The sequence below is a fragment of the Sturnus vulgaris genome, chromosome 1 (assembly GCF_052056855.1).
Source record: "Sturnus vulgaris isolate bStuVul1 chromosome 1, bStuVul1.hap1, whole genome shotgun sequence".
NCBI lineage: Eukaryota > Metazoa > Chordata > Aves > Passeriformes > Sturnidae > Sturnus > Sturnus vulgaris.
The window spans coordinates 136,446,869-136,589,884 of record NC_142243.1 but is presented as its reverse complement, the minus strand read 5'-3'; the positions used below and the strand labels follow the sequence as shown (position 1 = coordinate 136,589,884).

The window sequence follows — 143,016 nt, the reverse complement described above, 5'->3', positions numbered from 1 at the left end:
CTTCCTGAGAGCTTTACCCCGGCCGTTAGTCGAGAGCAGCTCGAGGTCGCTCTCTAGAGGTGAAAAATACAGATTTTATTTCTGCAGATGATGCAACCAAAGCGATTTGTCAAGGAGATGTGACAGCACGCACACGGACAGAGTTAATGCTAAACTCACATTTTCTACATTTTCAGAAAGTGAGAGTGAGGCTAAAACCGAGCGATCAGTCCTAAGACAGTGTGCACATTCACACTGCTCTTTGTAACTCCTTAGCATGAAAATGTTGTCATCTGTTCAAAGCTGGCTCTCCACCATCTCTTTTTGCCTAATGTAGTTTTCCCTGTAGTTTTCTCCTTGGTTCTGTCCAGTGCAGGACTGTCCGAAAGTGTCCACACAGCCACAGCTTCCCAGGTCCCACCACCACCACCTCACCCAGTGTCTCAGGGAAATACTTACAGACTCCAGAGAACTTCAGGAAAACCACATTCTACTCAGTGAAGTTCCAGGAATACAAATATTTCACTTGTATTCCCCCAGAGCCTACAAAATATGAGCTTCTTGGTGAAACACAAACCCCAGCCCTCTGCAAGAGGGAACATTCATGATTTAGTCCATCCGTGATTCTTGCTGTTAATGCCATAGTACAGAGAGTGATGGAGTTCATTTGTTTAGACTGAAGCAACATAAAATGATCCCAGGCAGGGATCCTATCCCCATGAAGTGAAGTGTGATACCATATGCTTCTGACTCATCTCTCCAATTGTGGTCTTAAAGATATTTAAGTCAGTATAAGATAAACTACACACTGTCTGCCTGGAAACAGATACTAAGCTGCTGGCAAATATTAGAGTCTCTCACTCTAAGAATCCAGCCCTGGTTGGACGGAAGACAAACACTGCAACTGTTGACATAAGTGATGGAGCACAATGCAAACTTCCCCTCTGCAGTGGGAATTCTGCCAAAAAACCACAATTAAAGTACAAAGATATCAGGGAAGAAGTTACTTTCTAAACACTTCTCAGAAACCAGTCACTGCCTGAACTACATCTAATAGTTCAGCAGATCACAGATACATTTATGTTTCAGAAAGCTTTCAAAATCATCAACATCTTTATGAAAATTGAATTAATATAGAGGTTTAAATGCTAAGCATTTCAGAATATTATATATTAAAAAAGAAACCAAAACAAAGATCTCTATCTGCTGGTCACTGTGTATTGCCATATTTAAGAGCTATATTCCTTACAACAAAAATAGCCTCAGAAAAAAGTGCTTGAATACTACAGAGGCCCTCACTACCCTCTGCTCAAGAAAATAATTAGTCTCAAGAGCGCCTTATCAATGTTCATTCATACTGATGGGAGGATGTAAAGAGGGAGCCTGACTTCTCAGTGGTGCCTAAACAGAGACATCTTGTCCTGTCTAAACAGAACACAGTTTTACTACCTGGATGTTTGAACACCAGGAAGATTGCACAGAGGGTTGTGGAGATTTTCAACCCCTTACTGGACACAGTCCTGAGCAATCTGTTCTTCCTGACCTGGCTTGAAAAGGGAGGACTAGATTATGGTTTTCAGTGGTGCCTGCCAACCTCAACTACTGCCAAGCTGTGATGTGTCTCCCAAGTGCTGAAGAGCCTAATCAATTACCTCCTCAACCCATTGGCAGTGCTCTTCCTAAGATGTGCTGTTGGCCTACTCCACTACAAGGCTACATTGCTGCCTCATACTCACCTTTTCCAAATGGAGCCCTGGGTCCTTTTTCTGCAAGAATGCTTCCTAGCCAGTTGGCTACCAGTTTGTACTGGCACGTGGCTGATCTGGATTCTTCCTCAGACGTGGGACTTGACATTTCCCTCTGTCGAACTTCATAAAGTTCCCATGTTCCAACTTCTGCAGTGTATTGATGGCCTCTGAATAGGGACCATTTGGCACATGAGCCTCTCCTCCCAGTTTTGTCACCAGAAAACTTGGTGAAGGTGCACTATCCCATCATCCAGCTCATTACTAAAATGTTCAAAAATACTGGCCCCAGTATTGAACCCTGGGATATACCAGTAGTAACTAGTGGCTTCTGCATGGACTTTGTGCCACTGATTACAAGCCTACTCTTCAGTCCACCTCACCATGCATTTACCTAGTCTGTACTCCATCAGTTTGCAAATGATGCCACAGGAGGCACAGCACCAAGGACCAAGATAAACAAATCTCTACTGCTCTGCTCTTGTCCACTGACCCAATCATCACATTGCAGAAGTCCATCAGGTTGGTGAGGCACAAATCCAGGTCGAATACCCTTAATCACCTTCCTGTCCTTGGTACAGTTTGCTCCTTCGTCCTTCCCAGAGATCGAGGTCAGGGTGCCCAGACAGTAATTCCCCAGATCCTCTTCTTGTGCCCTTCTTTGAGACAGTGATGCTTGTTTTCTTCCAACAAGTTTGTGGTGGCTCATTTTCCTTAAAGCTCACTGAAATCCTCTGCTGCTCTGACCTCAGCCATGGTGATGTTCTCTCATACACCTTCCTGTTCACTAAGGAGTTACTAGGTCCCCCTTCTACAAGCTCCTGGCTACCACATTCCCTCTGCCTCTCCCCAGTTCTCTGCTCATTCTTCTTCCCAGTCCTGGGAACCCTGGAACTCGCTGCAGGTATTGCTTTCTCACACTGTTTCATTCCTAAGTTTTATTGGTCAGCTTCCAAAGGCATCCATCAGCGTTTCAAGATCTATGTTAAATTTATTAAGACCAGTGCATAGCTGCTGCACAGCAGAAGTATAAATAGCAATCTCCCCTTCTCAGACTTTGATTACAGGCATGTAAATTGTGACAATCAAGTAATGTCTGCTTTTCCTATTAAGACATAAATCATCTGTTGTTACTTAATTTAAAGAAAAAATTCCCATACTCCTCACATTCCAGAGTACACTACGTTTTTAATTTCTCCCAGAAATTACCCTCTAACCTAATCACTTGGCATGCTTCTTGGAAACAATATGAAAAATTTCCATTTCTACAGTTTTAACTTTGTTTCATTTGCCAGAAACCTTTGAAGAACCACAGAAATACAACAAACTGTAAAATTATGTGGGTTTGTGGGTTTCTAGCTTTTCCCTATAAATCAAATCTAACAGAGACTGACTCCCAGCTCCTGTATCCAAAGTATCTCTCTTCACCACTAGAAAAGCCCAACAATATCCAGACATCAGCTATTCCAGACTGGTTACTAATATTTAATACTCTGCAATTTTCCCTTCTTTTAAACAGCAATCTTGAGTCTACTCAGCCACAGTTAATGCCAGACTAGATACATCATTGAAAGGAAATGCACAGCAGATTATTTATTTCCCTGCAGCCCACAGAGGGGACAACAGTGGAGCAGGAACTGTCCTGCAGCCTAATTAGAGGTCTGTGCCAGAGTACATATCCACTCTGTAGCCTCTGGAGGACCCAAATCAGACAAGGTGGACAAACCCTGAGGGAAACATGACTCACAGAGGATCTGTGCTAGACTGGGTCTACTCTGAAGGACTGCAGCCTGTGGCAGGAGCCATGCTGAAGCAGGGGAAATGTATGAGGAGGAAGTTAAAGTAGAGAGGAATCATCATGAACATATGATCATAACCTCTATTCCCCATCCTTCTAAGCTGCTGGACAGAAGGACAAAGGTTAGGAGTAAAAGAGTTAAGCTGAGCCCCAGGAAAAAAAAGGGGATAAGGCATTTCACTTTTGTCTGCTTCTCACAAACCAAATCTTCTTGAACTGGCAATAAACTTCGGCAACTCCAACTTTCCCATCTTCCCCAAGCCTAGCATGTTTTGCCTGTCACAGTAACTGGTAAGCAATCTCTATGTCTTTATCTCAACTCAGGAGCTTTATCACCTTGTTTTCCCCCTGTCCCATCAAGCAGGAGTAGTGAGACAGCAGCTGGTGGGTTATTGGCCACCAACCAAGGTCAACCCTCCACAGCATCCAGTGAGAATTTCCCATATTCAAACTTGCATCCTTTGTGTCTCCTTATTGCCATGTACCTGAGAAGTGCTCAGGCACAGAGGGCTCCATCTTCTCTGTATCTTCTCTTCAGGCAGTTGTAAATATCAGCAAAATTCACTCTGCTTTTCCCATCTTTTCCCCAGCATGGAGAGACACAATTCTCCCAGTCAGTGTCACATGCTCCACCTCCTGACAAGTTTGGGCAGCTTCCACTGGACGTTCTCCATTGTGGTACTCTATTTTCTTGCATTATAGAGCCCAGACACGACTTTGTAAGAACCAAATACTGGTGAAGGATGGCTACCTTCTTACTAACAGCCATCCCAGGAGATGGCTGGGCACAAGCACAACTAGTTTCCCATAAGCAATCCTAGCTCCTTCTCTGCAGTGTTGCTTCCTGGCTAGTCCACACCCAGCTAGACTGGGGTGTAAGTTATTTGTTCCCCAGCACAGGACCTGGCAATTTTCTTTGCTGAACTCCGTGCAATGCCTGTCAGCCCATTTCTCCAGCATCTCCACCTCTCTGTTTTTCAGCATACTGACTGCTACTCTCACTTTGGATGGTGGTGTCATTCTATTGTCCACCTGCCCTTTGCTTCCATTCATTTCAGAAGGATCTGAGGCTGATTGAGCAGGCATCAGTATCTTGAACAGGGTCAAACACACAGCAAAGCATTTCATACAGTACTTACTGGAAACCTCAGCTCTTACCTGCACTTGTAGAACGGCTTTGAAAACAAAATCCAAAGAGAACTAAGGTGAAGAACAGAGACAACAGTTTAGCCTGATTCCTCCTGTGATTAGAGCCAGGACAAAAAATTCCTCTTTAAGCAGTGTATGTGTTACAGTGGGCTCAGAACCAAGAAGATGACCTTTGTGTATGGCAGTAATAAAAGCCAGTGGAAGAGGCAGAGATGGGTGATAAAAGGGAACCTCTTCCACTTGGGCACACTTTAACAACCTAGACAACACAGTAAACAGCTGTCATCTTCTGTAAGGAAATGACAAGTGGGAGAAGCAGAAATGTAACCACAACAGGACACCTGATCTCACTATTTCCCTTTTTGTCTATAGAAATAGGAAGAAAAACAAATATAAATTTACACAGCTAATTTTAGAGATGTCAAACTCCATCAAAATCAGTAGATGCAACTCCTGCATTCAAAAGCTGGACTTCCCATTTAATAATTAGAGATATCAATATATAGGCTTACAAAGATAGCCAATTCCTCAAAGGTGCTGATTAGAGATCCCACAGCTGATCCCAAAGCTCTGAATTACTGGAAACACAGTACTGATATTTTCAGTTAGGGACTAAATGAGAAAACAGTGGTTACAGTACATCAAGTACTAATTTGGCAAATCAGCACTCCTCCAGTCTCACTCTTGATTCAAGTCAGTTTTAAACAGTACTGCAGCTTTTACAGCATATTTAGCTACCCAGACAGGTAGAATACTTGTAATAGCTGTTACTGAAATAACTCCTCTCCATCTACATTAAAAGGAAGCCATCATATTCCCTGTGTGGTACAACAGATGTTGCAAAAAAAGGGTGAACATCTAATAGCACAGCATTCAAAGCCATAAAACAGTCTCAAGCTTCAACTAACTGAAAAGAACAAAGAATTATCAAAATCCTAGCTCAGTCTAGCTTGTTATTATCCCAGTTTGTCATCATCTTCCCGACAATTGTCTCACATATTTTCTTTAGTCACAAAGATATAAACTTGAAAAACATTCATACATATGTGTGGTGGCCAAACAACATACTGCAGCACTTCTCCACAAAGCAAAATTAATTCCTGCATCCCTTAAAAGTGCTTGTGCTGAAGTGAATTGCATTTCTGTACCAGTCCCATGCAGGATGCAGCACTATTAAAGACTTAACACATTGCTTCAGTTTAGACACAAGTATCTGCAATTTTATGTGGTACAAGAAAGTGACACATTTGCACAGGTAAGTTTATTTTCCCTGTGTTTACAGTGCATCAATTGTAATTTTAAACCATTCAGAAAGCACGATTTCATACCAATTTTACATACTTTACATCACAGTTCAACAATGTTAACACAGTTGTATCTACTAAATCAAACGAACAAAATGGCCATGAACATTTACACTAGTCTTCTGTAAACAAGTTTTTTTTTATAAACAACAGTAGATGGAATTAACACAGACCACCATATGAAAGAGGGATAAGCTTTTCCTTAAATAAATCACTCTGTTTATAAATACTTCAATTCTCTCAATATACATTTACAGACATAGTCGATTAAAAGCTGGTTACCTACACTGTTCTTTAAAAAGAAAATGTCTAGAGATGGACCACGGTGTATTCAATTCACCTAACATAAGAAGCAAGCATATAATTAGTAGAATGTTAAAAGTATTATTATACTTCAACCTCACTTCTGTTTGTTTACATCAACACTGAGAAGATTGTCATGTTAGGGAACTTTTACTTGAATTCCAGCAAATTACAATCGATCTTGTAGTACACATATGGGTAGTACTCCTGTTGGCTGAGGTTTAAACCTGGAATATCCATAGTTGCCTGCAAATAAAGTTTTGAAACCAGTTATAATCTTACAATTCAGACTCCTATTAAGAAGTAGATGAAACATTCATATGTTTCAGAAGCAAACAGACGAGGTAAGACTTCAAGCTTAAATTTTCATGCTCAAGTGACTGTTTAAATAGCAGGTAAAGTTACAACTTCGACAAACGACTAACAGTATCTTCCAAAAGTAAATACAAAGTGCTTTCTCACAATCTAAGTAGCTCTGTATCAATAATTCACATCCATTGCTATACTAAACACATCACATCATTACTACACTCAAACACTCTCAGTTTCTGATAAGAATGTTATAGGGTACTGAATGATCCAGAAAGTTACCTAAGTTCAGCATCTTTGATTTTTCACCTAAACTGTCTCACATCCTCTTTCCACAAAATGGCCTGGAAATGCATTACATTCAATATAATGTTAAGAATATTTTTTAGTTCAGCTAAACTCGTGGCATATTTAGTTAACCTTTAACTATGAAAATCATTGCTTTTCAAGACAAAGCAAATTAGTAGAATAAGCCTCCCAACAAACCAGTTTCTCACATGAAAATGAGACCTCTTTAGATGGAAAGGCTGATTCCATTTTGATAATGATTCAGCCTTCTTCACCAGAGGACTACTATGCTAACTTGCAGTCTGTATCTTTCCATCAGTAGTAGGAAAAAATGCAGTAAGAAGAAATTACATGTGCCTTTTGAACCAGACAGCTCTTCAAATATATTGGTTGCAACTTTAAATACCATCTGCCTTGCAAAAGTGTAAAACAGAAGCAGCATTTTTTAAGGAAAAATCCTCTGTACTGTGAGAAAATGAAGAATATGGAAAGGTATAGCCTTTTAATGATGCCAGTAGACTTTTTGCTTTGTTTAAACATATTAGGAGCAGTTAAAAAGTACTTACATCAATGATAGCTGCTGCACTGCTGTCAAGATGTTTGTATAAGTCATACAGAACTTCCCTCAGTTTCTTCATTGTTTTCTTATTAGGCTGAAGCAGCATTGCCTGGAAGTTAACTGGCAAACCATACCTGAGGAAGTCAAGTAGAAAACTATGGAAATGCTGAAATAAACCTTCTTTCATAAATCAAAGCAGAATTTTATTTTAAGAAAGAATCCTATTGCTGAAGAGGAAATTCTGCTCATTTCCACTTTTGCAAAACCATTCTGTGTCTACAATTCATAAGGCATCAAAAAAGTAGAACTTCAAGTTTAAAATAACAAAACAGAAGCCTAAATATTTTAAAATAATTTTAAATCCTTGAGTATTTAGTATAATTCTCAACATTACCGAGGAGTCAGATTAAATTTTGAACACTATCAGTTTACTTTGCATATGAGACTTGGTGAACAATGTCATTTCTACTTAATCCTCCTTTCTAGGAGTATGGAAACAGCTGCCAACATTCCAATCAACTTCAGCTTTCTTCTTTGCTCAACTTTGGTCTTCACAATAAGCAGCATGAATGCAAGTTCATGTGATTTGTTTTTTCTCCTCTGCTTTTCTCCATTATGACAACTTATCCAAAAGGCTAAAAACACCTTGCCCTTTGCTGACCATGTTAGGAATGTCTTCAACTATAAAAAATAAAGGTCTTTCCTTTGCAGGAAAGCTATACAACTACAGCTGTACTTGACTAGTAACAATACTTGTGGATAGTATGAAGAAAAAAAGCATATAAATTTTCTAGTTGGAATATTGAGAGGTTTAATTCTGAAAAGTTCAGACTACAAAAGGCATGTTTTAAAGAAAAAGCCTACATTTCATGATGCCAAACTATGCTACTGAAAGCCCAAAAAGCTTTTATTCTGAACTATTTAAATTTTCCATTTAAATAGAAATGTAGTTAGTTCTTGTTACAAGCAGCTCATAAAGTAACCTAAAAACCAGCAAATAGGTCTCCCTGCTATGTACAGAGTATCTGTAACTCCTAAAGCAATGGTGAAGACTATCCAAGGGGAAGATACACAATTATCTACCTCAAATATGTCACAACTGCCAACAAGAGCTACTGCCACCAGCTATTCTTACTGCCCTACTTTTTGCTTCCTCCTTCCCAGAAGAGCAGCATTCATATGCTTCAGTTTGGTAAGCCCAAGCTAGATGTAAATTCTTACCAAGTCTAGGAAGAAAATCACTATTCAAATCTGCCTCATTACCTTAAAACAGATTCAACAAAAACACGTAACGCTTTCACATGAATCCATGCAATGAAAGCTTCACTGAAATTAACTTTCAGCCACCGAACCAGAGGTCCCTGTGAAAGAGAAGAGGGTTAAAATAACAAGCTATTCAAACATCAGAAAAAGACTCAGCCCATTATGCTTGTTTTAGCAGCTACTCAATATCTGTACCATGATAATAAAAGTCAAGTTAAAGACTGAGTTCACTATGGACATAATGGCTCAAGAGTGTTTTGATACAAAGTAAAGAGACATTTAATGAGACTTCCCATTGTCTCTTCAGTTCCCCATCTCAGTTGTCATGATCTAACTATATTAAAGATCCTTTTAGTAATATCTGATTACGTAATTCAAACACTTGTCCATTTTCAAACTTCAAACATTATGAGCTACAATACCAGCCCTTGGTTCAATGCAGTGAGGGACACTTGTGTTGCAGGAAATTCAATTATCCCAGAGCAGATTAGCTGGGTGGCAGGCTGGCTACATCATGTCATCCCTACAATGCCTTCTCTGAATCACAACTTCATGAAATTTTTATGCAGCAATAACAAGTCTTAGATGTCTCACATTTCTATAATGACCAGTTTATTAAGACTTACAAACTGCTTCTTCTTGTCAGTTGACAGTCTATTCATTTCTTCTTTATCGGCTTTCATCTCTTCTTCATTGTACTGGAAGTCACGGACCATAAATCTGCATTTGGAAGTGCATAAAATCAGAAGTGCCTATCTAGAGATCCTTCAAAGCATAAGAGACAGAATGCACACAAAATAAACCTTACTTGTATTCTCTGGCTTTGTGCTTGAAGTCATCCACTGCCTTCCTGAACAAGGTGACATTACAAAGGTAGCTGTCTTGGTCCTCAAAGAGTACACTACACAGAAAGAAAATAAACCAAGCGTCAGAATTAATCAGGTTCAAATCAGCACAGATCAGCCACACAGTACCACATGTACTTTACTGCTACAAGGCAAGACATAAATGTAGATAATTAAACAGGATTTAGCTCCCAAGTTAAGCACCTCATACAGAATGTAACTGACTGCTCTTAATTGCTCCCTTCATAAATGATGGCAGCTTACAGTTCACATTCAGAGACTTCATCATACAAAACCACTTCATACAATATTCATTGAAATTAAAAACTATTTAACAAAAAAAGCAACTGAAGCTGGTTTAGTACCGAAATGTTTGGACTACAGATTTATTAGAAATGTGTGTTTTAAAGAAAACTGAAATGGATATAAAATAGAAAAGTACACAAATTAAAAAGATACAGGTTGGCAAAATAAAATGTTTCTTAGGCTGCAAAGATGACCCCTAGATTTACTGTTTTATAATTAAAAATAATATTGTTTATTTTGAGGTTTTACCTTAGGGAAAGGAAAGCTTGAACAGATTTAGACTGTTCCTCAACATTATACTGTCTTCAACACAAGCATTATCCAACAGTTTAACAAGCTGCCTTTTCTTAAACTAGCCCTAGGCCATGGTTTCCCAATAATTAAGTAAGAACTACCAGCAGGTCTTCCAGATGTGAAGCTATCCAGGGCAAGTTCAGATTTTTTAACTGGCACAGAACAGGTAGTATCAGATTTGCCGGATCAAAACCTCAGTCTGTCAGTTAAAATTAACCACAAACCAATGCTTTGTGCTACATGTGGACTTTATCTTTGATGTGGTTACAAGGTTGCTAAAGTGGCTTTATCTTGCCCACCACAGCACCTAGCACCAGCTTGATACCAGGGACACAAAGAGACAAGCTACCCTTCTTTGTACACAACAAAACCATTCACGCTTCCTGTTCTCCATTCTTTGGAAGTTTTCGAAGAGTTCATACAACTTGTTTTAAGTCCTGTGAATACAGACCCAAAGCTTACAGGCCAGCAGCCAGCAGCGAGCATTTCCTGCTTATCTCCATCACATTCCAGCTAGAAGCTGAATATATCTGACCAGAACTAGACTAACTTTTCAATTCTCTTACTCTGCTCCCATAAGGTAAGTTTGATAATTTTGTTAACCCTAGAGTTCATTTGAATCTTTCCTCAATTATTTGATCAGATAAAGCTATAAAGCTAGACATATTGACAAGTTTTTGACCAATCTTTAAAATTCAAAGTCCTTCTAGATAAAGAACACTCCTGAAACACAGCACATGCAAATATGAGATTTAGCATTTAACAACTTACTTGCTGGAACGTGGTACAACCATTTCTGCTAGTGTTTCATACTGTTTAACCCAGTCATTGTAATTTAACCTAGAAAATACACAGGTTATTTTTATGTAGACTTTTAATCTGAGATGAATGGATCAAATTTTTTTCTTAAAGGTAAAAACATTTAATCATCACATCTTCCATCTCAGGTATAGGTTGTCAGAAAAAAACAAGACTCAAGAAACTCTCAGTTCTCCTCATGCTGTTTTTATAATTATTGATAAGTAAACTACAGTGATAGCAAAAGTAACATTTTCAGTCTCCATGTCAGTTTACAAGTGCAACTTTTTAAATCAAAGAACTATGAAATTAAATCATCATTAAGTACAGATCTCAGGGGACCAAATGGAATTTGGTTAACTGTTAAGGTTAATCAAAAATTCCTCATGCAATTCTGCTTTTTTGAGCAGAGGAATACTTCTTCCACAATAATAAACAATTTCCCTAGAGTCCTTCACTTGCCTGAAGAACTGGGAATTTTGGAAGCCCTGCCTTCCTGTAGCTGGTTGTGAAGATGTTCCACCCTTTCAACAGCAAAAACAAGTCAAAGAAAAATAACAGCTGAGATATTCTAACCATCTGCTTTCTGCTAAAGCCACCACAAAACTGTTTTTCCTTCACCAGAGTTTGACATGTGACAGACTCTAATGGTTCCCGTGGTAAAGAGAGCCAGTGGGCTTTTCATAAATTAGAAGCTTTCTTTGCTTGCAGCTCCAGAAAGACACTCAAGGGCCACTTTATCATTTTACAACAGTTTTGAGGGCATCTGTGTCACCACTTTCCTTGGCCAGGAGAAAACATGATGTTTCTATTGTTCAAACGCTTCAAATAAGAACAGCTTGTTCCCCCAGCAAGCCTTTGACACAACATAAGCAGGGTTCCAATGGCAGAGACTTAGGTAAGTAAAAAAAAAAAAAAAAAAAAAAATCAGTGTTCAGGCAATCTAAAAACATGCATAGCAAAGCAGTAAAGAGTTCACTCCCTAAGTGAAAGCTGGCATAGTCCTAAACAGGATAATTTAATAATTAAGCCTTCTAATGTAAAACAAGTCATGTTTTTACTCAGCACTTATTTTCATAAGGACACCATCTGGAACATGAGTAGTCATAGCAAACACTGGATAAGACATAAATCTAATCTCCAGTTTTTTCAAGAAATTCATGAGCACTCAGCAGTCTGTATGAAGAGTTTTTGTGAACAAAGGAACACAGGCACAGACATTCATCCCTCTTGAGCATCTTAACAGTTGTTTGCTCATCCAGGAAAGTCCCAAGTAAATTCAGATGTCATTCTTACAGTGTTATAGGGTTGTGAGATCTATTATTTGATTTATAGTTCTTATTGTATTCTGCTCTTAGGATGAATAAACTTACTTCGGCACAATCACTAATAATGTGACCAAATATTCTGAATCAAGTACAAAGTCCTCTTTCTTTACAATATCAGCCAGACTTCTGGTTAGCAAGCTTCCCCTGCAGAGAAACAAAGACAGCCAGAACAATTACATGTTTAAGAATTGAATTTGTCTGGATAACAGTTTCCAGTGCTTGACAATGTAGCATTCTCAAAAATACATTTTACCTAGACAATTTCTATTAGCAGAGCAAACAAAATGTCCTTATATGCATTTTATATCTCACTCTCCAAAGTCACTGAAATTTTTATCAGTAGCTCCACTGCTGTGCGTCATTTCCATATTCCAAATACGTCACACGCTTAAGCGGCCAACTTTTCTTTTTAAAGGTTATTTAGAACTGCAAGAACCATTAAAACCATTAACTGTGGACTCTAGTACACAGAACCTCAGAGTTATAACTAACCTAGTACAGATCAACGTACAGAACATCAAAAAAAAACTTTAAGCAGTGTATTTCTTCATCTAAAAGACCAAGAATGCTGAGAGGTTTAATGGTGTTCAGCTGACAAAGTGCCATGGCTTAGGACAGAACTTGTGTCTCATTCCTAAAACAGCTTGTCACGTATTGTCATTGGCATGACCCGTGGTTCTGAATCAGCCAGCAGGCTTGTGCCATTCACTGTAATGGCAGGGTTCAAGCACATTAATCAACCACATTTGCACAAAAGAACTATTGTACCTCAACTGTACTTCAGATAATCATCACATGTATGTGACAAGACAACACACAGTCCTTGTTTAATTTATTATCTGAGTGTACACAACAGCTGTCTCTGCTGGTAAATTCCAAGGGAAGAAAACCAGTTAAGCTGGAGTGAAGGAAAGACTTGCATATTTAGACAAGATACCTAAGTAGCAGGGTTACACACCACTAACAGCAAGTTCCTCTCAAAAGCTGCAGCAATTTATGCTATTTGTACATGCTTCTGTGATTTCTCAATTGTTTTTCAGTCACAAGTAAATTAATACCAACCAGACTGTTGGTAATAAATGTGCTTTTATGACAGCTGCTCTTCAAGATTGACAAAACACCTCAAAAATACATTAAGTTTGGAGCCAGTATCACTCCACATTTTACTAAGTTTCCGTGCTTAATGTTCCTGTGCTACATTAGCAAAAAATAATACAACTTACGCATTCTTTCTTTCCAGATTCTGAAGATTCCCTTTCAGATTATTGTATGCTGAGGCTCTTGCTTTTAGATCATTGTCAATCTGGTTCACTCCCTGGAAAATGAAAAGAAAAGAAACTATGTCTAAATAACTAGAATAGAACTTATGTTCAGCTTGCCCCTGCTGCTCAAGTAATCCTGGAGGATGGATTTGAGAAGAATGGCCTCATTAGCATGATTACCAAAAATGATTCATTCCCAGCTAGTTAACTTGGCAGTAAATGGAAAAATACAAGACAAACTAAGCATTTTAGTACATCTTAAACTGCCAATCATACTCTTACCGCCATGTAGCCTATCCAAGGAAGTGTTTTAAAATCAGTGCACTCAGTAACAGCTGGGTAACAAAGAACGTGGCACAGTGTTGGTCTGGCATTATAACGCTGCCTACTGCCTTCTTCACTGCCTCCTCACTTCAGTACCTGGAGGCACAAGCATGAAAAAATTCCCAGAGACAGGTTTCTGAACACTGTAAAGTGACTCTCCCTTTAGTTTGGACTTAGACCACTGGCAAAATATTTTGTTTGCATAAAACACTTCAGCTTGGAGATCCAGATATGATTTTGTTTTCACAAAATAAATCTCTCTTAAAAGCGAGTCATTTAATTCAATAGTGACCTTATTTATGGTCACACCTAAGTTAGATTGTCTGTAGCAGGAAGTTATAAAAAGCCTGAACATTCTGTTAGTTTCATGTGGCAACACACTAACAGCTTGCACCTTTACAGATACAGAAATCCTTTAAATACTCTGAAAATGACAAAATTAAACAGATGAGTACTTAAGGCTATTTAAACCCTTTGACTGATACAACTTCAGCAAAGTAACACGCAGAACATTTCAGCAGGGGTCACATAGGGCATACACCATCACGAAAGCTTTTTAATACTACAAGAAGTAACATCAGCACCTTTTTTTTACATCTAGAAGACATCATGAGGGGAAAATTAATCAGAAGATATTAAGCTAGTACCTTTGTGCATTTCAGCTCTTCCCCAGACTGACAACCCTCTGCCTTTTCCAAGATCAAGACTTTCAACAAGTCTAACTCAGCGTTATTAATGGCAAAACTAAAACCTTCAATACCAAATACTGCCTTTACAAACCAGCTCCATTCAGCATTTCCTAATTGACAATACTCTAATTGTTCTCATTTGCAGAGTCACTAGTCTGTTAAAAGATGACTGCTTAGACAAAAACCTGTTATAGCTGCACTGACTGAGTTTATTGTAAAAAACAACCTGCTTTGCTTCCTACTGAATGTTAAGAAAATACAGAACCACAAACCTCAATGCACAACAGAGCTCTTGAAAATAAATTTTTGTAAAATTACCAAATGAAGCAACAATACAAACTTCCTTCTGTGAGTAGAATTGATGAATAGTTCACAAAAGTCATTGCAAAAGGAGGCAGACTCACAGTATTGCTAAGGAAAGTGCCAGTCTAACTTACACAGAGGAATCCCAGATACTTAAACCACTTAGGTAGTCGTTGGCAGTACATGAGTGTGTTGTAGCCATACAGCTGAGCAGTTGCACTTCAATGCATGCCTGGGTTGCAGAAAAGGTGGGACTAGGGCACTAAAAACATTGAGGTTTTCTCCTTGCATAAGCCTGATGACTAATTTCAAATTCAAAGAATGACTTGATTAAGTGACAGCTCTCACATAGCACAGATGCCATCTCCAAAGTCTTCTGTACTGACACTGTGGTCACAAAACTTTTGAAAGTTAAAAGCTGAAAAAACCCAATGGATAGTGTCAGCAGATGTAATTTTATTTTAAATATTTCTAGCACTGCTGTAATTTCTTTTTCAACTGACAAACCCTCCATTGCAATTGCCATTACTCATTTTGACAGATATCAGAATCTGCTGCCTGAGTGAGTGAGGATGATATAAAACCACACAGGAAAGGTAGTAATTCATGACATGACAAGCTTTTCAAATTATTTAACATCAACATGTCAAGAGGCTTCACAGATTTTAATTAATGTAGCTCTATCAATTTTCCTGTATCTTCACTTTGGCACACAATTACATGAAGATTTTATCATTGTCAGGACTCTTTTCTGCCTTGGGACAAAACTGCTTCAAGTCCTGTGATGTCCTAGGGGTCATTTCTATAAGAGCATAAGACATCTTCAGTCATCTTCCTTCTCTACTTTATGGACACATACCTAAGGCTCACAGCTGAAAATATTTTATAAATTATTTGAAATCAGATTTATGACACAGGTGTCCTGAAGTTATCCCTACTGAATACAAACACATGAAGAGAAATGGAAACCCTCAACAGGATGACTCAGGCTGAACTCCAGCAGACCTGTTTCTCTACATTTACTATCCAACCTAATAGGTCGATGAGGTCTCTAAAGTAGACAAAGAATGTAAGACAGTTAAAGTTCAGGTTCTAGAGTACAACTTTGTTGAAGTAGATTATTTATCTAGCAAACTCCAGGACACAGAATAACATCCACTGAATCTTTGATCATTTTCAGTAAAGGGCATAGCTCTTCATGTCCGCTGTTTCCTTTTCAACAAATTTAATTTCTACAAAAACAAGTGCTGTACTATAATAGCTGTAAGAAGTTCAGTGCTTCATCTTGGTACTTTCCTCTGAAGAAGCAAATATTTTGTACTATTGTAATATATTAAGATTTTTATATCTGTGAGATATTTTTAATGTGCAAATCTTGAGATCTGTAAGACAGCCAGTCATCCTTCAACAAAAGGCCACACTGCAGATGTTTTCCAGGAATACTTACTAAATGTAATTTGTGAAATAAATTCAAGATATAGTGGTAGTCCCAAAGAAAATATAAAAAATGAAAGTACTAATTGCATTGCATTCTCAGTCAGCTTGGTAGCATATATTAAGATTTTGTCACCTCTGCAAAAAAAATTAATGTATGGTTTCAGGAATCTGCAGTTATGACTAAGCAAGTGTCCGACAGCACTTACCCCCATCCCAACTTCATTATAGTCCCTACACCATCCTTCACGAGAGACTACCTCTACAGGTACTCAGAACAGCCTCTTTTTTCCAAGTTATGTATTTCCAGTTAGTAACGCAAGCAGTTCCAAGAGCCAGTCTGCAGATTACAGGAAACAGGGAACGGGGGAAAAAACCAGCCTGAAGAGGCTGGGAAGATCTTAAAGCAAGGATTGCCTACAGAGAACACTCTCACTGTCTAAATCAGCCAGTCACTGCTGAGGTCCCTGTACAGGCTCACAATCAAGTACCCTCTGCATATGAAACATTTTGCCAAAGTAAAGACAAGGAAAACTCTCAAATGAGCTTTCTTTACATGTAACAATCAAGGCTTATTTCTTCCCTCACAACTGAGTGCCATGGCTTTCAGAATGTACAAAAGTTCCCTGGTTCAGTGCTAACAGCCCACAGATTTCAGAACATCAGACAAACAATATGCTAGTACAGCAAAACTGAAATGTAAACATCATTTCCTGGCTACTTATTTGTTAGCTCAGTGATCCTAGGAAACAAAAATTCAGCAAAGACAGCATGATGGCCTTTCAGTTAGCACTCTCCAAATCCTAGCCACATCTTAATCTATTTTTGTGGTTACTATCTGCTACAAAGTTCACTGTTATTGTTAGCTGACTAAAACAGACAAATTGCTTTGAGAGCAAGTTTTGTGCATAAATATTTCATGTTCAAATAGGGAAGTTGTTTTATAAAACAAGTTACCTTACCTTTGCAATAATTTCTGAAATATTCTTCAAGGATTGCTTGATTGGGTATTTGGCCATATCCCATTGGAACCTTGTTATATAGGTGACCAAGTCAACTAAAATTTTAAAGAACTTCGTTAAGATTGACAATAAAAAGACTACTATATTCTATGTAGAGCTGCTGTAACAGAAGAGAACTGTAACAGACTGGACCTTCCCATGGGTGGACTCTTCTGCTTAAAAAACTTGAAAATAAACAAATTGTAAATTATCCTTGACCTCTGCCTTCAGATATTAGTTTCTCCACTCTGTACAGTGTAAATGACATTTACTACCAAGTCAAGGATGGTTGGAGAACTACAGACAAGAGCAACTACTTTTTGCTCTGTTTGAAAAATGGGTGGGAGAAGGGAAGTTTATTGATGGCAAAAAAGGTATGAATGACTATGTCACTCACCTGAAGTGACAGGTTTGTACAGCTATCTACAGAAGACACTACTCCAAGCCCTTATCCACTATTACTAGCCTATCTTGCACCAATACAAGCTGTGATAATTCTATTAAATGGCTTTGAAAATAAAATACTGGTTCAGAGAAAAGTACAGCTCTGAAGTAAAATGCACACTGGCACCCCCAAGTCCTTCTCGGCAGGGCTGCTCTCAATCCATTCATTCCCCACCTGTATTGACACGGAGGGCTGCCCTGACCCAGGTGCAGCCCCCTTCCCTTCCTGGTACCTCAGTAAGTTTCAGCATCATTGCCTTCCCTTCTACAGTTTTAGGATATCAAGGTTAACACTTTACCTCCATTAGCCAGAAGATTCTCTTGAACTTTATCTTTACTGTCTTCTAGAACATCAGCCATATATTGAGCCACCTTCTTTACAACACTGAAAAACAAAAGATAAAGATATATAAACAAACAAACAAACAACCCCAACAAAACCCCAAACCTATTTGAGAAATACCATTCATAAAACTGATTCTAAATTCCCCAAGATTGGATCAAAAGTGACTGGATCGAGCAAGGATGATGACTGCTCTACATCCAAACTTTCTAAGAGCACAAGCTGGGCTCAGTATCTGAAGGCGACCAAGCTCTCAGAAGTATTCCACAACTTCATTTAAAATCTCTACTGTTGCTACTCCAGTTCTCAACAAGTAGAGGCTAGCTTCCTCGCATTAGTATTCACTTCAAGTGTAATGTCACTATATTGCAAGTTTTTTTAAAATCTGTTGTACTTGCAAAATTCTAACCTCCTTCTTGAAATAGATTGAGAGTTAGAAGTCAACAGTAATCCAAATTAAACACAAGGCAACCCTGACAATGCAATCTGACACTCAAAACCTGCCTTCCCAACTGAAAAGCCATGTATAATATTATTCACACGTGCCAGGCCAAATAGTTTCCTTTTCTATTATAAAACATCTAATTAAGATTTCTTTCCTTGAAAGAGATGGTGAAGATGGAGAAGATGGCTCCCTGAGTCCTGGTTATGTGAAATTCTGCTACTTTTGCTCAAAATCACTTTCAAAAGGCCATTAGTTTCTTCAGAATGAATAGGTTTTGCATTTTAATATTTATACTGTTTAAGCATTTCTATGGATTAGGAAATTACATGGTTACTTTCTCAAAGTGTGTCAACAGTACTCCTGCTAAAAGAGCAAGCTTTTACTTCATTTCATCACCACTTCCTGCACCTGTCAGTCTCAGTCCTTAACAATACTTCAGGACCCAGCACCACACAGCATTACTGTAGGGGGAGTCATCATCCATCAATGCATAATGTTCAACTATTCCATAAGAAGTTCAGATTATTTTTCTTTTTTTCAATAACAGATACTGTGAAAAACTGCATCTTAGCTTTCTTAAATCTTAGCTTCCTCACTGCCTGCAGAGGATCAAAAAAATACTGCTATAAAAAATGTTGAAAATAATCTGTGTATTATTAGGACTCAGCAAACCATCACATTATTATTCTAATACTTTGCATCCTAGTAAAAATAAACTTTTACCTCTCCACAAACGCATCCAGTTTAGCCAGCTCATCTGACAAACCAACCAAAACATCCAGTGTGCCAACCTAGAAGCAAAGATCAAAATACATTAGCAGATGTATATAAAGACAGAAAGATAAAACCAGCTAACCAGCTAGTAAAAGCTACACCTCACAGCAAGTATCTCTGCAGAACTACATAAAATGCTGGTCTCTAAGATTTCAGGTATCTTGATTTACCAAAGTCACACTGTGTTTCATTTGTTAGATATCCCTTCTCAAAGCACCACAGGATCAGATCTAACTCACTAATTTGGTGCTCAATTTCAGTTCTGCAATCTAGCCATCCAAAACACGTTGAAACAATGTCTACACTATGAATTTGCTGTATTTTTCACAAGGCAGTTGCTTCAGCATTTAATTCACTACTTTAGATCACATGTGAAGCTTCACTGATCAGGAATCTCACCACTGGAGGTAACCTGGACATTGACAAGTTTGATGATACAAGAGTACTGCAGCAGTCAGACCAACAAGAGTCTTGGGTAATAAAATATCTAGCTTGTCTACAAGCTTTCACTCTTCCTTTCCTTCTCCTCCAGAAAACGCTTTCTTCCTAATTTTGTGTACCTAGAGTACACATTTCTTGGTGAAATATTACAGGGCATAAATGAATCTTCCGTCTAGCCAAGACACTATTAATATTTAACATATTTGTAGCCTAGCATCTATTTTATATATATGTGACCACTCAAATTCGTATTATTCCTTTTCTGTTTAGCCTTGAAGCAAAAAGGAGGACAATTACTTAAGCAACATCACTGCCAAATGACTTTCCATGCCCCACAAGCAGAATAAGGAAGCTTATTTTCACTAGTCACTTATAAGCCTCAGGACAAGCAAGTGCTTAAGCAATAAGACTGCTTTTCAGTAGAGACTGAACCACTGTTTCAATGAGTTTTAACTAAAGGATCTCATTGCTTAAACAGTTTCACCAAGCCCACAGAGCGAGACGATTTCCCACTATAGACAAGGTATATTCAGCTTCTGCCCCTTTTAGGAAGCAGAGTAGAAGCAAAATGAATTGTTTCTAACCTTGATGGGCCCCAACAGTTTTCAGCAATAATTCCTCTAAATGCTCCAGGCATCCTACAGTTTGAAAGTCATCCTGACTCATGTCCAAGGATCTCCTGGGAGGAGACAGACATTTGTTCTAGTCCCTATTCTAACTCAGTCCAAATGTGAATACAAGTTAGGGCAGTTGGAAGATCTTAAAAGGCATACTGAAGCACTTTGTGCCCTGGGCTCATTCCTTAGCAGAGAGAAGAAAAAGGTATTCTGCCACCTGAACTTGATCCACTCTGTAGACAAAGACTGACGGCATTTCTTTGCTCAATTTTGTAAGATTTGATGAGCTTTCACTACATTAAAATGAGCTCCAAATTCTTGTTCAAGAAACAAGGCATCAGGAAAGATCTTTCTAAATGAATGCACTGGCTCATAACTTTTCCATATCCTGATGACTGTATTAAACCAAAATGAACTACTATCAGATTTTGTTACTGTTTGCTTCTCACTGAATAGTTCAAACAGGTTTTTTTTTCCATTTTCCACAACACATTGGCAGGTCACACTGGAATGCTCAGCCAGAGATAAACCACTGCTCTAATGGAAGAATGTTACTTCTGGACTGAGAAAAGGCAAAGCAGCTGTTTGGTCAATTCCTGTATTTTAATTTGAGCCCTTTCACTGTATCTCAGACAGAAAAGGAGCAGAAAATTCAGAAGGAAAAAAATTAAAATAATTTGACAAAACAGTCAAAGGAAACTTTCAATAATCAGTTCCCATTTTGCTTCTCCAAGTAACTGCTACCACTATGAGATCAAGACTACCACCCTCAAAAAAAAATGCTTTATTTGCTGAAAGAACACAGATTGCTGAGTCTTGAAAACTTACAGAGTGAACAACTAACTTAGAAATTCAGAAAAAAAGAAAACTATTGTCTGAATTATTTCTTAGATGCACACATAAACATCAAGAGAAGTCAGCTGTTCTCTCTAAAACGTCTGCAACTTTTAATCTAGAGAAACAAAGATGATTTAAAACAAACACACTTGTTAGGACATGACATGGGGTTTACATACCTTCAAGTCCGGAATATTGAACTTTGAATTGATAGAAAGATTGTTATGTTTTGTAGTTGCTGCATGTAGCTTCTCCCATGTCTGTTGACAGGTTTTTTCCCCAGGAGCAGAAATCAGCCAAAATTCTGTCATTTTTGTGCCTTTATCTTGATGTTTGTTGATTCTGAGGATAAAGGCAAGATGCTAGCAGAAGGGAAGCAAGGGAAAGAAGAAAAAAATATCTGCCATTAATACAGCAGTCAAAGCTTTGCCTGAAGAAAAACATTTCATTCCATATTACTACAATGCAGTTCCAGTCACTGTAAGAGATTTTACCAGGAGTATTCCGTGTTTTCAAACTCTCTTTTTTCCTATCTTCCAAATCACATTTACACAGCTGGAAAACCTTTTTAAATTGTCCATCCTGTACATTAAAGTGGGCTGAGTTTGCAACATTAGCACCTTTCAACTGTAATTTCACAGAAAGATAACAAGCAAACAATCTAACTGAAAATAAATTAAATAAAACAGGACCCAAATTATATTTTCACACTATATATATTTTCCAGTATTTGTACAACAGACATTTTCTGAAAACATCAGAGAAAAAATAAGAAAAACCAAACAAATTTCAACTCTGCCATACCTTTTCCAATTGCTTTTCACATTAGGACAGTGTTTTAAAGTAAATGTCTAAATTATTTAAATGCAATAAGATATAGTTTATTTTTTCAAGTAAAGAAGCTTCTCCTGGCAGCTAAAAATTTCAACAAAAATGAGAACACTTTCTAGTCTTCATATCTATTATCACTTCAGACTGTCAAATAAGATTAGGCATACTGGCATGAGCCAAGGAAGTGTTGGTACTAAATACGAATGATGTTGGTTTACTTTGCAGACAAGCTCAGGAAGTTAAAAGTATATATGTTCATTTTTGACTAAGAAGCAGAAACAGCTGGTTGAGTTACTGGATGTTTTTAATAAGGGAATGAAGAAAGAAATCAAAGTGTACCTTGAAAGAATCTAAATGTCAGATTTTGATATCTGCAATGTATTCTGTAGCAGCTTTGAATGAGTAGAGACTAACCTACATTTCACCAGCACAGACTACAGCACTCAAATTTTTTGAGAGAGAACAAATTAAATGTTGTATTTGTTAGAACTACTATGTGGTAGCAAACTTTGCCCAAAACAACACACACAGGTCCTTCATCTGTGTAGTCATTCTAGAGGTAGTAACTTATCAAGGGTGTTGAAATTCCAGGTAAGATAAAGGCCTGGTTGCTGATTCTTTTGCTCAGCTACTCAGGACGCCTAAAGCTGAAGCTTACCAGCGATTAAATGACTATCATGAAGCACAGCCTGGCATAGCAGCCATCCCCCTCGGACTTAAGGGGTCTTGTTTTCAGCAGGAGATGATGACACCCAGCTCCTGAGGCCCTTGACAGCATACACTCTGTGACACTGGCACTGCACCACCAGGCACAGCACAGCAGGGCCACAAACCCAAGCACAGACAATGCCAAGGCAGGTACAGGTAAACGAAAAATCAGAATATTCACAAGACACCAGACACACAACATCAGTTACCACTGTGCCACAGGGCTTCTTTACTTAGTGTCTACTAATTATCAATGATTTGGAATAAAACAAAATCTCCTCTTGTTCAGACTACTATGATGCATCATCTTCCTTAATGCGTGCTAGACTTAGTGCAGGAGAGGTTTTCCTACACCCCACTGAACTCTGGCCCTATAAAAGGCACAGCCATGTTTACAGCAAACTTCACCTCTCAAAGTGTTGAAGCTTTAAACTGCTTTTGTCTGGATTTGACTAGACTAGGACTAGAAAAAGTTGTGGAATACATGTTGGATAAACAAACTAGGTGGTGGCAGCAGCAACTTTCAAACACTTAAGTAAAAGAAGAGCAATAACACAGAAATCTAGAATCCTACTCAGCTGGACACAGGGAACATTGCATTCTCATGTTTTCCACAAACTTTCTAAAGAATATTTATAAAGTGTCCAGAAGTGGCACAAGAGGAACAGTTGTAGTTCCCATTAATCATTAAGTCACCAGACTTCCCTTCCTCCTACAACGTTTTTTTCTATGTGACTGGTTTTCCTGAAGCTCTGTTCCATTTCTAATAGTCATGGGAAGGAAGATTTTTTCCCATTTCTGGTAAAATTGAGGTATTATCAAATGCACATGAGGGAACAAAAAGCTTGGCAGAAGAGTTTTAAGTGTTTTACATGAAGAGGGTTGAAATCAGAACAATGGAGAATACCAAACAAGAAGTGAAGAAAGGAGAAGTGCTAGAGAATGGTTTGAAAAACAGATACAAATGCTGGTCAGACAAAAAATACATACAGACCAACTGTAAAATGAAAACCAAGCAAATTAAAGAAAAGAACCACTGGAAATACCAAGTGTTCAAAATAAAAGCTAGAATAAACAATAATAATGGGTAGCTTGTTCACACCATGTACCTCTATGACCAGGACTATTTTGTAATGTACACTGCTTCATCCCTACATTATAGGGAAAATGGATTTCCAAAGAAAAATCTTTCATGTAGATTACTACAACCGAAAATAAAACTTATAAACAAGTGTTTTCAGTGATGTACCCAGAAAAACATACAGTGATGTCAAAAGACAATCTCAACTACGGCATTGCACTTCTCAAAAAAAAAAAAACAAAAAAAACAGGGAAGCGGCAGAGGACAATTACTTCTATCTATCTCAATAGTAAATTTACTGACGCGACTTAGTACTAAATCTCCAAGGTGCCACTTCTTGAAGCTCGCTTTCAGAAATCACTTCAGCCCCCTGGCCTCCACGTTTCATAAACAGAAGCGGCCACAACGAGGAAGCCGGCGAGATTGTGCCGTGAGGAGTCCCCACGCCTGTGCGGGGGCGACCTGGGGCTGGCACCGGGAGCGGGGGGCGCTGCCCTCGCTCCCCACGGAGCCGCTGACCCGGATCACAGGGATTACATGTCAGTTCCCACAGCCCGGCAGCCGCCGGCTCGGGCTTCCCGGGCCGCGCTCTCCCTTCGCCCTCCCCGATGTAAACACCCCCCGCAGTGGCAGAGCGGCGGCCCCGCGGCCCGGCAGAGCCCCTGGGAGCCGCGGTACGGCCGTGCTCGGCCGCCGCAGCCTTTCATGCCAGGCCCCGCGCGGCCCGGCGACAGGGCAGGCCGTGCGCCGAGAGAGGCCGGGGCGCTGCGGTAGCCGCTCGGGGTAGCCCAGCCCTCGTCCTCCCTTCTTTCACTCCTTCCCTCCCCGTCCGCTGCCGGGCCCGGCCCCGCCGTTACCGTCACTGCTCCATCCCCGGCGCCGCCGCCCGCTCACCCGCCGGTGGGTCACGTGACCCGCGGTCAGCTGACGCCGCCGCAGCGCCGGGCACGAGGGGCGGGAGGCGGCGCTGTGACGCGGCGGCGCAGTGACTGCCGGGGGCGCCGGGGCCGCAGGTTCGAGGCTCGCACCGGCCTCATCACTGCTGTCCTGCGTACCCCGCTGCCGGGGCTCGCCCGAGTGTGCTGTCGGCACGGACACCTCAGGCCACCGGCTGCCTGAGGGCTCGGGTCACTTCTGATTAATCTGGGTTTGATTAGGGAATTGGTGTGAAAACCACATGTGGCTCAGGGCGGCCCCGTGTCAAGAAGGCATTGTACGATTCTGCCCTTAGGGGTGGTCGGGTTTGAAAGTGTGTGTTTGTTCTTGCTGCGGCCAGCAGATTTTCCTCAGATTACAGAAACATAGGGTCAAGGAAACATTTAGACTGGAAAAGTCCTGTAGGATCATCGAGTTCACCTCTACGTAGAACACCACCATTTAAACCAGACTGTGCCACTGAGTGCCACATCCAGCCTATCCTTAAGCACCTCTGGGGCTGTCGACTCCACCACCCCTCTGGGCATGGGCAAACTATTCCAGTGTTTAATCACTCCTCCAGTGAAGAAATTCCTCCTAATACCCAACCTAAACCTCCCCTGGCACAGCCTGGGGCGATGTCTTCTTGTGCTGTCACCTGTTGGCTGTGAGAAGAGCCCGACCCCCCCGGGTTCAGCCTCCTTTCAGCGCTGTCCGGAGCGCTCAGGTCACCCCCGAGCCTCCTTTGCTCCAGGCTGAGCGCCCCCAGCTCCCTCCGCTGCCCCGCACGGCGCTTGTGCTCCGGACCTTCCCAGCCCCGCTCTCCTGCTCCGGACACGCTCCAGCTCCTCACTGTCCTTCCTGAACTGAGGGCCCAGAACTGAGCCCACAACTCCAGATGAGTCCTCACGAGTGCCCAGTGCAGGGGAAAAGATCAGCTCTTGGAAAACACAGTGCTGGGAAACAGAGCGTACTTCAGGGATCACAGCTATGGGAACGTGCGCTGAAATGCTTCTCTGCTGTCAGTCTGCAGTGAAGGGCTTGGGAAAAGAGGAGGCTTGCAGGTGACAGTGGAAAAAACATGCACTTGAGAACAAACTACAGCTGTTTCATTTTGGCAGCTAACCCCATTTGTCTTAACTCAGAATAGAAATGCTGAGTGAAAAAGATCAGATTGTAAATTGCTCTATCGCTAGCTAACTTGTGTGAAACTGCCTGTCATTGTAATGCACAACATTATCTGAAGAAAGCAGAAACTGTACACAAAAGGCAACTATTTTGGTTTGCTGGTTTTAGGGAACCACATAGTTTGTTCCTATTTTTCTTAGGGTTTTGGTGTGGTTTGTTTTGGTTTTTTTTCCCCTTTCTCTACAGGCAAGATTTGGGGCCATTATACAGCTGTGGGTGGCTTGTGAGGAGCTGCAGCAGAGAGAAGGCACAAATGTGACCAGAGATATCAGAAAGGTGACTTCACACAGTTCCAACCCAGCAAAGAAGCAGAAGCTCCAAACTCTGCTTAGTCAAGTTCAAAGTGTGAATGTTGTTAAACAGCCCCTGATGTGACAGATCAGTCTTCCTTCAGCCATTTATATTGTCCTTCAGCCGCCAGAGACCGCTGAAAGTGTTCCCATTGCCGAACTGTCCACAGCCATTTAAAATGTTCTTACATGCTCCTACTGGTACAATTTTGTTAGAGAGGCTTTTCTCATATCAGTATAAAAAGACTTACCCTAAACTAACATGGTAAAACAGAAACTTGCCTACCTTAAAAGTGAGCAAACTTATTTTTAAATCTCAAATTAACAATTGCAGCAAGAAAAATTTCTGAATGGATACATTATTAAGTTTTCAATGAAAAATCCTATAAAATTTCACAATAGGCACATTTTCCCATTATTATTGCAAGCCATTTCCTCAAAATGTGGCACTATGTGCCATATGCAAACAGTAACCAGCAAATGCAAGACATTATCTGTGTTATTTTTGGAACAAGATAAGATTTTTTTGAGTGATCCATAGCTCCAAGCTATCAGACGGAAACTTGGCATTAACCTCTATGAATAAACAGAGTGGTTAGTAAATGATACTCTAAAAGCAGTACTTAAGAGAAGAACAGCAAGCATTTCTAACCTGCAAAATGACAACATGCTTGTAAAACTGCACGAGGGGATTCTGAGAACGAAGACCTATGATCTGCTACTTAAAGTCCACTGCCTAATGTGATTGGTTTTATAATTATATTTGCCATTTGGTTAACAGATATCAATGAGGTACGAAGCAAGTCTGTAGGCAATCTATAATTCTTCACTAGAAAAAAACAAAACAAAACAAAACCAACAACCAAACAAAAACCAAACAAAAAAACCCCCAAAATTAAAAAAAAAGTGATTAGCACAAATCAATACACAGTAAGTGAGCTGTGACATGGTCTTTAAGTGAGCTATTGGTGAGAAACCCAAGTCAGATGTGCAATCATCATAAATGCTGTTAGGGAGAAACCTGTAAATAGCAGCATTTAAAACCACAGCTGCTACAATAGGAGTGGATATATGGTAGATTAAGCAGATATGTTCACTAATATTTTTATTATAATACTTCCCTGTACCATTACTCCATCTGGCTGACAGGGATATTTTTATGAAGACTCTGAAGCCTGGAAAAAAATAGAACACACTTCTTTTTTTTTTAATGTCTTGAGAAATCTATTTGTTGAAATTTCATTCAGGGGGCAGGGAACTGTTATGTGTCTTTTTGACCTCAATTATTTTCTGTTGTAATTTTTGAAAAGTAATAATCTCTTTAAGTCATTGCATAGAAGTTTCATTCTATAATAAAAAAAAAAATGTCAAAAATTACTTTGGGTCAGGTCTCTGTGTGAGCTTGTATTCAGCTTTGAATATCTGAATGACTAGTTTTTGTTGAATACTCTTATTCTGCACAGGCTAAACACAAGTTGACTTGAGTGTGCACTGGGCTGCACTGAGGCATTTGAGATAAAACTACTTAGGATTGAGAAGACTTACCTGGGAGTTAGCAAGAAGTGAGAGGGGCAGCGATGCCCTTAGACATGATCTCTTACCAGCTGCATGAAGTGGTTGCTCTTTTAGATGCCTAGAGTGAGAATTAGAATGCATGAGATAGGTTGTGAAAGTATGTTTGAAAATCCTGGTGATGAAAGTAACCCTAGCCAGGGTTAGGAGGGTCCCACAGGATTTATATGAGCCCAGGCATGTGTGCTGCACCAGGCAGTGATGGGGAGTCCCCAGTGAGGGAATCCACAGCAGCTGTGCAGGAGCCTCAGCCAAAAAGCCCCGGCAGGCTGGTGCCAAAGCCATCCAAGGACTCTGTCCTGCTGAAACCCTCTGAGCTGTGAGTGGAGACTGATACTCCACATTCCCTCACAGCAACGCACGGTCCCAGAATGAGCACGGTGAAAAGATTTTAGCTTGTCATTCTAATATGATGGCTCTTGACATCTCTGGTCGTTTTTGAGGGAAAAACAGATTTTATTTGTATTCTGATTATTCACCCATTCTGTATTTATTTATTTGATTTGTAGACAGATTTTCTTCAATGATTATTGCAGAGCTGTGTTCTTCTTCGATATGTGGATGATGTATACAACAGAGATCATCAGAGATGGTACAGATTTCCCTTATTTTTTGTTGGCCTCTGAGGCCATGCTTCTCTGATATTATACCAATAAAAGATGATAAACTGATTTGTTGAAGACAATGGGAATATTATCATCATTTTTAACATGGTCATAATTTTACTCACAGTTTTATTAATATGTCAGTGGGATTTTTTTTTAATTCCAATAAAAAATATGGCTAAAAAAGGATTCTATACTGAAGCTCTAAAAATGGAAAGTTTAATTTTAAAGCTGAAATATATCTGTAGATCAAAAGATAGGGAAGAATAATATTGCTATACTTGCATCTCAGTATCATGTTGTGAGTATTCAAATATCTGAAAAATGAATACAATTAGGCAAGGTCAAAATGTTCTGTGTAACATGTGTAAACTGCAATATAAGACCCCATCCTGCAGCTTACATCAGTTTGGCTGATATGAAAATGAGATAAAAATACTATTATTTTCCCAAAATTATTCAAAGAAAGTGGAGAAAATAAATTATATTATTTTGTTATTTATCTTTATTTTTCCTGGAGGTGCTTTTTGAAGGCATTTTACTTAAAAATACCTATCAAAGCACACTGCACTTCAGTTTTTCCTGATGTTGCCTGGGAAGAACAAGCCTTAAGATTGAAATGTAAGTATTTGAAAAAGAGATGTCTTGCAGACTGTAGCAAATATTTTTTTCTTCAGGTAAGCTTTGTGCCAGAGATGGGATGTCACTTCCCTAGCTGCTCCTCTGGTTTAAAACGTCATCTTTGACTTTCAACTTCAGTTCAGTGAGGCAGATAATAAATCTGAATTTTATGAAGTTTTTTAAATTCCTAAATTACCACAATTGACACTGAAGTCCTCATTTATATATGTTTATGCATATGAGCATTTAATTATGCTATACCATGCAGGCAGCATGTTCAGGAGAGGTGCAGAAAGATTTAAACCATCATGCCTGAAAAGCTGTGGGGCAGGCTGTACTCTGACAGAGTTGAAATCCATGTCCACAGCCTTGTTCCAAATAAAGCTGAGAGAAGTTATGAACAGCATTTGTGATCCCAATTGCAGGCTTCACATAGGCAGCATTGACCACTGCCTCCCTCGTTCCAGACGGGATGGAGTCCTCAAATACTCTGCTGTTACTTGGGAGAGCACCTGATTTATTGGAAGGGAGCACTGGGAAGCTCGGTGTTGTCAGGGATCTGTGATTCAGAGCCCCTCTTTTAGAGCTCTGGTGCAGAGACAAGCTTACAGGAGCTTCTTGTGGGGCTCCTAACTCCAGGCTTGCACCCATCAGAAGGGGCTGGGAAGGCTGTAGCCCTGTACAGTGTGCAACACCTGGGAACACGTTCAGCCCCATGGCTGCACAGCACTTCATGCACACCCTGCTGCATCCAGATCTCGTTAGTCCCATTCTCAAATAATCCAAAATCAGGCAGTACCCTCTTTGTCCAGTACAACTGTCTCTACAGCAGAGCCCAGCTGGCCAGGCTCAGGCAGCAGAACTTTGCAGAGTGCACAGCAAAGCAGTGCACAGTTACTAATCTGTACAGTGGAAGAAATCTCAAAGTCCAGAGGGGCCTGTCAGCAGAATGGTTGGATGTTTTAGGAGCTGTGGGAGAAACCATGAATAAGATCTCAGGACATCAGTGATTCCAAGTGTCACTTCGTTGGAGTTAAATGCCTGAACCCCACTGTGAACCTACACTGAATTAAAATTCCATTTCGGTAATTTCATTATCATAGAGTAGTATTTAAATGAGTTATTAAAGCTGTATAAGTTATTAAAGGCTGTATATTCTGAAAAATGGAAGCCATGCATAATCACACCAGTAATAGCAATAATGGGTTGGCAACTTAGGTTTTATGACACATTAAGAAGATACAAGTGACAATAAAGTACCAACTGTTATAACTTGGCACCCAGCTCTAGAAGCACTCATTCAGCCTAGCAGGATGTATGTCCCTTGTGCCTTTGCTACAAGTAGCTGACTAAAGAGTACAGAGTACCACCACAGTAGTTTTTACAAGAAAAGCAAAATCCTTGTATCACTACTGAATAACTGTTCAAGACAGTTTTCCTTTAAAATTACTTTTTGAAAACCAAATTGTGTAATTCACTGTATTCTCATAATTTCTCAGTTTCCTCTCATTTAAATCCTTTGGTTATAATCCTGGCCAAATACTTTCCTCACCATAACATTATATTAGAAAATGTTTTAGGGCATATTTTGATAATTAACTGCTTGATATCAGATTGCAAAGGCAGTTTATAATGTCATAATCTCTCTTCTGTGTTCTTGTCCGCTGGTCCTGCCCCACATTGTCTCCCCTTTTGCCCAGCGTGAGCAATCTGCAACCACATAGTGGACTCATGTGGGTGGAAAAGCAGTTTTTTCCATCCCCTGGGTTATTTTTCAGTTGAGTCAGTTCTTTAACCTAATCTATTCGGTAGTTGTAAGTGTGCCAGCACTTGAAGGACAGAGCTGATGGGAGAGCAAGAGGCCCAGAAGGTGCAGGAGCACTGAGAGCTGTACAGCTGATCTGTACCTTCCTCTGAATCTTGTCATCACATAAATAAAATTACATACATATTTATGATTTATATGATGTTATATGTTTCTTTTGCTAACCACAGCAATAACATCTGCTACATACAGAATTAATAAATCATGTAAATTTTGTCTTTACTTCAAATTTCTGATAGAGGGCAATGTTAGAACAGTTTATCTTCTGTCCTTGTTTTTCAGAGTCTATAAATGATGGTGTGTCTGGTTCTTCACAGACGTGCAGCAGAGCTAATAATTCACTCAAGGTTCCTGGGAACTGAGGTCTCATTTTGTTACACATGCCTCCAAGGCAACCACATGGACTTTGCGACACTTATCACTGCCAGTTTATTTTTAATTTGCCAAAAGGGCGGTGATTTACCTGCTGGTAAATTTAGATCTTTGAGTATATTCCCCATTTCTTTACCAGAATGAATTGATCTCACAGGAGGCACTGAAGTTTATGGTAGCACTTACTCCTTATTTATGAGGATAAGTGATCACCAGCAGTGACGTTTTGGATGTTTTATCTTTGAGCCTATTCTACAAGCGTATTCCAAAGTTCAGATAAGGAGTACATTTTATTCTGTCTGACACCTGGAATGAAGAAATACAATAAATATTTTTCAGTTAATTCCATTGCATCCCTTGCATCTTTTTGCCTTTTGTTTATTCTGGAGCTGAAAACGTTTAAGGTCTCTCTTTTTAACGGGCTCTTCTGGACTTGGGCTAAATAACATACTAGATTCTTCCATGTCAAATTCCTTTGAATCACATTTGTTCTGCTTGGGTAGATTGGTAATGAGATCAACATTGTTTCAATTAAACAATGAAGATAGACATGAACTTGCGCTGAATTCCCTGGATTTGGAAAATACAATGTGAAACATTTCACCTTCTTAAGATAAGGCATGCATTGAGAACAAAAGGGATAGCTGGAAGAACTGTTGACACTCGTTACATGTGTTTGAGACAGCAGTAAGATACGGAGGCACCTTTTCTTGCCTAAAGCACAACTTGGATGGCAACCAACCAGATTTGGTAGATGCAGTTCCAAGTTTCATGTATGGTAATGCCTAACACATTGCAGGTGGGAAAGGACATGTTAAAGTGTGAAATATAAATTATAACAGCAGCAACAATATCTAACACCACTTTTGCTCTTAAATCTAAAATATATGCCTCTCATATATGTTTATTTTATGAATGAGGAGAAGGAAGCATCGGGAAGGGATCTGACTTGCTCCTATTCAAGCAGTGTTTGAGTGAAGATTGAACCCAGGCTTCCAGCCTCTAGCACTTGGTCAGAATGGCCCCACTGTGGCCCCACTGTGGGAATTGCTACCTTCTCCAGGCTGCCTTTTTTCATCAACAGCAGAAATCTAGATTTGTATTTCAGAATGCATCTCTACTAATAGGACTGCTGGTTCTTGCCATGCAAAGGCTGTCTGAAAGGCTGCACTGCCCAGTAAAGAAAATTAGCACAGGAGAGCTTCAAAAAGGACATAAATGGTGCAGTTCAACTTGGGATCGTTATATTTGAAGTCAACTAAATGCTGTATTCCACCTGTGTCTCAGGTAAAAATGTATTTAAGAAGGGCATAATTGCCAATGGGAAAGAAATGGCCGTCTGTGACAGAGGAGAAGGTCATCTAGCTGGACAGCAATTAACAGAAAATCTTATTTCTTCACATTATATATATATATAAAGAGACATTTTGGCAAACAATGCTTCTGGCAATTCTGAGCACATGCTGCTCACAGAAGTGCTTGGTGGATCACTTCCCTTCCATGCAACTGAATAAGATCCCTATGGTAACTTCAGCAACTGCTTTGGTTTATAACTATTATTGGGATAGTAACTTTTCTTTCTTTCTTTTTCTCTTTCTTTCTTTCTTTCTTTCAGGATGTTTTGTATGTTTTATTTCTTCTCTGAGCAAGTTAATTGGTCTTGATTTCTTCACTCTCATGTGCATTTCTTCTTCTGGGTGTTTTTTTCCTCTATGTCCATTCTTCCGCACGTGTTGCACACTCATCTGCTCCTCCCCTCCACGAGCCCTCCAGGGCAATGCTGTCCTGCAAGGGAGGGACCACTATGATTCTGTGATGTGGTAGCCCTGATTTGGATGTAGCTTTTGAGTTTCTGTCACCTCTCTTCTTTAATAACAACTCCTGGGATCTTTTGGCCCAGAGGCTTATGGATTTCCAGGCTATTGTGAGCAAGAGTTTATTCTGATCTGATCTTCTATTTGCATCCGTGTGTTTTGAAGAGTTAAGACCTGTTAAGACCTGGAATTGCATTTATACAGTAGCTTAGCAGGAGCTACTGTGTGCTATGGCCATGAGGACAGAGTGCATTGGGAAAGGCTGGATGTGCCTGTAATGCATGCCCAGATAAGATGCTGCAGTTGTGGGATGCACATGCAGCAGCGCAGCACTGCAGGATGGAGCAGGCTGCCCAGAGAAGCTGTGGATGCCTTCTTCCTAAAACTGCTCAAGGCCAGGCTGGATGAGGCTTTGAACATCCTGGTTGAGTGAAAGGTGTCTCTTCCTATGGCATGGGGTTGGAACTAGATGATCATTAACATCCCTTCTAACCCAAATAATCCTGTGATTCTCTGATTCCATTTATATGTCTGTGGTGAAGTAGATCTCATGTCTGTGTGAAGGATGCACAGCTGAGCAAGGGCTGGTGCCATTTCTGTGCTTCATTGCTCTGCACCAAAATAATGACAGTAATGTACAATCTGCAGCATGTCAGCTACAAAAACTACAAAACGAGTAATTTTTTAAAACCCCTTATGATTACATTTTATTGGTATTTGCTCCTTTCTGATACCACTAACAATCCCCACCTTTGAGTTCTACACAGCCCATGATTTTTTCTTTTAATGAACATGCAGCAATTGGGCAGAAACCCATGTAATATTGTAGCCTCTTCCAGTTCCTTTTGCAAGCGTTGTAACACAGCCTCTGTCTCACTACATTTGCAGAGACCTTTTGCCTTGGTAGCTTGCACATCCCATTGATCTTAATGGCACAGAGCCAGTCTGGTGGATTAATCCAGACTGTGACAACTGATAAGAGCTGGTCCTTGCAGGGAACCCAGGGTATTGGAGATCTAATACTTGATATGTCCTTTGCCAAGCTGGAGATGTGCACAGACTGCTGGATATTTCCACTAGTGTGATTATATTTTAGATTTGACTTCTAAGTACTCAAAGTAGGCTATTTTTACAGAGTTATATATATTTAAATAGATTTCTTTAAAGTGCCCCTTTGTGGAAAGGAAGCATGCAGTGCTAATTATGGTTGAGCACTAGCATATATCCAAGGCCATAACATACCTGTAATCCAACATATGTATCTGATTTTTAAGGGCAGCAAACACAGACTCCTGGGAGCCTCCATCTCCCATCCAGTCACTAGGTACTTAATTGTCTAGATTTTACATTTTTGTCATTTTCATTTTCAAGTCCTTAATGAATTTATACAAGATGTAGAATATACAAATGGGTGAGATACTCCCTAAAAGGAAAGCCACTGCCACCAGGGCTTCTAACTATTACAAAGTCATGCTGTTTTTAATGCAACATTCATGTGTATGTCACACCAGCTGTTTTGCTGGATTAGCCACATGACTCACATAGTATTATATCCTTTCCCTGACAGTATTCAGCAGAGGAAGGGGCAAGAAATGTCCTGATAGTGTTTAGCTGAGGATTGGGTAAGCCATGACTGATTTCAAAATTTCAGTGTGTTGCAACTCTGGACACTGGTGTTAGTGTTCATGCCCTTACCAACTCCTACAGAGTTCTAGCCATTGGTAATATCTATCAGCTGGGAGTCCCACAGCTGAACTGTCCTTCATGAGAAAGAACCTAACTTCACTCCTAAATGGGTCACATTTTGATTTCTTCAATTCTCCATTCCTCCTTGCATCAGGAGAGAGAATAGAAATCCACCCTACAAATTTTCTGTGTTGTCATTACTTGATGCATTTCTGTTACTTATGTTCCTGTGCTTAGCAGACTTTTCCATCTTCAGGCTTATGCACCCTGGAAATTAGCTGTTGTTAAGGAAGTTAGTGTGAAATTGAAGGTCAATATTATTTTGTACAAACTTTTTGTGGGGCTACCCCTTCTCTGCATTTGGAGGGCTTTTTAAAATGTATTCCAGATTGCTTCTACTGCACACTGAGAGCACATTGTGAAGGTGCCAGCTTACTTCCCCCATCTCATATCCTTTCCCACTATACCTCAACAAGCAGTGCAGATGTGCTGAGCCAGGTGCAATGCACCTGGGCAGGACAACCAAATCCTCTGGCAAGCTCCACTGCTACCCTTGTGCAAGCAGCCTCTCTGGAAGGTTGTTGATGACCTCTTCCAAAGCCTTTTTTAAGCCCTTCTGACTCTATTGTTCCTGAAATAGGGTGAAGTGCTGTCATTATGTGCATAGACATGGCTGGGCACAGTGCAAAGGAAAGGGCAGAGAGGGTTGTAGGTAAATAACTTGGTTGCAATTTCACAAATTCTGCATAATATGAAAGATTAGAGTGATAAAGAAAGGAGAAGGTAGAACTGAAATGTCCCTCCATTTTTCATGTCTGCATTTGCTGTGCAGTCACAAATGCTTTGGTGTTCTGATTCAAGGATAATTTTGTCATATGGCTGAGTTTGGAGGTAATCTTGGCATAATTCTGTAGCTTTTAGAGCAATAGTATGTCCCAGGTGGAACTCTGCAAAGCTGTCAGTTCTGTTTGTTTGTTTGTTGTTTTTTGTTTAATTTACAGATTATCTGAACATTTGAGCTACAAAAGCGATGTAGAAATCATTTATTCTGTAAGGACTTTTCCCTTAAAGGCAAGCTCACAGCATAAAAGGTCTCCCAGGCTCTGTGGAGGGCTGGCAGGAGTTTCTGAGTGAAGGCCAAAAATATGTTCTTGCAGCAGTGTTTCCAAACTGATGGCACTACAACAGAGGCAGCTCCACTAGAGACGAAGCAAGCAAACCCACGCTTTGGCAGGATAGGGAGTTCTGACTGCCTAGAAGTAAGGGTAGCTGTCATCTTTTTGGTTTTATTTGTCTTTGCCTAAGGCACTGAGAGGAATTATGTTCATATGGTAAATAAAAATAGTCCAGGTAAAAATATCCCGTGTCTTTATCCTCTCACTTTTATCTTACCCAAGAGTTATCTGCATCACTTGGGAAAGCTGATACTCTCTGAACACAGCACAAGCCCTATATAGTGTTGGGTGCTGCGACTAATTACTGGGTAGTTACAAGTGCTGAAAAGAGCAAAGAAGACAAACCTCCTGAACTTTCCACTGTTTTTAGTCTTTCTTTAGCTGCCATGGGTTTAGCACTCCTTTCAGCTGGGGCCAAGAAGGGGTTTCAAATGACTGGTGCAAATGGACTAAAATTTCAGGGTAGCACATGCCTGGGAGGACATTCCCTTCTACCTAGCTAATTCTCAAAATATAATCAGCAGGCATGGGCTGAGCTGAGGGAGCCTCTCACTTGTGCAGTGCTTTACCCTGCTGGTTGACCTAGTTGCTGATGCAGGGAGTTACACACAATGCCAAGCCTGTTAAGTGACTGCAGATTTCTTTGCACAAACAAGCAAACAAGAAATTAAAGAAAAGCTTCAGCAATGCTGATAAGCTTGTAGGGGCACTTAGGGCTTGTTTATTTTGTTTGGGATTCATTTTGGCCTTTCTTTGAACCCAGCTAAGATGGAAAGCTGTGGAAAGCTTCAGCACAGCACACGAGGCCAGAGGAGGCCAGACCTGGCTGCAGCTCCCCAGCCATTTGGGGCTTGCAAGAGCACACACAGCATCAGTCCTGCTCTGCATGTCATGTTCCAACGCCCTGGAAGTGTTTGCTCTGTCATGCTGGTGTTGAAGAGATAAAAGGAAAGACTGGAACCATCTGTGCTATAACACACCCTAGCCAAAGGTGTCACAGGCTTTCTGTGAGACCAGCAGCATCAGTGACGTTTCCATGCCTGCTTACCCGTGATTATCATATCACTGAACGTTAAAGAGACTTTAAGCAACTTCGAAGGGGCCTGAATTGCAGTGGAAAAGTGTGTAGCAATTTGTGAAGAGTTGCTCAGTAAGGACTACATCATCCTTAAAGGATCATTTAGCTGCTGGTCTAAATCCTTTCCACTCCTAAAAGCACACAAATACAGAAATACAAATACAAATACAAATGCAAATACAGTTTGTACTAGCCACATGTGTTTTAGGACTATATTTAAATACCATGTAAATGTTTTGGGGTAGCACTTCAAAATAATTTCAGTAATTTTAGAAATTTTTTTCAGTAATTAAACTTTTTTTTTAGCACCAGGCATTTAGTACCATGAAGTGTAGGAGATCATGGTAATATATGGTGATGGTGGAGAAGTGAGGCTTGCTCCTGTAGGAAGCCCTTATCCCTGTAACATAGATATGCAGGAATTGTTTTTATGTTCTGCTTTGAAAGATTATTTGTGAACACTTTAAGAACTGAAGACAGGATTTATGTTGCACAGAGAGAAGACAGTTCTCTGCTCAGTGGTATTGCTGCTCAAAGAGCCAGGCACTTTGCTGGGTCATTTGTTGCTCTGACCTTTATCAGAATATTTTCATCAGATGTTTTTCTTATTTTTAATATATCTTCAGGCAGGGAGAAGTGACCTCATAATTTTGTTTTATTAAAAAGAAGGACCATGAATTTTCCTTCTCAGCTTGACTGCATCTATGAGGTTAGTGATGTGTATGCACTGTGGTACTGTGTAGAAGACCATAACTCATGGCTAACATTCAGGGTTGTGATGCTTTAAATGTATAACTGCAATAAGCTGGAGGCAAATGAAGCTGATCTGAATATAAAATATTCTCTTAATGGAAAAGCACAGGAAGATAGACAGATCTTGCTGTTACAAGTACATTTTTAGGGTCCTAAAGACGATCACAGACTCTTTTAGAAACATTTTTGTGAGTGTTTGTTTCTACAACATGAATGGTTTAGAAATCACTCTTCCTACTAAAGACGCTAGAATGGATGAAACTGTGGAAAGAATCTTCTTATGATCAGCAGCACAAAGGACCTCCTCAGAACTGCTTTTCATTTATAAAATATTACACTGCATAAACATTAATGGGCCACAGGTGCTAGAGCCAAGCCTTCTGAACCAGCTCCAAGAACCGCAGGCGTTACCATGGTAGTGTCTCCACCAGCCTCTGAGCAGTCTTCTTGAGCAGCTCCACCACGCTGGCTCTTGTTCAGAGCCTGAGGCCTCAACCCAGTCCCACAGATCTTCTTTTCCTACACAGCTAATTACTAAGCTCTCATACCCTTGCAACACAATTGCATAACCACAGCTAAGGTTTGCACTCTCCCTGACAGTGCTGTCAACAAAAGGTTTCTTTGCATGGTTTTGGGGCTGAATGCTCAGAGGTCTGTACTGCATCCCCAGGGATGTGGTCATGGCCCCAGGCCTGGCAGTGGGCAAGAAGACTTTGTACAATGCTTTCAGATATATGGTTTGCCTTTTAGCCTGCCCTTTGGCAGGAGTTGGATTTAATGATCTTCTTGAGTCCCTCCCGACTAGAATACTGTATGATTGTAAGTTTCTAGTGTTTTCTACTTTTCCCACTTGATATGTGACTACAAAAATATTACACAATTGGTGAAAACTTTGGAGATTGCTGGCTGCAAGAAATAGGAAGAGGACTTAGCCTTTTTTTCTTATCTTTTAATTAAACACAAAAAAACAAATAATGTTGCTCACTTACTATGCAATAGAAATGTTATCTTTTGGAGAAGGACAAAGAAGCTAATATACAAACTCAAGCTGTCCTTCAGTGCCTGTTACTATGGCTGGTAGGATTTTTACTGTCTGCCTCCCCTACTATTGTCACTTTATCCTGCCATGGAAGTTTTACTCAGATGAAAGTGTTAGTAACTGATCAATGGCAAGCTAGAGCCTGTTTGCTGGATGAGCACAAATTGCCAGGAGTAGCAGCTGGCCGAGGGCTGGCAGTAGAAAGAGGTGTCCCCTCCATCTGAAAAGAAAATCCTAAGTCATAAATGAATCAAACCAGAACTATTACACTATCTTATGCAATGTTTTTAGAAGGGTATTTATTCTAATATATTATGAACCTGGAAATCTCTTTTTGTCTCCTCCTACTCCCCTGAAGATGTGTATTAAAACATTAAAAAATTGTGGCTGCTTGTACTTTTTTATTTGCAGAGTTAATTCCTAAAGCAGAGTGATTCTCTTTACTGTGAGACCTAAGTAGAAGGTACTTAATTCTGCACCTCCAGTGATGAAATAGGCTCTGTTTGATTTATGGGAGGAGGCAACTGCAAGGTTTAGGTTTCTTTCTAACAGCTCAGTAGCTGCATTACAAAAGACCATCCCATATACTGTCCATATTTCCATAGTCTAAATATCACCAAAGCATATAGAATCTGGGCCTAAAACTGTACCAGAAAAGCTCCTTTATCTCACTTTTTACAATGCATAAGAAAAATCCAGTCATTACTCCAGTGCTCATTTCTGCAAATTACATTTTAAGTACCATTAACATTCCAGGCTCAAATCTGGAAAAAATTCAAGGAAGGATTCTTGTCCAGAGGTTCTTTGAATTAAGTCTTTGTCCATTATTGTAGCCATTAAGTCCTTAGTATTGGTCTTGTATATGTATGAAACTGTGATTACCCCATTTTGAACCAAAGTACTGTTTTCACACAACATAGAGGATTGAGATGATATTCATTATCACATTGGTACTGATTGTGGATAACACTGAAGTAACTTTCATTAAATTAACCACTTCAGGAAACAGGTAGTAGGTCACTGAACTTATCAAAATGAGTTCTTTCTTCGGGATTTATTTGAAACCTGATGGCTTGCAAGGGATGAAGTTAAAAAATAAGACAAATATATCTGTAACTACCACCACATATCTGAAGTATAGTTTGACCTTGGGCTTCTCTTATATCTGGAGTTGTTATGACAAGTTTAAGGGATGTGTGGCCTTCTGGGCTAAATCCTGTTTTAATAATGGTGATGTATCTGAAGCTTCTGTAAAATTACTCCACTGAATTTGGGCAACTAGGATCACCTATGCTTGAGTATGATTTTTTTTTTATGTTTCTCTTGCTTTAGGAGCACAAGTATTACCATTAAATCTATTTACAAACTTTCCTGGCTGATATTTTTTTCCCAGTGAATTGTAGCTCTCACCTAACTGAAGGAACAGATCTGTATTTTCAGAAGTCTGGACAGCTTATATGTCATGTTTAGGACTTCTTAACTTAAATCATTGTAAAGGAGAAATTTAAATGTTTCTAGTGTTGTCATATCCAACTGTAATTACAGGGTGACTTTGATCTTTCCCAGCCTCCCAAAATACAATGTAGTAGCTTGAAACTTGGTGTGGTTCTTCCCAAAGAGCCCCCCTGCTTATGAGAGAATATGAATGACAGCTAATGCATCTTCTGCTTCATATTTTATCTCCTAAAATGCTGCATATAATTTGGTTTATTTTGCAATTGCTGAAGTGGATGCTAAACACTGGGGGATGGAGGTGTATTATTATTTAAATCATGTTATTTTAAATAGTGTACCAACACATCAAATTTCAAGCATATTCCTGACAAGGAACCTCTGTAACTAGTAGCTCCTTCTCTCACAGCTTAGTTGCTTCAGTTGGTGCTGTGACTTCCATTACAGTGACATTTTCAGAGCATCAATCAAACACATTAATGCAGCTTTAATTACTGATACAGTTATTCTACCAGTATATAAGCCTTACTGTACCAGCCAGTTAATTCTTTGTGGGAATTTATGTTTATGTTTTAACCCACAGCCCAAAATCACTTACCCTTTAATAAAGTTTGTTGCTTTATCTCTCTGTATCATGCTCCATACAATCCTTTCAAAATTTATTCCTCACAGATTTAGAAGTCATCCCTTCCACTGTCTTATTAAGAAAACCTGAACTTCTTATCTGGAGTTTGGGTGGAATTTTTCATTTTTATCTTCCCCTGCAGCTTCTTTGGAATATCAGGTCTCTGATCTGCCTGCAAACCCCAAGCAGTTAAATACTACTTCGAGCAGCTTTGCTACTTAAGGGCATGATTTCAGGTTGCTTGTTATGACAGCCTTGCAATACCAGTTGTTATCTGGCATGGGTAAGTATTTAACTTTGTATTTTCATTGGAATCACACTCATTTATTCTCTGTTCGGTGAGTACTGGAAGTTTAATATGTCATTTGTATTCTCTGTGGTATTTTGAAAAATACCAGCTGAATCATTATAATACAAGGAAAATAGGTGCCTCCCAAATTTGTCTCCAGTTTTCCTCCTCTTAGGGCATGCAAACTATGTGAAAACTTCATTTTTGGCTCGAGCACAAAAGCAGTTCCATGTAGAGCTGAACATTAGTGAAAACTAATTACACCATCCTCGGCTTCCCAGCAGTGAAAGAAAAGAGGAGTTATCAGAGGAGGATGAGCCAAGAGAATGACCTGGTTTTCCAACACTGTGCACAGAGAGACATAAGCCGTGGCTGATGAGGAATGCTAATGGTATCATGCAGCTGGCATCCTGTGCTAAAACAAGCAGCCACAGTGACAGCTTGGTCTGCCATCGCAGGAGATCAGCACCTGTCTTGCAGAGGGATTTCACTGCAGCTCTTTATTATTACCTTTATTTTATACTTCACTCATGGGGTCATTAAGCATGCCATGTGAATGCGCTATTTAGATCTCCCCTATGGGGCTCGGCGAATGGTAATGGTGCATGAACTGCATGGCTTTGTGGTGTCGTTGTCCCATAGAAGCTACTCTAACGTGTGGTAGGAGGGGACAATTTGTGCAGAAATCCTGTCTCACCTCATCCCATCCTTGTCTCCCTCCTCCTGCACAGCTCCAGGTCCCCTCCATATCTTCTAACACCCCCTTGCCCCCAGTAGCCTGCTAAGGACTGGCCAGGGAGAAGACAGAGTATGCTGAGGCTGGTCCAAGCCAGTGCTGTTTGGCTAAATGGAGCAGATGATCACTGAGCTCCTGCTGATATCTCATCTTGGTGCAAACGGCCACTCGGCTGCAGAAAAAAGTGATGAGCAGAATGTGTTTTACCCAGTGCCCTCCCCTCCTTAAAAGAGTACTCTATTTGCTAAATAAATTCTTTTTACTTGGAAGAAAAAGCTGAAGACAAAACCTTCTGCAGGTGGGTCATTTTAACATGAGTCCCTAGAAAAAGATGAGTGCTACCCTGGAGAAATGCAGAGACTTTGCAGTGCTAAAATCACAGAGCTGTATCTGACCGGAGCTGAGTGGAAGGTACAGCAAGTATGATGGACTGCCTTTGCTGCAGTGATAGACTGCTACTAATGGTGTCTGCAGCTTTCCTCAAACTAAAAAAGAAGCAGCTCTCTGCCACTTTCTGATATTTCTGTTGGAAACTCGAAGTTTAGAAGGTATGTATCATCTGTCACAAATCTTTATGAATCTTGCTAAGATAAATGCAGGGGTGATGAATATACTATGGAGTGTAGGGGCAGAGTTAAGCAGAGCTTACGGCTTCAGGCAGCCCTAGGCCAGTCATTTGTTGAGGTCTCTTTTATCTAGATGGAGATCCTCAATGGAAATGTTATCCCAGCCAAAATGTTGGCAGGAAACAGGATGTCATCTGGATGATGGGAATATACTTCAGATCAGAATTTAGAGACCAGACAGTTTACAGAGAAAATAATGAAGCAGAGCCTTAAATAAAGGCTACCAAATACAGCAGTGTATTAACCGTGGTCCTGCAAGTGGGATTTCCCTAGCCAAATCTCCCTGTTGCAGCTGTTTTTATTCAAGATGAACATATTTATGAAGACATTGTATGGACAACAAAGTTGGAAGGATGATTTGAATGCCCAGAGCACTTCTTTTTCTTCTAAGGAAAAACGCCAGGATGCCCTTTTCATTTTTATATAGCCCTTGAAAGAAAGGCTGATAATTTTTAAGATTTTCCTGAGACCAGTATGATATTTGTGATGTTTTTAAGTGTTCATCATGAAACACTGGTCTATTTTCTAAATTTCCCTTCATCCCTAGTGTCAACTCTTCTATTATCTTCACGGGGATTGAACTTGAAAATAATAACCACTGCACACAAGGAGAAAGAAGACATGGAGTTCCGAAAATGGAGAAGGTACTAGAGTGAGAAAAAAATCTCAGAGGAATTAGATAAATAGAAGGAAGAACGTTAGGGAAATGGCAGAAGAGTGTAAGATTAAGAGATATGCCTGGAGGGGCTGCAGCCAGGTGTGGGTGGAAGGAAAGGAGGAAGAACAGGGAGAGCAGGAGGAGTTTGGGAGGGGGCAGACAAGGGGTGTGTCTGCTCCCCCCAAACCCTTCCAGGTTCATCGGGGCAGAGCAACTTGGTGTAGGCCTGGCTTGCTGCTATTAAGGTAACCACAGAAGGGGGAATTAATTGCCTATTTCTGTAACCCTTCATGTTATGAAAGAATTTTCTCTAACAACAACCAGAATTTACTACCTGCATTATTTTCAAACTAACTTTGCATAAAATAAATCAAGATGGGGCAGACCTGCCTTTTGATGATAGGAGGAAATCTGAATATAAGTGTGTCATGGTTTGACATTAGCCAAATGCCAGGCACCCACAAAAGCTGCAGCTGAACAGAGGAGAGGAAAATTTAACAGAGGGTTCATGAATTGAGATAAGGACCTGGAGAAAACACTCCTAGAGAAAACAGGCTCAGCTTAGAGATACAAAGTGAGTTTATTACTAATAAAATCAGAGGAGAAAAATGACAAGTAAAATAAGCCCTTAAAGAACACCTTTTCTTCCACCACCACCTCCCTCCTTCCCACTGACAGTGCAGGGAGACGGGGCATGGGGGTTTTGGTCAGTTCATCACCCCAGGTTTTCTTCCACTGCTCAGGGAGAGAAGTTATTCCCCTGTGAAACCATGGGAATCCTGGTTCCTTCCCACAGGAGGAAGTTCTCTGTGAACCTCTCCAGTGTGGATCCAATCTCACGAGCAGCAGTACTCCCAAAACTGCTGCAATGTCCCTCCTACAGGCCCACAGTCCTCCCAAAAATGCTGTGACGTGGGTCAGCCTTCCACGGGGTGCAGTCCTCCAAGGAGCCTGGGGCCAGGGCCCCTCTCTCCACCAGGTCTCCCACTGGATCACAGCCTCCTCCAGGCATCCACCTGTTCCAGCAAGGGCACCTTCCCCATGGGCTGTGGGTGGATCTCTGCATTCCCCATGGATCCCCACGGGCTGTGGGTGGATCTGTGCATCCCCTCTGGAACCCCATGAGCTGTGAGTGGATCTGTATCCCTCATGGATCCCCATGGCTGCAAGGGCACAGCTGCCTCACCATGGTCATCACCATGGCCTGCAGAGGAATCTTGGCTCCATCAGCTGGAGCATCTCCTGTTTCCCTCACATTGTCTCACCTCCTCCTTCTCTCTGCCTGGAATTAGAACTGTGCCCCACACCTTTGTTTTGATTTCTTCTTAAATCTGTTATCACAGAGGCATTACCATAATTTCTAATTGTCCTGGCTTGGCCAGCAGCATGTCCATCTTCAGAGCCATCAGAGATTGGCTCTGCTGGACAGGGGAGAAGCTTCCAGCAGCTTCTCACAGAAGCCACCTCTGTGCCCTCCCCGCTACTAAAAATAGGCCATGCAAAATGAACACAAAGTGAAAAATTAGAAAATTACTTTTGTCTTCTTAAGTGCTACACTGTCTTCGTTAATTTTTCAATTTTTCAATTATCACTGTAAATTTTTTTTCAATTTTCAATTATCACTGTAAATTCATAATAAATTTCTGAAGGAAAAAAAGTAATAATTGTCTTGCTAACAATTAGAAGATGCATTATATTAAAACTGCCATAAGAACATTTAAATTTGAACATTTTCCTTAAGATTAAATATCCATTAAATGACTGCAAATTACTAAGGCAGCATAATTATTTTTTTATTTGTGCAATTATGAGAAATATATACAAAACTCTTCCAATTTAGGATTTTATGACTTGAGCATTGACAAGGATTTATTAGATTAAACTCATTCATGGAATCACTTTTTTCTAGCCTTTAGTATCTAATTTTGAAACTTATCAGTTTGCCACGGTTTAAGATACATTAGACTTGTTAAATGCAAGAGTGTAACCATTAGCTTTGGATAATAAATGGTCTGTTGTAAGAAATAATTTAGCATATCATCAAAGCAAATAGTAGAACTAATTGCATTCCATTTATCATTGACCGTGTCAAATCTGGTGTGGTATTTAAAAGCAAACTTTGTCTGAGAATTAAATGGAAATCATTGACATTGATTACACTTATGATTGTGTTTACATGCAGTAAAACCTCAGAAACACTCTTCATAGTTATTATTATAATCATTCATTTAAACTCCACTGCTATTACAGAAAATGGTAAACATGCCTTTGGTTTCTCACAATAAATTTAAACCCAAAGCCCTGCTCCATAACTAGCAACACTGGGATGTTCTGAATAAAGGGCCGTCTGGGAGATGGTAACCTTAAATACACGCTGTTTTGGGCATTTTTTCCCAAAAATGGATGGCATGGAGGCAGCTATCTCTCCTTTCAGCTCCTGTGGTACCTGAGCTGATGATCCAGCTCAGCCATAGGACTACAGCAGCTTCCCAGATACTGTGCTGGGTATCTGCCCCACATTTTCCATCAGGAGAGAAGAGAGGAAACGAATTCTAAATCATGCAAAAAAATGATACTTGACAAGACAGTTGATTGTGGCTTTCTTGTTTTAATTTCAAGATGGAACAGCAATTATCCACCCCTTTGGAAAACTGTATCTAATAAAAATAAATCCCAGTCTAAGAGCACCAGGCAAAGCTAATGGCCCGAGTCCAGTTTAGGTGGTATTTTTCATGAGCAGATGCAGAGTAAACATGCAGGAAGTGGCCACTGCATTGTGCTTACTGGTACCAGTAATAGCTCCTTAAATGAGACCATCTCCCGGCTCTGTGCAGCAGATGAGCTTGCAGGGCTGGGCAGTTTGCTGTCCCATGGCTGGGAGCTCTCTGCAGGGAGGTAAACGGCAGAGTCACAGACACGGCAGAGCACCACGGCAGGGAGAGGGCCAGCACCCCTGAGGACTGCCTGGGGCTGAAGGCTCAGCTCAGCTCTGCAGCTCTCTGCCCTTTGTTCTTCCTGCTCTGCAGCCAACCAGTGGGGCCCAGGCCACAGCCCCCCGCTGTTCTGGGGCTTCTTGGCTGGTGTGACCCCTTTGTCTTGCATAATATCCTCAGTAGGTGGGGTTTGGAAGATGTAAAAAATAGGTAAAATCCTCTGGCTTTGCACTTACATCTTCTGTTTTGAGCGTGCACAATGGGCTGTTCGATCTTGCTGGTGAAACAGGGCAGGACAAAGGGCATCAAACAAAAGACACTGCTCCAGGCTTGTCTGGTGCTCACTTCAAGTTCAGTTTTCACTTGCATTTCTATCTGGTCAGATTTGGAAGGTACTGAGTACTTTGACCACCTGCAAGGAAATGGAGTGTAGCAAAAATAACCCAGCCCTGTTTGCCTTACTTTGCTAACTTTCCTGTTGCTTCTGCAAATCTAGCTGGAAATAGCGAAGCCAGGGGATAGCAGGGACACAGCACACTGAGCAGATGATATCTGTAGCTACTGTTTCACCTCCAACAATGTATCTGAGCCAGAACACAGGTCCACGTTCTTGAGCCATAAATGTCTGGAGTCCTGAACAAAATCAGAGATCTTAATAGCAACAAAATTAAAAAGGTGTTTCCTTCCCTGTTTTTGAGGCCCACAGAAAGACTGAGGCTGGGAAAACAAATCATAAGCTACAATCTTAGCGTTAAGGGCCAGACCCTAGAGAGAAAGAGTAGAAGGTACATGGACACAATTTCTCAAGATGAAGACCAAACTTGATTGAGTACAATTAGGGACTCAAAAGCATGTTGACAAACAACTTGTTTGAAGACTGAGTACCAGCAGCATCACTCCTGCAGTAGTCTGACAGCCAAATGCACATGACAACAGCCTGTTCCTTCCTGTATGCAGGTGATCCTTCTGTATCTCTGAACTGTGTTCAAGAGCTAACTATTCCATGCTGATCACTATTGCCAACCTATCATCTGTGTTTTTTCTGGATTTTTACGTGGAAGAAAAAATTCTTTTTAAAAAAAGCCTTCAATTTATAAGGGAAAAATGTATATGTTCCAGAAAATTCAAATGCAGAAGGAAGTGAATAGCACTACATGCTGCTCATCTTCCTCCTGCTAACATAACAACTCTAATCATGCAAGCCAAATAAACATGATTTATATTAAATGCATTAATTTTGCTTTTCAAATGAGTTGTTCCTTGCTTTTAAAGTAGCAAAGGAGTTTGCTTGAGTTTTGTGTAAGAGTCCTGCTCCTTTCATGCTAATGGAAAAGGCCTCTGCCTTTACTTGTGGTTATTTCAACCCCAAAATGTGTGAGACAACATTGTCAGTGAGAGAGAAAATGCAGGCACACATTTGGAGGCATCTCTGATGGCACTGGAGTGCAGTCTCAAGAGATCACTTCCCTTCTTGCTGCTCTTGGATAACAAGGGAGAGATCATCACCACCTCTCAGAGCTGGGAAGGTGATGAAAGACACCGACAAGTAGGAAGTGCTTCTCTAGGGGTTAGCTGGAAATATTTATTTTGAAGACTGTGAGTCTTCACTCTTGACAAAATGCCCTAGCAGCCTGGGAAAGCTCAGTAAAACTGCAGGCTATCAGGGGATGCTGTTACTAGAAATCATAAGATGAACATGTGCCTGTTCAGAAAGCTGAAACATGACTGTCAAGAACAACTAGCAAGCTAAGCAGCCTGGAAAAACTCTTAATCATTGCATAAAACTAGGATCACATTTGAGGAAGACTATTTGCACAAGAAGTACAGGGCTGAGAATAAACATTTGGGAACAAAAACTTCTTGTAAATGAAACCAATGACAACAGAGAGAGTATTCATTCCAAAAAAAGTTAATAAGAAAGAATCTCCCCATTCAGGTACCATCAGTCACAGCACATGATATGCATACTTTCCACCTCCTTACATGGTACACAGACCACTTAATCCTGCTTTAGTGTTTGTATTGTTTTAAAGTTGATTTATCACTGCTGACCAGTTCACTCTTCTGGGAACCAGCACCTCCTGTTTATCCACACAGGGGAACGCCATGCCACTTCTCCAATTCAGAGATATTTGCAATGAGAAATTATAAATTCCCAGAGGCATAACTTTTGGTCTTCAGCTGACCCTTCAGGTATTAGTGATGATCCATTGCACTTGGATAGCAGGAACTGGCATGAGCGTGATTAATACACAGCTCAATATCTATCACACAATGAACCCAAGTAATTTCTAACCTGATCTGGACTTGGGCACATTTTCTACAGTAAAAAGTCCATATCATGTTGCAGATACTTAAAACTTTTGAGTTTTCTTTACCAGTTGATGTGGAGTAGGCATGCAGGTGGCTAGACTCTCAAGTAATGCTCATAGCTGAATATTCTCTTAAATGGTTCTTATTTAGTAACTTGGATTGTGCTGGTTTTGGCTGGGGTAGAGTTAGTTTTCTTCACTGTGGCTGGTATGGGGCTATGATTTGGATTTCTGTTGAACATAGGGCTGCAAATATAGCGATGTTTTTGTTGTTGCTGAGCAGTGCTTATGCAGAGCCAAGGCTTTTCTGCTTTTCAAGCTGCCATGCTGGCAAAGAGGCTGGGGGTGCATGGGAGATTGAGAGAAGACACAGTCAGGACAGGTGACCCAAACTGACCAAAGGGATAGTCCAGACCACATCACATCATGTTCAGTAAAAAAGTGGGAGAAAGAAAGACGGAGTGGGGCACGTTTGGAGTGACAGCATTTGTCTTCCCAAGTAACCATTATACCTGATGGAGCCTTGCTGTCCTGGGCATGGCTGAACACCTGCCTGCCCCTGGGAAGCAGTGATTCATTCTTTTCTTGTTTTGCTTTGCTTGTGTGAGTGGCTTTTGCTTTACCTGCTAAACTGTCTTTACCTCAGCCCAGGAGTTCTTCAGCTTTTACCCTTCTGATTGTCTCCCAATCCCACTGGTGAGGGAGGGCGTGAGTGAGCAGTGGTGTGATATTTGGTTGCTGGCTGGTTCTTTTATCTTAATTTCTGCCCATCCAGTCTAGATATTTTGGAGCTGCCATTCTTTTAGCATGGAACTGAAATCAGCTCATGGTAAATACTCCTAAACCGAGACTGACTTCTCTTGCTCTTTCCCTCTTTTTCTTTGATTTTGTAAAACAACCCCAATTTAATTTTACTTACTTGTGATGTCTTTATGCAGTGCTTTGAGCTGATGTTTCCATTAACTTTGTGCAAACCACCTGGTTGAGTAGGAGATCTTTTCTCTAACTATTCTCCATAGAAATTACACTCTTCTGAAACCAACAAAGAGGTGGAACCTTGTTTTTGCCTCAGTTGTTTTGATCCAGAAAAATAGTCAGTAAATATAGGTGAAAGGTGACTGTCCCCGTGAGTTAAGGCAGAAATGTCTTTCCTCCCATCACCTCTGAGCTTTTAATAATTATGAATCATCTTCCAGCTGGTTATCAGCATTTCTGTCAACTGGCTGGAACAGTGATAGCTCCAAAGTATGCAGCAGTAAAATGGTCTGAAGATCAAAGTATCAATTGATACTACTACAAGGTCTTATTTATACAGGTTATTTTACTGAAAGGAGGGACTACTGAAGTTCTAGTATTTCTATGTCATTGTGGGTATGAGGGATCTAGTGCTATCACAGCCTTCATTTTCTTTGTCTTGTCCCTTTGCATAGGCATTCCTGCCCTGAGCAACTCAGACAAAAATGCACTTTGGACTGATTCTTTCCTCCCACTCCAAGAGCTGAGTGCTCCAGCTGGATGGATACAGATTTTTAGCTATACCCAGTGTCAGCTGTACCGAGTGCCAGTACATGTAAAAGACAGAACAGGGAACATACTCTCAAATCCAAGCATTCAGAAATTGAAACAACCTTTTCCCTGCAGTGGAAGGTGGATCATTATTTGTATTTGTCTTCTGTTAGACTGAGTTTGCAGTAGCTAGGAACATTTTATTCTCAATGGAAGATGAAATTCCTGTGTAATCACATAATTCCTGCACCTGAGGCTTTAAGAAAAAACACTGACCACTGCAGGAGTTGGCAGCAGTGGGGGAAGAGGAAGAGGAGATGGTGGAGGAAATAATCTCATTCTCTCACTGCAGGAGTGGAATCCGACCCTGCTGCTGATGAGTGGCGATAGAGCGTGCATCCGAGAGGGAGAGGAAATGGGACAACCAGAGGAGAAAAGAGCCCTTTGGAAGACATCCTTAAGAGAAGGAAATACTTGGGATTAGCAGGGGAGGTCATCAAGCTGTGCAGCCCTCAGACATCTGTCCAAACCAATCTGGAGCTCCTGGCCACTGGGTTGCCTCGTCAGTGAGTATTTTTTGCACTCAGAAAGATGAGATGGGGAAGGATGTCTTTCCTGCTCCGGTTTATCTGCGTCATTGGGATAACACCTGATTTTGTCTATGTCCAACTGTGAACCATACTGGAAAGAAAGCATGGAGGCAAACCACCCACACCCCCCTCCAAAAAAAAAAAAAAAAAAAGTGGTAGAAGTGCCTCACAGATGGAAGTAAGGGGAACTCAGAGCTGGAGATGCATTTTGTGCTTTGCTGACTTCCTATCTTTGGAGCAGAAAATGTAAAGTTTTACTCTACTAATCCATGAAATGGATATGGATATGGATATGGATATGGATATGGATATGGAGCCACACAATGTTAGGAATCCAAATATTCAAATTGTGTACAGAGAAATGAGGCAGAAGGAAATTTTATGTAAGCTTTTTTTAATATTTTGCCTCTCCAGACAAAACAGGACTGCTAATACATATATATATATATATACATTGAGCTGTGGTATCAGTTTTCTAGTTCTGCATTAATATCACCTGTGGCAACAGAAACATTGTATAAAGCATTCATCCATCATTTCTTTCTCTTTTTGTACAAAGTGACTACACAGTTCAGTCTTGTACTCTCCCTAATAGTGTGCCACTTCTCTTTTTCCAGTAGATTTGAGAGGATGAAGTTTATGTTTCTGTTTTCAAGTGTTGCTTCCTTCACAAGCAGGAAATCCTCCCTCCCTCCATGCATTTTTAAAATAGTTGACAGATCCCCAATTAATTGCATATCAAACTGAAGTTCTTTTTCCTGTCCTACGTGACTGCACTCCTCCTAAATAGTCCATCTGTTTTCTTACTCCTGATAAAAATATTAAAAACATCCCCTACCTAACAAAACAAAAACTCTCCTGGGAAGATGAATGTGGCAGTAACATGTGCCAGTGAGATCACTCATATATCACTAGGATATCTTTGAGTATTACCAACAGGAGACCTCTAAGAACATATATAAAATACATGGTAACATCTTCAAACTAGTCAAGTCCTTTTACTAGGTTATATCCCTTCCAAAGATGTGTTTTGAAAAATCTACCTTCCTAATGAATAAGCTTTCTGGATTGCTTTTCTGTATATATCACTATAACCTTTGTCCTCCCCTCTATCCCTTCCTCCTTTCTTTGCCTGTTAATGATTCACAATTACTGTGCCATAACCAAGCTCTGCCCAAATTTCTCTTCCTATCTCTCTATAGCTTCTTCTGGTTTTGTTTTGTTTGTTTGTTTCTATGTGTTTTTGTTTGGTTGGTTTTTGTTTGCTTGTTTGTTTTTGGGTTTTGTTTTGTTTTTTAATATAATCTCATCCCTTCTCCTGCACTTTCATTCTGGAATGGAAACTCAAAATACAGGTAAATCACTGATGAAGGGTGTAATACAGAACACATCTGAAAAAACAGCAGTGTAAACTGTAAACTTGAATTTTTGGTCTTCAATGCAGGGTTTGTTGCAAGTGTATGTAAGAGGTTTTCTGACTTCCTAATCAATATACCTGCTTTCACTAACTTTATCCATAACCTACTAGTGCTTTTATAATGAAAAAGGAGACATGATAATGAGACTGCATATATTTCTCTGTTCACTTCCTCCTCATTTAAAATTATTTGCAAAAGAGAACGTGGTAACAGATGAAAAGAGTAAGCAAATTCTATCTCTGTGTGCTGTGGAACCTCAGTCCCATCCTTTTTCTGAAGAGATGACAGGTGTATATTCTATTCACTTCTTTTCTAAATTCTCTCTGATATAAAACTAAACAAACCCAAATTTGCTTTGGAAAAAAAGAAATGAAAACTGTGCTAACATACTTTTTAAAAAGAAAATAAATGTGCCTTGAGAGGAAGAAGTACTTTCCAGAACAAGTATATCTTTCAGTGGGTTTCAGTGAACTGCATAACTACATATTTTAGTGTCTGGAAAGAATTGTGATTGCTGGAATGAATTTTTTAAAAAGCAACCCTGTGTGGTTTGGTAAAATTGACATGGCAGAGCCAGGCTGGTAGACCAGGGTTCATCCATAGTTCCACCATGAAACAGTTTTGTGACTTCTGGTTGAGGCACCTCATCTCTGAGTGGCTCTTTTCCATTTGCTGCTGAGCAACGCTGCCTCATAAGGGTGTTAAGAACTAAAGGCTTTGAGGCGTGCTGAAGATGTCCCAGAGCTTCAGTGAAACTATGTGAATTATATGGACCAGCTAAAGCCTTCCATTCATGTATTTACTTACAGGACTCTTGAAGGCCTAAAATTGCTGGGAGACTGAGGCTGGCGGCTATACAGTGTAATTAGTTTTCTCTGGAGAGCATTATGAGCAGCTTATCAATGCCCAGGGAATCAGGGCGGGCTGTCAGGCTGTTAGCTCCGTGAAGAAGGCCCCTGGCTGACCATTAAACCCTGGCTTCTTTTACCATCTGCTCAAAGCCGTAATGACACAGAATAGGTCTCGGGCTAGTGGAAGCTATGACAGAAGCACAGATCCCAGATGCCGTGTGAAGACACGTATGGTAACCACCTGCGCGGGATCCCGGAGGGATGCTGACGGCGTCCCTGTCCCGGCTTGTGTCAGGAACTAACCAAAGACCTGACCGCTCCTGCAGCGCCCTCGGTGCCAGCCAGGGCGGGCGGCGCGCCGCGAGCACTCGCCTCGCTCCCCTGGCCCAACGCGCCCCGGCCGCCGCGGCGGGGAAAGGCGGCGCGTCCCGCCCCGGTGCGGTGACGGCAGCCCGGGTCCGCCCCGCCCGCCCGCCCGCTCTATAAAAGCGCTGCCGGCGACGGCCCCTTCTTCTCGCCCCGTGTCTCCGCTCGCTCGCTCGCAGCTCACCGGCCACGCTCCCGCCTCCGCCCGCTCTGCCGCAGCCCCCGGCCCGCTCCGGCTCTGTCTCTCTCTGCCTGTGCCCTCTGGTCCCAGCGCTGCGCTGCGCTTTCCCCGCCGGCCGCCCCCGCAGCCTATGGCCCTGGAAGGCGCCACTGCCGCCGCCTGTATTTCTGCTGTAGGTTCCCACATCCCTCTTTAAAAATTCCGCCTAAAAAGAGAAGACGATTTACCAAATCTTTCGGGCCGTTATCTCACGTGAGTACTGGCGCGGGGGTCCTGGGGGTCTCGCCGCCCATGAGGGGGTGGCGGGAGGGAGGGGAGCAGTGGCGACGCCCACCCCAAGCTCCGAAGCGGGGGTGTCGGTGGTCACCGGCGGCGGGCGGGAGCGATAGAGGCTTCCCCCTGCCCGGGGCCTGGGGCTCAGGGCAGTGCAGGGAAGGACGGAGAGCGGTGGTCGAGGTGCCCGAAAGGGCGGAGGGGCATCCGGCGGGCAGTACCGTGGCGGTGACTGCCGGGGAGGTTTGGGGATGGGGCCGGTTCCTCCCGCTGCCCTTTCTCCGCCCGGCGGCGTGGGGCGAGACCGGCTGCCACCGGCGGCGGCAGATGGAGAGCGGCGGAATGAGTCAGAGCCGGAGCTCCCCCTGTCCCCCTGCGCGCCGGGCGGCGCGGGGCCGCAGTGCGGGGGCCGAGCGGGCGGGCAGCGGGACCCCCGCACCCGGGAGGGTGGCGGCGGCGGCGGGCGGAGGGTCAACGGCCGCCGCGCTAACATGGCGGACAGCGCTGCGTGTGAGCGGTGACGGGGCGGGAGCAGAGGCCGGGCACCGGGGTGAACGCTGCGGCGGTGCTGCCGGTCCCCTTCTCCCGCAGTCTCCTGGACGCGGAAGGGCGGCGGGGCCGCCGGTTCCGCGGGCAGCGGGGGCTCGGCGGCCGCCCTAACATGGCGGATTCCTGCGGAGGGGGGCTGTACGGTGTCTTCCCCCTCACAGCCGGAGCAGTGCCCGCCGCTGGAGACCCGCGCCCACCGGGCGCTGATGCCTCTCGCAGGGCGAGATCCCCTGCCTAGGGGCGAGGGGCGTCCTTGCCTGGACCCCGCAGGAGAGGGGTTTGCCCAGTGTCCTGTGTCAGCTGCCCGGGCTGGGAGCACAGGCTGCGGCGCGGGTGCTGCAGGCTCCCTTTCCACGTGTGACCCACACACTGTGAGCTGCCCCGAGCCCCCGGGGGCAGCAGTGTGACAGGCTCCGGCCCTGGGCAGCCTGACGGGGGCAGAGGCTGGAGAAGTGCTGGTGGCATGGCCGCGGCGTCTCCGTGCCTGCTTCTCAGGGGCCATGTTGTGCTTCTGTGAGCGTGATTATCCATCCGGGCTCCCGCTGCCATGCTCCGCTTTCCCCTCACCTGAGCTGCGCCTGCCCGAGCAGCCCCTCACCTTCCCTCTCGGCATGGTGATCAAGGGCCACGCCGAGGAGCGGGATGGCAGCGCCGGCTGTCAGAGCAACGCACGAGTTGTAAGGGCATTGCGCAAGTGTCGCTTTCCGGGACTGCCTTCACGCAGGAGGGCCGTGGGGTACCCGGCGTGTGGGAAGGGAGCCCTTCCCTCAAGTTAGCAGTCCCCTCCCTTTGCCCGAGGAGCAGTTCCCTGGTCATCTGAGCGGCGCACCCTTTACCCCGCCTTGGACAGACCCTTAGTGTAGCAGTAGCAGGTTTGGTACCGCCGGCCCTTTTGGATATCTCTTAGTTGAGCTCAACCTTCTTGGCTTGGCTGCCTCTGCCAGCATATTGTGGCCCATTTGGTCACGGGTGTACTAGTGGCTTTTGGAAAGTATGGAGTAGAGAGTCTGGTTCCTGCTCAGCTGCCAGCTGAATTCGTGTGTGTAAAGTGCGTGCGCCTTGCTTTTGAGGTATCCGGAGTGCATGTGTGTTGGCTGCGGTGCCTTTCCCTGTTTGGTAGGAGATGAACAGAGTTACAGTGGTTAGAGATCCGTAGAGGTGTCTGTTCCTGGTGGTAGGGGAGCTGAAGGCACGGTGAGCGAGCAGGCCCATGCATGCATAAGTGGGACGGTGCAAGTGCAGGACCGTGGTGTGGCTGAAGAGGATGCTGTTATGGCTGGGTCCTGGACAGCACTGCAGGTCTTTTTCAGTCATGAGCTCATGGAGATGGCTGTGAGTGCTGGGGGTTACCTGGTTGCGGTGAAGAGAGAAGAAAGTGAGCCTTTCTGAAGTGCATCTCCTGCAGTACAAAATCCTGCACAGCTCCCTTGTGTCTGTAGGCAGGAGAAGCACTGCGTTTCAGACCTCTGCAGCAGCCTCCGCTGACTAACCAGGATACAATTGTGTAGTCCCAGTCGGTTATAGTCGCCCAGAATGAAAACACAGCGTGAAGTCCAATAAAACAGCGTAGATCTGCCTACCATTAATCAGATACGTGATGGGGTCTGTTGTGTGCAAGTGGGTGGGGGTGTAGTCCTGCCCCACTTCTTCTGCCCTCCCTGGCTGCCGGATTTTTGCCTCTGAAGACTGCACTTGCCCGCTATTCTTCCTTGGATAAACGTGGGAGGCAGTGGTGCTGGGGGAGAGGTGGGGGTTGTGAATAATGGTGATGGTAGGAGGGGTTTGTTCCAGTCTGGACTGGTCCAGTCTAGTTCTTTCCTTCCTGTCACCGTGTGAACAATGCTGCTGTGGCTGATGCCTGTGACAAGGCAGCCCCTTCCCCGTGTGCCTCTGGCTGTGGTGAGCTCCCTTCTCTGCCTCCTGTAGGCCAAGACCCCCGGCAGACAGACAGCCATCCGGTGTTCTCCCCCATCCCTCCCGCTGGGCATTGAGCTCCAGGGAACGCTGTTAAACCCCAGAAAAGGGAGGGTCTTTGGGAGGGGGAGGGTGTTGTTTGGTAGTGAACAGCTGTGGCAATGTTTCTCCTGTGGCACCGTTTTACTGGAGGCAAGAGGCAGGATTACTGCCTTTCAGCACTGCAGCCTGGCCCTCGACCCGCAGCTTGTGCTTCTCACTGCTCCCTGGAAGGCTGGTGCAGGTGTGTGATTGCAGCAATGCTGCTGGAAATGATTCCATCTCTCCAAATTAAAGGGGAGACAGAGTGCTCTGGAAGAGAATTAAGACTGTCCCTTCCTGAAAGCGAGGCTTAGTCGTGTAGTGCGCTAATTTGGGTATAATGGTAAATTTCAGCTCTAAATACTGTTGATACAGGGAAGGAGCGAGAGTGTATTTCATGGGAGGACTCCTCAGGGACCTGTGCTTCCTTCAGGACCTGCTCCCCTCTCCTTGCCACATTGTTCTCTCCCTGATCTGGAAGAGGCTTACTGTAACTCAAAAATACCTAGGTTTTTATGTGAACCAGAGTAACTTTGGTGCCTTTGAGTCTGTCACTCAGAATGAATGTGCAAGGTCATTATAATTCTAGATTTTTAGCGTTTGGTTAATGGATATTTAAGCTCAAGCCACTAAAGAGCCTCTTCTCAGAAACAGATGCAGTGTATTTAAATTATTTTGAGAGACTGGATTGATGCCTGGTTTTATTGGCCTGTTGGCATCACACATGGGGAGGTGAGGGGAGCCAGTGAGCTGGAAGAAGCCCAGCCCTGCTGGGCACTCATAGGGCTTGCTGCAGGGATGCAGGTGTTCTCACAAAACTATGTGCTGTGGGCAACTGGGAGGTGATTTGGGTCCTCAGGTGAGTTGTGACTGCTTGAGATGTAGTCAAACTTCAGGAACCTGCTAGTAGAGCATACCAACAGATTATAAACACATGCATATAGGTGTCACTTGAATATTAAAAGTCAGAGCTACCTTGCTGACTATTCCCACAACTCAAAGTTTGCTGCTTAGCGAGGAATACTTTTATACCTACTTTAAACCCTTAAACAAGGAATGCTTCATTGTGCTTAATAACATGTGCAATTTTTGTAAAAGTGGGTTTGCCCATACAAACCCATGTCTGGGTTATGGACATCTAATACACTTCGACTTAAAATGGTAGCCCAGCTCTGGCACTCTGCAGCCAAAAAAATCTCTCTTTCTGCTGGTTAAAGTAGACTAAAATGACTGTTATTGGAAAGGCTCAAATTGTACCATTTTCCTCTGAATGTTTAGAAGTGGCAAAGCTACACAAAAGAGAGTAGTCAGACTATTTTGTATATGTTTGTGTAGATACTTTAGATAAATAAATCTCACTTAAAAGAAGTTCTGAAAGACAACTCTGCACAGCTCAGAGTTGGCTGTTGCTACAGAAAATTATCAGGCTTCCTTCCTGCTCCACAGGAACTTTCACTGTAAACTTTCCTCTTTGGGACATGTGCGAATATTTACTGGCATAATACTGCAGGTGATATTTGGTTGAAGCATTGCCTTTTAAGTTTTCCACTGAAGGTTATGTGCTCTCCCTAGAAGCACTTGTTTAATGACTTGGTTGGCTAGGAAGGTAAACTGAATTCCTATCACTGGGAAATTTGTATGAATTCTTGAGTATAATAAGAACAGCAGTAGGAAATAGTGTAACTACTAGTTGATTTTAAATGCTGGCAACACCTTCCTTTTGTAAAACCGTTGTGTGTGGAACTAAATGTTACTGACTTCTTGCTTCGGTGGAAGAAAAGGGTAAGGTTAAATATAATACATATACATTAATTCTAGCTGGCAGAAATCCGTAATATCTCGGTTTTGAAGCATTGAGGTTTGTTTTTAATGTTGCATGCTTGTAAATGCTAATTTATGTGGTAAAGCTGTGGGGATTGCTCTGTGGGAGTTGCTGTGAAACAGTTACCCTCAAGTTGCATTGCCTCTGTGTGTTATGCACTTGTTTATAGTGTGCTAGTTTAGTGTGCCAATAGCAAGAATAAGTGGAAAAGTACATTTCAGGAGTTTAACTAATACGGGTGTGAAAATGATCTTTTGTGTTGGGTGATTCCCAGAAGTCAGGCTTTTGTAGTAAGCCCATGTAGTCTTACTTAAATAACGTAAGTAGCAAAGGTTTATTTTTACAACAGGTATGTACATTCCGTGTTTCGTGCGAGAATTTGTAGAAACTTTTTTGTATGTTGGGTTTACACCTGAGCAGTTTGGTAGTGTATTTAATTCCATGAAAATTGTTGCTTTTAGGAGGAATAACTTCTCAACAGGGCTAATAAATGTTTCCTTGACTGCTTTTATGTTCGATGTACTGGTTTGTGTGTTTGATTACCTCGACTAAGCTAGCCTCGTACTTTAAAATGCTGCTTTAGTGATATGTGTAATAGTCTTTAAGGGCCAGCTGGAATGTTTCCTCATTCCTGAAGGCAAGCATAAGTTTCTTTGTTTTTCCTGTTTTGCTCATTTCTGGATTTGTCTGTGTGGTGTTCAGTTTCACTATATAAAGCACTATTTTTCACCCACATAGCTTTTTCACCCACATGCCGTGTTCATTCACAGCAGAGGGAGAAGGAACGTGGCAAGGGAATTCTAAAATAGAAAGGAAGTGGGGAGGGGAAGAACGCAGTGGTTACAGGGTTAAAAATGCTTCTGTGAGAGTAGTCCAGTATTAAGCCATACTACCCTACAGCAGGATCATGTAGACCTCTTTGCCATTAGTTTTGAAAATCTTCCCATTCAGTCTCTGAAAGATAAGTACAAATAAGCAGTTTCATGTGTTTTAGCAGTTCTTTGTACGTCTGACTTGTTCTGGCTCAGAGTTTATATTAACTCTTGAAAACTAGATGTTTGTGATTATAAACTTTCATGGTGGGTTGTTGCAAGCCTCCTTAAAAACACTACTGAAAAGGCACTTCTTACATGTTTTATGATAAAGCTTTTATTCTGTTCTGGCTATGAAATTTATTTTTGTGTGCATTTTTCTCCCTGCAGGGCAAAATCTCTGATCAAGTTTACAACTATCCAGAGGGCTTAGGAGAAGTGCTTTATAGAGAGCAGTTCGACTTCAACGCTGAGCCACCTTGGGAACCTAGCTGATGATAGTAGGGTTCCATCTCCTAACTTGTCCATGTAAGTCTCTCTTCATCTGTATGCAGGAGGATAAACACTTCCAAAAATACAGCTTATATTGGGTTTTTGATAAGGAAGATAACTGTCTGGGTGTAGATTATCAAAATTATATAGGCCTTGTGTTCAGAGTGGTGAGGGCAACTAAAAATTTTACTCATCTAACACCTTTCTCAGTACAATTATCTGATGAAGTTCTGCAGTAAACTTGGTAAATAGAGCTACTTTCCTGAATTAGGGGTGTTGGCTGCAGAAATCCTGAAATAAGATGCTGTAACTTCAGTCTCTGTGATAATTCTGAAGTCATGAATTGGACTGCATGACTGTTAACTCATGACTTGCTGAGTACTGTAAAATTTCTTAGAGTAGTTTATACTAAAATAGTTAAAATTTGCTGTTGTAAACGGTAACTAAGGCTGATCATGAAGGGTGTGCCTTCCCAAATGCCTGTCTCCATTATTTGCTAATTACTATCCACTTCCACAAATAGTTGTAGTGGGGTTCCAGTAGAATGTGGAATGTAATGTTGGATGGAAAATGTGTACCAATTATAAATGCCTTTATATTCTGAAGTGGCAAATAGTTATTAAAGGAAAACAAGACCATGATAATGGAAAACAAATGAATGTGCTTAGCTGATCTGAAGGAGCACAGAAAACTGAAATGTGTGTGGTTATCGTGTTCTGTTAACTTAAAACAGTTTTATGTGGTTTTTAACAATAGTCTTAAGTCAGATATTACAAATGTATTTAAGCCTACTTTATACAGTACTTGTCCAGTATTACTTTTTTCCTGTCTAGCTGAAGGCATTTTTGTTTGGCTTAGTACCTATAAATTATATAATGCTTTTTAATGTAGAACTTGCAAATGGTTAAGTACATTTTACTGTATTTAAGCCAGGTACTTTTTAAAGACCACAAAGATTCCAAATGCCAGTTGTGTGAGTATGCCTCCTAATAAGGTACTTAATGTAGATAAACTTGTTCTTTGAAAATACCACAATTGCTAAGGCACAGGATGAACTTGGTTTATCATGACTTCTGGCTTTATTTCTAGAGGTTATGTTTTTTGTTTTGTTTGAAAGTTGCTGAATTAACTGCATATATGAATGCTCTATTCAAGTGAGTTCTGTTAACACTGAGAATTTTCTGAATATCAGTGTTATGGTTTAAGTGTGGTTTTTATAAGCAAAATAGCTGAGAAAATTGCTTCTCCTATTCAGTTTAAGTTTTGGTTTGCTCTTTTATGTGGCTAGAACTCTTGCATGACATTTTGCACTTCAAAAGGAATAAAGTAAGGTAGTAAAAAGCAAAGAAAGACAGAAGAATCGTTAGACAGGAGTGAATGAGGTATAAAATCTTAAGGTACTATACATGGATCTTAATTTCTAAAACTGTTCTGAAGAGAACTTTGGCTGTGACAGAAGTTCTTACTCTTGATGTGAAGACTGTTCTGGTACTTTCTTTAAGATATTCCTTCTCTAACTGATAGACACCTATGCTGTGAAAAATGATGCAAGGTATAGGTTGCCCTAGAATGGAAATGCCACTGGATTTGCTTTATTTGCAGCTGAATATTCAGATAATGTGTGTTTATTTTGAGGTTGGATCTATTACATGTTCAGCAATACTCTAGACAAATAAAAGTATTTTGGTATTGAATGTAGTGGTGATGTAAGTAGCAGTAGTGTTTGCCAGGAAATCTGTAGCTGAAGCACAGGTCATTGCCTCAAATGCAGCTAAGACACAAGTTAGAGAGCTAATTGGTACTTTGAGTCTTGTTCAAGTTGCAAAGTGATTTAATGGGAAAAAGGTCAAATGAACTTTTAAATACAACTGTAATGTTATGTGTCAATGTTCCAGTGGAGCTAAAATAAAAATCTTGTGTCTGAAGGTGTACTTACGTTTCCATTAAACGCTCTTCCTTTTTACAGTTTTCTCCATCTCACTTTTTCCTGGTGTTATGCTGGCCAGAGGAAGACTTGGGGTTTAGTTCCATCTGCTCTTCAAGCTCTCACTCCCTGAGCAGTCTGGCAACCATGGCCTGAAGTCTTGCTCCTTTAAAATCTCTTCTATTTATTGCCACATCTGGTTGATCAGAAATGATGGGAATTAGCAATGGAAGTCTGATGTATTAACAATCCCTGTCTATGCCAAGTGGAAGCAGTAGCTATTTGCATGGTCTAACTTTGAAAGCCTTCATGACTTGGTGTAAATGGAGCTGGTGGTAGTTGAGGAGCAGGAGGGTTGGGAGTCTTAGGGAGCAGTGGAGAGGCCAAATACTAGCACTGAGCTAGTAAGTAGATAGGATAGGGAAGTGACTGCACTGTTGTAAAAGAGAAGTGCTGGTCTGGTACCACGGAAGTACACATGCACTTAGCTTACCAAAGAATATTGCTCTTCGGGAGCTTACGGGGTCTGAATAATGCATTCAAGCTCCAAGAAAGCAGGAGGAGGTTATTGTTCCTGTAGAAGATGTTGGGTGGGAATTGTTTTTTCAGTATCTACCCCGTTGCTTGCTTCAGCAGAATTGTTCTTTCTACGTTGCTCGCTTAACTGTGTGAAATAGTACTGAGAGAATAGAGTAGGATGCAACTCACCAAAGCTGTGCAGGTACCCTACTTATGACCCTCAGTGGATTTGTACTGCAAGGTAACTTGAGTAATGCAAAAAAAGACACCTGTTTCAGCATTTCCATCAGTTGATCAGTGCCTGGATTCAGCTAACTGAATTACAGTGATGTGAGTTAGTGAAATGGTGTCTTGCAATATTTTTTTAAAGATACTCTCATTATAAATAGATATTTCCTGCACTGGAAACAGAGGACTCGCATATAATGAGTATATATATAAAAAATAGATATACTTTGCTAGTATACCTGTACTGTATTGCCAGTGACAAAATGTTTATTTTTTTTATTTGTTACCCTTGAAGACCCAGTATTGCAAAGAATGAGATAATGTATTTTTAGCCCATTATGATTTTTGCATAATTATTATGTCATACTTTTGTTTAATAAGATGTGGTTGAAAGGCATTCTTTGGAGCCCGTTTTGTTTGCAGAGACTTTTTTGCAGAAGAAGTTTCTAATGAAAGAACCAAACCTATAGGTGTTTGGAGTTTTTAAAGTTCTTTTCTTAGGCCAAGCAATACGTAGTTCAGACAGTGTAAAGAAAAAAAATGAAAATTGTGCTATGGATGCATACATATGAGAAGCATGCGCTTAGACTGTTCAGGGAATTTTAATATTTTTTTCCAGATGTCTGCAGTAATTGCAGTGTTTAAATATGTACACTTTTTATCTTAGAGTTCTTCATCTGGGAAGTCATTGTGTTGAACTGTAAAGAGCCTGAGGATGTAAGGCTTACTTCAAAGAAAGCAATTACATGCCTATGTAGAAGTCTCATACCACTTGACAGCTTTTGTTTGACTTAAAATATATGTCCTGGAGCATTGTGCAGACTAACATTTCAGGTGTGAAAATGGGTGGTGTTACCACACCAAGTCTGTCAAATAATGACTTGCAGCAAGTCAGCATTTCCAGCAAGGAGTGAACTCTGTACTGTAATGATTTCTGACTCATCTGACAGATGTAAAAAAAAAAGTACTAAACCATCCCTTAGATTTCCTTCTGCAAATTTTATCACTGCTCCTCCCCCCTCAGGAGGGAACTAGTCAGGACAGAATAAGGTGACAGCAGTGTCCCAAATCCTACTGTAAGGGATTAACCCTTAAAGAAATGTTTCTCTCTTAATCTTGTAGTGGTGCTGCAGCAGTGTTTCTAGGAACTTGTTTTTTCTTTGTAGGATATTCTTCCTGTCAAGACTGAGGAGAGGTAATTTATTCAAAAAAGGGGAAATTGGACAGTAGTCAAAACAAATGTTAGCTTTTTTTTTTTCCTACCAGATAATTTAAGTGGAAAAGCTTCTATGTCTTGGATGTGCTTAGAAAAAGCAATCACTGTTTAGCAGCCTAGGAGAGGTTAATCAGTTTGTTTATGGTTTGTTGCAATTTGTGTCATTGAATCTGTACTAGCATACATGGGACCTTGTGGTCCCAGTCTCTCGATCATAAGATGCTTTTTGATAAATTAACAGGAGACAAGGGAAATAATCTTAATTATAATTTAAATTATAAATTAAATTATAAAAACAATTATTTAGGAAATAGTCTTCATTAAAACTAACTTACTAGATAATTTTCTTTTTGTTGGTGGTGGCTTTGAGGAGTTGGTGATATAGAGTCCTTTCCCCATGCTTTACTTGAACCAAGTCTCCCCAAAATTAAAAGGGCAGCTTTTGAAGGAAAGTATTCTTTTATACCATCTGTCTGAAAGCTATAGACATCAGAGTCATTAACTATGGAAAAAAGCCTTTCTTTTAAGAGTACTAAAGAACTAGTGTAAATCTACTCCACTCGGATGAACATCCACACTCAAAGAGAAGACTTGGTTAGATTGATCTGCTTCCTTTGAAATTTAAGATCCAAGCAATTAGCTGTGTGTGTCTGGTGAGTCTAAAACTCTGTTCAGGGCTGTGGCTGGTTTCAGTGGGTGTGCTGAGACCTTCCAGTAGGGTGGATCTGGAATGGAAGGGACTCTTGACTGTCTGCATGCTTTAGAGTGCAGGAAGTGGCTTGTAGCATGAAAAAAAAACCTCAACCAAAATGTTGAAATCTAGCTAAATAGTGCCCTTGGTATATACAGTCATTCCTTTAAAAAAATTTCAGTAAAATGCTGATGCCAGCATTTTTTTGGGGTGGAGGGGGAAGATAACTCAATCTTTTTGGTCCTCTGCCTCTGAAAACCATGGATATTTTATGAAGATGACTGTGGTGCTCATCTTTGTTGGACTGATTCTAAGGCAAACTTAGTTCACAAGCTTCTTTTGTTCAGTGGTGGTATTTTTTTTAAGGCATTTTATCTGTTAGTCTTGTACTGAGATATGACTGACTAAAGACTTTTCTGGTTACTATAGTCTACCACCTAGTCATTGTTTTTATGACTAATTAAATCCTTTCATCAATGTGATAATTATCTTGCTCTTCAATGATTGTTTTGGATCTTCGGGATTCCCTTAAATAATCATAGGACTCGCTATATAGGTGTGAGACGAATACTTCTTACCCAGTGCACTTGTCTTTATCATTCAGCTTCTGAACAGAGCTGAATATTCTTGCTGCCACTGAGTTAGTTCACCTGGCAGTAAATTCCTCTTGTTACAAACATAGGGGGCATGTTTGAGTTGTGCAGAAAGCATGTAAAAAGCCATTCTGGCTCCTTTGCTATTATTTGGCATAATGACAAGCAGGAGCAACTGCTGCTTAGTTGTAGTAATGTTAAACTACAGCAAAGTAACTTTGTTCATGTTATTGACAACATTAACCAAACCAATGTTGCAAATTGTGTATTTTTTTTTTTTTTTACTGTATGGAGGTGGTGGATGAAACATGAGAGAGTTAATACCATGGCCCTGTGATGATTTGAAGCCAAAATTATCTTACTTTTATAGTCCTTTTATTTTTGGCTTTCAGCTCTAATGTGTGGTTTCTATAAACACTTGTAATTAGAAAAATGATTCTGCTATTGTAAATTTAAGTGCAGGTGGCTTTAGAAAACAGCCATCACTTTTTTTACCAGTCCTATGCAGCTTTTGTTGAGAGATTAAAAAAGTCTTAGGTCTTCATGTAGAGAAGGAATATAGTTAGCTGTCTGGTTTTGATCAATCTTGTGCTAGGCAAAAAGATGACAGTTGAAAGAAAAGTGTGATCAGTGGGTTGATATAAGCTAATAAGATGCTTTTAAACAAGATCCCACAACTCTCATGGAATGTGAACTGCAGATTGTTCTATTCATCAAGGAAAGCAAATGAAGGTATATAGTCAGCTGTTGGTAATTTCTGCTGTCTGCTGATTTTTACTTGTGATTAAATAGTCAATCTGCATTCTAAGACTGTGTATTTAACAGTGTTTTCAGTGTTTGGACTGTGTTGATTAAGGTTCTTTTGGAAAACACTGTGTATAAACTACTAAGTTAATTTGCAGTGAAGATGTGAGGACAAGCAAGATGCAAATAAAGTTACTGTAAGTCTTAGTTTATTTCAATAACGATTCTACATACTAAAATTATCACTTTTAAAATTACTTCCAGTCTACTGGCTTCTTTTTATCAACCTCTATTGCAATTAACATTTTTAAGTGTTGTAGGTAACGTTATGAACAGAATAACAAATGTCTAATAAATAGGACTTGTAAATGCAGTGGTTACAAATTAGCATCAAACTAGAATGTTAACACAACTATCGCTGCTAACATTTAATCAATAAGCTACAAGTTTTCTATTACAGGCAGTCTTCCAGTTGCACATTTGAAGGCTAGCATTGCTTAAGATGCTGTACTTGAGAACTGAGCTGAGGCATTTGTGCAATTTTGCTGCACTTGCAGTATTTTCATAGTTGGCATAAACTCAGTGCAGATCAGTGTGCATACAGTCTGGAATTCTTCTCAAGAACAGCCTTGCATTAGTTGTTTCTGGAAGTTAGTGTCAGATTTAAAGTACCCAGCTTCTATTTTATTCTTGACTTCAGTAGAATTGTTCTATCCATATCTCTGACAAATGTAGTTGAGCAGAATAAAAACATCTTTGGTTTTTGTAGAGGGCATGTTACTGTTTGTAGGACATCAGGTGTAGAAAGCTGACTTTTAAATAGCAGCATAGTATGCTTTGTGAGTCTTTTTCTATTGACACGTGTTTTCTTTGTACAGTTTGTTGCATAATTTAAGGACCCGGATATAAGGCTTGGAAGCCCATCCCTTGTGTTTCTTGGTTTATGACTGTCGGCTTTGTGGAATACGGCTGAGATGAAAGGATTTCTTGAGGATGCAAATTACTCCATTGGCCTGTTGGATGAAGGAGCAACTCTTGCAGATGTTATTGACAACTGTATTTATGAACATACTCATGTAAGTTTGTTTTCCAGATATTTTGATTTAGTTCCCTATGTCTTCAAACTAGGTCAAAGTATTTTAGAGCTGATAAGCTGACAGCAATAGAGGAACTAAGCCCTCACTCACCTTATAAAGTAGCTTCTTCTTCTAATTCTGCTTCTTTACTGTTTTCTTGCTTTGGGCAGAATTCTGTTGGGAAAATTTTACCTCCCTGAGTGTGGCTAGCAGGAAAGTAGTCTGTCTGATGTAATTACAGACTCCCATCTCATTGTTTCATGAGATTTTATTAGCAATGGGGCTTAGATCAAGCACCTGAAATTGTGCTAGTGGATATATTAATTTAGAGCCTTTTTGTTGTTGTTCTTTCCCTGAAAATATGACAGAGTTCTGACAGATATGTATGTTGAGCCAGTTTAAAGCCATGTTTAAGTTTTCTGTGGGCCATCATGGTTTATATTCATACATCTTCCTGTTACCTTTCTCCCCGCTGGAAACTCTGGTACAAGCACATTGTGAAGTGCTATCTTTTAAGACAAACTGGTGTAAAAGCTATGGAAGTTTAACAGCCAACTGGAAAGAAGCTTGAATAATTCTGTGTATACAATAGTCATTTTTTGAATAAGGCTTCACTCATTTCTTAGGAGGAGGCAGGAAGATGTAGCTTTTGTTCAGTAGACAAAGCTGTAGAAAGAGCAAACTTTACAAGATTTGTTTAATGAAACTTTTTTTATTCTTCATATGCCATACCTGAGTTACTCACTTTGCCCTTGGTTTATCAGAACTAATATTCATGTGCAAGTGATCAACTATAGTACAGCAAATAGCTAAATTCCATGGCCTTCTGAGCTCAGGTGTAGGACTCCCAAATCCTGATTCCTAATATTCTTTTTCTGTCTAGCAAATAAATAGGTAAACTACTGGCAACATGTCATGTCTCCAACCACTGGCTGGCTCACAGAGGATAGCTGCCTCCTGCTGCTTTCATTTACTCCTTTAGCTCAAGGGGTAGAGGCCTGTGCCATGGATCTAAAGCTCCAGATCCCATTCCTGCTGGTGACCCGTACAGGGGGTCAGTATGCTTCCACCCGATGGAATTTCTATTTGTGTTTTTTAAACAGAAATAAAGACTTTGTATAAAATAAGCCACAACATATAGAGTTTCATATCTGTGAAAGTCAGGTGCTAGAATTAACATTTGATGTACAATCTCCATTCAGATCCATCATGTATTTTGTGATGGTTTTTAATTGATTTACAGCAGGTCATTCACTAACAGTAGTTTTACTGAGTGCACATTATGAACAAATCTGGAATGATCTGTTTGCATTTTGATTCACTACACCCATGTCATGACCTGATATTGAGAAAGACTATGTTGTAACAGATGTGCAAAGGGAACTTAACAGTTCCAGAAAAGTCTGTGCATTTTCTTAAAGATTATGTACTTGATTGTCACCTGTAACATGGAGTCTAGTTCTTAAAATTCCTTTTGAACTTCATTCTTCACAAGATGTGGAGAACAGTCTCAAACTTGACTTCCTGAACTAAAATACCATCAGACAAATTTTCAGAGAAACAAGCTATTAGCTGGATGTTAAAATAATGTTAGTCCATTGGATTTTATTCCTTGTATAATAAGATATAAATTACATTGAGACTGTGGAAGCTTTCATCCCAGTGGATCATCTTCCTATAAATAGCTGCAGACCTCTGAAAATAAAAAGTTGAAAGAAATGTATAACTTAATCTGTATTTTTGGATAAAATCGGCATTTGGCATCTCAGAATATTGTCAATAGCATTCATAATATCTCTGAAGTGGTAGGTATTCCCTTGAATTTTTTAAATCTAGTTCAAATTGCTAGGTGAACAGAAAAATATTGTTCAAGGTCAAATTTAAAAGTTAAGAGCAGGGTAAAAAAGGTACATAGTTCTTTAAGACTTTGGGTTGTTTGTTTTGAAAGCAAACCTACAATTTCAGACATTTTATTTTCCTATTCTTCCTTTTGCAGACTGGAAAAAAGGCATTTTATGTTGGTGATCTTGGAAAGCTTGTAAGGAATAACATACAATGGCAGAACGTGATGGCACCAATAAAGCCATTTTATCCTGTAAAATGCAATTCTACTCCAGGTGTACTTGAAATTCTGGGAACTCTTGGTGTTGGTTTTGCATGTTCCAGTAAAGTAAGTTTCTTGCCTGTGTGCCTGATTTTCTTTCATATGTCTGCTGGTTTAAATTCATCTCTTTGGTGTTAAGTGCCACGATTATAAATAAAATTTGAACTGTAAACTCATTTGTAACTGGCTGTTGAAAATCTGTACTTCTGCCCTAGAAGGAGTAGATAAGTTTTCTCTTTAGTGTAGTAGTAGAGCACATCTAATAAAAATTTAGGAAAGATGGTGCAGTGTGCTTTGTCAAACTCTGGTATGCTCCTGTTTTTCAGTCTGAAATGGCATTGGTACAAGACCTGGGCATTTCTCCTGAAAACATCATATACACAAATCCTTGCAAGCAAGCCTCTCAGATCAAGTATGCAGCAAAGGCTGGGATAAACATCATGACTTGTGACAATGATATTGAGCTGAAGAAAATTTCACGTAACCATCCAAATGCCAAGTAAGTGTCAAAATTCTGGTTTTGCTTTAAATGTGGGGGAAACTTAATTTGCCTGTATTCTGGGTGGTTTGAGTTGCAGGCAAAGTACATGGTTTCTTTAGTACAAATCACTTGTATCTGTTCCTTCTCTTTCCTTTGAAAGAAACTTCTTTGCATCTTTTCCTAATGAGTTTTGGTTTCCTAATACAGTGGCCATTGGTCTGGAAGAAAGTGATTTTTTTAGGGCAATCTTAATGTAAAGGTTTCAATGATTAGAATTCAGAAGCCTTGTAGGACAACAAAGCCTGGCATTTCGTCATCTGCAAATACATCTTCCTCATGCTTTGTTTTGGCTTCAGTGTTATCTTTCAGGGAGTTCTGGTTTTGGATTTTAGTGGCTCTGGCTGAAGTCAGGGCTGAGCTACCAGTGAATGACCATGTGCATTGGAACCAATCTGGGGTTTGGGTACAGTCTATTAAATACACCTGCAGGAACTTCCACATGATTAAAACACTGAGAAATTTGAGTTCAGTTCTATTTTCAGTCACTTAGGTACTAGCTCAGCTGCTTTCTGTAGAAAAGTGATCAAGGCTGATAAGCCTAAAAGAAAGAAGAGCTCTTAAATATGGCAATTTTATTGCTGCCAGTGTGTATAATGGTCTCTTGGACTGATAGGTACTCATGTCATTTAACATCACATCCCTCACATATGAATGCTTTAGCTTTGGGCTATGCCTTTAAGAAATACAGAATCAGAGCCTAAGTGAATGTTACAGTGCTTTGCAGTGATTAAAGGTATAGCTTTCCATAAATGTAGTTGGAGAAACTGAATTCCTGACTTGCTTTACAAATTCCTTTGTTCTGAACAGTCATTATTAATGTATGATGTCTTCTCCCAAAACTGTGGCTTTTTTTGTTTTGGGTGATTTTTAGGGGGATGGTGGTGGTATTTGAGACAGGTTTTTTGTTTGTTCAAGACTACAAGATTTAATATTGGTGTTGCTGGTGATTACACTTTATCCTCGTGGAGGTCTCTGTGCTTTGCATACTGGAGAGAAATTTCTGTGCAAAAATGTTATGTATGATAAATTTCTCTGAAGCTGCTTGCCCTGCTATACTTAGTGGGTTTGAAAGCCTTGGCAATGCTAAAGCTGACTGTTAAATCATTAGTGTTTTACCAGTTATTCACTGGTGGCTTTTAGAGCTAGTTTTTATGTTGATTCATTTCCATGATTCTAACAACCTCTTTAAGAAAGATCTTGTCTGTCATAGCATCCACAGCAAGAGAAGTTAGGATGCAGATTTTTTCTTGGGCCAGAGAAATTGTAAATCAGGGAGCAGGATGAAAGACTAACATGAACTAGAGAAAAACCATATAAACTCTTCACCTCTTTTCAAGGATCCCATTGTCTAATATTTGCAAAAGTTCCTGTTTACCAAGGGCAAGAAACTAAAGTTCTACTAAAGAACTGTATTTTCATGTCTAAATTTTTCAGATACATGATCTCACTCTACTGGATAGATTTTTTTTTTTTCCCCTGTCATTTTATTACAATTACCTTATTAAGGTCATTTTAATGTAGATACTCAAGTGACAGGATTTTTTTCTTTTCCTTGGCATAATTTAAAAAGTCAAAGCCACTGTGTATAGCCTTGTTTTTCCTATCTGTGGTTGCTAGAGCTGGGTTGTTTGCATAGATGAAGCCAGCATGTTTTGGCAGAGGAAATCATATTTAGGAAGATGTGATTCTTCTCATTTTCTGAAAATGTGTGTAACTTTGCACTAAACTCAGTATTGGGGACAAATGTCTCTTTTTATAACTGATGTTTCTGCCTTTGTAAGACTTAGCAACTCAAATGATTGCAATTGGGTTTTTTTAAGATGAGAAATGTCAGGAAGGAGTGCTTAGGTATTGTTTTTCTGTATTATATCTTTAAGATTTAACCAGGTAAAGTTTTACCTGCTGAGCTTTTTGGTGTCCTGAGAATTTAGGTAGAGGCAAAGGTATTGTAAGTATCAATGCTTCCTTGACAATTAAAAGTAAAACCAAACTCTAAACACACACATCACCCTGTAGCCCTGCTCTGGCTGGCTGAAACCTAGGAAAAAGAATCCTGCTAGATTTCTAGAAGTCAGATTTAGTTGGTTTTGCTCAAAAAATATCTTAATTCATTTAAAATGCTGCTATAACAATTCATCAATAAATTTAACATTGATGTTTTTAAGGAGAGGTTTTGACTAATCTTAACATGAGGTTACAAATCATAGTATGGATTTGAATTTTTCTATTACATTTTAAAGAGTTTGACTTTTTGCAATTTTTTGCTACAGCTAGCACATTTTTCCAAATGATTCACAAAATATTGTCTGACTACAGATTTGTGAACAGAATTTTCTGTGCTAGTGAAGAAGCAGGAAATGAGATGCTTGTCAGTTTCTCAAGACGAAATAATATCAATTAACAGGGATTGCAGGGCAGGCTGTGTGAGAACTTAGGACTTTTTGTTCTTTATAAAATGCATTTTAAACACACCATGAAACATTTAGAAAGTACTTGTAGAAGTCATGATAGATGTTAGGCCAACTGTAGTGGCTAGGCTGAGTTCTGTTTGTTGCCTGTCTTGTAAAGAGCTGTTTCACTCTGGGTGCAGAGTTTCTTCCACTCATTTACACTCCCCGTCCTGGTTAACTGCACTGTGCTCTGTCCAGTCTGCATGTGTGTCATGATACCACCTCTGTTTAGTTTACTGCATGACTAAATAACTGATCTTGTGGGGTTGTGACTTTCTCAGTGGACAGCAGTTTGAATTTGGGAGATTTGGGGGTATGTCTCTGGAGGTTTGGCTGTGACTGTGCCTTTGCCCCTCAAGTGTTACTTAAACATAGAGAAAGGTCAGCATTGGTACTGCAGTTTGCCAGACCTAGCCAAAATGAGGCTTTGCCCAGAGAGAAGAGGATGTTCCACTGTATAAGAGTGTAAGAGATGGTACTTGCTGCATCTCTGCTCTACAGTGCCCTGGAAGAAGGGGCAGGGAATGGACTGACCACCCTGCCCCCTCATCCTGAGTCCATGTGCTCAGCCAGAATTTATGTGATATAGCCAGGGTGTGCTTTCAGCCTGGTGTTCTCTGAATGCTGAGTTTAACTAAATCTGATACATGTCTGACTGAAGGGGAGCCTATGGGCTGGGAGGAGGACAGAGATGGAAAAAATCATATTAGTCTTAATGATTTTATGAGGAACTACACTTTATTAGAAGGTAACGTTATTTTTTATTACAGCACTCAACACTCTTGCTGCTACAAGAGTCTTAGTTGCTGCATTTCGAAATCCCTTGTCCTTGTTGGCTCCATGTTTTAGCCCCTAATTGCTAGTTTTTTCTCTGTACAGGATGGTTATTATTAGGTTGCCTTGATTCATCCATCGATGGAGCTGGAGTATTGACAACATAATCAACACACTTCTGACAGTCTTCAGGCTTCACATGTGCTGATGATGTAAACCAACTGCCCAAATCATCTTCCCCTTCTCTTAGGCTCTTACTGCACATTGCCACAGAAGACATTACTGCTGGTGAGGAGATGAATATGAAGTTTGGCACCACCCTGAAGAACTGTAGGCATCTCATGGAATGTGCTAAGGAGCTGGGAGTCCAAATAGTTGGTGTCAAGTGAGTAACTTCATTGTCCTCTGCTGGCTGAGCAGATATTTGTATGATGTACTTAAGATGTAAAATAGAAAATAATTTTCACCCCAGTGACACTATTTTACAGGGTTTAAAAAAAAAAATCAACAAAACCCCCACACAAACAATATCACATCAATTTAGAATAATGAGCTTTTCCTTGCAAGCACAAACTAGTATGAAACAAAGTAACTATTAGAGACATCAAAACAATATGAAATGAAGTATCATAAATCCTTCTGTCAGCATGAAAACTAAGTTTGGAAGCCTCTCCTATTCTCTAACTGTACTCTTGAACTTCTGTGGTAACTTGATTTGTATTCCAGCAATAAACATCATAACAGAAGTGCTAGTACAGCATGAAATAGGTTGGATAGTTTGAACAAGATGAGCATGGGGTCAGACTTTGTAAGAGTTAAGGTTGTATGTCACTTTTTGATCATGTCAAGACAAAAGACTCATAAGTTTTTGACTTGCAGGTGGTAGGAATGAATCCTAGAGCTCCAATTATGTACAAATGATCTGTGGTATTTTAATTGGAATCTTGATGGATATTTTACTATACGGGAGAAAAAAATGCATGCACAAGCAACCAAAGAAATAAATGGGTCATCAAGACAATAAAAAAAGGTTAAGCCAGATTTTGATGATTTAAACCACAAATGTTGTGTATGTGTTTGAAATGGATGTTAAAACATAAACTGCACATTTCTTTAAAAATAAGAGACTACTGAAAATTCTTCTTTGTATGATGTCTTAATCAGCTTTTATAAAAATCATATGGCTCTGGTGCATTATCTTTATTCAAATAATTTTAAAATCCACATGTGGGTTCATGCAAGTAAGTTTGGAAAGTGACCTTTGTCTCAAAATGGCATTCATTAAAGGAGTAGACTTGGAGTAGAGAACCCTGGCTTAGGTGTGTGTATCTAGGTCTGTCTAGAACCAGTTGACCACATGCCTTTTGAGGAAGCCCATGGGAATGCTGGCATTTGTTTTAACACCTCAGTGACTAACTTGGCAGTAACTATGGCAGTACTTGAGTCTTAGGAACAAGAGAGTATTCAGGAGCTTATGGTAGGCATCAATACTTCTCTGCAGCTTTAGCACTTAGTGAAGAGCAACTTCTAGCCACTTTGATACTGAAGACTGAAAAATTCAGTAAATCTGCTGTTTCTCAAAGATGAAAATATTGTGGGACATTCTTAGGATTTAGAGGAAAACAATTCTCAAGTACAAATCCAATGAAATAGAAGGCAGTGTTGGTCTGAGCTTAATCTTAGCACAGTTGCTGTGTTATCATTTAAGCTTGTTTTGAGATACTGGGGAATGAATTGTTTCTGTTGCTGTTTTATATGGTGAAACAACTTGCTAGGTCTGAAAGCTGCATGGTTCAGTGTATTTACTGTGTTTTTTATTTCTTTCAGATTTCATGTTTCAGGCACTTGTAAGGATCTGCAAACGTACATTCATGCTATATCTGATGCTCGGTGTGTGTTTGACATGGCTGTAAGTAAATCTATACACACAGGCAATTGCTGTAGTAGATGATCCATTCTAGTCCAGTCATACTAACAAACCAACTACATTCTGTCCAAAATAAATCATTGCAGATGGAACTTCTAGTAAGGGTCCAAATACTCCTTTGTGATATGTGGTAGAGGTAAAACCAACTTTGTCCTAATTATGGTCATGAATACTGTCCCACTGACAGGCAGTAGCCTTGCATGCTATTTAGTCTCCCACTTTGAGTCAAGGCTTTCTGATATTCAGATCTCAGTCCTGTAAATACACAACTGATCCTATTAGGTTACATTGAAATTGAGCAATTGTATGCTGGCATCCGTGTTTGTAAACTAAGCAGAGTCGATTGCAAGTCTTTTTACTCTTTTATTACTGCACTGCCTTAGCTGTGGCTGGTAACATGTGTGGGCAATAAAATTGAGAATCTTGCTGATCTTTGTGCAAATTCACTGTAATGGTTTTGTCACAAAATTTGTGAAATCCTAAAACTGTCTTGTCAGAATGCACCACCTGTTCAGCAAATACTGTCTGAATATAACAAAAGCCACAAGATATGGGAGTTGATATTGCTGTGGGACTTGCAGAGAACTGTGTAACCATCCTCTATTGACGTCTCAAGGCTTTACTACCTTTAATGGAGCTGTATTATGCCCTTACTCCCTCATTAGATGTGCTCAGAGAAATATTTTCAAAAGTTTAAATACACAGAAAACAACCACAGGAGCAACATAATATTTTTTGCATTTACAATTGTTCATGTACTTACCTTCTGCCTATCCATTTTAGGAAGAATTTGGCTTTAAGATGAACATGTTGGATATTGGTGGAGGCTTCACAGGTTCAGAACTTCAGCTGGAAGAGGTATGCAATGTGTTGGAAGTTGAAACTCTTACTTTTGAAGAAATTGAAGTGTTTAACCTTCAGACTGCAGCTTGAATTGATAGCTGAAATATAGTTTAAGTTCCATGTTAGACTCAAGATCCCACTAGTTGGGATTGTATTCTTGATCATGGATAGTGTAATCAGTTATTTTGGAGGTGATCATTACTTTGTTCATCCTGGGTGAATGCTGATTTAAGTGTGTTAGAGATTAAATTAGCATTCTGAAGCAACCCTAGCAGTAGTAATTCAAGGGTTTCTTTGAGTGTTGTTGTCCAGCTGGTGACTCTTGCATGGTTTGGGCCGGGGTGCCTTAGCGTGCTTTGGATCATAAACCCTATTGCCACTGGATGAAAACTTCCAGTACTTTGCTTTAGAACTGAAAGCTAAAGGTCTTGATTTGGCTGGCCTCTGATTTGGCCTAAATGGGATCTTTAGTATGAAGTGGCATGTAAAACGGGATACCCAGTTTATACTGTTATGTTGTCTTAAACACAGATTCCATTAATTCAGGACAGTGAAAGTTATGTAGTGAGGGGTTAACAACAGCAGTCGGGGCTTTTCTATCAATTCTAGTGCTTCTGTTGCTTGTCTGAAATATGTTGTTCTTCAAATATTTATCTTAAGATATGAACAGTAGTATTAAGTAATTATGTTTCAAATATGACAGTATTCAGAACTGATCACAAAAAGGCCCTTTGCCTGTTCTTGTGGGCTCATATATAATTTTACATGATCTGTTGTGTTGCATGGGCATTGAAATTTACTGGTGCAGTCTTGAGGGTACTACAACTTGAACTTTGGTTGTGAAGAGAGACTGTGTAGTACTCAGACTCATGGTTCTCCATCTTCAGTGTTTAGCAGAATGACCAGTTTTCTTGCATAACTTTTTTTTTATAAATTGTTGACCTCTGGTAAAGGCATTTCTCAGAGAACAGAAGACCAGAGTAAGCATTTGGTGTGCTGACTAGACCCGTTGCTGATTGGAAGTGTGTGTGTGATACATCCATAAGCTCAATTTATTGGTCTTACCTCTGACTTCAATTTCCTAGGTTAATCATGTCATCAGGCCATTGCTGGATGTCTACTTTCCTAAGGAATCTGGTGTTAATGTGATTGCAGAGCCTGGATGTTATTATGTTTCATCTGCATTTACACTGGCAGTGAATGTCATTGCAAAGAAGACTGTTGAGTATGATAAACTTCTTCCTTCTGGAGGTAAGGGTTGGATTTGTTTTGTGTTACAAATCAGTACAGGTAGTTGCCCACTATTAGTTGGGATAGACTAGACCAGACTTTGTATATATATTTGTGCATCCCCTAATTCTTGCACTGTAACATGCCTTTTGGCTTCTGACCATGTGTTATCTGTGTATCTCACCGTTCCTTTTATGTGGCACTTCTTGTATCCTTACTAGGTTAAGCCTGTACTGGATGTGTCACAGATGGTATGTTAGGAGGTTCTGTATTAGAACATAAAAATCATGTCACAGAGCAAGCTACTTCTCTGGATCTATATTCTTAGGAGTGGCTATTACTGAGAGTATTAATTTTATTAAGCCTCACAATGTTATAACTCAATTTATAATCTGGTCTCATACAGATTACTCTGCTTGTAATTCTCCCCTTCCAGTATATATGGAACCCCTTTATCAGGAGAAAGCAGCTGATTTAAGTCAGATTGCAAAAAGACTAAGTTAGATTGCAAAAGAACTACTTATGACAAAACATGCATGCAAGACAACTTCTTTTTTTATTTCCAGTGGAGCAAACCAGGAATGATGATGAACCGGTATTTACATATTACATAAATGATGGTGTTTATGGTTCTTTTGCAAGTAAATTGTCTGAGAAACTGAATACTATCCCAGAGGTTCACAAGGTGAGTCCTCCTATTCTTCAGAGGTAGTCCTTACTATCCTTGTCCATCGAATATATATTTAACACTTGATACGTGTACATAATTGCATATTATTTATTGAATTAACCTTCTGTATATTTGAAAATTGTCTTATTGAATAAACTGAAGTCTTAATTGACTCAATCATTTCCATGCAGAAATACAAGGAAGATGAGCCTCTGTTTGCAAGCAGCCTTTGGGGTCCATCCTGTGATGAGCTTGATCAAATTGTGGAAAACTGTCTTCTTCCCGAGTTGAGCGTTGGAGATTGGCTGATCTTTGACAATATGGGTTCTGGTACCTTAGGTGAACAGTCTACCTTTAACGACTATCAGAGGCCACTGATTTACTACATGATGTCTTTCAGTGACTGGTAAGAAAACTATCTCGATAGTGGCAAGGTTGCTTTTGCTTCCTTCAGGAGTGTACACTTATAAGTTACATTCAGTGGCAAATAGAAGAATGTGCCTCTTTAGTTTGTGGATTTTTTTTTTTTTGTCTCTTGTCTGACTGCTGAGATTAAACTGAGATCTGTGATAAAATGCCTTCTTTGCTTTAGGGGGTGACAAAAGAAAGCAAAATACCTGACTGATCTCACCTGAGTTCAGTGGCAGTTGTAAAGTCTTTATTGGCCTAACAAAAGCTATTTAGTATCAACCTTTGAGCTTTCCTAATACAAGTAACTGCAGCTTGTGTACAGTTTTTGTGCCATAATGGGTGGGAAGGGCAGCCGTGCTCTCCTGGTGATGGAGAGTGTGGTGACTCATTCCTGGGCCGAGGCAGGGCCTTGTGCTCCCACCCTTGGAGAGTGGCAGCATTTCTGTGTGTGCCAGGCACTGGCACAGCTGGGCTCCCTTCTGCTGAGCTGGGGCCAAGCCGTGTAGGAGTAACAGGCCTCAAATGCTGTGCTGGTTTCTGAAGGAAAATTGAACCTGAAAACATGCTGTTACATCTCTTGACCTTTTCTGCTGTAGGGATGAGATGCAAGATGCTGGAATTGCTTCAGACACATTGATGAAGAACTTCTTCTTTGTGCCTTCGTGCATTCAGCTGAGCTCGGAAGAACGCTTTTCCACTGCAGCTTAAACAGGCATTAACGCTTCATTTAGACCTGCAGTTGCAAGTCTGTAGTTTGTCTGGTCAACATTCCAATGTGGAAGAAATGGAACAATCTTGAATTCAATTCATTCTCTTCAAAACTTGAAAAAATAGTAATAGTAATGGGGACCAGGCAAAACAAGCTACAGCTACAATTCAGTGGGGGGTGGGAGGGTTAGATAATGGTGTCCAAATTTAAAATCAAGTTCATTCAACCCCTGAGCGTTAAATATGCAACAAAATGGATGACTTAGTGGAGATGGAAACCCATCACTTGGGTTCTTCAACAGTTTACATACAAGTACACAGTTTTTATACTAAGGATTCCTGTTAGAAAAGTCTTGTAAAGTTATTGTCTTTCGCCCAGATATATCAAATGTCAGTGGGAGACCAGTGTGACTTCATTAGATGTTTTAGTGTATTTAGAATGTGTAAATTTGTGCTTTGAACTGTAGTTTAATAAATGTAAAATTGCATCATAGTATTTGTTGTATTTGACCCGTGATGTATCCCTTGTATGATTGCAATAAAACTTTGTGTAGATTTTACTGTTTTTCAGGCTAACTTTGGGAGGAACTAGGCAGATAGCTATAAAATAGATGTATATGTGATTGATTTGAGAAGCTTTCTTTTCTCAAGCCCATTGTTTCAGTTTTGTGTTAAACAGTAAAAATTTTAAGATTGATCAATCTGTATGAAGTGAAAGTCATGTAAGCTCCTGGAAGGCTAAAAGGCAATTTGTGGTGTGTTTTTAGAGCATGTCCTTAGATTCAGTTTTTCACACGAAGCAGCTAACCTGCACTAGGCATGGGTGTGCACGGAGAGGTTGTTTCAGCTCATGTGCATGCAATGCCCTGAGGCAGCATGGGTTAGTCAAATTCTGCATGTTGTCACAGAACATTTGGCTCTTTTTTTAATAGTGTTTATTTTTAAAGTCTTAACTTTCAACTTCAGCTAGTTCTATATAGTGCTGACTCTAGGGTAGGGCTGCACAAGACTACAGAAACCTCAAATGCTCTCTTGCACTGGACTTAATTTAGCTGTATCCATAATGTAAAGGTGAATCAGACTGCTGCAAGTGTATGTGCATGGAGTAATGAACTGCTTGAACTGGTCAGAGAATTTCCTTATTGTGTTACTGCAGCCTCTCTTTTTCTTCAAGGTCCTTTGCTTACTTCCTCACTTTGAATTTCCCTACTTGAATACCAGGGCAAGGAGGAGAAGGTGGTTTTAGGGTTTTGAAATGATGCACTGAGGTCTGGATCCTACAGACAAAAGGGACTTTTTTAAACTCTTTAGATGGAGGTATTTGGCTTCATGTGTATTTTACATGAGTGCCAGGTGGTAGGAAATTTTATTTTCTGACTTTAAATCAAAGATTTTATGAAACTTAATGAACTGCTACTTGAAAGTAAATACTCAGTTTGGATTTGTCAGAACAGTTTTACAGGCCAGTTAGGAGATACAAAATGGCTTATGCTTTGGAGATGCAGTCTAAGAAATACTTATTACTGTAATTAAGTGTGGAAATGGAAAGGGAGTAAATGATAGGGGGGAAACCTGTGTTTTGGTTTGGTTTTGGTTTTCTGTTTTTTTTTTTTTAACCTGAGGCTACTAGCTGACCCATGTTAAGCAGTGATAAGCTCTTCAGTTTACCTGTTGACTTTCTAGACAAGACACTGCTGTGTGGTTTTTTTTACTAAATGCAACTACAGTTGCCTAAGGTTAGATAGTCCCACAGGATTCTGTCATGCAGTCTTTAAAAGTTGTTTTATGTTAACTTACAGATAATTAGAAAACAATTTCTTTATAAATGCAGCAGTGGTCAGAGCAGAAATACTTGCTGTACTTGAAGACAGTCTGCCATTAAAGCCAACCTGGAGTCTGAACACAGTATGTATTTCAGTTTGATTTGCTACGTGCTGCTGTTTATGTTGTAACTGCTGTTCAGAATTTTTACAAAATATGAAAGCTGGATGATTTCTTTGGAGTACTTGGAAGTGATGCAGCCCTGTTGTGCTCACTAGCCAGCCACAGCCTCTCTTGCTTGCCGAAGCTGTGGCAGGAGCAGGGGTGTCTGACACAGAACTGCAGACTCTGCCTCATGGTGATGGTGGTGCATGGCAAACAGCCCTGCCTGCTTTGGCCTGAATGCTTCCTTGATACAGCCCTGCAGCCTGTTCCATTTCCTAAGGAAGATCCAGGGCTGTGGGCACAGGCAAGGCTGTGGTACTGGTGTTGCCAGTTACTTCTTAGGAACAGGAGAAAACGGTTCCAACTTTTCATTGTGTGCCCAAGCAGCTGCACAACTGGCTTACCTTGGATGAGAATAAAAGTGGGTGCCCTGGATTCACCACTGGATATTTTTCTGCTTCCTATGTACTCTTGTTTCTGCTTTTTTGGGGGGGGGGGATGGGGGTAGGGAGGGATGTGTGGAGTTGTCTATGTCTCAGGTTTGAACCCTTGGGGTTTTTTAAATTAAAACCCCCCAAACACCTAAAACCAAACAAAACCAAAACCCACCTGACCAAAAAAACCAAAAACAACCTCCCCCCCAAAAAAAACCTTGGGCTAGAAAACAGCTTTCAGTCTTTGATAGCCAGGCAGCTGCCCTTGTTCTGGCCCAGACTTACCTTGCTGAACCAGGACTGTACCTTGTGAGTCTCCTTTTCTGTGAAGGGAGATGGGGGGATGCTCTCAGGACTTTGCTAAGGCCTTGGGCAACAGCTGGAAAGCCAATGCAGCCCTAAGCAGCAGCAGCCTGGATGGCGGCTGGGATGGCAGTGGCTGCTGGCAATGCCAGCTGACTGCTGCAAGGAGCCAGAATGAGGAACAGGGTATGTACCAAAGATGGTTTAACCGGCCTGATTGTAACTGAAGGAGAAAATAGTGTCAGATGGTCAGATGTTACACATGTAATTTTTCCTTTTGCTGGAAGTATTGCACTGACTGCAGACTTGCTTGTTCTCTGAGCTTATTTCATCCCTTTTTAAAAATCTGAAGTAAGTAGTAGCTTGTCATTCACTACACCAATTTACTGCAAGTTACTGCTTTTATTACATGAGAGGTGCATCGAGTACTTGCCCTGAGTTTTAGGGAAAAGCATGATCTATTGGCTCCATTGCTGAGGGCAGTGGGTGTGTCAAGGGAAGGCAGGTAAAGGTCTCTAACCTAGAACTCTAGGCTCTTCCCTAAGAGCTGGACCTTTGACGGAAGTGGGAAGGCTGGGGACTCTAATAGGAAGAGTCCTTATGCTTGGAGTAACAAGCTTTATTCTCTTTATTTGCAAACTTGTTTCCCTTTATATTTTTATCTTTTTGCAACTGCACAGTCTTTGAGCTGAATTAGGGGCATTAGCATGACTACCCTCAGCTCACAGGCCAGAACTAGTTGTGTTTGTCAGCCTGGGTTTGGATGTGGCAGCAGGGACTGGTCCCCCCATCTTCAACCACCTGCTTCCCCCAAGTTGTGTTAAAGATGATTGTTTATTTTAATGTTCTCTTGAAATGCTTGAATGCTGCAGTGGGCAGTAGCAAAGAGCCCAATCTGTCAAATGTGCATTGTGTAATGCCACCTGTCCTGTTGTGTCCGGTCAGTGCAGGACGACTCCTTTGTATCAGTCAAATAGGGGAGAGAATTTGGGATCCTGACTGTCTCTGAATTCCCTTCTTTGTACCCTTAAGCAAACCACTCAGCTCTGTGTGTTAGAACTTCCTTACACCTTTCCAATGGAAAGCCCCAGGGTGAAGGTGATGAAGCAGAGAGGAGCTGTGCTCACTTGTCACTCGCTTGCTGCAGACAGGGTTGGCCGAGGGCTGTTCTGGGCAGCAGTGATGGGACACTCTCCTCTCACTAACTCCCTTTGGAGCCTTAGCGCGTCCCCGTTCGGCTCCTGCCGTTCGGGACCAGCGGCCTTGGGCCACCGGGCCGGCCCCGGTGGCGCGGGAGCTGCGGCCAGCAGGGAGCTCCAGCGCCCGCCCGGAGCAGCTGCGTGCGGCAGGGCGGAGGGAAAGCCCATCCCGGCCCCGCTCCATCCCCTGCCCCGTTCCATCCCGGTCCCGTGTCCCGGCGGCGCCGGGCTGGGCGCGCCGGCAGTCGCGGCCGCTCGCCAAAGCGCCGAGCGCCACGTCACGCTCCAACGCGCTCCTCAAATGCCCCTGGAGCGGCGGACGGGGGAAGCCGTCTGGATGCGTTAGGCAGTGCCAAGGGCTGCCCAGACAGGCTGTCGGGATCCTTTCCCGCAGGCTTTCCCGGCCCCGACGGGACGAAGCCCTGGGCAGCCTGCTCTGACCGAATGCCTGAATCTGAGACGTCCCGGCCCTCTCCCCACGGAATTTCCCGGCGAGCCTGTGACACCGATCACAAAACTCCCAGTCTGAGCGGTTCCACCGCCCTGGCTGAGCGCTGCTGGCCCACATGGAGCTGTGCTGGCAGGTGCTGCGGGTAGGGCTGGCTGGAAAACCCCTTCTTTGGAGATGTCTGAGGATCCCAAACCTTCCTGTTCCATGTGAGGATGGGGACTGACCTAGCCACGCTAGTACCAGATCGAGGAGAAAGGTGGGAGACACTCCAGGACGCAGGACCAGGAGGCTCGGTCTCCCTCACCCATACGAACATTCCCATTAAAAGTTGCAATTTCAACAAATTACTACTATTTTCCAGCAACCTGAACAGCAAGTTCCCAACCCGCTCTACGTTCTAAAGTGCATTGTCCTGGGATATCAGCACTGAGGGCAAGGATGAGGAGGGACAGCCCCTTCTCCAGCCGTGCTTGACCGCCAGGTGCTCGCCCGCGCCGGCTCCACGCCGCGCTCCCTGGCCCGGGGCGAGCTCCCCTGGCACGGCTTCAAGGCTGGCGCTCAAGGCTGACATTCCCCCGGTTACTCCTGCAGGACAGGGATTGGTTCCACCCCAGCCTCCCTGCCGCTGTCCCCCTCCACGGGGACAAGGCGGGAAGGAGGGCCCCAGCACCTGGAGGGCTGGGATGGTTTATTCCCAGGCGAGGAGCGGTAACGGTGGATACGCCATTCGAAGGCTGCATCCCAGCCCCTGCGCTCCCCTGGGCTCCGGTTTCCTTTCTCCCACCGGAGCCGCTGCCAGACCCAGCCCTGCCCGCGTGGCAGGCACGGGCTCCTACAGAGCCGGCCGGCCGTCCCTCTGTCCGTCCGTGCTGCAGAGCCAGCGGCAGCTGGGCCTCACCTCTCTTAACCCGGCCAGCCGGGATCAGTTCAGCTGAAATTTTCCACTTGAGACTCATGCGAGACCAGAATAGCTTTTTTTTTTCCCCTGCTAGCTAGAGGAAGGTCAGGCAATGCTTTGCAATATTTGCTTCTAAAACACCCTCTAGATGGCTTTAGGAAGTCTCTACTGCATGGGCAGCCCCCACAGGGGGAACCGCTCAGGCTCCAGCGTGCCAAGCTGCGGCCACTGGCTCAGCCGCTGTTCCCTTGGCAGTCCCAACCCTCCATCCCTTGGGACCATCGAGCCGGGTCCCACGGAGCCACAGTGCATTTCTCTACGGTGCTACTGCAGTGGCTGTGGGGGCTCTGTGGGATCCTGCAATGGGCAGGACAAGTGGGCAATGGACAAGCAGGGGAAAGGCAGAAACAGAAGAGGAATTCCCAGCTTCTGCTCAGGCCCCAAAGTGGTGTTTGATGGCTTGTGAGAAAAAAAAACAAACGATCCACAAAGCAAAGCTGGTTTAGCTTAGCACATTTAGCATGCTGTGCTTCTGCTTCTGCCAAGTCCATTTTGCAATCTCCCTGGAGCAGGGGCTCTCCCATCACTGGTGCTGCCAAAGGATTGGAGCTCCTCTCCAGCGGCAGCAGGCAGCCCACAGCCCCCGCCCCACTGCACCCAGGGCATGCACCCACCCACACCCACCTCCATGGGCCACTGCTGCTCTGCCTGCATGGCTGGCATGCAGCTGCTGTCCTCTGAGCCTAAGGCCTCGGAGGATGCCACCTGCTTGGGCATTTCTGTGAGGTTCAGCCATCTCAAACTTCAAAGTTGGCAAGTCAAGACCAGGGGAGTCACCTGCAGCCTGGCAATGAAATGGCAGGCACATAAAGCCCGCAGTGGCCTTGCAGCCCACGGCTCACACATAGATCTGGCTCCACACCCTGGTGCTCTGGATGAACTTCTGGTGTCTCTCACCTGGCTGTGTAGGGCTGTGGCTCCAGGCACTAGCTTGGCACAGCACACAAAGCTGCTCCTGGCCCAAGCTGTCTCTGGCAATCAGGAGGTAAGCCCTTCATCTGAGAGCAGGGAGTTTCTTTGACATCAAACGTATGAAACCAGCAAACTGGTTAAGTAGGAAGCATCTTGAACAGGATGAGTCCTGCCCCAGTGCAAAACCCTGGAGGACACCAGAGTTAGAGAAGTTTCAGAGGAGAGACCTCTGTCTCACATGCCAAGTGCCCTATCATGCACTCTTGCAGGACTAAAGCACTCAGGATGAGATGGTGGCTGCTAGCCCCCGGTGCAGGAATGCAGACAGCCTGCATGCCACACCAGGGCTGGCACTGCAGCCACAGCCAAGCAGTGTGCCTGGCTGCTAAGGCACTGGCGTTCTCCACACCCATCAGCCAGAGCCCTGCACCTGCCAGGACAGGGCAGGAGACAACTCTGGATGTGACACGGCTAGCAGAGAGAGGAGAGAGGGGATATGGTGCCACTGTCACACCCTGTCACATCATAGCCCTCTGCAGTTCATCACAGCCCCTGGGTCTCCAAGGAGCTGGTGCAGGCTCCCTGTGCCACAGACTGAGCCCGTCTGCCCAACATGCTGCTCTGGGCTTGCAGAGGGTACAGCTAGGCTCGCTCCACCTGCTTGTTTCCATATGATCTCATTTTCTTTCTATCTGTGAGCTTCTTTTGCCTCTCCAGTGACTAATAACAATCCTACAAACTCAGACTGACATTGTCCCTTCAAGCTTCTGGGGTTTCTGTCTCATACTGCAGCAATTTCACCTTAAAACATGTTGTCTTGTAAGCTCCTATTTACACACTGTGCATGTTTTATAGACACAGCATGCTGGGCTTTCTGCAGCATGTCCCCAGGATATTCAATAGACCAAAAGCTGTTTCTTTTCCCGGCTTCACACATAAATGAGATCTAAGGTGATTTGTTTTGTTTTTAAGTCCAAATGAAAGATTGCAAGTGCCAGGAGCAGGGTTTCAGGTAAGGTGCACAATGGAAAGGTGAAGCTGAGGACATGGACCATAACATACAAAGCATCGTGGTCTGGAATAAGCTACACTCAAACTAGATGAAGGCTCTGACAGCTAGTCAGAAGGCATTGTTTCAGCATTAAGTAGATTGCTAATTTTTTTCCAAAGAAAAACAGCTTTGGCACTAAGCTCCCTTGCCCCGTTGAGCAAGCTGATAAAAGCAAGAAGCAGAACTGTAGTGCTCCAGATGGAAGCACGTTTGACTTGGTACCTAGTCTGTAATTCACAAAGAGTGTGTATACTGTCTTCAAATGGCAGGACCAGATCAGCAGAGACAGTTTATTAAATGATTGTAGTTTCTGCTGGGTGTTTTAAAAACAGTGATCATGAGATGTCACAATGGATCTCCAAAAGGTCCTTTTGGATAGTTCCCAGGCTGCCCTGTGCCAATGGAAAAACAGCAAAGCAGGAGGATGACATGGTAGTGTGCCTGTCTCGTGGTTAAGGAAGCTTCTCTGTCCATTTGGGAGCCCCTCTGGGAGTCTCACTCACATCACCCCAAACTGGGCAGCTCCAGTGAACTGACAGGTGCCCCACTTGATTCCATACACACACCATTCACACAGGTGCCATCCCCACCCTGGCTTGTCCCATAGCAGAATTTCAAACATCTAGTTCCTTTAATTGTGGTACAGCTTGAGTGGGTGCCTCTGGGGAAGAACCCCCAACAAGGAGATCCCCGAGCTTTTATACCTTTACAGCCTAGGCAGCTGCTCTTCACATGCCTTGCTCACATCTCTGGGTGCAGTGATGGTGTTTGGTCTCAGGTTGTGCTGTTCCTCAGGCCCTATGCAGTCCCCGGGTGACGCCCACGCCCTGCTGGGTCCCCACCCAGGCAAAGGGTCGGCGTTCATTCACGGCTCGTTGCCTGCAAGCAACTTATCCACCCCAGGGAATGATGGCTTGCACATCCAATTACTGTCACTCAGTGTGCTCCTCAGCAGCTTTCAGGCCTCTCCTCAGCAGGCAGGAGCTGTAGATGAGTAACTAAAGGATGATGATGCAGCCACGAGCTGTCACTCCCTGCATGTGCTGGAGTTGCTTCCAGCCCTCTCGCCCGGAGCAGAGGGGAGCTGCTGGTGCCGGCCACTCCTCATGCCCCTGGCACAACATGGGACTGCTCTTGCTGCAGGCATGGAGGGAGCAGGGCCCTGGGGATGGGGCTGACGCCTCCAGCCTGCTCTGTGGCCACTCCTGTTCAACCAGAGTCAAACCAGAGTGTGTCTGCAAGTGTGCAAAGGGGCACACTGAGCCTGGCAGAGCAAGCCCTACAGAGGGGATTACACTCATGGCAGGGACCATACACATTGGGGACAGCCACAGGCTCCCCTCATGAGTGTCACCAGGGCCATGTGCCAGGCTACAATTAAAAAACCAAAAAGGAATGCAGGAGAAGGTGCTGGTGCTCCATGGGAGTTCTTAGCTCTTTCAGTCATAGGGACAGCTGCAGGGCATGTGATCCTTCCAGGGCTTGGAGCCTTAGCTGTCAGCTCTCCTTCTCTGAGCTGGAGGAGAAAATGGGGAGAAAGCACCTTCGATAAACTGCTGGGGACAAGTGAGTATTTTCTTTAACAAAACACCTGCACCATTTCCAGCACTTGCCAGCAACCCAAAATCTGACGTCATTGGCATTTCAACATGTACAGGTAATGCAAAGCAATGCATAAAAACCAGTGTTAAACTATGGAGTTGCATCTTTTTTTTGTGTGTGCCTAAAGCACAGCCAGTGCCTTGCTCACTCTGCGAATAAGCAAATTCCGAAGTTCTGTTTATTTCAACATGTTACCCCAAGGAAATCCTCTCCTTGGTGGGAGTGAAACGGGAATATGTTGCCCTAAACTAGAAGTCAAACCCAACAGAGTGCCACCCAGAAGATTGGCAATGAGATCCAGGTCAGGTCTGGGGATGGGCTGGTTTTCCACACACTTGGGCTTGCTCCAGCACTCCGCAGTGCACCAAGCTCATCTCCATCGTCCAGGCAGCTCAGAAGGGCAACTCTCAGCCTGCGTAGCCTGGAACTGGGCTGGGTAGGGCCACTGACAGCACAAGGAGCCTGGCGTGCACTGCCACAGCCGCTTCCACTGCTCGCACTGGCCTCCCCCGAGGCGCGGGAGGGGTTTCACTTGCAGCAGAGCAGCTGGGAAGGCACTGGGATGGATGGAACACCGCCTTGGGAAGCAGCACGGAGACAGGCTGTGCTTTCTCCTTCCTGCCCGGACAGCACTGCCTTGCAACACGAGAGCTTCCCGCTCGGCACTCGTGTAAACAGAGCAGCGCAGCCTTTCACCTACTCCGCTCTGCTGACAGATTGCGCTCCTCGCTCTGTTCCCACCGCTGCCAACCAGCTCCTGCGGCTGCTGCACTTGGCAGGGCCATATGGTGCTCTCCTGACATACATCTGAGGACACGTACGGAACTGTACTGCTCACAGATTGCAGATGAGAAAACCTTTCCAGGACATTTAAGCTGTACAAATAATGATAATAAAAGGCCTTTATAGATGTGTAGGCTTAGTCCAGACAAACTCTTTGCTACTCTGCTCAGTACAAAATATAAACAGACTGTGATTTAAGAGCTTCCTCAGTAAACAAAACAACAAATGAGTAAAATAAATTAATGCGTCTAGAAAAACAGATGCTTCTTAAAAATCCACTTAAACACATTTTTATACTATAGCAGCAAGAAAAGAGTGCTTAGAAATTATTTTAACATGGAAAAAGCCATACACTAATATACCAAGATAAGCAAAGAATTATGCCTAAGATTTTTAAATCTGCCTAAGGGATTCAAGTCTCCAATTAAAGCAAACAAAGTGAGTATCCGAATCCTTTAAGCAGCCTTGGAAATCCTCCTATCCGTGTGCACAGAATCATGCATATAAAAGTATATAGGACTTCGTGAGTAAAAGATCTAGCATGTTTTCACCAAAGCAACCATTTCAAGGCATTCCGAGAATATAAATACATAAAAATGAACTCTGGAGACCTGCGGTATTTGAAAGAGTGCTCTGTTGGGTTGTCATATGATCTAATCAATATTCATTGTTTATTTAACAAGAGTAAACTTGATCCAAAAGTTTCTAAACCCTCAAACTCTCCAACACCCAGTACCAGCAGGATTATTCAAGGGCATAACCAGAGCTGCCAAATAGATCTTTAGTAACCAAACAGACCCACACTCCACTTGAAATTGGGCTGGTTAGATACTGTGCTAATAATAGTCATCCCAAAGAGAGGAGAGGGGTCTGTGCATGCAGGGCCACTCATAGATCTGCACCTAAAAAACCATGTCTTTGCTGTATCATCTGTGTCATCCTAATTTGGATCCAAAAAGCTTCCTTCAGCATGGGTTGCTATGTGTTTCTTTAATTTAGGAAATGCTTTCCAGACATGGTTTTATTACATGTACTTTAGTGTCTCAGCTTTGCCTTCCATGAGTGTGATGACCAGGATGGTACAGCACTGATTTCTCTATGACAGCAACTCCTCTAGTTGCTCTTAAATGAAATCTGAGCCTTCAATTCACTGAGCCTAAGGAAACAGACCCAAACTGTGACAGGCTGACAATATGAGACAATGCAGCTCACACAGGACACAAAACACTGGGGTGGAGGAGAAGGAGGGGTCACACCAAGTTTAGGAGTTCCCAGGACTTCACGAGAAACAGGAAGTCTTGGGGACCTGAAGCCCAAACAGCAGACAAATCTTTCTGGAGAATTGTTATGGATATTACATGTTCCAGATAAGTTGCAGCTTAGATAATTCTCATGAGACTGACCTGGATTTGAGGTTAACATCAAAGCTTCCTGAGGACAAAGCAACCCAAAGGGCTTCCACTTATCTCCTTTTTTCTGTAGTCATGTTTCAGCGCTGGCCCCAGATTGTGGCTCACTGATTGTCAGCAGGACCCCTGAGAGTGGCAGCCACCTCCAGTGCATCCAGGTTTGTGCTGTTGAAGGCTGAACACTCAAGCAGAATAAAAGCGTGGAAAATGTGCCCCACTTTATCTGACAAAGCCTTTTGCAGGTACAAGAACCCCCTGACCCTCACTTGCTGCTTTCTCTTCCACCCACACCCACATTGATGTTGGAAATGCCCTTTTTGGGGAGGCTCTGAAGACAGCTCCTGGTAAGTGCATGACCCTGACAGCACAGAGCAGGATGTAACAGTTTTCTGATAGTTAAACTGTTCTAGCTGCAAAACAAATACATGCACACACACAGATATTACAACACCAGTGGGGTTTTTTTACATCTGCTGCCATCAAATATATGAAGATGGTCTTCAGGACCATCTTGAAAACTTCTCAAAACTAACTAAGGAATCTTTAAACTAACCAAATCATCTTGTTAGCTTCTTGAAACTAACAACAAGATGCAAGCTTTCTTCTGATAGACATCTCTTTCCCATTGCCTTTTAGTCCTTGCTCTAAACAATTCACTGCACTGGTATCAAGAGCTGAAGAATCACACCCTCTTTATTTCTGCCAAATATCTGAATTCTCAGTCCCTAAGCAAAGGGAGATGAAACAGTATTTTGCAAGAATAATTTTGTCCTTCCACTACTGCAAACCAGTAACTTTTCAACAGCACCTGTGAAAAGGCTTCCTGAAAGTTCATGATGGAAATGAACAGATCAGTCCATTTTCAGCCAATCCTCTTTGTGTAGAAATAGAGTTTACCTACAAAATCCACTTTAAGGTAACTCAGAAACAGGAAGATACTAGAAAAATGTTGAAAAAAAATTCACAAAACCAAACATTCCTGGAAGCAGTGAGAAATTAATGTCAATTCTCTCCTGGGAGGATGGAGCTAATTACTCACAGGTTGTCTCCTGACTTTTAAAATTATTTTTCAATACAAGATATACTTGTGAAAACTAAACTGAAAACCAAAGGGATCACAAAGCCTTTGACGTCAATCCTTCAGCTTCACCCAAAGAGACAGAGCCAGGGCCAAAGAAAAGATTCATGATGGACAAGCACGTTCCTGAAAAACCTGGAGGAACAGAGGCACTGCTCCTCAGCAGAGCAAATCTCCAAGAGACAGTGACAGTCAGCTGCCATGCTGTGCACCATATCCAGGGGGAATGGGGGAAAATGGAAGCTTCTGGTGCAGGATAAAGGTGACCAAGCTGTTCCCTGAGGCAGCTGCTCTATGAGAGCCCGGTTCACTACAGGGTCTGAAACTGTCCTCTATGTGCCCCATCTCAATAGCTACACCATACCTTCTTCTCCACTTCCTTTGTGCCCTTGCAAGTCCCTCAGCCTTTTCACCTTCTCTAAATCTGAGTCCCCATCCCACTGTCTCCTCTCTCCCCTCAATTTTTCCCCAGGTCTCTTGTAGTGTGTGCTATGTTTGAGTTGCAGACAGGTGTGTGAACACCTGCACGCCAAGAGCCAGCAAACAGCCTGAACCTGCTCCTGCTGTGCCTCCACGAGACTCTGCTCTGCCCAGCTGATGGTTCTTGTGGGCACTTGTGGTGGGGTCCTCCTCTCCCCAGCTGCTTTATAAAGTCACCCACTGTGGTTGCTGCCCAGGCTTCCATTATCATCAGGGAGATGGAGTCAACAGAGCTCAGAATGTAATTCATTCCACGTCAGGGAAAAACATAACATGCTTGAACCCGGTGGTTTATATTTATTATATTTATGTATTTATTACTTCACTGACTATAAAAAGAGCTATAAAACCAGATGCTTGTGTGTTATAAGCTCCTCATCTTAAATGAACTCCACCCATAGTGACTCTGAGTACATTTATATACACTTTGCTGTTAAAACCCAAGAACAACCTTGGGCCCAGGGTCAAATATTGTAAACTTGCTCAGTTCCCTGCTGCTGACAACAAGCATCCTTTGGAGTAGATGATTTGCACTTAGAGAGAAAATGAAGAGGAGCATGTCAGGGGCCCTCCTTGGCTTCCCATGCCTGTGTACTCTCCATGCTCAAGAGCCTTCCATGGCTGTTTTGCAATAGACACCTGCCTACATATCTACACCCTTTCGGACACTGACCTTGTCCACCATCCCTTCCTCCCCTCGTGGAGAGGAGATTTTGGACCAGGGCAACAGTGGTCATAGGCAGGCTCAGATTGATGAGGTCTTTAGAAGCTGCTTGCTAGCACTTTAATACCAACACATCACTAACAGATTCCCTGCAGAATTGTGGATACTATAACCAGCTACATGGACTCAGTCTGCACCACAGATCCAATTGGAAAAAAGTATCCCCTCTAATCTAGACAAGTCAGTGCCCTCTTCTAGAAAAGCTTCCATTAGGTCAGGATGCCACTTTGCATGTAATCTCAAACAAGGCTCGTACTGTCCCTCTTCTTCTTACTGTTTCTTGTGGTTTAACCTCAGCTGGCAACTAAAGACCATGTAGCTGTTTGCTCACTGCTCCTCTCACACCCTGGGATGAGGAAGAGAATTGGAAAAACATGTAAAACCCATTAGTTGAGATAACAGTTTAAAAATTGAAATAAAATAAAAATATAATAATGAATTCATATATATGAATATAATGAAAAGGGAGGGAACAAAAAGAACTATAAATAAACCCAAGAAAGACAAGTGATGCATAGTGCAACTGCTTACCACCCCTGTCCAATATCCATCCCATCCCCAGGCAGTGACTGGCAGCTTCCAGACAATTCCCCACAGTTTATGTAACAAACATGGTGTTCTGTGGTACAGAATATCCCTTTGGCCAGTTCGGGTCAGCTGTCCTGGCTGTGCTCCCTACTGCTTCTTGTGCAACTCCTCACTAGCAGAACACAGAAAGCTGAAAAACCCTTGATTTTTGGCAAGCCCTGCTAGCAACAACTAAACCATCAGTGTGTTATCAACATTATTCTTATCTAAATTGAAAACATAGGACTGTGCCAGCTCCTGGGAAGAAAATTAACTCTATACCAGCCAAAACCAGGATACTGTGGCTCCCACAGAGTGAAGTCTGTAGGACCAAGGATGAGCTGTGGGACAGAGGTGACTCTCCAACAGTGAGCTGCAAGACCAAAATGCCTATGTCCCATGCAGAGCTGCAGGAATTAAGTGTGTTAATTGTGTTAAAACTGAGCTGCAAGAGCAAAGTGAGACACACAGAGGAGAATTCAGGGAGCAGATAGATGCTGGCAGCCTGCTGCAGGCTGTGGGCTGCTGTGGGTACACTGCATAACCTGCACAATCTCCAGGCACACCTGGGATCTTGCAAAGACTGATGAAAATCTTTGGGCAAGTTTTTCTGGTCATGAGGGCAACTCCACTGACAGGTAGTCAGTGTAGCCTCCCTGTAGTCTCTGACAAGCCAACACTGTCCCTGCACATTGTGGATTTGGAGAAGAAAGATCTATCTCCTTGCAGCCTCACATGCCTGTCTGAGCTCATGGTGAAGATACTTGCACTGAAGAATACCAAAGCTGGTTTTCACAAAGGCTCTTGTTTTAAAGATTTAAAGTAGAATTGCTTAATCCCTATATTGCTGCTAGGAGACTATGTGAGCAGCAAAGCTGTGGCTCTTATCATGTCTCTTTAAATTAAACACGAGGCCTTTATCTCCACAGGTCTCACAAGTTTGCCCCTTGCCCTTAATTCCTGTGAAATCTTAAGAAAAATAAAGAAATCAATTACTAATAGCAAGTGGGTGGCTTAGCAACTCGTCAGTGATGTGCTTTGTACCGTGATGCCAAGGGTGTGGCATGTGAGCCAGGAATTTGGCAACAGATAGCAGCAGGACATGGAGGAGCTCAAGGCCTGCTGACACATACAGGAGTGTATCAGCTGCAGGGGGCCAAACTGGATGCAGTTTAGTCTGTATTAGATGAAGGACATGTTACCTGCCCTTTGTCACTTTAATTTTCCTATCTAGAGATTGTTTGTTTGTTTGTTTGTTTGAATATAAACTAAGATGTACATGGAGGGTCCAGGTAATACCTTAATAAATTAACACTGTGGGAGCTATTAACATTTCCATCTCATTTGTCATATCAAGATTAAATTAGTCAATAGTTGAAAAATAATTAAAGGTAGATTTAAAGGAAAGAAAAATCTTAGATCCCTTGACTTCTATCAAAATACATGTCATGGCTAAAACCCTACCAGCAACTAAACACCACACAGCCACTTGCTTATTCCCTGTCAGTGAGATGGGAAGAGAATCAGAAAAGTGAGGAAATTCAGGGACTGAGATAAAGACAGTCTAGTAGGAACACAAGCAAAGCAAACCAAGGAATTTGGAATTCATTCACCCCTCCCCAAGGCCAGCCAGGTGTTCAGCCATCCTCAGGAAAGCAGGGCTCCATCACATGTAATGGTGACTTGAAAAGACAAATGCCATTGCTCCAAACATCCTTCCCTTCCTTCTTCTTCCCCCAGGTTTATATGCTGAGCATGACTCCATATGATGTGGGATATTCCTCTGGTCAGCTGGGGTCAGCTATCCCAGCTCCTTGTGCTCCTCCAGCCTCCTCACTGGGGGAATGAGGTGGGAAGCAGAAAAGACTTTGACTCTGTATTAGTGCTGCTCAGTGATAGTGAAAACATTCCTCCATTATCAACACTATTTTCAGGACAAATCCCAAACACAGGCCCAAACCTGCTACTACAAAGAAAATTAACTCCATTGCAGCCAATGCCAGCACCTTCTCCACTCCTTATTCCATACCATTTGTGTCATGCTCAGGTCCCACACTGTGTGGGGACCTGAACATGACATTCTATGGTCTGGAACATCCCTTTGGTCAGTTTGGGTCAGCTGTCCTGGCTGTGCTCCCTCCAGGCTTCTGTGTAGCTCCTCACAGGCAGAGCATGGAAAACTGAAAAGTCCTTCACTTAGGGGAAACACTACTTAGCAACAACTAGAACATTAGCATGTTATCAACGTTATTCTCATACTGAATCCATAACACAGCATTGTACCAGCTACTGGGAAGAAAATTATACCAGCCAAAACCAGGACAGTACCAATAGTGGGAGGTATGGAAATGCTGTTACTTGTTTTAGGAGGAAAGCCAAAGCATCCCTGCTGACTTTTATATTACATTGCTATGTCCTATATCACCACCACCTGATCTCCTTCATACCTCCAGGATTTAACCCATCATAGGAATTTTTAAAATACAGCAGCATTTAGGTCACAGTGTAACAAGCAAATTCTATTTTGGCAGGAAAATGACACAAACGTGTTTCTAACACTACCATTGGGAAAAACATTTATTTGATCATAGCAGGAACAGGTGGCTTTGTTAGCTACACAAGCTCATTCTACAATGTTTACAGGCTGTCTGCTTCTCATTTTATTGGCTGACAGTTCAGCTCCTAAGTATCTGATTTTGATAGCAGAAATTCAAATTGATCAGTTAAATTTTATACTGAATAGTTTAATCCATCATGACACTGAGAAAATTCAAAATACATTAAATATACTTTTCCAAGTGGTGGAATGCACAGACCTTTATGTTATCATTTCAAGCAGAAAACATTCTCTGTTGTGTTTCTGATATTTCCCAAGCTCTGTCTGCAAAAAAAGCAATGTCACTTTGCCACAGTCTTCCACAGCTCTCCAAAGGTATCCATGTTGTTGTGAAATGACAAACTCCATGTGACACAGTAATGCTGAACTTTACTGGAGGTATCAACAAACCCACCAGCATTGCATAAGAAAGACCACACAAGATACTAAACAAAAATAAACACACGGTCACACCATGGGAAGTGAAATAGGAAGTACTGAAGGAATCAACAAATCATCTCAATATTAATTCCTGATTGCCACTGGATTCCCAGGATTTCTTGGGTCAAGACACTCAGTGAGGATGGGACTTGGCTGGTTTGAGCTGACCAGACACCTGTTTTGGTTGACCTTCTAAAAAGACAGATGGAAGCAGGGCTGTAGCTGTATGGGACCGAACGTCCTGCACAGTGTTCTCAGAAGAAACACAACCACAGGACCCAAGGAAAGTTCTAGCTGCCATACAACCTAATCCTGCACTGAAACAGTTAAGTATAAAACCTCTCACAATTTTTAGTATGTATTGAAGTCATCATTTACTTACCTGGGTTCTTTCTGTGCTGATTAGAATAGCCATCTATTCTACAGTCTTATGTGAAACATGTACTCATCAGAAATAAAAAATACCCCTTGATGCCCTGTCATGAGAAGTGGAAAATGCCTCTTGCTTATTTGTAGGTAGAAATCAAAGGGTTTAGGATAAAGGAACAACTTAAACCACCTTTTTAATTCTGCATGCCAAAGCCAATATAAGCCACAGATAACAAAGCTGTTTTTCTTAAGAGAGGGGTGAAATTCAAGAGACTATAGTTTCACCTTGACTTAGCCTCAGCCCCTAGACCAGTTACAAAGCTGGCCAGTAAATTACCAGCTGGGTTCCCAATTCTCTTCTCTAATTTATTGTCCCAATCCCATGACAATTTAGTTTTTCAATCAGAAAAATAAGGTGCTGTATCCCTGGAAATGTTCACATCCAGGCTAGATGGGGCTTTGAGCAACCTGGTCTAGTGGAAGGTGTTCCTGCCCATGGCAGGGAAGTTGGAACCAGATGACCTTTAACACACATTTCCTCCTGGGTGGCATTAAACCACATCCCCAGCTTCTCTGGGAAACTGAATGGAAAATACTTGTGAATTGACAGTGATCCTTTAGCTGCTTCCAGTGCTGCCAGAGAAGATCAACTTTACTGGAAACAGCTCACTTACCAAAAAGAAGTTTCTCTCACCTGCCCTTTGGCTTCACTAGGGGATGTTTGAGGTTTCCCCGACCCCATAAGCCTGTCTCCTATGGCAGCAGTGCAAACATCAACACTGTTACAGCCTCTGAAGCCTTCCACTGAGCAGGCACAGCAGGACTGGAGCTGCAGTGACTCAGGCACAGCCACGAATGCTCCAGAGACAAAGGGCCGTGAGCAATACTCTGTAAAATGCACGTACACAGAAACTGGGGTGAGTATCATATAGGGCTGGGGAGGAACATGGCACTGCCAGGCAAACAGGATTTGCTCCATCTGGCAATCAGACTGGTAAAGCAAAGTAAAACCCATAAACTGAAATCTTTATGACAAGTAAGTTCTGCTTTTCACTTGGTATTCCAATAAGCAATCGCACAACCAGAATGAAGCTTTTTCTTAAGGTTAGGATATGTGAGGAAAATGGGGCATGAAGAAGGAAAAAGGAGATGAAAAAAGCACCAAGCTGCCTTGTTGCTGACTGTATGCTCCCTCTCCCCAGTTATCTGATATATCAAGCTTGGCAATTGCTGTCAGTAGCAGCAGAGATACTTTTCTAATTCAATAACTGAACAGGAGCAGTAGAAGGACAGGGAAGAAGAACAGCCACACACTGTACAACCCTCTCATGCCCTGGACTTGCTGTCCGCTGCCTCTGGCCCTCCTCCCTGTTCTCCATTTGCTCCCTTCCTTCCGTCCTTCCTCTCATGTTCCCCAGCTGCCATTTCAGAGCTGCCTTTCCCTGGCCACCCCCTCAGCCTCAGCTGCTTTCAGACACCCACTGCATCGCTCTGCATATGAAAATGAGCTGTCATATTTTCCAGCCTCTGAAGCAAGAGATTATTTTTGGGAGAGGTAGTTTTGACAGTTCTGCTCTGCAATTCAACGGCAGAGCACGGGGCAAGGGGAGAAGATACAGCAGATGAACACACATGCAGGGCTCCCAGTTGTGCATTTAGAAATGACAGGAAGTCTCTGGGGGAACACAAAGCTCCTGTGGACTGTGGGAGTCAAGGAACAGATATGTCTCCTCACTTCCGAGGACTGCTCTTCCCTGAGCCAAGGCCAGCTGCTACCAATACAGCTACAGGACATGCCACTGAGATGACAGTCAAGCCTGCTTGGGGAGGACAGGCACAGCAAACCCCCTCTCCACCCTCTCACCAAGTCCTTCACCCCACCTGCACCCCGATCCCCCCCACCAGACAGTCTCTTACAGAGCCCATACTCCCTGCCAAACCCAGAACTCGTCTGAAGATCTGGCCTGAAGGAGGGGAAGTGTAACAGGTTTTTGACCTACCAGTCTAACCCCAGTCTTTCTGCACATTTTGACTGCAGCTGGTCAGTGCACATTGCAAGGCTTGCAGGGCCCTGCACCTGGATGGCAGCAGCAGCAAAGCATTGACATGGTGGGAACAAAGCCCAGGGGTGAGAGGAGACTCTCACACAGGAGAATGAGCAGGAGGCTTCCTGAGTAAACAGACAAGCAGACTGAAGAGAGGCCTGGCTGCACAGGCTTGCTCTGGACATTAAAAGTTGAAACAAGCTGGTTTAAAGAAGAAAGAGGGCAGCTGGGGAGGCAGGGCTGGAAACATCAGTGGCTGGAGGTGTCAGTGGAGGAGGAATATGTTAGGGAGGATCCAGAAATGGCGGAGGAGGCAGCAGGATCTGAATGGCCATAAGTGATGCAGAACAGGCTCTGGTAAGTGCAGGTTACTGGGAATGGCCACAGTGAGAGGCTTTCATGGAGCAAAAGCAGTACAAACACCATGGGAAGGAAGGTGCATTAAGAGGTACTAAGAGGCACTTTGTGTGTGCCAGGGGCACGTGAGATTGGCAGCTGGGACAGGCAAAGAGGATCTGTGGAGAATCACTGCTGGAAGGGGTGCAAAGGGCAGCAAGGGTGATCCTGCAGCACCCACAGCAACAGAGAGCTGAAATGGCTTACTGGGAAGCCAAGAGGAGGATAGGCAAGGAGGTAAAGCAAGGACAGGGGAGAGAGAATTAAGAGTGGGAAAAGAACAAAACAGAACAGGCCACCTGAAGCATGAGCTGCCGTTGCAAGTCAGCCCTTTATTTTCTCATAGGTGCACCACAGCAGAGTCGAGAGCTTTCGATCAGATCACCCAGCTATCAGTGTTGGATCATAACTCAATTCACATCACATAAATGAAGGGAGATATGGCCAAAACTCCAAAGTATTTACAAAGCTTTGCTCAGTGTGCCCTGAAAGTCACCCTTATGACAAATCTGAAAGGTACATGATCAAGCTTTAACATCGCTATGCTAATTTCACTTTTCCATTTTATATGAAAATAATTGTATTCCCTCCAAAGAGTACTTTACTTATATAAAATTACTGCAGAATCACTGTAACTTCTTCCAACAGTCCAGCACACACCTTCAACACGTTGCCATGCAAGCAAACTAAAAATGGCGACAGTAGTTCATGTTACAGATCTTCTGTTCATGTTGGAAACTGGATTTTGAACACTAAGTTCTTACTAATTAGTAAAACATTTGTATATATTCATTACATACAAGTAAGGGTGAAAACCTGACAATTTTTGCTGAATGTATGGAGAAATTATTAGTTTTGTGAGTGAATTTGTCCTGTAGGCTGGTGCAACTTATACAGATTTAGTTTTGGTGGCAATAATATCTTTCAAACGAGATTTCAAAATGTTTTAAATAAAACCACTTACAATCACAAAAACTATGACAGACCTTGCCATAAACAGAAAACACAGAATTTCACTAAGAACTATTGAGTAGTTGTTCCACAACCTTTATTTCAGCCAGGGCAGATGCACTTGTGAGCCAGGAGCTCTTTCCCTAGCTATGCCTTGTGTGACAGTAGCACCTTCTGACAAAGGACAGCATGGTCTGGGAGCCAAGCAACCATTCTAGCAACATTTTTCCCCTGTTGATTTCAGTGTGAAACAAACAGTTAACACACTTTCTCCTGTTTCTCCACCCAGAGACTTGGGATCCAATGCAGTAATTTGTAAACAACTGTTTGCTACTAGCAGTGAAAGGAGGTCGGATCATCCTGAAGTGAATTCTCTTTCAAGAATTTCCTCTACATAAGGGAGTCAAGCCAATCAGTTTCCCTGCAGTGCCTGCAGGGATCTTATAAAATCTGTCAGAAAGTCAGGCAGATACCCAGGCTGCACAGTAGAAACAGAAGATGGGAGATGCAGATTTCTCTCTAGTGGCATGTTTTCCTACAGGTGCCAATTGTGGCATCTACAGGAGCAAGGAGAAAGGGAACCCACCACTGGCAGCCTGGTGCAAGGGGCATAGTAGGAGAGCACATCCTATCAGATATGTCTGGGGTACCACTGTGAAGCCAAATAACAAAGATTCCATGTGTACAATGTATCAGTTGAAATACTGGAATTAAAGCAATACAAAAAAGTGTCTTCCTGGGAATAAAATTACCACTCTTTTGTCAATATGTGCCTTTGAAATTGTTAAGAATTACTTTAAATGACATATCTACGGTCATGCTTTGCAATATTTATCCTTTTTCTATTCTCAGGCTGAAGAAACTGCTCATTTCTTGCAGGTTGGTTTTCTTGGGGTTTTTTGTTTCTGTTTTTGTTTGTTTGTTCGTTGTTTTTCTCTTTTTTGGGCATAACTAAACTCTCTGGGACATGTGTTTCTTGTTTCCTTGCTTTCTGGCCAGTTACAGGAACACATTACCTGCTGCAAGATCCTTACTGCCAACTGAGGTTGGCTGGCATGGCAAAGAATTAAGCAGAATGAAAGGACCATGACACCATTGAAAAGGAGGAGGACAGGAATAATGACATAATCACGGAACAACTAGGTTTGAAAAGGCATCTGAGACCTTTCACTGAACACTACCAAGCCAGCTGCACCATGGAGTGCCACCTCCAGTCCTTCATTAAACACCCCCAGGGACCATGACTCCACCACACCCCTGGGCAGCACATTTCAGTGCCTGATCACCCTTTATGTGAAGAAATTCTTCCTAATGTCCAACCGAAACTGCCCCTGAGGCAGCTTGAGGCTGTCTTCTCATCCTATTGCTTGTTGCCTGGGAAAAGAGCTCAACCCCCACCTGGCTACAACCTCTCATCAGGGAGTTACAGAGAGCGATAAGGTCACCCCTGAGCCTCTTTTGCTCCAGGCTAAACACCCCAAGCTCCCTCAGCTGTTCCTCATATGACTGGTGCTCCAGACCCTATAACAGCTCAGTTTTCCTTCTTTGGACTCTCACCAGCACTTTCATGTCCTTCTTGAATTGTGGGGCCTTGAATTGGACACAGCACTCAAGGTGTGGCCTCACCTGTGCTGAGTACATGGGGGTCCTGGTCCTGCTGGCCACACTATAGCTGATACAGGCCACTATGCCATTGGCCTTCTTGACTACCTGGGCACACACTGGATGATGTTCAATAGCTGTTGAGCAGCACCCTCAGGTCCTTTTCTTCTGAGCAGCTTTCCAGCCACTCTGCCCACAGCAGGTAGTGCTGCATGGGATTGTATGGACAAAGTGTAGGACTGAGCAATTCTCCTTACTGAACCTCATAGCACCAGCTTTGGGCCATTGATTCAGCTTGTCCAGATACTTCTGTAGAGACTTCCTACCCCACAGCAGACCGACATTCACCCAACTTGGTGCCATCCACAAATTTACTGGATCCCCTCATCCAGATCATCAGTGAAGATATTAAACAGGACTGGGCCCAACACACATGTCTAGGGGACACCACCGGATGCCAATTGGACGTAGCACCATTCACCACCACTCTCTGGGCCTGGCCACCCAGCCAGTTTTCAAGCCAGTGAAGAGTCCATCTCTCCAAGCCATGGGCTTTTTCAGGAGTATGCTATGGGACACGGAGTCAAAAGCTTTCCTGAAGTCCAGGTAGACTATATCCACAACCTTCCTCTCACCTACTAAGCAGATCACCTGGTTATAAAATGACGATCAGGTTGGTGAGGCAGGGCCTGGCTTTCCTAAACCATCCTGGCTGGGACTGATCCCTTGGTTGTCTTGCATGTGTCATGTGATTGCACTCAAGATGATCTGGTTCATAACCTTGCGGGGCACCGAGGTTAGGCTGACAGGCCTGTAGTTCTACGCACCCACCTTCTGGCCCTTCTTGTGGATGGGTGTCACATTGGTCAGCTTCCAGTCATGTGGGACCTCCCTGGTTAGCTAGGACTGATGATAAATGATGAAGAGGGAGTTAGTGAGCTCTTCCACCAGCTCCCTCATCACTCTAGGATGAGTCCAGACCAGTCCCATAGACTTGTAAGCACCTAAGTGGCAGAGCAGGTCACTAACTGCTCCCTCCTGGGTGTCTCTTCTGCTCCCTGTCCCTTTCTACCAGCTCAGGAGGCCTGTTGTCCTGCGGATAACTGGTCTTACTGTTGAAGACTGAAGCAAAGAAGGTTTAGAAAGAAAAAAGAAAAATGCCCTGACCAAATGATGCTGGAGTGCTTAGGAGAAGGAGGGAAAATCTCTTAAGTGAGGCTAAATAAGCAGGAGGAAAGAAACTGAACTATAACGAAGCATCAGTAGCATTTCTAGAGCCCCACACTAGCCCCAGCTGCAGCCTGGCCTGGATCCAGCCTCTCAGGTCCTGACACATACAGCTGCTCTTTCAACTTTCATTACAACTTTCTGACCGGATAAAGAGCCCTGCATGGAGCAGAACGGATCCCAGGGCTCTCACCGTCCTGGCGCGCCGCAGCCTGCGGGGTAACGCGATTAGCAGTGACCCAGCTAAGCCGCAGCTGTTCCCGAGCCGGCCGGGCGACAGCAGCCGGGGAGCGGGAGAGGCAGCCCCGGGCAGACACAGCCGAGCCCGCGGGGCCGACCTGCCCGGGGTCTCCTCAGACTGCGGATCTCCAGCCAACAACCGCGCCCTGGGCTGACGCGGACAGCGGTGCAGAGTGGGGTGCTCCCTACTCGTGGCCGAGACCTCCCCCACCCCGAGGGTGCTGCCAGGACACATCAGCGAGTCGGTGGGCGCGCCCATACACGGGGATGGGCCAGAAAGGCCCGAGGAGGTGGGAACCACGGCGCCGCTCTCTGCTCTCCCCCCGCCCGCGGCCCCGCTTCACCTCAGCCCGGCGGGCAGCAGGGACCGCGCTGGGGAAGCTGCTCCCTCCCCCTCCACCGTGTGACCTCATGCAGGAGGAAGCGCCGGGCCGCCCCCGCCGCTCCCACACGGATGCCGGGGAGGGAAGGGAAGGGCACGGCAGGGGAGGCGGGGGCGGCCGCCCTGACTCAGCCGCCGGCGGGGACACGCCGTGCTGACACTCCGGCCACGCCGCCGCGCGGCCGCCGATCACGCGCGGCTGCCCGGCGCCCATTGGTCGTCGCTCCACACACCTTTGCCGGTGATTGGTCGGCGGGCCGCCGGAGCCCCGCCCACCCCCCCGTGCGCGGGCCCGGGGGCGCCGCCGCCCGAGCGGGGAGCGGCGAACAAAAAGAGGAAAACCGGGAGAGCAGCAGCAGCACCTCGGGGCGGGCTCGGCTCCTCCGGTGAGCGACCCGGACATCTTGGGAGGTTGGGGCGGCTGGGACGGAGGGAGTCCCAGGGGTGGTGCAGCATGGGGATCCCCAGGGCACGTGCGGGGGCGACCCACGATAGGAGGTACCGTGGGCGGGAGGTCGTGCTGAGGCGGCGGCTGGGAGGGCTGAGTCGCGGTGGGGGACCAGAGTTGCTGGGGTGGGCTGTAGGAGAGCCGCCCGCGTGGAGAGCCCTCCGCGGGGCAAGCCGGCGAGGAAAGCCGCGGGAGGGAGGGAAGGAGAGGGAAGCCGCCGAGAACCTGTTGGCAGTGCCGGTCCGGCCGTGCAGCTTCTCGTGCCTGCGTGCCTGACCGGCTGTCGGCAGCGGCGGCTGCATGTACCAGGTGGCAGCGGTGAGGGAGGAGGAGAAAGCCGGGGGGATCCCGGCGCCACGCAGGGTGGGCGGCGCGGCGGCAGGGAAGCGGAGCGGCGCTGCGGGAAGAGCCGGCCGCCGCGCCCGTAACCCGCTTCCCGCAGGGTCGCCGCTTCGCTTCCCTTCCCCCGCGGCGGGAGGCGTCGGGTGTGGCGGCGCTGACCCCAGCCCGGCCCCCGCCCGCTGTGACGGCTCCTCCCGCCCGGGCTCCTTCCCCCGCCCGCCCTCACAGCCGGCCGCCGCCGCGCGCCGGAGGCGGGGGCGCCGCGCGGGGGAACTGGGGGAAAGGTCGGCGCTCGGCGGCGCCCGATCACGCTTTGTTCAGGTGTCCCGCCCCGGGCCGCGCCCTGCTCGGTGCGGGCCAATGGGCGCCCGGCGCGGCTCCGGGGGGAACCAATAGCGGAGGGCGGGGGCGGCGCGCGCGGGGGCGGCCGACGGGGTGCGCTGAGGTGAGGGTGGCGCGCGCCCAACAGCCGGGGGCGGGGCCCGCGCCTGAGCCCCGCCCACAGCGCTGCGTGAGGGCCGGGCGGGGAGTGCGCGGATAGGGGTGTGTGGGGTACGGGTGTGTGTGTGTAAGTGTATATATATGTATATCTGTCTCCGTTCTCCGAACAGGTAATGTACTGTGCATGTGTGTGTGTGCCTGTGCCTGTGTGAGAGAGAGACCCTTTGAGTGTTTTCTAGAGTATTTTTTGTTGCTAATACCTTTCGAAGAAAATGTGAATCAGCCCCAATGCGGTTCTTTCTCATGTGCCAAAATAAGCACAGTGCTGAGGGCTGTGTGTGTCCAAAGCAAAAATAGAAGGAGGGTGGGATGGTGTAGGAAGTTTTGTTTTACTTTTTTGGGGCGGTGTGAAGATTTTTCTTAAGTTCTCAGACACAGCTCTTGCAGTGTGGAATAACTTTAACATACTTAAGATCCAGAGTAGTTCCTTTGTCTCAAGTAATTACTTAATTTTCATCTGATGGCTGGATTTCCTCACTAACAACTTCATAAAAATATTACATAAATAAGAAAGAAGGCAGGACAATACAGGCACGTCAAGTGTATTTATCTTGAACAAGTTGCCCTGTTTGTTTTTTGCAGTGCCTTCTTACAAGCAGCTGCAAAATACTCAAACTTAGCATCAGGTTTAAAGTTTCTTTTTTTTTCTCTAACCAAAACAGGAGTAAGAAATGGAAATGATGACTGAAAAACAGAGAGATACGAGGTATTTCTGGAACAATACGCCTGAAAAAAGCGATTATGAAGCTGTAGAAGCCCTTATTTCTATGAGTTGCAACTGGAAATCAGACTTTAAGAAACATGCAGAAATGAGACCTATAACTCCTGCGTCTGACATGTCAGAAGAAAGTGACGAGACTTTGCTTCCTGGAGCAGCGGACTTTAATGCGATACCAGCATTTGTAAGTTTTGCAGTTTGTGCGTGTGTGCTTGTTTTTAACAATTAGTGTGCTGATGTCCTGTTAACGCCCCCCCTTACTGTGTCTCTCTCTCCTGCGCAGTGCCTGACCCCTCCCTACAGCCCTTCCGACTTCGAGATGTCGCAGGTGATCCATCCGCTGGGCAAGGCACTGTCCGAGGCTGCCAAGCCTCCTGTGGCCACACCTCGGAGAGAGGCGGAGCGGTCTCCAGCGGCCAGGCCTCTGAAAGCTCGAGTGACAAGTGTTATCCGCCACACGGCTGATGCCCAGCTCTGTGATCACAAAACGTGCCCCGTGAGAACAGCCAGTGTGCTCAAATACCAGGACAGTGCTTCGAGGGAAGCAAACAGGAAGCAGAACACCAAAGAGGAGCACTCTGTGTGCTCTGCCATGGCACCGAGTGGAGCGAGTGCTGAGACCAGCGAACTGTCGGTGGCAGAAGGAAGAACTGCAGAACCAGCTGTTGGTCCCGTGCCCTTGACAAAGCCCTCGGTGAGCAAGGAGGAGTCTGTCCCTGAACCAGCAGAGCAGCCTGCGGTGGCAGCACCACTGTCCCCTGCCCAAGGCAGCGGAGCCCCTCCTGTGCCAGTGATTTGCCAGATGGTCCCACTGCCCACAAACAACAACGTTGTGACGGCCGTGGTGCCCAACCCTGCGCCGAGCCAGCAGCCAGCTCTCTGTCAGCCCATGGTCTTCATGGGCACCCAGGTTCCCAAAGGTGCTGTCATGTTTGTCGTGCCCCAGCCAGTTGTGCAGGGCACAAAGGCTCCCATTGTTAGTCCAAATGGCACGAGACTCTCTCCCATTGCCCCCGCTCCTGGCTTTGTACCTTCTACAGCAAAAACCACTCCTCAGGCTGATTCTTCAAGAATAAGAAGTCACATTTGCGGCTACCCAGGATGTGGGAAAACCTACTTCAAGAGCTCCCATTTGAAGGCTCATGTCAGAACACACACAGGTTGGTTACTGCTACTGCATGTTAAAATCTAATGTAGAAAACTGTCGTTGTATATGCAGCTTGTTATAGTTGTAGCAATTACCGGATCTGTTCGTGGAACAAATTGTGGGCCAGCAATGAAATAGTTTTTTCTGCCAGCATGCATTATAGAGCTGCCTAATCTCTGACGGGAAGTCTCCCTGAGGGGAAGTTGACTCAGCAGTTTGTTTGTGCTGGACTTGCTTCATGTCAGAAGGTGTTCAGTAATGCATCTGTGGAAACAAGGCCTTGCCCAACGTGGAATATGCTTTCTAAGGTTAAATATGCCTTATTATATTAGGCTCCTCCTCAGGAATGCCTTTGCCAGGAATGGGTAAAACTTGGAGGTTGTTTTAGGAAAGGATGTGAGAATCCACTCCAAACTGTTCCTGCCTTGGTTATTCTAGAGTAACTTCTCCAGTTTCAGCACTTAACTGCAGTAGCAGAAAGAGTTCCATATATTTTCACACAGGCTCACAGTGCACTACTAGAGCTCGGTTACATAAAGCATCATTGCAGTCTGTGCTTCAGAGGGGAGTTTCGGGCATGCTGAGTCATCATTATCCTCAGTTTACACGGAGCTGAGTGTTAAAATTAGCTGTCTTGAGATGTGAAGAGCATTTCAAACAATTTGGTTCCAGAGAATTTTTAACCTGTAACTATTTCAACCCTTTTTAACCCTTACCCATACTACTTAGCTTCGGGGATAGTGAGCCTGTGTGTTTAAATATTAGTGTATAAAGGATTTTCCATATTTTGCGTGTATAATGCTTACGTAGATTTTTGGCTGAGCTGCCATAATAATAGAAACTTTCCTGCCAATTAAGTCAAATCCTGCCAGTTAAGGCAGCAGTGTTTGTTGTTCAGTACTAACTGGGTTTTTCCCTTTGCAATTTCTTCCCTTCTAGGAGAAAAGCCGTTTAGCTGCAGTTGGAAGGGCTGTGAGAGGAGGTTTGCACGGTCTGATGAACTGTCTCGCCACCGCCGAACGCACACCGGGGAGAAGAAGTTTGCCTGCCCCATGTGCGAGCGGCGGTTCATGCGCAGCGACCACCTCACGAAGCACGCGCGTCGCCACTTGTCGGCAAAGAAGTTACCGAACTGGCAAATGGAAGTGAGCAAGCTCAGTGATGTTGCTGTGCCACCAACGTCTGCGACCGCCCAGTGAAAGGACTTGCTCTGTAGACGGTGGAATTAACTGTTGTTGCTGGGATGGGCCGGCTGGAAAAAGGCTTTTTCTCCGGTCTGTGGTTCTCCCACACTGGCTGCTGACAGCAGTACCGAGAGGCAAAGGCAGCCTGCGCTCAGTCACAAAAGATGTTGCTGAGAGAACCAGTGGCTGACTGGAATAGCGGGTGTCTTCTGCACTGGTGAGGAGAGAAAGAAAGAAAGGGAAGGCTCTAGAGCAGAGCAGCCACATTGTGCCAGTTTTGAATTTTGCAAATCGTTTGCATTTGCTCTAGATCCAGTCCCATGCAAGTGTTCCTGAGGGTTTGCTGCTCATGCCTGAGACCAGCTCCAATTTTAACTGTCAGTTGTCCGTCTTCAGTAGGAGCAGACAAGGAGAGCAGCAATGTACAGGCACAGGCTTGAAAGCCCAGAGCCCACCTGCATAAGATAATCTAAATCAGTCCTGCTACTTCTGCCACCTTTGCTTGGTAGGAATATTTTCCTTCTAACTGTTCTCCAGCTCCATCATAATTGATGATTTGATGCCAGCCTCCTGGAGATTTTAGACATCTCCTCCTGCATGGGGTGGTTAACACACCCAGCTTTACGCTGCTGTGTCCAGAGGGGCTTGGGATGGGCATGCAGGGGCACTGCATGGGCAGTCGAAGGGCAGGAACGTTTCCGAATCCTTATTAGCTTGGTAATGTTTTCCCAGCTGCTTTGGCAAGCTTTGTGATTGTTACAGCTGGTTATACCTGAGCATCGCATGGTGCTTCTGCTTTTGTGTTGCTTATGGTTTCCTTTCCACCTTCTCACTGCGCTTGTCATGGGCAGGTAATGGGGCACCTTGAAGACAGACTTGGTAACTGTAAACTATTCTGGTTGATTAAAGAAGAAAAACAAGAATCTTAGGCTTCTTGATTGTGTTATTCTTTGAAAGGCGGTTTATGCTAAAATTGAAATGGATATATTGTGTATTGTATTAAATTAGAAAGTTGTAATTCAAAGGGGAAAACAAGGCAGCAAAGACACCAGCCTAGGAATTTAAACCAGCTTTTGTGACAAGGCATCAATTTTCACTATTCGTATTTTATCATATTATGTTGAGGACACATATCAGAAAGTGAATGGTTTGAAAATAGTGTATTAGATCTGCTTTTTGTGACTACTTTAAAGATTTGCACATTTCTTATGTTGTACTTTATACTTTGTTTACAATAAACCAATTTTCTTTAATATCAACCTCTTTTTTTTTTTTTTTTTTTTTTTTTTAATTCGTAGTGGAACTTGTCTCTTTGCAAGGAAAATAACCTCAAAATAAAATTGTCCTGACCAATGGAACACTCTCTCTAAATTTTTTCATACTTTTAAGCACTATGAAGTCCACAGGAGTGGAATTTCAAGTCTGTGCTTACAACTCTGCCTCTCTGTTTTGGTTTGGTTTAGGGTTTTTTGTCCCAGATCTTCATCCCTGCTTTTCTTCAGTACCCAAAGCTAATCATGCCCATGTGGGCCGTTATGACGCTGATGAAAAGTATTTCCTTTTGCTGGTGTTTGCCCAGCCTTTCCCAGGAAGGAGCCCGGTCGTGTTTCTGAGGCCCTGGCTGTGGGGTGGTGGCTGCTCCCTCCCAGTGTAGGATCCAGGTGCCCTGTGCCCCTCCCCAGGGCCAGGTGGTGCTGGCACCAAGATGGGCTCCAGGCTCGGGGTTTGTTAAAGCTGACCCTGCAGGAGTCCCCTGCCAGGAGGAGAGCAGGGAATTGGGGTTTTCCCATCTCAGGGCAGAGGCTGGTCAGCCTGGCTTCTGTCTGCTGCCCCTGCGTGCCAGCAGTGGCCATTGGCACTGCTCCTGTGCTCCTGTGCCTCCTGTTCCAACTCCCCTGCCTGCAGGGATCCCCAGATTTCGCAATCCCACGGATGCTGACTCACTGCCCTTCCCAGCTCTGGGTTTGGGGCAGAGGCACTCCTTACCTTATCCTGTGTGACACAGGGCCCTGAGTAGAGAGCACCTGAGTCATTGCCCTTCTTGTTCCACGTGGGATGTGCCAGCATAGCCCAATGCAAAAGAGATGATTCTTCCCCAGCAACATGAGATGTGAGTCCCATTCCACCATCTTGCTTCAAGGCATTTCTCATTTCATGGCCATGAGATAAAATACTGTAACAGCTCTGGGTCTGAGACCTTTCCACATCTGCAAGTAGCCACTGGACCAGGAGCTAGGTCCCCTCACCAGCTCTGCCTGGCACGCTGGTCCTTGAATGCCATGTTGTGCTGCAGCCCTAGAGAAGAAGGGCATAAAGAAGTGCCACGTCCCGTCGGTATCCTGTCCATGCAATGGCCCTGTCCCTCAGCAGTGCACGTGGTGGGCTTTGCAGCCCCTCTATCTCAGCATGGAGCTGAACTTAAGTCTCACTTTCCAGGCGAGCACTCTCATGCTGCCATGCCATAACAGAGGAAGAAAGTGGGTTTCCATGCCATGACCATCTCTGCTGCCGGTGTTTTCTGAAGTAAAAGCAGCTGCTGGTGCTTTTTGAGTAGCAACCCCCTCTGGGGGTATGCACGGGCTCTGCCCTGGGACTACCCGTTGGCTGCACTGCTGGAAGGCTGCTAAGGGAAGCTTGTTCCTGGCACGCTGTGAGCTAAATAAAATACAGCTTCTCCCTGTAAATACGTAACTTAACAGCAAGAAGTGCACTTCTGGCTGATTCCAGCTGAAGACAGAGTCATAATTGTGAATTTACCTTATGCCATTTTTAAAGTTTAACCGTGAAAGCCAGCTGGAAATTACATCAACTGCTTTGGGATTTAATCCAAGGCTAACCTGAAAAATATAGTTGAAAGGGCATTATTAGACACCTTTTCAATGCTAACTTTATGGTGCAATCAAATTTGGCTGCATAGTAGGAAGCTTGCTTTTTATGAATTTTCTACAGATTGCTGTAAATAATTAGAACCTCCTTATTCCTGTACGTAAAACAAAGGTACACCTCCTATTTTTTCCTCTTTTTTGGGTTCAGTGATGAAGCCAAACAGAAATGCAAACCAAGATACTCTCAGCAACCCCCACAATTGGTACTTGGGTGCCAGCACTGGCTGGTGCTGGCTGTGGCAGGGTTTGCCAGGGTGGCCACTGCTGTCGTTTGCTGTGCAGACACCCAGCTGTAGGGATTTAATCCAAAGGGATCCCAGAGATAGCATACATTTTTGGTAGGAGATTTTGGAAGTATCTATAAACCCTCCAGCTTTCTGCTTAGCACTGCACTCTGAAGTGATGCACACATGTACAAGTTGATGCTGGAGTGAGACACATTCTGTGTATGAGCTTGCAGTAGGGAAGAGCAGTGGGGATGTCACAACAAACTGTCCTGTGAAAGAAGGGAGCTAGCCCCTGTGTCCAAAGCAAAGCAATACAGCCCCATGCTTGTGTGCCTCCCTTGGCACTGGGGGAGAGCAGGAGAGGGAGGCTGGGGATGCCTGCCTGCCCTGGGTGTACACAGGCAGCTCATTCCAGCCACAGGACTGGCATCAGCAGGATAGATTAGGGAGCTTGAGGTCTGGTTATCCCATCCAAACAGATCAGCACTGGGGAACTGCAGTGCCAGGGCACCCTGCATATGTCCTGAGCACTCTGGGAGTGTTCAGGGATTTTAATCTCCAGAGAGGATGGAGGGAAAGTTGGAAAAAGCAAGAATTTTTCCTTGTGGTTTGGAAAAGAATGATTTCCATTACAGCAGTATTTGTGGGCGGCTTAGATGCTCTATGAGTGAACTAATATGTATTTTAAAAGAAGAAAGGTCCAGAGTTAGGTCAGCATGTCTGACCCCCCAGATGCAGCTGAGACAAGAACCAGGCCAGCCTGTCTACCCATCCTGCCTGGTGAGTGCAGCTTTCTGAGGTTTTTTCTCCTGAGCTTTACCATTCAGCAGTGCTATTTCAAGACACCCTTAACGAACCAGTCCTGTCATTCTGGCACAGGGTGTCTTCAGCCTCTGTGCCAGGGTGGGTGTCACAGAGCAGATGTGGCCTGTGCCCAAAGAGCTGAGAGGAAGGACTTTATGATCAGCTGGCCTGAGGTTTGCACGCCACAGGCAGCGACATCAGGTATTCCATTGGCAGTTCCCCACTTTTACTGTAAATGGATGATTCATTTGTCTGCTTTGGCAACAAACTTGGATAACCAAGGAAACAATCTCTCAGAAAAGCTGGAGCACAAAATCAGGTCAAGAGAAATGATGAATGAATATGTGCATTATGGGCTCAAGCTTCTAGTTCTGTATCACAAGTTTTCTGCAGGAAACTTTGCTTCTCCTGGAAAATGTGGTCAGGAAGGGTGATATTCCACTAGAACAATTGGGCTTGGGTCTTAAAATGTAATTTAACATTAGCTTTGTCACACAGAGATTTCATGTGTAGGAATATGGGGTTCTGAAATGCTTTCTGTTGTGCCCAAAAGAAAATGTGATACCTTGGAAGTAAGAGAACAAGAGCAAAACACTATATCTCGTTATACTCATGAGAAGACAGGAGATAAATTTCCTAACTCACTTCCTGTGCTGTGATATAAATCAGGTAATCATCATATAAAATGCATTAAATAATTCAAGGCTTTTTTAGGATAACACAGTTTTGATGAAACTTCATACTTGATTGTGTAGTCTACTCTGAAATTCAAAGTAGTTGTCTGAAGAAAAAAAATTCTGCTGTTACCGTGACTTCATTTTCAGTACTTAGAAGGTTTCAGTAGATGTCAAGGTACTTGCATGGCAACAACTTCCCCAAAAAATAGACACAGCCATGGTGGGGGGCTGCCCATGCATTAGCAGCTGTGGAGAGGCACAAGCACACCCTGCCTCAGCTAAATATTCCCCAGAGCCTCAGCAAAACTTAAGTGGCTTTGAACAGCTAGGACATATAGAGTGTCCTCTCTGCCCAACTCATCTCCTGACTGCTTCCAACACATGCAAGAAGATCTGACATTTGGCAAGTCTACCTTAAAAAAAAAACAAACAAAACCAAAACTCTTTGTAAACTTCTCTTTATTGCCACCTGGGCTGAATTCCATACAGTTGTCATTGTTTAATGGTGAAGGCTGGGATCTTCTCAGGGATAGCCAGGGAACTGGCATGGAGTACTTATTGTGAACAACATCCTCAGGCAGTTTGAACCCTTCTGCTTGGGAGACAGAGCCTTTAATGTTTAATTGCCTGGCAGTCACTTGGAAAGAGCAACCTTCACCTCCCCTAAATGAAAAGAGAGAGTATTGCATGCAGCCTGACTGGAATTAAAGAAAATACAGGATACAGAGAGTACCTTAATGGCATAAAACGCAGAGTTATCAAAATGTTAATGAAACTCCCATCCAGCAAACAGTAAACCAAGTCCCCTGACCACCCATCAGCCATGATGTAACATTGCCAGTCACTGCACACCAGAGGAGCAGCTGCTAAATAAAAAGGCATTTAGGACCCATAGCATAACAAGAGGACAGACCAGCCATCTTCAAACAAGCTATGCAATCAGCTCAATGAAGACACAACTCTTAATCAGCTGTAATCAGTATTCCTCAAGTAATCCCGACTGAGGCAGTAGGGACTGCAAATGCAGAAGTGAGAGCTAGGAAAACCAACGGGATTCCCCTGTTTGCAGCTGAGTGTGTTGTGCTGCTGCTGGCATCTGGTTGCTATGCAGGTTTAGGGAGTAGTAGCCACTAATGCTCTGTTGATTGAGCATAAGTGGTTTTATTTCCTTTTCTTATGCTCACCATTACCTGCCCTCACAGTGCCACACAGGTGCTCTGAGACGTCAGGCTTGCTGCCTTCCTGGAGATGAGAGCACCTGTTCCTACCTGCAAGTGGCTGCATGCTGTCCCAGGAGGAGGGTCTTCCCCCTGCCTTGGGGCACCTTACCAGGAGCACGAACCACAGGGAATTCGGTTTCCCACCGGTACCACATCCCTTCCACCTGCAGGTGACAGTCACCCTGTCACCCCAACTTCTGGCACCACTCTGCTCCTGGTTCTTCACCAGCTTCTGCAGCCCCTAGCAGAGTTTGGGGAATGGGAAACCAGAACAGCCCTGTTGCATGGCAGCCTTCACTGGGGGCACTGGAGCAGCTTGAACCTGGCATTGGTGCTGCTGGCTGCATCCCTGACTCATGGGCTCAACTTCCCTTCCAGCAGTGGCACTCACCAAACCCCCTGCCCGGCTTGGCAGCACTCCAAAACTGGGGGCTCTTCTTCTCCTGAAGCTCGGGAGATGTTGGTGTCTTTGGGTCCTCACCTGGCTGCAGCTGAGGTGACCCAGGAGCTTCCCACGCTGCCAGCAAAGCTCAGGAGGGTGATGTAGTCACCTCCATGTCCTTTTGCTAGGAAACCATGCTGGCAAAAGAATCATGCGATTTTTTGATATAAAGGAAAAACTGTGGCATCCCTGTGAAATTCTCAATGCAGTACACGAGTCAAAAATGCCAGTCATAGAAGTAAGGAAGAGAAAGAAATTGTTACTGTCTGGAAGTGTCCAGAGGGAAGCAGGGCAGGCAGAAAGGAGGGGCACTTACAGGCTGGCTGGCTTCGACAGCATTGCTCTGCCTCGCACTGATTCATCTTAACATGAACCTCCCAGCCGTGGGACAGCAGGAACTATTTCAGGTCTTTCCATATGAAGTGGTCAGTTGTTAATCTGCAGCTGGACGTATTTTTTATTAATTTTTTTTTTTCCATTCACGCAAGGGACTTTTCAATGCCCTATTTCAGTGAAGCAACAAGTATGATGAGTTGATGATGAGTCACCAGGCCAGGAAAAAAGCTGTAGGAAGGCTGGACTATTTATAAAATGTAAAAGAAAGAAAGGAAATATATTCTAGATGCAGTTAGATCTGGACGGTGACTCCAGCTTCTCTTGCGGGATAGCATATTCCCAGGTGCCAGACGGCAAACCTCCCGGGAGCGAGGGGAAGCGCTGGCGGGGCGAGCACGGATTTTCGGGGAGGATTCAGTGGAGCTGCAGGGAGCGACGCGCTCCGCAGAGGGAGCTCCGAGGGGCATGGCCGGGCTGCCCCGCATCATCGGAGGGGAGGTCGGGCACGGCACAAGCCGGGGCTGCTGGGCTGCGTGTGCCCAGGCGGCTCCCGGCAAGCGGGGCCTGGCATCCCCTAGTGAGAGGATTCTTCTTCCTCCTCCTCCTCTATAGGAAGGCACCGGGCCCTAAGCAGGAAACCTCTCTGTAGTTCAGCTGAGTTACAGCTCGGCTCGTCACTCACACCACCGTACCACACGGAGGGATGCAGAGGTGCCACGGGAAGAAAAACCTAACGAAAGAGCTCTTAGGCAATAATTGTGCAGTCTTGGCATGGCTGACAAGAGCATTACTACGTGTGCAAAGTGGTCTGGGTGATCCCACAGATGGGAGATTCCAGGATATTCCACTGCCTGACCAGGGGCTGGAGCAGCAGAAAGTGATGAGAGCTTCGCCTCCAAGCACTGCCCAGGCTGTCTCCAAAGACACATGCAAGCAAAGTGGCATGGCCTCCTCATACAGCCGATATTTGTGTATAATACACACATTCCCCAGCATTTTAACACTTAAATTCTGGATAATTGTAGCTGCTCTGGAATACAGGACAGGGTTGGAGGCAAAGAGCATCTTGGAAGTCTCACTTGCAGAACAAAACCAGCACCTGTGGGAGGGGGCTGGACTGCACCAATACCTCATGATTTGGGGTCCCCAGCACTGGTCACTCAGGTGGCTGACACAGTTTTGCCCTCACATCCCTGTGCTGTGCTCACATCATCCCTACTTCTGGCACTGTGTCAAAATCCAAAAGCCTGTCACAAAGCCATGTCATGGCACGGTCAAACAGGTGCTTAAACAGGCCAGGGGGACAGGGAGATGGTGAGCTTTCTTTATCACTTCAGACATGGATTATGTGCTGGTGGCCTGATCCAGTATTCACAGCTCTGATCCAAGACATGGCTTGGTGCTGGTGCTCAGCACGTCCCAGTTTGTGGGACACCTGCACACCTTAATGAGATTAATATCTTTAGGAGTTTATTTAGGCCCTAGTTTCATAAAGCACTGGGTCTGGGGAAGAAGGAGGACAGATCTTGAGTGTTTAGGTGGCAATGTCTCTGAGTGTACACAAGGTGAAAATATGGTCAGTACTATTTGCACACCAATTGAGGCTTTGAATGGGCAGCAGCCATCCCGTGAGTAGTGAGAGAGTCCTCACCTACTGCATCTTTAAAGAAACCACCCAAATCAGCATGTTTCCAAGGGGAAATCAAAGTGATGCCTTACTGGAGAAAGTTAGTTTTGTTTGCTATAGTTAAGAAAGCTGGCTGCCTTTATTAGCCAAAGCCTTTAAGGAGCAAAAAGAGGAACCCAATTTGATGTACTTACAGTATTTTTTGTGTTAGTAGGTAGCAAGAAAAACAAAGAAATGTGTTCCTCTGAGGCTATTCCAGTGGCTTTTATCACCACTATCAATAGAAGCTTTGCTACAAAGAATTAACAGATTTAATTTTTCAGCGCTGCTGCAGGGGAGGAGGAGAATTCCTCAGCAATATGACAGTGCTGTCTTGAGTTCATCACATCATAAAAAAATACAAACCCTGCCTCTGGAAAAAATTTCAGCCTGTGTTGAAGGCCATTTCAACACTAAAGAAAACTTCTAATTGACCTGAAAGGTGTTGTTTTCTTAAATCGCTTAAACAAAAATAATTTTTAATTACTTTGTCCCACAGTAAGGAGTAATCTGCTTTATTTCTGCATGTTGCTAATGTTGGTTGGCTCAAATAGGCTGTAAATAAACCATTTCTTTTGCTTGCAAAATTGCAGCATGCAGTCTGTATTGACTTGGAGCTCTTGGGAAGGCACTGCCTTACTCCACAAAGGCTCAGCAGGGCTGGCAGGGTTTGGCAGCTTCAAAGCAGGTTTTAGATGTACAATATCTGCTGCTTCAGTTCAGTTCCAGGTGGGACAGCCTGCAGTGGTTGTGTCTGCAGGCTGGAGACACCTCTCAGTGGCAGTATTTGGATGGCTGTATCTGGTTCTGGGTGTCTTCCTCCTGGACTCACCTTCCTGTCTGGAGCTCTGGGCCTTTGGTAAACTGTGAAACCTTTGGCTCTTGTCTTATTGGCACCTGCACTGGATATACTTGGCAGAGGTGACTGCCAGTGCTGTGTTGGAGGAGAGTCAGGAGGGCCAAGCATCACCTGAGCTCAGGGCAAAGGGTGTTCTTCTCATTTCCCTTCTTTTTTCCACCTCTGGGTGTTGATTGACTGGGGAAAGGGAGCTGCACTTTGTCCTCCCCATTCTGAGCCTCTGCATTGCTGCAGATGTTATCTCAGAAGTGGGGCTTGGGGAGGAGGAGAGAACCAGGCAGGAATAGCAGAGAACCACAGGAACCACAGAGGCCTTGCCACTGGTGAGTGTAATTAATGTCCATGTAACAGGAACACTTTGCAACCCTGGGTACTGATTGCAGTGTAATTTCAGGGCTGGGTTTGACATCACAAGACTCTCTCTAAGTGTCACCAAAGTCAAATAAATCGTTGCTATTAATTAACCCTTTTGCCTTTTGGCCTGTTTTTTTCCCTGGTACTTTGTGTTTACACTGATGTTCTCTTTTCTGTTTTCCTTGCTGCTGCCAACTTTTTCTCTCTTTAATGTGTATTGAGCAAATTTAATTTCCTATCCTCTCCACAGTTGATTTGCCACCATTGTAATTTGTCCCCAGCTTTGTGGGTACACAAGTGGAAGTGGGATGCTTTGATATACTGGGTTGGATTTTAAAGTTTTGACAAACACTGATATTTCCCATGGCAACAAGCTCCACACAATACTCAGCACAAACCTTGCTTTTACAGAAACAAATGCAGTTCTGCAGTGTCAACTGCTTTCTGTTTAATTGCAGATGAGATATGAAATGGGGCTCTGGGGCTCGGGTAGGATGGGGGGGCCCCCACGGCTGTGTTGGATACAACAAAATTAACCACATACATTTACTGGATGTGACCTGAAACTGCAAGATGAAGAGTCTGGGGCTTTTGTTAGGACAGTAGTTGGTACAAAAACCTCTTCCAGAAAGTCCCCCTTGCTCTGGCACCCTCTGGGTCCCCCAAAGCACATCCCAGAGTGTTCCAGGTCCAGGCACTTGCTGCCTGACATGTTGGCATATTAAACTGAACACTATCTGACAAGGCATTTCCAAGGCAGCCCAGGATGTGCCACCATGGAGTCAGCTGGGCTCACCCAGCTGCTGCCCAGCTCTCTGGCCTTGGTTTGCCTTCCAGGCCTGGAAATTCAACTATGCCATGCTGTTTCCTTTGCATTACATTTCTAAGGACATCTAGGAAAACCCTCCTGATCCTGAGGCCACAAGAAGAAATTTAAATCTGTGGTGGAGTTCCTGTAAGCTCTCCCTTTTTGTACTCCCAACATAGCAGAGCCAGGACTGTCCTACCTTGTGTTTCAGTGTTTCAGATAGAAACATACAGCAGTGTGTGTGTGTGTGCCCACTTGTTTTTCTAAGAATGTCCATAATTGTTTATTCCTGATATTTTATTCTGAGCCAGCACTTGCACAGTTGCTTGCTGAGAGGTTCCTGAAAGGTACAGCTTTCCTACATGACAATGACATGACACATCATGTGTCTTCTAAGGCCTCATAAACCTGCCTGAGCAGGGAGAGCATGTCACAGGGACTGCCAAGGCTTGAGCAACAGGGGAAGGCTCCTGGAAGGAGGCAGCAGTCAGGGAAAGGCTGTTGCAGAAGCACCACTTTGACAAAGTGTTCCATTGGGCAACACCTCTGCCGTGGGCAGTGGGTGCTGGGGGGTGGTGGGTGCACACAGCAGCCCCCAGCCCGAGCTCCCACAGCTGTTCTGGCCACTGTGGAGCAGCAAATGGAGCTACAGGAGGAGGAGGAGGTCACAGGGAGCTGCTGGGGGTGCCAGGGGGCTGCTTGTGCTGCAGGAGGTTTGCTGCCCCAAAGAGAGGGATGGAGGAAGGCTGAAGAGTGAGGCTGGGGTGGGAATTGCAATGGGTCTCTGAGGGGGCACAGGGTATGGATAGGGCAGGGTGTCTCCAGGCATGCTGGTAGTTTAGAGCTGTGGCTCATGGGGTTCAAAAATATGCTACCCTAGGACTATGCAAAGAGTAAAAGCTGTAGAAATGACAAATTTAGTTGTAGCTCGGCTTCCCTCTCTAATAAGGGCATTTTTCTTGAGCTTCCCACAAAAAAAAATAAGCCCAAGAAATGTTTTCCTTTTGCTGTTTTCTTCCCATTCTCAAGTGCAGTGTGCTGGCATTCTCCACACATTCCTCTTGTTGAGTCAGACCCCGGGGAGAGAGAGCACACAAGGGCCAGGCCAGGGCTGCAGCGTGTCCAGCCTGGGAGCACCCAGGTCCAGCTCTGTGCCCACGGCCAGCAGAGGCCAAGGACAGTGCCACAGTGCAGGGTGGCAGCTCAGTGCCATCCCATCCCTGCTCCTGCCTGTCACACACTCTGGAATGATGAGTAGGGAGCAATCCTTGTTCAGAGGCTGTTTTTGTTGTAGCTGTTCTTCCTTTTTCCCCTTTCAGAGTTTTGAAATTAAGGGCATGAACTCTTCCAGCAGGGATCTAAGACCCTTTGACAGGAACATTGCATGTCCTTGGCACAGGGAACGATGGGGAAGGCTGAATGTGCCTGTCAAGGGGAAGTGGAGACCAGAAAAAGCAGAGGAAGCCTCTTGTCTGCTGTCACTTAGCTGGGAAAGCTGCTGTCTGTGGCTCCTGTAACATCACCTGCAACCTCCTTTGAGGCAAGACCTGTAGGACCTGCAGAACCTGCAGCTGGGAGTTTCATCTTGGCAGCCTCTTCTATATTATTTTCTCTTTTTTTCCTGTCCTGAGGTAATTTATTTCCCCTTCTTCCAGGTAGTCCTAAAATTAAGCCAAAAGGGGCTGAGAGAGGTTTTGTAACACACAACATCCATGCAAAGCAGGTGACAGTCTGTGCTGCCAAGGCTTTGCTCCCCATCCTTGCTGGAACTGCCTCTGCCTGCGTGTTTGTCCCCACATCGCTGTGGTGAGACAGAACAGGGTTTGGCACGTCCTGCACACAAAGGGCCTCCCTGGAGCTCAGACCTCCTCCTGCTGGAGACTGAGCCGTGATGAGGCAGCCACCCCTCCCCTTCTGCTTGCCATGTGACAGCTTGTTAGCCAAATTCAGGAGAAAAACAGAGAAAACCTGCTTCTATTAATTTTTATTTTGACATTAGAAAAGCAAACTGCAGTTCTCAGCAGGTTGGACTGATCTGATTAAATTCTAAGTGGTTCCTATGCTGATGGCAGCACTTCAGGTAACTTGGTAGAGAGCCAAAAAGTACTGCTTTACTGAGAAATATGGGAGGTTTATTTTGCAGTCCCTGTAGCTGCTCTAAAAATTATTATTTTTTTTTATTTTTAAACAAACCAACCAACCAACTGAACCAAAGAAACAAAAACCCCACCCCCCTTCTCTGAATCTGGATATACTGATTTGGAAATGAAGCCATAAACTATGAAGTCCCCTAGCCCAAGACCTTGGTGTCTGGGACATGGACATGGCATTTTGGAAAGAAGGTCACTATGTTTCATGAAATGGGTTTTTCATTAGTCAAAGCTGACAAAAAGCCTCCAGCCTGATTCTTATCACTCTCCTGGTGTTTCCAAGGGCATTTAGGAGATCATAAATACAATAAGAGCCTTAGGAAAGTTTGTAACAAAAGAAGTTTCTAAGCTATGGTTGACCCCCAGAGGTATGAAGAGCAGTGGTAACTATATGGAAACCTGATTTTAGGAAGTTAGCTGTCTAGTAAAGTCTGCACTAGTAAAAGACAGAACCTTCACACATTGACAGTTTTCCCTGCCATTGCACTGTTGGACAAATTTAAGCCAGCACATAAGCAACAGGAGGGTGTTCAGCAAGTGGTTCTACCTGTGGGGATGTGGGAACCTCCAGAGCAACCCCATAGCCAGGGCTGCCCCTCTCCCAGTGTACAGCCCAGGTCACTCCACTTGCTGTTTGCAGCTCCTGGGGTTGAGCCTGAGGATGCTGAGGCAGCACAGGCTGCCCAGAGACATTGTAGATCCTCCACTACTGGAAGTGTTCAAGGCCATGTGGGTCAGGGCCCTGAGCAACTAGGGGGGCATTCCTGCCCATAGCAGTAGGGTTGGGGCCAGGGGAACTTAAAGGTCCCTCTTCCCCAAACCATTTATATGATTTTTCGTCAGGAACTGCTGTGGGGACATGCTGGCTTCAGTATCAGGCACTTGGGATCTGAGCTGGCTGGGCTGGGTCAGTGGTGATCAGCATGGGGAACAGTCACATCCTACCCAGAGAGAGAGCCTGGGACATTCCTGAGTGCCTGCCTGGGCCCCAGCCCATGGATTGCAATGCCCGGGTAAATCCCAGAGCTGCTGGAGCAGCAGCAAGGAGGACAAGCTTGATATCTCTTGACATTGCTCACTGCATCCCTGGAAATGACCCAGCTTTGGATGGTGGGAATGAACCAACCCCTCAGCCCCAACACCCTCCTGAGCATCTGGTGTAGATGATCCACAAACAGCAAACACAGCAGAGATGCTTTACCCAAGGCTGCAGTCAGGAACACTTTGCCCAGGACCTGGTGTGGGCTTTTCTTGTCCAGCTCTGGCTTTCCTGCCATGAAGAACTGCTCTAGGCTTGCCCACTGTCAGCTGGTGCCTGGTGGGCTTCCCTGAGAAGTCCCTTTGGTCCTTTTGGGACAGGAGGTGGCCTAGGACCAAATCTGCAGCCTCCTCTGTGTGTGATATTGAGATGTTGCTGCAGAAAGAGCCCTGCCAGCACCTGCAGAGCTTTGGAGAGAAAATGACTTTTTCTGACTGGGGTCAGTGCTCAGCAGAGGCTGAAACAGCCGAATTTCAGCCCTGTCCAAGAGATCTTCAAATCCTGGGAGAGCTGAGCTGGGAGCAGAGAGCACAAGCTGGGGTGTTTGTAAGCCAGCACTGGAGCTGGTGGTGAAGCTGGTGCTCCCTGACACGTGGTTGCCCTCAGTGTGCTGAGTGACCACGTCCCTGCCACGTGGGCAGCTGCCTCCAGCCTGCTGCAAAGCCTGGCTCTCTGCACTGCAGGAATTGCAGCCAGGTGCAGCAGTGGCCCAGGAAAAAGACAATCTTATTTCCTTTAGGAAAAAAACTAAAGAGAAAATAATTTTGTGCTGCAGATGTTTTTGGATGCTTCTTTTCTGTAAATATACCTGCATCCAAGATCCAAACTGCAGCTTCTCTGTGCCAAGAGTAGTCCATGAAGAGCACCTACTGCCCTTCTGTACCAGGAGTGAATGTCCTAAAACAAACAAGCAAAAAAGAGGGGAAGAGAAAAAGTTTGATCAAAAGGAATGTCAGTTGATAAAGTAACAAATCCATTTGGTTATGTAACTTTTACAACCCCTTAGAACTGTGGCCAAAAATTGAGCAATTCCCTTACTTCTCTCCGGTGCCAAGTGACTTTCAATCTGCACTATCTATATTAGTTCATATGAAACTCTTCTGCTACTGCTTTGTTGATTTTAAAGCCCAACTATCTTGGCGTTTTAAATTTGAATTACTGTGGCATTTACTGGTGGAAAACACGAGCCTGTGTGGCTTGCTTTGGTCTTTATTTTTCTTTATTTGGAAAGTTTAAGTTACTTTCTTTGCCCAGTCAATGACACTGGTGATGGTCACCTTTATTTCAGCTGAAATGTGTCTTAAAACTTGCTGGAGAGTCTGCTTGGCAATCTGAGTCACTTGTCCTCTTGGGTCCTCTGAATGCCACGTGCCCCAGCCTGGTGTCCCATCCCACCTGGAGGTGACAGGAGCCAAGGCTCACCTGGTGAGTAGAAACCAGCCTTATGTGGTCAGCATGGATGGATTTGTAATCACGTGCCCTGTGTCCTCAGCACTTGATGGAGTTAAAATGTCCGTGAAGGTTGGTGTGGCCCAATGCATCCCAACAGGCTCTTCTGGCTGCCTGGGGCTCCTTTGTGTGGGGCTGGGCACATCTTGGCAAGCATTTATGTACCTTCCATGGACATCATGCAAGAGCAAAAGAACATGTGGGGTATGTGCAAAAGGATATACCAGCATTGCCTTTAAAATGTTAATGCTGCCTCAGGCCTCTTGAGGGTGTTCAGTGGTGTGCAATAAATTGCTTTTGTATGGCTTTGTGAGCAGTTGTGAATTTAACACTGTTTTCAAGGAGCAAGAAGTGTATCTATAATCACAGTCAAGGAGATGGAATAAAAACTGTTTCAGCAAGCAAACATAAAAATATCTGGCCTTTACCTTTTGAGTCTTCTTGATAATGTTTGAAATCCAGTTAAACTCTGTACCCAGGAGAAAACTAGCACAAATAATGTCAGAGAGATTGATGCTAATGCTAAGCAGGGGACAGAGCCTCTGGCTCTTCCAACACATTCAGTTACTTTTCCTTCTGTAAAAATAAAAGCAATATTCTAAAAATGTTAGATTATTGGAGGTCAGCTCATCTCCCTACTTGTGATTTGTGATACTCTGCTCAGGCATAATAAACATAAATGATGAGCTGCTGTTTCTGCCAGATCTCATGGGCCTTCCACATAAATCATCGGAAGCAAACTGAACTTTGTCTCTAATTGGAACCTGTCCTGGGGTACAATGCAAAAAATGTGTATTCTATCACCATCTGTTGAAATGTGGGAGGGGTGGTGATCCTTATCTCTGTGGGAGATATCCTCTGCTGATGTGCCATCTGATAAAATCAGGGGGATGATCATCGTTATCTTTTCACAACCCATCCATCCTCCAGAAGATATATTCTGTTAATGGGCCATTCAGTCTATTGTGTGACTGATAAGATTACATCACCCCATTGGGAGATGCTCCAGCCAGGGGAAGAAGCCAAGCCTTTCCTATCTAGATAAAAAACTGGGATTTGGGATGCGAAGGCAGACCTTTCCACTGGATCCCAGAGGAAAGTCGGACCTTTTCCACATCATCGCTGGACCTTCGGAGGAAAACTGCACCTTCTACAGGAGCACTGCTTCACCTGAACCACATCTGTCATCCAGGAGGATGCAGCCACCATTTAATGGGACTGCTACCAACACCCTGACTGACAGGGTGTCAGGCTGTATTCTGACTCTGTCGGTGGTTTTTCTTTTGTATTATTGCACTTATTTTATTTTTTCTCTTTTTTCCTATTAAATTGTATTACTGACTTGGAGTCTCTTACTGGTTTTACTTTCAAACCAACACAGAACCAAAAGAGGCCAATGGGTAGAAAGCTGTTAATAGGTCAGAAAGAATAAGCTGAGGCTTAGAAAGGCGCCTGAATTTAAGTGGAAAGTCTGTATCTCCCTGAGGTGAAACCAAGTGGAAGAGAAGGAGAGGTGCTGCAGAATGTTTCTCTTCCAAGCCAGCCCCCACAATGGGATAGATGAAGTCAGGTCTCTGGGGTGCTCTCAGGAGACACTCCTGCACAGATCCCAAGCCTCAGATTTACATCTCTCCAAAACATGGATGGGCCAGGACTGACCCAATATTGCTGGAAGAAAAGAGCTTAAGGACCAAAATTCAAGTCCTGCAGAAACCAGAGGCTTTCTTGGAGCACTACCAGATGTATTGAGGTGATTTACAAAGAACTGATTAAGCTTTCTTGTATGGAGATACCTGTTGTGCAAGAATGCAAGTGTTTAACTTGTAATTTCATTTATTTCTGGTTTGAAAGACAAAATTTCCCTTACAGAATACAAAATGTGCTGGGATTCAAACTACTGCTGTCATTGGCAGGGGAGGTACATGAGCTCCTTCCTACACCCTGTGGTGAGAGTTCCCCAGGATGCTCTGTAGAAGCTAATGAGCCTTTCAGACTAGCAGGCACATCAGGCCATCTGTTCAGCACACTGTGCTTCAGACCATTACATCTCAGCTGACTATCCCTGAGTTGAGCTGAATCTTGGGCTCTACCCCAGCTTTTGTTGAGGGGAATCCAGTACTGCCATGACACATCACCAGCAGGGGGAAATGCCACCAAAGCTTTTGGCATGTCAGCTATCCTCCAAAGCCTGTGCTTCTCTCGCTTTGGGGACAGGCTATTTGTGTAACCATGCCCACTCTTTTCCTGTTTGCATTCCTCTTAAGTCATCTTTCCTCCTATTATGCAGTTTAATTCTCTTACTTTAAATTTGTCCCTCACTCTGATTCCTTCTGATGTTGTTCGAACCTCTACTCTTTGCTCTTTTAATATTTTGTCCATGGTGTTTTTAAACTCAGATGAAGTACAGACTTGAACATTCTCTGTACCTTACTGTGCTGAATCTCAGGTACACAAGCTTTCTGCCAAAACAATTAGGCACTGAACATGGTTCTCAGGCAGTCTATGGGTGCAGCATCTCCCACCACAACGAGTCCAACGTCCTCAAGCCTGTGCTTATCTTGTCTATGGGAATTTTTATCTGAATCTTATTTTTTTTCTGACACCATTGGCCAACCCCATCCTTGTTCTGTCAGTAAAACTTTCCCAGAGAGACAGACAGAAAATCAGAAAGGTCCCAGCAGTGTCCACAGGCACTGCTCCTCATCCTCCAGTAGCTGTGGACATGGCACAGCAGAAGGTCTGTGTGCTCCTGGCACAGAGCAGGGGACAAAATCATCTGGCTGCAAACAAGGTGCAGCTTTTGCTTCAGGGTCACCAGCACCCAGGGCTCAGCACTCAGGCTGTGACTGATAAATTCCTGTCACATAGGCTATTAGAGGGCAAATTTCGGTTGTGCTGCCTGCAGAGCTGCCTGCTGCTGCTGACACCAACAAGCAAGGCATCCCTCCGCTCCCCAGCCGCATGAGCTCGTTTTTAAATGCTCTATTTTAGACCAGATTTTACTTTGCATTAAACCTTACCATCTCCTGGCTGAAGCCAAGCTCTGCTGCGTTGGCTTTCCTGCTCCCTGGCAGCACATGGCACCTGAGGGCACAGGGCTGGGGGCTCAGCAGTGGGTGTGCAGCCCTGGGGAGCCCTGTGTGCGTGCTTTCTCTCATACAGCTCAAGAGTTGATGCAAGATGAAACAACTGTGGCAAAACACCTAGCTGCATCCCATGCAGGGTGCCCCGTGTGCTGTGGCTCCCAGGAGCACATGCTGACATCAAGACCTGCATTGGCTTCTGGCTCTGTCCTCTCCATCTGCTGTCAGGGTGATGGAGCACCTCCAGGGGTTTGTCTGTGCTTCAGTGTAACAGCAGTGGGAGTTTTGCACCACTTAATTAGTGGTTTGTCTCAGTCTCTTCTGCCTTCACTCAGAGCCAGGATTAACAAATACACGATGGAAACAGTTTTTTCTCTGTTTGGGCTTGGTTGTTTATTAAATCTTATCAGAAAGTACAGAGTGTTTGACAGCACTTCTAGCTACCTGCTAGGAGTGAGGAAAATGGAGGAAGATCCAGCTGCTACAAAGTCTCTCAAAGCTAAACAGTCCAATAGAGAATTAACATCTCTATTAGTTTTACTTTTAACACAATAACTAGATTTCCATGACCCTCAGTGTGACACTGACTGACCAACCAGAAACTACTGCCTGAAACCCATGAAGAAGAAGGAAGAAGAAGGAAGATGAACACTGAAAAAGATCATGCCCCAAATCCTCCATATTGTCTCATATCTATTACTATGCTATAAAACCCTCAAATTTAAAACCCATCACCATGTGAAAGCGCACACTTCTAATTAAGTACACACCTGTGATTTTTACTTCATGACTTAAATTTAGAAGCTGTTTTCAAGACCTCAGGTCAAAAGCAGTGTTCTCCAGGGGGTCAGTGCCAGACAGCACAGAAAGCTCAAAACCCCCGGGTTTCTGGGATCCAACACTTCAGGAAATTCCCCCAAACACAGCTGGCACATTTACCCTCACTAGATCCTCTCTGCAAGGGCTCTGGGTGCGTGTGGTGGAATTGAGGATGTCGATTCCACTTTCACAGCAGGCTGCAGGCACCTTGGGAGAAGAATGGGGTCGTGGTGTGATATTCAACCCCTGCAGCCACACAAAGTGAGCGCCTGGGAGCAGGAAACTTGTTCTTCTCACTAATGTCCTTGGGTGGGCCAGTGCTGAAGGAGCTCAGCACTGAGGGTGCAAAACTTGCATCCCTGCATTGTGCCTGCCTGGGAGCCAGGAGGACAAGAGCCAGTTTCCAGCTGCAGGCAGAAGAACCTCTGCCTCCAGGGACCCCAGGCAGCCTGTGCAAAGCAGTGCTGGGACCAGCAGGATGCCCAGCCTCCAGGGCCACTATTTGGCCAGTGTTTACTGACCTATTTACTGCTTCTCCCTCCGTGCCTGCGGTAATCCTATGCCATGTCAGGGCTTGCTTTTCCTCTGTTTCCCAGAAGAAGCAAGCACATATAAATGGCTGCATAGTACTACAGTACAGGCATTGCTCCTGCTCCTTTAGTAGCTGCTCTGAAGAGTAAACAGTGAGTGCTTCCTTCCTCCGGGTTGTTTTGGTGCTTTAATCCAATACGAAGCGTCATTCTCTGTGCACACTTTGCATGCTTCTCCTAGCTGAAACCCACTGTATTGTCATGGAGTCAGCTGCACCACATCTGAAATGCCATGCTAACTGGGCACCCAGTCCAGACTGGATAGCTTGGAGTTTATGTAGGTCAGTCCCTTGGGCTATTTTTAAATATTGGGGTGAGGATTACATTACACTGGTGCACTATCATCCATAAATCTCTCTGGGTGCCAGCCTGGAATTTCAAGCTAAGTTCCCGGCTCTCCAGGCACACCAAGCAGCCAAGAATGGGTGGGTACCTGCTCAGAGAAGGTGGGATTTTGACACTTTCCTCAAGATGATTGAATTTTCCTTTTAGCTCTGTGTGGTGACACTCACTCTTAGTCGTGAAAATATCTGTTTCCCCAAGGGCATTAGCTATGTAAGTGTTCACAGTAATGGTGGAGTTCTGCTGTGTGCTGTTGTTGTCCAGAGAATTTAGAGGGAATAGAAGTGCTCAAGACATGGTGTGAGTGGGCCCCAGGTGCTGGAATTTTATTTTATTCATCTCTTTTCAGTGTCCTGGAGCCTTACTGAATGTTCAGTCAGTAAAACCTCAGCAAGGCTGCATGACTTTTAGCTGCTACATTCAGCTGTTACTGCCTTCTACAGTGCTGGCTTCAGTCCTTTTCTTCTGCTGCGTCTCTACCAAAAGATGCTCACTGATTTTAATTATCTATCTGCATGAGGTCCTTATGCCCAATTTGTTCTCAAGTTCACATCTCCTACCCCAGTCATCTCTTCTGCATTCTGAAGATACTACTCATATTTAGACATTTCTAGCACGTTACCAGAAGAGAGGGAAAAGCCAAGACACAAAGCAATGGCAGTCCCAGCCTAGCACCTGAGCAGGAGGCAATGGGCTCTGAAGCACCTTGGAGTTGCTCTGATGGACTGTGCTCAAGTTTGAGCATCTTCATAGCACCTTGTGCAGCTCCAACCTCTCCTCTTCCCCATCCCTCTTCTGGGATGCTGTGGCTGCTGCGGGCCCTGCTTGTCTCTGCTGACACCCAGGACTCTCCAGGGCTTTGGGGCCTAGACCTCAGCAGAGAGAGGATTTTGTTTCCTCTTTTGACACGTTGTGAAGTGCACATGCACTTTGTGCTGGTGAGGCAGAGCCCTGGCAGCTCTCCCTTTTGCAGGATTTTCTGCACACGCATGTGGAGATGCAAAAAGCTGTGGCAAAAAACCCCAAACAAACAAAAAAGAGGAGGCTGCATTTTATTTTTCTGCCAAGTTAAAATCTGTTCTAGTGAGGTGTGGGGGCTGATGATTTTTAGTTCTCAGATTTTTAAATTATAGCATTATTGTCACTTGTAGACCTTTAAAGACTCTGTGTAACACCCCAAGATAGGGACCAGTGCAAGTGATCAGAGAGCTGAGAGACCTGCTATTAATTGTAATTAATGTTGAAATTGAGAAAGACAATTGCATGGGGAGGATTTCACATCACATAGCAGGGCAGTTGAAAGGATAATCTCCAGGACAGCAAAGCTTTTTTCTCAGAGTGGGGTTTCAAGACAAGAACCAAACCCTCATACATCACTTGTCAAAAGAAAGGCCTGACCTACAGCAATTGGAGGGGCACAAATGGGATGGCAGAGGGAATTAGAAGGCAGACGGAGATGGAAAACTTATTTTCCATTCCAGAGACCAGGGAAAGGACCTGCAGAGTACAAGAGGACAAGCAAGGGCCAGTGTCCCAGGCTCATGGAGGTGGCAGCTTCATGACAGTAATGCCGAGTGTGCTGGAAGGATCAGCTTACTCCTAAACTAAATTCAGTGCAGGGTTATTAATGAGGTGACAAGTGCAGAGTCCAGAATGACAACAAACCTATGGAGTCTTTGGTACAAAGGCAGAGTTGAAGACATGATCCCTGCTCTCTCTTCTAAACTCTTAGGGCTTTCTCCAGGAGAGATGATGGAAAACAGGCTTGGACAGTTTACCTAAGAGACTAAGGTGCCAAACAGCTTAGCAAGGACAATGGTTAAATTTAACTTTAAGCACAAACACAATGGATGGATGAAGCTTCTCACCTTATGTGGAGGTGCAGTGGAGGGCAGCTGCACCAACCAGCCTCACACGGCTGGGCTGATGCCAAAAGCCTTGCCATTCTGCTGCTCTGAGGAGGAGGACAGGAGGTGTGAAGAGTCGAGCTGGCCCCTGTGACAGGCATTTAATTCAGTCCTTGGCAGGAAGAGCCCGGCCACACAGGCACTGCCCACGGGGAGCAGCAGCCCCTGCCCGAGCAGCAGGGCACCTGGGCACTGGGGAGAGGAAACCTGGGATCGTTTTGCACCTTCTCATGAAGGCACTGCTCTCCCCACGTTTTCCATAGCAGGGAGAAAAACGACAGCTCATCACAGCCTAAGCCTGTGTAAAGCACAACAGATCACAGCCTGGCCGTAGGAAAACCCCTAGAAATTGATGACCAATAGGTCTGGATTTAGCATCGTCAGATGACCTCTCGTTACAAATTCCTTGGGTATTTATAAATGCCACCATAAGACTAGAGTTCAAGAATGCACTAACATTTAGAACTACAGAGCCAATTCACCCTCTTTGATATCTTCCTCCTGCTAGGGAATTCAGAGAGAGTATATGCTGCATGAGGATGGTCAAGATTGGCCCCAAAAATAATTTATTGCAACAACATGCTGAAGAATACATGAACTACTGGAAGCCCCTGTTGGGCTGAAAACTGTGGCAGAGACAGGCTGCTGAAGCTAAAGTGCTGTATTCCATGGGGGAGATCTGCAGGATCAAAGTCAATATAATCCAGTGTAGTAATCTAATGTATGGTGGTCTGTCCTGAGAGCTCTTGACACCCAGGATCACAAAACAGTTCTGTCTCTTGCCCTCCTCTTCACTTGCTATCAGCATGACAGAAAAAAATTCCAGGTCTGTGTGCCAACCTTGCTGCATTGTGACACCTCCGTGTATTTGTGCTGAATAAAAGAGCTCCATGGTGGTAAATTTTATAAAATAGTATCTGCCACCTAGTGGTAAATGAATTTGTTTTAAGGGAGATGATGATGTTATGGCTTGCTGGGTTAATGGTGGCTTTGCAAAGGTATTTTCTCCTTGAAAACTCCCAGTATTTGTTTATTACAGATTTTGGGCTAAGTTCCAAATTGTTAACAGCATGTAGGTATTAACAAAACTAAGTGACTATTTCAGTGATTTGCTTCTATTATGGAAAAGGTCTCAAAGATGCTTCTACCAGGCTAGACTAGCAATTCACAGGATGCAATATGAATTCAGAATTTTCCTCAGAAAGTCATATCTGTCAATAAGTGCTCAAGAGTGTAATTTGGTTTTAGGAGTGTAAGGAGCCTAATTTAGGAGCTGAGTGTGTTGAGCATGTGTTACAGGATGAGCAATAAGGATAAGAGCAGTCATAGCCAGGCCTGTGATTTCTGTGGGACTTGATATATTCTGCAAGTCATGGGTAGAGGGGTGGTGTTGAAATATGTTTCCCTTCTGCATGCTTAGACAGCTTCTGTAGAAATCATTACAATTTGTAGAAATTATTAGCTTCATGTAAAAATCAAAGTACAAAAACTGTATCACAGAGGGGTTTTGGTTTTATTTCTCCATGGGTTGCTTTGTAGGAAGATGGTCTTTCCCAGTCCATCCCCACTCCCCATCCCTGCTGCCTGCTCTCACTGCAGGCTCCCTTGTAGCCTCCCAGGTGAGGTCTGGCTTAGGTCTAAACATCCTTGGCCAACACCAGCAGAATCAGACTACCTGTGTATGGGCACCCTTTCAGTGTATTAGGAACATACATAAGGAAGATGGAGAGACACTTTATATCAAGGCCTGTAGTGACTGGAGAAGGAGTTTTAAATTTAAATGTGACATAAGGAATTTTTTTTTTTTTTAATGAAGAGGGTGGTGAGACACTGTAACTGGTTACCCAGAGGCCAGGTTGGATGGATGTTTGGGTAGCCTGGTCTCGTGAATGATGTTTGTGGTCATAGTGGGGGCATTGGACAAGGTGACCTTCAAAGAGTCCCTTAACACCAAAACTGTTCCATGGTTCTATGATTCTATACTGACCCAGCTACACAGTAAGCCCATAAAGTTTAACATTTATTAACAGGTGTTATTTTAAGTGGTAGCCAAATGCTGAAAATATCACAGAAGCACTTAATTTCTTGCACCACAGTTAAGTTACCAAGCTGTTTATAGCCCAGCTAAACTGATCCTCAACTGATCTGCTGGTAACATGTTTGACTGAAGGAGCTCCCACCCAGAGGACAGGAGCAGATGGCAACAGAGTCAAGGGCTTCCCCCAGCCGTGGTGCTCCCAGCCATGGACTCACCTCTCTGTAACCCATCCCCTGTGATTCACCAAAAGATGAAAGTAAACTGTGAAAGTAAGGCTGTCTGTTTGCAGACAGTGCATAAAGGACTGGCTTTGTTTTCTTTAGGCATGAGTGTTTCCAAGGTAGTATTCCCTGCTGCAGCAGTGACTGGGTGCTTTTGGCACTGGGGATCCCTTGGCTGCACTGGGACACATTGACCCAGTTGGTGTGAGGGTCCTTTAGGGGCCAGGGTCCCCATGTGTGACTGCATTGCTCAGCCAGGCTAATGGCAGGGACAACACTCCACTCAAGAGTTTCAAGTATGCAGCACACCTTCACAGCACTGGCCCACAGGTGCTCACCCTCTCCCCTGGCAGGTTAGGGAACATCAGATCTGTGCCAGCATAACCTAAAACATTGAGTTGCCTGTTAGGAAAGTCTGCTGCAGGGGAGTGCATCACACGAAGAGGTGGCAACCTTTCTCCCCTCAGCATCATGAAGCCTGAAACAGGTGGTGCTCACCAGGGAGGTGCTGGTCCAAGTGGCTGTAAATGCAGGCACCAAGTATGATCTGTTACACACCTTTCTGCAGTGGGAGGTAATGCTACTTCCCACAGCAGTGCATACCCAAGTGCTGAGGCCAGGGCAGCAAAGTCAAAATTGCCTTCAAGCAATTATACTGACATTTCTCCCTCCCAGCATGAAAAATGTTTTATTATTATTTTGGAGCCACTGATTCAGCAGGAAATGCTAATCCCAACTTTTCTAAGGAAAGCTTTCTGTCCTTCATCCACACCTCCCAGCCAGGCAGTCTCTCCAAGAACCAAACCAAGCGAAAAAAGAGTACAGCTTGATTTTTTGGGAAGAAGGCTCCTCTCCTCAAGATGTTTATCATCAAAATTTTCTTCCTAGAAATACCCTAGAGCTCAAATGGAAGAGGCTGAATTGAGAGAAGTGTCCTTACAGAAATGCAACTGATCATAAGTGGTGCCTCTCAGCCTTTAAAATTCATGAGACTGTATGCCCTGAGTCCACCACCTCTAGCCCTGCCTTCAGTACCCAGCGCCCACAGCCATGTATGCCCAAAAATATCTTTGTGTTTTCCTGATGGCACTCCCCTTTTTGCCCACCAAACCCCTTAAAAATGAGGCTCACACAATTTGTTCAGAGTGCTGTTTTCTTTTGTGGAAGAGATAAGAGAAGCTGTTGACACACACTTATTGGGACAGACTTAATTCCGATGGAGAGAAGGGGCGAGGAATGGCTGTGGCTGCTGCAGCTCAGAAGTCGCAGAGATGAGGGCAGCACTTGGGTGGCTCAATCTTCGTGAGGCTGTTGCATTCCTCGGAGTAGGTGACCTCCTCCTCCCCTGGTGGCAGGCTGAATTCCTTGGTGTATCTTTTGTAGCTGCATGACTTTGACAATCCGGTGTTGCATTCGTCCTTGTGCTCCGCTGACACAGTCACCTTCCCGTCTTTCACGGACACACAGACGTCTCTGGGGTCAAAACACTTGTCGATGCAAGGATGGTGACAACAGGATGAGCCCAAGAGCATGCCAAGTATTTTTGCCCTGGAATTAAAACAGAAGAACAATCTTTACCTTCCCGTATCCCTTTCAATTTATGTCTCCAAAATGCTCCCATTCTACTTACCTGTTTGAACCTTTGTTCCTGATAGCAATGTCAAACCTCCCTTTACCCTACCCCAAAGGCTGCCAATGCCTGTGGGAAGCAGGCAGCTCTCTCTTACCTTGTAGCGAGGGCCCTTCTCCCCGGGCAGCGGAAGCTGTGATGGTGCGGGTAGCAGCAAGGAAGGCACTTGTGCAGGCGGGCTGCACACAGCCGGTCACGGAGCAGCTGCAGCCGCAGGTCCAGCATCCTCATCTGCCTCTGTATATGCCTCCAGTTGTGCACGTGGCAGAGGTCCCGAATGTGACAGTGGTCCCGAGGGTGACAGTGGTCCCGAAGGTGACAGTGGTCCCGAAGGTGAAAGTGGTGGTGAGGAAAGTGACAGTGGTGCGAAAGATGGCAGTGGTCTCGAAGGTGGCAGTGGTCCCGAAGGTGGCAGTGGTCCCGAAGGTGGCAATGGTCCCGAAGGTGGCAGTGGCTCGACATTGTCACGGTGTTCAAGTGTGTCAGGGCAAGAGTAGATGTGAATGCCCTGCCAGCTTCATCTGATGGTGAGACTGAGCAGAGCTGCGGCTGTTCTGCAGCCTACCAAGCTTCCACACCGTGAGATCACGGCTCCGGAACGCCACGGTTCCGCCGTTACCATGGGAACAAGGGCGGCACAACGGCGGCCCGGCTGCAGCTGCCGGCCCAGGGCAGCAGGCCGCGCTCAGGGCAGCAGGCCGCGCTCAGGGCAGCGGTGTGTGCAGCGAGGCTGGGCAGCAGAGCCGTGCGGCATGCCGACCGTGACTGCATGCAGTTTCATACACAATGCTGCTTCAGCGTGGCTGCCCACAATTCCCAAAAATGATACTGACCATCAGCTTCCATCCCATCACCTCTGACAAGTGCTGGAGGCCAAGACACAAAATATATTCCCTCAGACTGCCCCATGACATAAAAGCTAATCCCAGCTTCAGCAGCACCAACACGCTTGTCTCTCAGGCATCTGCCCAGTGGCAAGCCAGATGATGTGTTATTTTCCCAAGGTGAAATATGAATTTGGGTTATCAATAAATCAAAAGAGCTTATTTTATATTGAATGATAGTTTCATAAATTAAAAAAATTGCTTTGTACTTTATTACTCATAAAAGGCATCACTGTTTTTGGTCTGAAGACCAGTCTTTAGTTTAAAAGCTGAATTCAAAGGCTGACAACATGTGAAGGGTCCCTCCTGTATGGAGCCTGTACACCTTCTCTGATGGCACTGTTTTGTCTTTAAAACTCTGACACACTCTATTCTCTTCAGCATTACATGAAAGAGTCCTTCAGGAGGTCTCTCTTGACTAGTGAGTCTGAACCCTTTATTTCTCAGAGATGGTTTTGTTTGCCAAGCCCAATCTGAAGAGATGAGGTCTGGAGCAGATCACTTGAACTGAGTATTGAGCTCAATCTTCTTTCTGGTATAAAAGTAGGAACTGCAAAAGCCACTACAAAGCAAAGATGCTGAACACTTTTATCAAAACAAAACTTCCACAGAGAAAGCAACAGCCCAAAAAGTAATTTGAAGCTAAACCTTCCTGGCACATGAAACTAAGGAGGTGAGGATTTGCCATGTGCTCCACAGGAGAGTGAGAAGGGTCTAGAGGCAGTGGTGCCCATAGGTTGCTGACTCCTTTGGGATGCATCTTTATGCCAAGGGATGTGAACTTTTCCCCACACGCATGCTCATCCAGGGAAATTGCCCCAGACCAGGAGAGCATCAGCATGCTCTGCAAGCAGAACACTGAGCAGAGGGACCTGCAGGCAAAATAACCTTGGAGGGCATCACCACACACCACACGTAGGATAAGCAGGTGTGTGTGGACACAAATCAACCAAGCAGGTACTGCCCAGCTCTGCTCTCCTCCTCTGCCCCCTTTCCCACCCATCAGCACAGGCAGAAGTGCAGTATCCAGCAGTGCTCTTGGTGTGCACTGCCATGCCTTGGGAACAGTGTCTGCTTTGCCTTGTCTTACTGTCTCCCAAAACCTCCCAGTAGGATGAAACTGTGTCAGCAAGTGCTCACTGTAGAATTAATTAATCCAGGGGTGGCAACACTGGTTTACAGAGGCTTCCTGAAACACCCCTGTGTGGAGCTCCTCATCCCCAAGGACTCTCTCACACCAACAACATACCTGCACTTATGTTTGCAATCAGTGTTTAAAAAACATAAAAGCCTATCTACAGGCAGGATATTTTTGTAATGCTCTAAAAAATGGGCTGTAATTTTTAAAACAATGGAATATAGAGCTCTGAAAGTAATTTGTAGCCTTGTTTTCCATTACTGCAGCCGCTAAGAAATGTTGGTAAGAGCTTTTTTCATGCTTCTATTGCTGTTTTTTGTTACTCCCACACACTTTAAACTTTTGGTCTTCTGCTGCAAGTTGTTCACTTTGCATTTATAAGAGATAGATGGGTAGCTAGACTAGACAACTCAATAATTATTTTTCATCTTATATTTTATGAAATTTCTATAAAGATGGCAATCATCCTCAGTGGGACTTCCTGAGGGCTGAGCAGAAGTGAGCACTTGCTGTGGCTGACAAGCAACTCTCTTGATCGTATGGGCTTGGAAAGAGCTTTGGAAGGTGGTTGCTGCCTCTTTCTACCACTTAGCACTGTTTGCAGGTTACAGAAGCTGAGTATTACAAATTTAATTTCAGCATTCTCAGCCATACATGAGCATATCCAGTAGTGCCTCCAGAGTCTGTGGATGTCATTTTTAGGAAAGAGGCCCTCAAAAGCATTCAGAGAAGAAGGACTAATCTATCTCTCTTGGCAAATGAGGATGGGTTGCTTGGTATCCCTTTCTAGGCTTTCACTCCCTTTGGGTGCTGGCAGTACACAGAAACCCAAGCTCTTACCAGTTCTAAGAAGTCACCTCAGGCTAGTACATGAAAGCCAAAAAATGGTAACAGTAGAAATCCCTGAATTGCATCGATTTCTGAAAATATCTGACTCTGTAATAAAGGGTTGGGCGCCTGACTCATGAGAAGCTACTTGATTTACAGAAACAGCTCACTCCTGAGGCAGGCTGATCTGCCATGTGTTAAACAAGCATTTCTTGATAGGCTCCTTCTCACAGCCAGAGCTGTGTCCTCCACTTCCTCCCCACCTCCCCTGCATCACTGTGCTGTCCTGGCCTGGACCAGCCTCAGATGGCAGTGGGATGGATGGCTGAGCCAAGGCATGAGAATCAGGCTGGGAAATGTCACCCACTATGAGTAGTGCTGTTGGTGCCTCTGGGATGTACCAGGAAGAGTTTTGTATTGCAGGAAGGTGAGCTGCTCTGTAATTATTTCCTGTGAGCTGCGGGACAGCTTGCCTGCCCTTCTGGGCATGGATGGGTAATTATGGGCCCACACTGGAGGAATAACCAACCTCGTGCATGTGACTTGGACAATGTCACCACTGTGGAGTTGGTGATTCTCAGGCACAGGGAAGTGGCACTCACGTTTCTGTGGGTCTGCCAAGCTGACCTCACTTGAAAGGAGCACCAAACACTTCCTAGAAGGTATATGGATGGACAAGAATTGTTTTGAGTACAGATCAACTCCACCTTGAAGGTGTGCTGTCTGTCATTTCAAGAATCAACTCAGCTCCATTTCCCTAGGGGAAGGAGGGACGTCTGCCACACAGTGTGTTACTGCAGCTGCTGGTGGGATAGTTCCAGTACTCCCTCTGGTAGAGAGGACCTCTTAGTGTTTCTCCTTCACTGCAAGTCAGCTGGTGCTGTAAATGCAATGTGGAGTTGCTGGTGGCATGCTGATATGTGGATACTGCATATTATTGGGAAGAATCAGCGGAATCTGTGGAGAATCAGCAGGGTAACACAACTGTGGTATGATGAAGGCTTCAGCTTAAGCAGCTGCCCAGTAAAGCCAAGGTGAATTTTGACTTCTGCTAAGACCAAGGCCTTTTGTTTGGGGTTGTCAAGGAAGTGAGTCCACTAATAAGCCTAACTTGCAAGTGCTGTTTTGAAATTGTCTTTACTTACCAATAGAACAGGAAATTCTCCTGTTTCACATCTGCTGCAGACCCAGGGAGTCTGCACAGTAAGCTCTGACCTGGCGTGAGGAGGATGATGAAGGAATGCATGTGCTACAGCATCCATGTCTGATCTAGTCCCTGTCAGTCTCACAGGGAACCCACTCCCACAGTGACCTCAAAGACAAGATCTCAACACAGACAAGTCAAAAGTATATGTTCTTCGGCTCCTTAAGCATCCCTGGCTGTCAAGGTCTTCCTGATACTAATGAAGCCGAGAAGCTCCTCAAATGTAAAAGCAGAATGGAGCAAGGGAAACTGGAAGATGTCCTTCAGTGCTTGCTGTCAGGTGTAACTGCCTTGCCCTGGTCACAGTGCAGAGTCAGAGACCTCTTCACTTAGCGTCCACTGAGTCCACTGAGCCCACTGAGTCCACTGAATTGCACAGAGATGGACTTGAAGATACTCCGTATGACCAGAAACTAAAAAAAAAAAAAAGGCCCTAAAAATCCCCCCCAAAACACCCCCTAAAGCCCTACCAAACAAAAAATCCAACCCTAAACCTCCAAAATCCCAAAAATCTAACTCCCAGGGCTGGACACACTGCTGTCTTCTTTGCCCTTTCAAACACAATGCCTGAATTAACCATTCCTTCAAGGCTTCTCTTGGTCTCTTTTGAGCAAGAAGACATCAAGTTCAGCAAGTACAGATCAGTTCAGAGTGTCGCCAACACATTTTCAGATCTATTAGGTTTTGACAGTCTGAAGCACTGATTTACAGGTATCAGCCAGAATCTCTTAATACCCCAATCACCTTCTTAAGTGGGGTATAAGGATATCACTTGAAGCTTAGTCTGGACCAACCCTCAGACAGAAATCCAGGTGTTGTTTAACTGAGAATGCAATTACATACTGTAGCCAAACACTGCACTCAGGTTAACGTGTGCTCAAATGGATAATAATGATAATTTTCTTCTGTTCTAATTTCCTTATGGAATGGAAGTAATTAGCCATGTAACTGTGCACCTATGTGTCCAGCCAAGTATTGCTGAAAGGCTTGGAGTAGGCCCAGGGTGTCAGACTCCAGCTCAGCCTCCTGTTCCTTGGAGTGGCATTCACTTCCAATATAAAGCAGTGGAATTAACTCCTGGGGATAGTATTTCTGCATTGCCAATACACTGTTTATGTAAATGAGACATCCTTTGATATCTCTTGGTTTTACCAACATATTTAACACTCTTTAACCTCCATAGGAAAAATACTCATGTTGTAACAATAACTGCTTTTTATATCTTTCCTCAAGGAATTCTTTCTCCACTTGAAACTCATAATGGAGCAGTTGCATTCCTTCGATTCAAATTTAAATGATTCATCACATATTTTGCACTGATTCCTCAAGCTGCTGCTCAGACACACTGATACTTAGTCAAATTTAAAAGAGTTGTCTTTTCCTTGTTTTCCTAGAGCTGCCCTGACATGTCTTCCTACTATATAATGTTCCTGCATTATCCTAGGCTCTCTCCCACTCCTGCTCTCCCACTGGCACATAGTGGTGGAGATCTGAGAGGCAGGATCATATTTTGTTACATCTAAGTGAATAAATGTCTTTCTTCCTAAGAAGAAGGCCAGGTGGAAGGAAGGGAGCACCCTTCCCTTTCACAGCAAATTGGTTAATCAATTCCTGACCTGCTCATGGTGTTATTCACTCTAGCTGTGCATGTTTGAATGTAATTAAAGCAGTGACAGGTCTTTCCCCAGCATACTTCATGGCATCATGCTACCCAGCATCATTGCTAAAGATGCTTTGTCCCATGTGCACACAGGACCTGGACCAAAACATCCTGTGGCACCATGCTATGGAGAGCAACAGCCCATCAGTGGAATGTCAGTAGTGCTAACTCACAAGAGGGCCTGGCCTGCCTGGGCCACCCCTGCCATTGCTCCTGCGCTGGTGGGGCAGTGCAGACTGCCTTGGCTTGTAGCAGCTGCTTGCCACCCTGTGCATTTTGAGGGGTGATGCTATGGAAGAGCTCCTCACTCCCCCCATCAAGCCAGTCCCTCTTCCCAAAGGTAGTATCTGAAACTTGATGCAATGCTTAAAAAGAGCAGACTGCTTGCAAATTGGATTTTTTTCCTCTCTGTCACAATCAGAGTAATTTCTAGGACTCCTTACCACCTTTCTGTAGCAAAACCAGGACTGCAGCAGTTTTCAGGCCCTAAAGCTGCTCTGAAAATTGCCTTGCTTCAGCTTTTGTTTTCAGCCAACATTACTGTATTCATACTGTTCCCATTTAGTACAAATAGCTCAGCTAACTAAGCTTCCAGAAGAGATGTAAATTGTGGAGTAGCTGAAAATGGTCATTATTTGTGTTTTCCAGTTCTCAGATGGATGAACAAGAAAGGTTATATTAACCAGCCATGGATACCACGCCGGCTACAAACCCCCACCTGTGAACAAGTGCCAAGAGCCACTGGTGCCTGTGTAGTTCAGTAAGTAATCTATCTACTGGGTCTTCTTCCACATTGTAGGTATCTTGTCCACCCAAGTGCAAACAAAATGTTATTTGCTACAAAAAAAGTGCATTCTATGTTGTTAGTCAATAGTCTGATATCTGCTTCTGTCCAGGAGAGTCCTCTACAAATGAAACACAGTTTTGCCACAGGAGTGGAAATCAATGAAATAAGAAGTTCCTCAATTTATGAATTTTTCTTTTATTCTATATTTTTTCTCTTTTCAATTGCTGGTTTCCAACCTGGGGAATACCTGGAGATTACCCAAGATTTGCTGAATCAATTTTAAGCCTCTGTGACTTATTATAAAATTAAACAGTTTAAGAAGAAAAAATGGAAAAATTCTTTTTTGAGAGGAAAAATGAATTAGCCTTGGAGCTTGGCGTCCTCTCCCAAGAAACTTGTGAAGTGTCTCTTACAACGTGGGAACAGCAATTTGATTGTGTTATAAAACAGACTGAAAAAATGCACAAATCAGACTGACAGGCAATTCCAGTCAGCAGTGATTACAAAAACTCCAGCTCACAGCATGAGCCCTCTCTAACCACATCCAGGGGACTCTATTTTTGAAAGGGATCAAAAACATTCTCACCATCTCCATTTTAGAAGAATTCTGAATCACTCCATATGCCACGGTGTAAAATTTCAATTCTTTCCCTCCTCCTTTGGCAACATTGTTAGGATGTGAGACAGGGTCAGACACTAACTACTTGTATGACTGAGGAGTTTAAAGTTAAGCCTGTGCTTTGATGACCTGTAACAATCACACCGTATTTCAGAAGCACTGATCTCTGAGATGGCCCAGATACTTTGCACCTCCCAGGTGCACCTCCCTCAGGTCTGTGAGGGCTGCTGCATTGGGAGATGCAAATTACCTGTGCACAAGGATGTTGTGGCGATGAGCAAGGCTTAGGTTTGCTCCAGAATCCTGCCTCTAACAGTCCTGCCTGTGCTGGAGACTTTGGGGAAGACCTCATTTCCAGCTGGAGATACAGTGCTGCCAGAGTATATCCTGATGGGAATGGACACCAGGAGACTGCAGGCTGTGCCTGCTGGCTTGATGTTACAACCTCACCTTTTTCCTTTGTGTCACACCTGCCTTTGAACTTGCCTTTCCTGTTTCTCCTCACTACTCAGCTGTCCTGCATCTGAGCAAGACCTGCCCAGGTTCTGTCTGCTCTGCACCAATCTTAGATCCATGGCTGTGGTAAGCACAAAGACCAAGAGAGGTAGTGACACACTGACTTGTATGGCTGAGGAGACGATCCATGGGAGGAGCACATCCTTGCTTCGAGGCAACTGTGCCTACCAAAGGGGCAGGATGGACAGCTGCAAATGTGCCTGCTCCACTCATCCAGCACCAAGTGGAGCCTGCATCTCCCAGCACCCCATCTAGGGTGGCTCTGCCTTCAGAGCAGGGAAAGCAGGTGGCTCCCCAGCTGCAGTCAGCAGGCACCTTGATGGGCTTCACCCTCTTCAAACCTCTAGCAAACACATCCACTTCCCTCTAAAGTTTCTCTGCAGCCAACAGAGGAGAGAGGTGATGCTAGGACGTGGCTATTCCTATCAGCAGCTGTCCAGCTGAGTCCCTTGGGTTCTTGTTTCTCCTCATTGCCATAAGGAAGGTGCAGGGAACTCGCTCAGGTTTGGGCATCACTGCTGCAGAAGCATGTGATGTGGGTGCTACTTTCTGAGTCACCAAGTGTGGAATCTGAGTCTTTAGATGTGACCTTACTCCAGTAACACCACTGAAATTGCTTTCTGTGCATGCACACAATCCTTTCTGAAATGCAGAAAAACCTTCTTTGAACCAAGAAAGCTCCAGATGTTACTATAGCACTCGCATAGTTTTCTTGCTCCAAAAACTAAAGACTTTTCTCTAAATTAACAGCTGACTTCCTTCTTTACAGACTGTTCTGAGCCCTCCCTCCCACAGCATCTCACAGGGACGAAGCTCACAAAGGTTGCTAGACCATCAAGTGTAGAGCTAGTCTAAACCTGTCAGGAATATCCAGTGCTGATTCCATACATTAATTATATGCTGTGTAAAAAAGGATTTCCTAAGAGGTTTGGGTTTTTTTTAAGTTAAACTGAAGATCTGGATCTTTTTCATGTGTCAAGAGACTAGACAGACCAGAATGGAAAATCCTGTAAGAGGCATACTTCATGTAACAGTATTGCATATCAGCATCACATCTTCTCAGGAGTGACTTCTTTGTTGTGGAATGAACAATGTTGTGATAAACGAAATCTTTCTTTAAAGGAGTATCCTCAGGTTTAACATGTATTTCTTATTTCTCTTAATTTATTGTTTATCTTTGAAGGAGCAGGAAATCCCCTTGTCCACCTTCTGAATGCTAATGGCTTGTAGCATGATGGCTTGTTTCACCAGGTAGGCAGGGAGGAGTGCAGGATGAACAAGGACAGGTGGTGGCAGGCAGGAGTTTGCTGGTGACACACCTTCAGGGGGTTCCCATACCAAGAGAATTTCACAGAGTAGAAATTTCACAGCTCTGTTCATTGTGCTCACAGCAGCCATTCCTCCATCACTGTACCACACATTGTCCATTTTTGCAGACAACTACCACGGAAGTGTGTAGACAAGCAATCCTTAACAACCTCTGATAGACACTGCCTGTCTTAATCCCAGTTATGAGCTGCACTGACAGATGACTTCCTGATGAAAGAAAAACGTGGTCCCTGTTGATTCCCCAATCTTTTACCTACCAGTTTCCTGAAATGGGCTTAAATGGTTAAACTATGAAGTCACACAAAAGTCACAAAAGAAAACAAGTATTAAAAGAATTAAGATACCATCATTAAGATACCATCGTAATTAAAACCACTTGGTACAGAAATTGGGGTTTTAACATGTGCATGCTGTGGACCTGCAGTTGTGGCATTTTTGATTGATGCACCTCAACTTTCTGAGGCATTCCCATACAGAGAACCCACCTGAGGTAGCAGCATGCCTGCAGGAAACCTCTGCTGACAAAGCCACCCTGCAGGTCAATGAAAAAGAGAAGAAAGTCCGTGGCTGTGCCTGCAGAGGGCTAGTCTAGCTTACAGTTCACCTTATTGAAATCTCAGCATAGGCAAGGTTAGAGCTCACAGAAGCAAAGATCTTTGCTGAGAACCTAATTAAGATGAGTGCAGTCTGGGCAGACCTTGCCTGGACACAGAAGTCAGGGCTTCAGCTTTACTGTGGACAAGATCTGTGTTGAGTCTTCAGAGATGGTTCTGGGAACAGCTTAGAGTTCCCTGAAGCTGCACTGACTTAAAATGAGCTGTAAGGCATTTCCTGGTGCTGCATTTATAGAAATCAAGGTGTACTACAATTTTACATCCATTCTTAGGAAATGCCCAGGCTGGCAGGTGGTGACAACTCTCTTACAGGTGCCTGCGGTGCAAAACTTTTCCACAGCACCGTAGAGGTTTCCTAGCAACTTCCTTCCATGATCTTTGTGCTCAATTTTGTTGTTTGCCATCCAAAAACAGTGTTTCTGCCCATTTAAACTAGTTTACGTCTTTTAAGCTGGCCAGGCATTGGCAGTGCAGCAGTGTCTGATTTATATCCTTTTCAGCTTTTTATTCTTATATTCTTTTCCTCCAAAACTAACAAAACCTGAACAATGTAAGTGGGTTTCATGTTTTTTTTTACTAACCAGACCATCAGCCCACTGCTTAAATTGCTAAGCAATTGGAAAACTCAAAATTTAAAACAGAAAATCCAAATTTAAAAACAAATACACAGAGCAGCAATGTATTCTCTGATCTCTGCAACTCTTATGTAGCTCCTCTGGCATATCAAAACCAACAGATGTTGATCATGTGCTCTGGACAACTCCTTCCAAATACATGAGAGACATCACATTTTTGAGCCAAAAATGCTCTTAAGAACAAGCAAAACCAAAGTAGCTAAACTGAGCTAACCTTTGTGCACACACATGTGTATCCAGTTTAAAAATGGCCATAGGTTTTAAGCCTGTAAGTTCACCAATAACATCCACATTTGAACATATTGAAGTGTTTATTCAGTATTGTGTACTGGCTGAGAGGCAGCTTCTGACAGGCAGCTTGAAATGACACCTTTAACTAGAAAGAAAGTGAGGGATCAGTTTGCTGAGTGGAGAAAACTTTAAAGGGTGTGGGTGTAAGAGGATTCAAGAGAGAAACCCAGATTACCTCTGTGTCCCGGAGCAGCACCGAGACATTGTTTCTTCCTGACGTAATTCACTGCAATACATATTCTTGGTGTTTTCCTTGGAACCTGCACTGCTCTGTAAGCTCCCTCATAGACAGCCATGAACAACTATGATTGTGTGATTCTATTGTATGATTCTATGAACTGGAGTGCAGGAGGAAATGTGGATTCAAGTCCCCTCATACTGCAGCCAGACTCCTTCCTCCCCTCACCAGAATCCATCCCTGCCTGATGCTGAACAAATCCAATATTCACAGGGCTTGGGATCCCACATGGGCATGACCGAGGCACAAATCCAGGCCTTCCAAAACTGCCTAATGTGAACTCTCTCCCTCTTTCCCCTGCCTGGCTGCCACTATTTTAACCCATCATCAGGCACCTCCACTAGGCATCAGCTGCACTCACATCCCCATGCATGTTGGGGATTTGCCTGCT

General features: G+C 43.8%; 4 protein-coding genes across 8 annotated transcripts; 2 read left to right on the top strand and 2 right to left on the bottom strand.

Moving 5' to 3' along the window:
- Positions 1–5,864: 5,864 nt before the first annotated feature.
- ATP6V1C1 (ATPase H+ transporting V1 subunit C1) lies at positions 5,865–24,789 on the bottom strand. The gene is made up of 13 exons (XM_014879366.2): positions 24,660–24,789; positions 21,362–21,544; positions 19,237–19,304; positions 18,025–18,110; positions 17,243–17,337; positions 13,492–13,583; positions 12,314–12,412; positions 10,914–10,982; positions 9,506–9,598; positions 9,324–9,417; positions 8,698–8,795; positions 7,442–7,568; positions 5,865–6,524 (listed from the first exon to the last, which is right to left on the bottom strand). Exons 2-13 carry the CDS (start codon positions 21,491–21,493, stop codon positions 6,429–6,431), a joined length of 1,149 nt encoding a protein of 382 aa, XP_014734852.1. The 5' UTR covers positions 21,494–21,544; positions 24,660–24,789; the 3' UTR covers positions 5,865–6,428.
- Positions 24,790–53,193: 28,404 nt separating this feature from the next.
- On the top strand, positions 53,194–80,243 carry AZIN1 (antizyme inhibitor 1). 3 transcript variants are annotated; one of them, XM_088155218.1, is made up of 13 exons: positions 53,239–53,530; positions 59,120–59,257; positions 66,015–66,212; positions 67,096–67,266; positions 68,209–68,382; positions 68,643–68,815; positions 72,332–72,466; positions 73,909–73,990; positions 74,792–74,866; positions 75,937–76,102; positions 76,648–76,766; positions 76,943–77,157; positions 77,759–80,243. In XM_088155218.1, the coding sequence occupies exons 5-13, from the start codon at positions 68,281–68,283 to the stop codon at positions 77,868–77,870; spliced, it is 1,179 nt and encodes a 392-aa protein (XP_088011344.1). In that variant the 5' UTR covers positions 53,239–53,530; positions 59,120–59,257; positions 66,015–66,212; positions 67,096–67,266; positions 68,209–68,280; the 3' UTR covers positions 77,871–80,243. The 3 variants fall into 3 exon arrangements, with proteins under 3 accessions (XP_014734850.1, XP_088011350.1, XP_088011344.1); XM_014879364.2 differs by lacking the exon at positions 67,096–67,266 and having other exon boundaries at positions 53,194–53,530; XM_088155224.1 differs by lacking the exon at positions 67,096–67,266 and having other exon boundaries at positions 53,212–53,530; positions 72,187–72,466.
- Positions 80,244–102,282: 22,039 nt separating this feature from the next.
- On the top strand, positions 102,283–107,595 carry KLF10 (KLF transcription factor 10). 3 transcript variants are annotated; one of them, XM_014879374.2, is made up of 4 exons: positions 102,283–102,382; positions 103,950–104,189; positions 104,289–105,165; positions 106,092–107,595. In XM_014879374.2, exons 2-4 carry the CDS (start codon positions 103,959–103,961, stop codon positions 106,349–106,351), a joined length of 1,368 nt encoding a protein of 455 aa, XP_014734860.1. In that variant the 5' UTR covers positions 102,283–102,382; positions 103,950–103,958; the 3' UTR covers positions 106,352–107,595. The 3 variants fall into 3 exon arrangements, with proteins under 3 accessions (XP_014734860.1, XP_088033866.1, XP_088033864.1); XM_088177740.1 differs by having other exon boundaries at positions 102,354–102,494; XM_088177738.1 differs by lacking the exon at positions 102,283–102,382 and adding an exon at positions 103,288–103,397.
- A 23,792-nt stretch (positions 107,596–131,387) lies between these two features.
- On the bottom strand, positions 131,388–132,540 carry ODF1 (outer dense fiber of sperm tails 1). The gene is made up of 2 exons (XM_088177725.1): positions 131,980–132,540; positions 131,388–131,800 (listed from the first exon to the last, which is right to left on the bottom strand). Exons 1-2 carry the CDS (start codon positions 132,342–132,344, stop codon positions 131,509–131,511), a joined length of 657 nt encoding a protein of 218 aa, XP_088033851.1. The 5' UTR covers positions 132,345–132,540; the 3' UTR covers positions 131,388–131,508.
- Between the last annotated feature and the right edge of the window lie 10,476 nt (positions 132,541–143,016).

What these genes read in the sequence shown, in the direction of transcription:
- ATP6V1C1 (XM_014879366.2), bottom strand. Translation starts at nt 21,493, where the DNA reads ATGACAGAATTTTGGCTGATTTCTGCTCCTGGGGAAAAAACCTGTCAA. An exon ending in CTGACAAGAAGAAGCAGTTT is followed by an intron (nt 8,796 to 9,323) that starts GTAAGTCTTAAT and finishes TCTCTTTCACAG; the next exon opens with GGACCTCTGGTTCGGTGGCT. An exon ending in GTGCAGCAGCTATCATTGAT is followed by an intron (nt 6,525 to 7,441) that starts GTAAGTACTTTT and finishes CTTTATTTGCAG; the next exon opens with GCAACTATGGATATTCCAGG.
- AZIN1 (XM_014879364.2), top strand. Translation starts at nt 66,111, where the DNA reads ATGAAAGGATTTCTTGAGGATGCAAATTACTCCATTGGCCTGTTGGAT. An exon ending in GTCCAAATAGTTGGTGTCAA is followed by an intron (nt 72,467 to 73,908) that starts GTGAGTAACTTC and finishes TATTTCTTTCAG; the next exon opens with ATTTCATGTTTCAGGCACTT. An exon ending in GGTGTGTGTTTGACATGGCT is followed by an intron (nt 73,991 to 74,791) that starts GTAAGTAAATCT and finishes TATCCATTTTAG; the next exon opens with GAAGAATTTGGCTTTAAGAT.
- KLF10 (XM_014879374.2), top strand. Translation starts at nt 103,959, where the DNA reads ATGGAAATGATGACTGAAAAACAGAGAGATACGAGGTATTTCTGGAAC. An exon ending in TTAATGCGATACCAGCATTT is followed by an intron (nt 104,190 to 104,288) that starts GTAAGTTTTGCA and finishes TCTCCTGCGCAG; the next exon opens with TGCCTGACCCCTCCCTACAG. An exon ending in TCATGTCAGAACACACACAG is followed by an intron (nt 105,166 to 106,091) that starts GTTGGTTACTGC and finishes CTTCCCTTCTAG; the next exon opens with GAGAAAAGCCGTTTAGCTGC.
- ODF1 (XM_088177725.1), bottom strand. Translation starts at nt 132,344, where the DNA reads ATGTCGAGCCACTGCCACCTTCGGGACCATTGCCACCTTCGGGACCAC. An exon ending in AGAAGGGCCCTCGCTACAAG is followed by an intron (nt 131,801 to 131,979) that starts GTAAGAGAGAGC and finishes TTTTAATTCCAG; the next exon opens with GGCAAAAATACTTGGCATGC.